Genomic DNA, 122,873 nt, shown 5'->3' on the forward strand with positions numbered 1-122,873 from the left:
GCACTCGGGATCAGGATGCGACTTGCTGCGCTTGTTTAGAGCTAAAGCACTACACGTACGAGCGTTGATTTTTTTGGTGTGTTTTGCTGCATGCCTTCACCCTGTTCGTATGTAACGTGTCGCGAATTTATCTTTCGCCCGATCCGGCTCAACTGTCAGTGAGTCCAAGAAGAAAGGGCACACATACACGCGCCGGGGAGATGGTGGAAACTCTACGAAGCGATGTGCTGGGGGAGAATTTTCCATCAACATGGAGGGAAATAGCGCTCCAAAGTCTGCCTTATAGCTTCTCAGCAATCGACATGTGGCCTCGGAGAGCTCGAAAGGATGCAAGAGAGAGTCTTTCGTCCGAAGGGGAAATTGTTATTGTATCTGGCGATGTTGAGCATTTGCGGCAGATGGATACGATGCGCATGAGCCACCGACAAGAAAGCGTTTAAATCGCTTTTATCTCGGATATGGTTGACGGGAAGATTAGCAGTTTCGCGAACTTACAGGAAATAAATATGTGCCTGAAACGATTATAGCTAGCAGGATATTGTTTGCTGAAGGGTATAAATTATGATTTCAATTTGTATTCAATTCAATACAATTTTATTTAATATACTGTGAATTGATTAGATTTAAAAACATTTTTGATTGCTTTTTAGTGTATGAAAATGTTCGTAAAATCATTAGTGTAATAATGTTTTCAATTGCTTTTAGTTAGTTTATATAAATTGCGATCAGTTACCAAAGCAAGTAGTTGCAATATACTTTGATTCTTTTTCTGATGAGCTGCTTCAGATCGTGACACGAGATACCGTTTATTGTCGTTTACTCAAAAAATCGACGGTTTTCGTTTCTTTGTTAGCGAGCGGAAAAACATCGAAAAAACATCGTTCTCGTTCTCCAGCACATAATTGCTCGCTCGATGGTGACACAGCATATGACAGGAGAATCCCATGGCACACTGCGTCCGTGGTGTTGCGTGTGTTGAAGCTGCTGGAGCACCGGGGAAGCCAGCCAAAGCACGCACCGAGCTGCTAGTCCTGGTTTGTCTCTCCGCCATCGCGGAGGCTGCGTGGTGAACTCTCCCTTCCAGCGTGGCTTTTATTCCTAGCGAACAAGCCTTCCACAGGCTGCGGCTTCGGTGTATGGGAATTTAAGAGACCTGATCGTCGCGAGAAGTGTCTGCAAATCGGTGCAAATCTCGAAGTGAATTCGCATCCGTGAGTGGTAAAAAATTCAGTGCAAATAACCTATTCCAACAGTGCGTACCGAACGCAGTGCATAGTTTGATGGACGTTTTCTTTATGTGGCCGAGGCTCGGTGTGCGTGCGAAAAAATAATGAAGTAAGCTCCTCTATCAGAATCACAGCATCCGGTGGGCAGAGAATAGGCTATGCCGTCGAAAAGCCGGTGAAAACTATACAAGGCCTGCTAGATTTTAGCAGTTTCGCTCTTTCCAGAGATAGGCTGTTTCAGTGTCATAATTTTTTTTGCATGCCGTACTCGAAGGGAAAACTTCACCTAAAACGACTCCAACTGAGTGTGGAAGTGGTGAGAATTGTGGTGCTTACGCTCTCTTCGCTTTATCCTTCGCTCTCTTGGCTCTTTGCTTGTTGTTGTTCCTCTTCCTGGCAGTGGTTGGTTTCGAATTATGCTAGTTGTTGCAGTTGCTTAAAACTGTTGACCGTTGATAGCTTTGTTTTCATCCTGCGAGAATAGAGTAAAGGTAAACTAAATTTTGACGTAGCAACAAATTGTATGCAAGAATGAGGTTGTGTGTGTAATCGTGATTCAGGACTTTGTATGACTCACCTTCAAAAGACGCCAAATGGTGGTACGCGTCAATCGTTGGTAGTAATTTGTGCTGTGGTAAAGCGCAAACGAACCCCAACTCACTGGCTACCGCTACGAGTTCTCGGAAGCAACCGCAACTGAACGGAAGGATAAATACCTTTAAAGCTATAAGATGGCAAAAGGAGTACTAAAGTCTCTTCTCCGTAAACAAACACTCCGGCGTATACATTCACTCGCGGCACCACCATACATACAAGCCGTAAAATACAACGCTTTCGACACGTTCCTTCGTGTGCTCGATTTCTGTAGGACCAACCGCGGGCTTCCCAGCGCCAAACTTCGACACCATTGTTTGCCATTGGTTTTCGGTGGCTCCGTTTGTGTCTTCGCTTGTTCGTCCTGTGGGGTGCACTTTCAACATACCCTCGGGTGTCCTTCTTCGTACTATCGCGCGTTAGCAGCGGTGGCCTGTTTGTGTTGGGAATTGTTGAACTAACGGTAGACAACGGAAAGTAAAAAAAAATGGGAACAGCGAAGTAAGCAGCAAAAAGAAAAAAACACAAGACAAGATACCACCGTCCTACGCCATTTTAAGCGGTAGAACGATTTTTCTCGATCGACCTCCGTGCGTCCTGGTGCGAGTGCCACGAATCGCGACGCTTCGATGCCCGATTCCGGCGACCCGATAGAAGGACACCAGGCCATTATTTTGATAGGAAAGGATAATAAGAATAATGAAGTATCATCATCGCATCATTAATGTCAAACAACCTGACCATTTGAAGTGCCTGTGTGGTATGCGTTAGCGTGAGCGTGTGTATGCGTGCGTGTGCCACGTTGTGTTGAATTTGGGCCATCAGCAAACGGTGAGTGTTTGTGGCTCCATCCCAAGAACAATGGCGCCCAAGTGTTCAAGGAGTGTGTTTTTACGCGTGTTTGTATGCGTGTGCAAGAAGAAGGAACGGAGAGTACACTTAATTGATTTTATCTCGATACCATTGACCTCAGCAGAGTGGGTCGGGGCAAAGGACGACCGCAGCTGGGCGAAAGCGATGCAAAAGGACACCAACACCGGGCAATGTCGTGGTGATCCAAGTGGGTGGGGGAAAATGGAACGCGATCACGGTGTAATCGATTTAATTACATACCGGAACACTACCTCGGGAGCAATGCATCCCGGTCGGTGGATGAGGTGGAATATCGTTTCACGGTCGCCACCGTTATAGTTTGCTTCAAACCACGACAGCCTACTTGGGAACGTACGCGCCATGTCCTGTGTGGAGGGCTATGTTTAATTTCCAATTCATCTTTTACAAAATGCACGGTTTCCATTCACGTCGTCTAGGGAACGATAGGGATTTTTTCTACGAACTGAGCAGCTCAGCATTCATCCAGCATACCACGGGACGCGACCAGATGGCAAGCAGCAGTAACAGTGCCTGCTTTGATCCAAGCGTCAAGAAACTGATGGTGATGGATGCAGTGGCAAAGTTTCGAGCTTGTGTAGAGCTTTCGTGACGAGTGTTCAACGAGTGTCCGTGTGGTTCAGCGAGCCGGACGAACCACACGTATGCTGAGCAACTCGGTCTCGGAAAGAAACGAAGACGAAAAGCCAACTGGCAGCGTGGCATCGCTCAAGCCGGCAAGTAGCGACGGTTGCGAGAAAAATTAGAAAACCATTCGCTTTCCTCCCCACTGCTGATGATGTTTTATTCAAAAGGTTTTCCACGCCCGCACAGAGCATGGAAGAGACGGTCCTTCTTCGACTGTGACGGTGGCGCTCGCGGTGTGTTTCCTTCGCACTTAGATATTAAGAGAGCGATACCGGCGAGATGGGTCAGGGAGTTACTGACAAAACCCGGCGCCCAGCTGAACGGTTCAAGGATAAAACGAACGTGTGTGTCTTTTGCTGCATGCTCAGGGGTGGCGGTAGAAAACCGTGTCATCGTAAGCCAGCTCCCTGAAACGCGCACGGTGGATCTTTGCAAGAGGACTTCGTCCTTGATGCCACCCGAAGGATCAAATCCCCCTTGGCACAGGCGAGCGTAGATAAAGCGAATATTCAATAATCCAAGGGCAATGGAAAAGTCGTCAGTGCTTTGCCCATCAGCCTTTACGGTCGCGTTCGGTGAGGAGGATAAGTGTCCTGGCTAAAGCGATGGCTACTTCGTTTCATTCGATTTCCATCGTGCCTTCTATAGGCGGCGCTAGGTGAAGTGCCACATCCGGTGGAAATAACCGTAACAAGCATCAAGGCACATCGATTGGCGACATTCCTCGCTCGGCGCAGAAGAAAGCTTGCATGCAAAACTTCGGGAACGTTTTAAATACGCTCCGGAAGCTTCCGTCCGCCGGAATGGTCCGTCGCTTTGATATGCGCCCAAGAAGAAGTTCATTGGCGGATGTTGAACTTCTCTTATTATACGCTCACGCTCCTGCATGCCTAATGTACCTTCGAGTCCCGCAGAAGACTGAAATCGAGCTCCATTTCCCAGCACTGGCGGGGGTCGTAGGGTGGAGGCCTATACCTGTAAGCACCTGTGCGAAGTTTTGGGATAAGTATTTTTAAACTCTCCAAAATAACTCCGACCCACCGTTGCGTGGGTTCGCGAGAAGAGGCCATGTGGGACTGCTCGCGTGAAACGGCACACAGACGATTGCTTTTATTCTGATGAGTTACTTCCAGCGCTTGGTGTAATATTCGGTGCGCTCGGCTTCCGTGCGTGATCCAGCTGTAAACCGCAGCGAGAGCGCGTGAGCGGAAATGGCACGGATAAAAATAAAACGTTCCATTTCAAGCCGAACCAGGTAGTGGAAAATTTTAATTGAAAAAGTTAGCACATTGCCGTAATCGGGCCAGGTGCGTGATCCTGGGAATCTGCTGCTCACGGATCCCAACAAGGAAGCTGTCTGGAAGAAACGCCAGGAATGTTGGTTTTTCGGTAGGAATTTTTCTTCTCGGTGTGGAGTTCTTTTTTCCTTTTTTTTGAGTGTTCGTGGTTTTCGGCTTCATCCACATGCCAGTGTTTATTAACCGTATCAATTGCCTCCATGATTTGCCACGATTGTTCCGTAACACGCGCCCATTGTAACCGAGTGGGGGCGCATTTCGTTAAATAATAATATTTTCGAGTGCCCGCATAATAACCCTCGACGCGCGGCTCGAGCGCTCCGAGAGCAGAGGTGTTCAACTTGACAATTTCCCACCCAACTGGATGGGACCGGACGGTGGTGGTAAAATTTGTGAATTTTAATGGGGCTACATGATTGGGGACGTACTTAAAGTGAGCTCAAGTACGACTAGCTGTTGGAGCATCATGCAACTTTTCGTACTACAACATGACCCTTGATTAGTTACATGGTTTAGTGATTGCTCTTGTAATGTTGTTATCTTCAGTACACCAGGTAGCAAACTTTGTCATACTAACCAATAAAATTTACCAATGTTAACTAACTAATTAAACGATTGCTAATTTGTTACAGTTTCTATTGTTTACATCCGTATGTCAAACAATTCTGTCTAGTATTTCATTCCATCTAAAGGTGAAGAACATTTCGCTCGTGTGGTGAACATCATTCATCAATTTCCTCACGGTTGGAAAGGGCTTTATGTGGGGAGAATGTCGATGAAGCAAAAAAGGGCTGTAGGCTGGAAGGTGGCACAATTGACATAGATTGAGAATGCGTGTTTTCGTCTGGCGGAGTTCTTTGGGTAACGAAAATAAGAACATAAAAAGAAGGTAACACTGCATAAGAAATAGAATAAATGTATCGTTCACAAAAAGGACGAGCAATAACGGGAAAGCGTTGCGGAGAAAAGTGCTCAAAAAAAGGGTCCATAATCTACCGTTCTTCCGGGTATTCGCAGTCCGTTCGCCGCTTTTCCACCATCTGTTCGATGGACAGGACGCCCTTTTTTTCCTTCCGGCCAAATGACGGCCTGTTATGTGTCTTAAATGATGATTTCCGGCCGTCCAAAAGGGCTCAAACTTTCTAATTGCCACTATTGTCTCGCGTTGGTAGGGCAGAATGGAGTGTTGGCGATAGCGAAGAAATGATGCTGTACCATGATGGGGCCGAACGTGGAAAAATTAACACACTCGAGCATCAATCATTAGCTGAGCTGTGTCACCGTTTCCGCTGGTGGTTGAGAAAAACCGGCACCGGCAAGAAAGCAGTGCGTTTTGTCTGGAATGGTCACGACCGAGCCCCGGAATTTTCCCGGGTCACGAGAACGAACCCGCAGGGCTGCTTAGGGGAGCAAATTGTTGCGGTAATTAATCACATACCAACCGGCCAACTATTCCCATGCCAGCCACAACTGGATAGCCGCGCTTTGCACGGGCTTTCACGTTGCTTCAGCACGCTTCGTTTCTGATCGGGAAGGCCTGATTCTAAAGTTTGGTCGTGGGTATCGGCGACGTTACAGCACCGGGGTGGTAACTTTAACGAGTCTTTAATGGCCCGCCGGGGAGATGTGCGCTGGAACTTTAAGAATTAATATGAAATATGCAACGCAATAGAGGTGTGTGATGGGCGGATTCGGTTTAATTGAATTAAAAACTTTCTCAATTAGCACGGGCATATGCCATGAACCGGAACCCGGGAGTGGCTTATGTTGTGGTTGGTGTGAAAAATCAATCCGTTGCTGCTATTTGAGCGATAGGAGAGTCCATTTATCTGGTAGAAATAGTGATGAAGCATGGTGCAAAGATTTCCCCACAAGCATGTATGTATTTCAAGAACTGTTACTTTCTTGCAAACGGAATTCGAAACCACTCATTTTTATTCTGTATCATAATTGTTGCTACCGGCAATAGCAATCTGTACGCCTTTTGTAAGGATAGTCATAAAGCTTTCTGTGGGACAAATTGGCGTTTGAATTGAATGCCAGATAACACGTTGTAATGAAATAGTATCCTCCTGCGCAGTAATAATTTTTGAGCGTGTACTTTTTTGCTCATTTTACAACTTCCGAACATTGGCTTAGGCACGCGAAGTATCTACACGGGCAGGAATTCGAATCATGTGCGCTGTTGCTTCGCAGCGTGCGAGCGCAAAAAGTAATAATACATTTATTTGTCTCACGTCAATGTTGATAGAAAAAAAAAGCCCTCCAGCTCGCGCCAGCAAGGACGAACCAGCTGCTGCTGCTGCTGCGGCCTGTAAACGTGCGATGTGCGATCGCCAACGGAAGGCTGGGAGGAAATTCATTGCCTTTCGTGCGTCCTCACGTCAGCCCGACGCCATACCAACCGATTCACCTCCCTCGGGCACGTGTTGGTTGGGCTCGAAAACTCATCCACCAGACGAAAACCGCCCGCCGGTGGCCGGCCCTCGGAGCGTGTTGATGAGGAAAAACCGTAACGATTGTTACGTGAACCTATTTCAATTTTCCCGCCTCAGCTTCGGCCGTCGTCCGTCCGTCGGGGCACGCAATCGTGGCCGACGTGCGCTCCGGCTTTGGCGGCCAAAGTGGACAGATAAATTAAAGAACTAAAAGTCCCGTGATTTATGTGCCCACCCTGCCCGTGGCTTGGCGTCTCGCAGGACCGTGGGCGGCTTCTGGTGGGCCGTCCACCGAAAAGTCGGATACTGACGAGTGAGCTCGTTTCCCGGCTGGTAAGATCTCGTTTTCCTCCGACTGGCGTTGAACGTGATAGGTTTCGCGGTGCAAGAATTTTTCTTTCGTTTTCGCGCCCTCAACTAGCGCGTGGCTTCTCTTGCCATCTTTTTATTACTCGTCCAAGGGCGGGATTTTTAATATCGTTTTTATTGTTTTCCTTGTGCGTTTTCCATCAGCTGCGCTACACGGGGGATATGCCCCTCTCTCTCTCTCTCTTTCTCACTTTTCATCATTCATCCTTTTCATGCTTGACAAAAAACACACACAAAGTATCTCTCCCGCAGCTCACTATCTTTCATGGGAAAGAAAAGCGCTCCACAGCGCTACGGCCCCTTGTTGAGCTAGAAAATGGACGGAATTTATGGTACAATATTTTCGTGCAGGACATTGTTTGAAGATTGAATGGGGCTCGGGGTCGGCCAGGGAGCTGGACCCCTTTCAGAGAGGGCACACGGATTGAACATGCTATCATCGTCCCGTGTGCCAATTTCAATCACGTCTCGGTTGGTCGGATCTCGAAGCTCGCTGGCGACGGGACGCCTGCGTCCGTGGCCCGCAGCGATGTATCCTTGTTTTAGATGGTACACTCCGGTATGCACAGGCGTACGCGTATAACAATATTATATGGCTCATCTCGCTCAACTCCTTGGCTTGTGCTGCGTAACGGCGGCGTTTTTCTCCCCCATTCGGATTTTTAACCAGTTTCTTCGGCGTGAGCAACCATGCGCCTCCATCGATAAGCGGTGAAGCTGATGTGCAGGGTAATATTTTTTATGTGCCGATTGCCCGGAGCTCGCAACGTGCCCAAGCGTCGGTATTCATGTGTTCAAAAAAGAAAAAAAATAAATATAGAAGAAAAAGGATCAAATCAGCTCCGGGTTTGCTCGGGTAGGCGAGAGTTGGAACAGATCCATTGACCGGGACTCGGGAGCAAATGGACGTACTAGGTATACCAGTAGGATGGGGCAGTTTATTGCTTGGTTTCGCACGAATTCGAGTGTTCCAGGATCTCCGTGTGATACGTGCGTGCACACGACCGTCGGGGTTGTGCGCCGTGTGTGGAGCATTTCGAACTCCTCACCCAATTAAGAAAACCACATTGTAAAAGTTTTATTGCGTATCGTCTATCCGATGTGTGTGTATATGGGCGTATGAGGCGTATGTGTATGTGTTCGGGTGTGTGTGTGTGTGTGGCCTCCATGTGGTTGTGACTGTGGTCTGCCATTCCTCGCTGAGCCTTTAACGAGGGCATCTGCAATGCTCTTTATCGAAGGATAGCGGAATGTCTCCTCGTCGCTGCTCCCTCTATCAGGATCGAAAGGAGAAGGATGAACGGGGAGAGTATTGGGGTAGGTGGGGGCTTAAGCAAGAGGGGAGAGTTTGAGGGGTAACGCCAGAAACTTTTCGACAACACGGTTTTGGAGTCCGTGAAGAAAGTGCCCCTGTGGCGGCGGTAAATGTGTTCTTTTCCGGGGGCGCGTGGAAATGGGTTAGGGATGAAATGGTACTCACAAAATGGTGCGACCCTTCCCGCAACCACCCCCACACTCCGCTTTGACTGCAAGGCGAGAAATGGTCGGGAAATCGGACGCGGAAAAGAACACGCGCGTGGTTATCGTAAAGATGTCCGCAAGCTGCCAACCTTTTCTGACGTTTATTTTTTCTTCTTTGCTTTTCGTTTACTCTTTGCGCAATTCAGAATGGGGGCTTGGAAGGACCCACCATGGGGCGAAGAAGTGCACGTGGAGGATGAGAGAATTTATTTCATGTACCGTGGACGCGAGCGCGCTTACGCATGATGATGTATGGCGCGTAAGTTATGGAAACGAGTTGAATAAATCTTCACAATCGCTGCAGAGATGGCGTGAGGTAGAAGAAAACGGTGGTTACTGCGCCCGACAAGCCGTGTGAAGTGAGCCACGGCGCGTTTGGGCAGGGGGATTGATTGGGGTAAAAGGATACCGCAGCTTACTTTCAAGCGTTGGTGCGGTGGGCGTGCGCCGGACGGGCACAAAGGAGCTGCTCCACCGGAGATAACTCGTTGTCTTTGATTAAATTAGCATGGTTTCAGGCTGGAAAATCAGGCATCTCTTCCGGCTGAGCGCTGAGACCGGTCTCGCCGGCAGACACTCGACACCGCCATGGAAAGCTGATAATGCTCGAAAAGGATGTCGCGCTCGTTCGCTTTCCTTTTGCTGCGCCGGACGCGCGAAAACGGGCTGCCGCGGCTCAAGTGAGAGCGTCATAAATATCGCACGCTTAGTACAATTAAAACGGTCGGGCAGCTGAGCCGCAACTGCTGGCTTGGAAAAAGTCCTGGTGCTTCCGTGAGTGGGATGGTGCTTTCGAAGTTCGCATGGGCTACGAGAAATGAGATTCACGCGCCCCGGTGGAAAGTGATTTTCTCATTTGGAATTTATGCTGCGTGGTGATGGTGGGAAGATGACGCTGAAGGGATGATCAACGACGCGAAATTATCCAATTTCGAAGTATATCGATACACCACACTAATTGCAATCGACGATGGATGAAACCCGCCCCCACCCCTCTTTTGCAACCCCATTGGTCCGGAGCGTTGCCGGTCGTTTTGCTTGGTTTCAGTCGAGCCAGGAGATTAACGGCCATTAGCCGCGTTCCTCGTCGGTATCATAAATCGCACGAAGCACTGCGTCACGCGCGCGCGGATCGGATTAGAATGGGTACAGTAATAAATGGTAAATCACATTCCGTGTCACAGAAACGATGATGCGTCGCGGTGATGGCCCAGCTTGTCTGATGCAATGATGTTTGCTCACCTAGAGCGTGCGTTCCATGCAGCAGGTTTGATTCGCACCACCGCTTACATCGTTCCGTGACGCATCCTGTTGGCAATTGGTATGGAAATAATGCGATGTTTGTGTTTGCGTTCATAAATGATTTTAAAACCATTCACCAAACCAATTCGCATCAACTGAACGGACAGGGAGACGAGGTGTCGTTGTTTAATTTGTTTTTGCAACATCATTAAATGCTGATTTGCGCTGCTGGCTGAAGCTTGATCATTGGTGTTGGGTATGGTGATTGAGTTTGAGCTTATGGGTGCTTTAAAATGCCGACATATCTTCACTTTAAAGCCGTTCGGATAAAACCACTCGCGTGTAATCGCATCATAAGAATAGCCGGTCGCGCGGGTAATGTAGTGCGGCTGGCGTAAGTGTTGATTTTTAATTAATTTTATTCTCAACGTTAGCTGATCTGCATTGCCGGGTCTGAACCGGGGCAGAGTGTCAGCATGATAAATCGTGCCTACCGCTCTAATGTAGTCGCCCAGGCATGGAAGAATGCACACATTATACCCGGAGTTCGGTGTCCCACCGCGATAATGCGCTCTCCGGGGTCAGGAACATTTCCTGTGATGCCCCGCGACTATATCAGGACCGTAACATTGCATAAACAAACCGACCGAAATCTCGCAAACATTTACTCACACCTACACACGCCCCACGTGGGCGCATTCAGTGGGCGCAATAAATTATTTAACTAACAAAAACTGAAGTCGAAAAGTTTTCCTGCCCCTGGCGTAAAATTGGATCGAGGGGCCACCGAGGGGCCTTTCGGTTCCGCAACCAGGAACGCGGGCGTTATGCGACAAAAGGCCCGAAAGGCAACGGACAACTGGCAAACCCTGCTTTCCTTTCCTTGCGCAAACACTACACGCGTACAGGGCGCTGGTGCGTGGAACTCCACGTGGTGCGATCAAACCGCTGGCTGGCTAGCCACGAGGACACTTTTCACGGGCTCATTGTTTTCGTTCGGCCCTGCTCGGATTCCTTGTGGACATAATAATTCTATTAACTGCGCCATTGCAGGGAGCCAACCGGTGAGGTTGACGTATTCTGGGATGCAGCAGAACTTTTCAGACTACAGACACGCACCGGGGAGTGGGCGAGCGCTGAAAGTCGAGCATAAGCCACCCAATCGTTTACTTTCATTTCGCAAGTTTTAAGTAATTTTTCGTCGAGCAAACAGCAATGGAGCAGTAGAGAGCAAGAGAGAGAGAGAGAGCGAGAGAGAGAGAGAGTAAGATAGCGAGAAAAAGAAAGAAAGATTGCGCACAGCCGGAGGTCCTTGTGCGGGTGGTAGCCTTACGCATCACCATCCTGCCGGCACGCTGTTGGCTTCGTTTAACTTTTGCTAATTCCTTCTTGCCACACTTACGCTGGCGACCGCCGCTCGGTGGGATGCGGCAGAATATATTACTGAAGTGCCCGGGGAGCCTCGAAGCCGAATCTTGGCCAGGCTCCGGATGTGGCCTGCGCGTCCTGGCAAAAGATTAAACGGCGCTGCTCACCGTGGCCCTGAACCATACTAAATTAAATTGTACTCATTTTGCGTGGTGGGAGAAATGCCGACTAGCCCGTAATAGGAACCGCTTTTTTTTGTGGCTCTTCTGAGGGGAAAGCTGCGAGTGACACAAGTCGCCGTGGAAACGATTTGCGTCGCTGGCAGCGTCCAAAGCAGCACACTTCTCATCGAAGGACGAACCGAGCCGGGAGGGCGAGTTTCCGTTGGACGCTGGCGAATGGCTTTGTTTTTGTTGGTTTGCTTCCGGCGAAAGTTTTGGTGGGAAAGGTGTGAAATATGTTACGGTTCATGAGCGGATACCATGGACTCAAATTATATGCCTTCCCGTGGAGCTTGTCCAGCTCGGTGTCGCTCACTGCAAGTCGTTCATTCGTCCACCGCCCGCTGCTCCTTCGGGCTCTTTGTACTTGAAAAGAATTTAACGCATGGTGCAACCTCACAGGAGCCCGGGTGGCGGTGGAAAAAGTGGAGCAGATAAAAAAAGCACATAGAGAAAGTTTTGTTTCATCCAAAGTTGTGGGAAATTTTCTGGCATGTCACCTCCCGTCCCGGGTTCACCACAGATGGTTTATGGTTGGACCGTTCTCCAGCCATTCTTTCTCGAGCTGCATGCTCGTGAAGCGGTCCGTTTTTTTATTCGCTTGCCCTCGCGTGTGTCGCCGTGACCGGCAGACCTCGAAAGGTTTTGTATTCGGTAATAGTTTATTGTGATATACTGTTGATTCAGCTCCCGGTTTCCCTTCATGCTGTGCTGGTGTGCGCATGGATGAGTTGAGAACAATGTTGTCATAGTTTACCCGAATGGTTTAATCCGAGCGTAATAGAGGATCCTTTTTTGTAGTCCTGCCAGTGGTCAAGCCGGTTCTCGAGGTGGTTTTTGTTTTCCAGTCATTCGCGTGGAGCGGAACGATAGTGAGACGCTTACGGTGCTTTATTTTTTTTTCGGATAACATATTTCACCAGCTTTAGAAAGCGTAGAAACATCCTGTGTTTGATACGCAATATTCGAAGAAAAAGTGTTGCAGCTTGAAATGCGGTGATTTTGACGAGCAATATATTTTCTTTTAACAGTGGTACAGAGAGTACGGATCACGTAGTATTCGCTCCATTTTGTCCCATTTAAACCGATTTAGCCCGCTGGCCAAGTTTTGCCTAGAACTCACTTAATCTAATCAACTGATCCTGCAGTAGCGATGCAGTGGAAGCATAATTGAATCTGATTGAGCTATCCGTTTTTCATTCGGCTCTAGTACGCCAAAACTTCCCCCATTCGCAACCGAATGCAGTACCCCAATCGAGCTTTTAATGTGTCCCGGTACCGTACCGTTTTCACTTGCCTTGGAAAAGTCTTTTCCCGCATCAACGGGAGTAGCTTCTGAGTGGTAAAAGAAACTGGAACAGGCTACTATGCAAGCAGCACGGCATAGTCGTGATTAGTCGTGTAAGGAACGTGTCCTTGTTACGCTTCGTCGCAGGAAGACTCGTTTTTCGTGCCATTCCACAAAAATCCGTTTCGCTGTTCTGCGCTCTTACAGCACGCGGGCGCCTGCGGGTGCCACCAATTATCAATCAACTGGAAGTGGAGACAAGGCGAACAATATAAACGACCATCACGACCGACGCGCAACCCCCCCAACCAGTCACGCCAACCTTATCAATCGTTTGCTTTCGAGATCCTTTTTACGTTCTTCAGAACGCCACTTCCTTTCTAGCTTATGCGCGCGGGCACGTGTATGTTTGAGCGTGTATTTTTTTTGTCACGAATCCAAATTCCATTCCTTCACCCTCGAAAGGGCAGGATGGGTGCGCGAAAGAAGCTTTTTTCCTCTCGAAGAAAGATTGCAATCATTTCCAGCTCCGTTGGCATGATAAAATAATGCTTGTCGAATGGGCGAAAAAAAATGAGCAAGTACGAGAGCCTGTTAAGCGAAAATTTACACCCTCACATTGCGCGGTGCAATGATGGTGGAATGCGCTTCTAGTGGCTTTTTTTCTTTTCTTTCTTTCCGTTTCACGACCGATAATCAGCTATTTCGTCGTCGGGAGCGTGAAGGCAACCGAGGGAGCCTTTTTGCTACCGTTTAACGGAAGTATCGATGCTACGGGGTTCGTTTGAACTCAAGCGCACATTCAGCGACAGTTGAGAGATGTTGGGCTGCCCTACATACATACATTAAAGTGAATCGGATCGGGTCTTGTTTTGACGTCATTCAACCGCCACTGGTGACCGATACACTAATTCGTGTCGTTGCCGAAAGTGTGTGAAGAATTGGAAAATCTGCAGGGAAGAATGTTTCTCCCGTTCCAGCGCTCTGTCGTCTCTGTTGTGCTGTCCGTTTCTGGTCGGGTTTTTCTACTTTGGGTCCACGTTCCAACTTGCGATTGGAGATCCCGTTGCATACAGAGAAGCATGCCCTCGGGAAACCTGGAGAAGGAACTTTTAGCCTAACGAGCTTCCAGGGCCGTTGAGTGCTTCTCGCTACTTCCTCGGTGCTGGTTTTAAAGCATTCCGAGGGAATTCCGCCACCGTTGCACGGGCAGAACGGAGGAAAGCGATTGCGAGAAAAGAAACAATTTTCCCAAACTTCCCTTCCCATCGTCCGCGTAATAGCGTGAGCGAAACATGACTTTCTTGCCCCAATCTTCCCTCTGGGATGCTGCAGCTCCACACGGCGATTGCAGCCTGGGACGAGTCGCTTCCGTTTCCCCGAGCTGGGAATTGCAAGCGGGAATCGCTGGGAAGTGAAGAAAAGCGCTTTCTTATGGGTATCTGCATGGTATGCTGCAAAACGGTTAGGTAATGGTGATTGCGGCGTTGAAAACGGGCGCACGGAAAAGCAAATCTCCGTCGAGAACGACGGTTCGGGACTTGGTCACTTAGCTTCAGGAGCCCATGCTAGTGCCCGGTTGTCGTTGCAACCAATGCTTTTGGGCTACTGAAATTCAGGTGATTTCAATCCGACGACATTTTGTGCCATTGACTCGATGATGCGAGTGATTGCTCGTTGCCTTTAATGCATCAGTTCGATCTTCGCTTCCAAAGGAAACAATACTCAAGCTGAGCCACAGTTTTCCGTATCTGTAAAATATGAGCAAAATTATAATTTTAATTAAATCATTCACTTGACCTATTTGCTGGGTTTGTTGAAAAAAATGTTGGGAAAATAAGAACGGAAAAACACGTTCTCGTGATAGTGACAAAAGGATAATCCCTTCCGATGAAAAAGGAAACCCAAGGAAAATCATCTCGCATAATTTCGCTCGATAGTCGCTCGGTATGTTTGTAACAAATAGAGGACAAAAGACATGTTGATAAGCGACGTAACTGGACTACCAACTGACCAATACCAATGGCTGTAAATCGCAAGAAACAGAAAGAAAATTCATTGTCCTTCTCGCTCTCGTACATACTGGCTTGTTGGGGTGCGTGAATTTTCCATATTTTTATGAAAAAAAAACTTTTTCGCTCTCTGTTATACACAGTTTTTCTTGTACTTTGTTCTATTTCTCTTTCGCTCTCACACTTTTGCTCTCTGTTTCTCACGTGTATAAAAAGGGGATCCCTCTCCATGGAGCCTTCAGGAGTCTGCTCTTTTATTTTGGTCTCACGGTTTTCTCTGCAAACCCATTTTCAAATCTCTCCCGCTAGCCCATACTGGTTGGACTGACTTTTTCTGGAGTTCGGCGACACTCTTCGCCTCGCACAGCAACCGAACTTTATCATTTCTGGCCAAGGGTGGCTTATTTTTGACGCAGTTTTCTCGCACAATCGCTGCCGATCGCACGCGCGTGTCTTCTTTCCAATCTCGTCCTCGTGGAGGAAGTTGTTTGCTGTGAAAAATAGGAAGAAAATTATTACTCTGTACACGGTACTCCACTAAGGGGAAGCATTCAGGAAACTTAAGCACAAGGAGTATTAGCCTTTAATGCGTATCGCATCATGAGCGATTTTCGGACAGCAGTGATTCTTATTCTGTTTGGCGTGTAATAGATTTCTCCTTCGTTTATTCGTCTCAATCGTTTATTACAATCGTACAGGTTGTATCATTAAAGAAATAAGCTTTAAAGAGTGGTAAGTCATTGGCTATAAAGCTCAATATACCGGTCATCAAACACGACTAGCTGCTACGTGGTAACTCGACGCGTGTGCATCCATAAATAGTTGATATCGATGGGACCTTGGAAAATGTATGCCGACTGGTGTACTGTGCGTAAATGGCCTGCATGAATATGCTCTAAGTTGAGGTTTTCCAGGCGACTGATTAGCGGGACAGTTCGCCGTTTCACAAAAACGGTTACCGAAAACTTTCAAGGTCACGACATTGTGCTTGGCGATGACTCTAAAACTGTGCGTCTTGCGGTCTGGTGCGGTTTGTCCCTGTGGCCGACGATTGGGAGCTTGCACGAGAATCGGCACGCGTCCTTTGTGGCCTTTGCAAAGAAACAAAGCTTCCGTTCCCGAGAAAATGCTTCACAATATGGTACAATATTGTAACGATGGAGAAGGATTTGCTTGAGGATCAGGACATTACCGTCAGGTTGACTTCTAACCTGCTGCTGCTGCTGCTGTTGCTGCTGCTGTTGCTGCTACCAACGTAGCAGCTCTACAAACGCCGACTCACACAAAACCAAGCACAACCCATACACAATCGTGCAGTGTGCCCATTGGTGAGTGTGTGTGCGAGGACTGGGTTTTCCGAGATACCCGAGCTCATGGAGAGTCCTAAACAGCGCGAGAGCAAGCACCGGAAAAGCGCATCTCGCTACGCGTACTCTCGCACACGGCGGAGGATTTTCCAGCGCGTACTCTTTCTCTCGCTTCGAGGCGACGTTTCCGTTCGTCGCCATAATCTACGCTCGGGATCCGAGCTGGCTCTGGTGGATGCTGGGAAATTTCGGCAGTTTTGCACGCGCCAATCCATGCCGTTTATGGTCCGAGTGGCTTTGTGTGCGGGTGTGTTTGTGTGAGTGCGTTGCGCCAGGACTCTTCTTTTATGTGCAATGTCGGCTAGTATGTCGCCGGACCGCACGGTTGACATTTGCAGTTCGTGTCAAGTCTGTTAAGAAGGTGAATGCGCACGCTACCGTGGCGGTTTGTTCTGTTCGTGGGACGTTCGAAGGAATAAAGGATTCGTTTGGCTTTTTCCCAGTATGTATGACAAATATGGATGATAAAACATTAGTATTATTGACGTTTGTTTGGTAAATAGTAACAGTAAGGGCATAGAAAGGTTTCGGAAATTTTGCGTAATTTTGCACAAAACCAACGAACCGATTTGAAAATTGTGATTTAAAACACATATTCACTGCTGGCAAGCGAAATGAAAGACCCCAGCTTGTTGCAGAAGAGCGAATGAATAGAATAGATTGTGCCATCATTTTTAAGCGCGTCTTTGCTCGGTTCTTCTCCGAGAAACCGAAAGCCCGCAACCAGACAAACGCAAACCGATGGTGCGGATTAAGGGGCTTTGGCAAATTGGTGGCATCCAAATGGTGGTCTCGAAATCTCCGATTTACGGCCAGCACACAGTGCATTCCTTGCACCCACCAGCCGTAGCGAAGCAGCATCGTTATAAATCCCTTAATCCTTCCTCCAATGTCAAATCCAGGGCAACGGGCGCCAAGGACGTGTTCGCGCAAAAGACCGAAAAAAAGCTCTTCGACCCTGTTTTGTGGTACGGTAACCGATACCGAGCGAAGACGGTGACCGAAAGGACGAACAGTCGTAGGGCAAACGTTTCCCTATCAAGGGGAGGAAAAGTGTTTGTGTGTGAGCGAGAGAGAAAGCGAGTGTGCAGGAAAGAGAACGAGAGACATGGAGTGCGTCAGACTGTGGCACGCAGGGAGGTCGTGCGGTGGTAGATAAATATAGAACGCGGCTATAAATAGAACGGCTGCGGCATAAACCCCATCCCCGGTTTGCAAGGATGCTGCGAGCGAGTGCGCCCTGTTCGGCCGTCGAAGGCTACGAGGCATTGCAGGAACTAGTCGCGTGGCCGGAAGTTGAAAACTTTGTGCTCCAGTTCCCACGGCTCCGTGCGTCAGTCGTTGCCGCTCAGCTGCGAATGCGAGCCGAGTAGACAAAGTACTTGCGGTGTACAACTGTGCCGTTGGTGAAGGAGTCGGTTTTCATTTCGTTTGAAAGTACGCGCGTTTGGGAACCTCCGTAAATAATAAGGACCGAAAATAAAACCAACTCCAGGACACGACGCGCTGTGTCCCTTTCATTGTTGCTGTGGGAACGTAAATGTTTCGTGCCGGAAGAACGCGCCTTGCGTGTGGAGCCGTGGAATTCAATTTAAATAATTCTTTATTCCAGGGTGCTATGGAACGCTAGCGAAGAACATCCGCCACAACAAGCTTAACGAGTTCGACACGGTTTGCATATGTGTATGTGAGTGTGTGTGTGTGTGTGGGCGAGTGTATACCAGTGTAGATAAAAAAGAAATAGTTACGTAATTTACTCTGTGTAGCAAAGTTTGGGCAAATTATTGCTTTAGGCTTCTACAACTGAGGGAGAATTCGAGAGATTTGCGGTCGCAAAGTCATGACGAAGGACGGATATGGCTAAGGTGGACTGTGTGGGGTGCCGCATTCTCTTCACCTCATAATGCATCCGTCGAAAAGTGCATGCTGACGCCCAAGTGTGTGTGTGTGTGCATAAAGGCGAACGGTGCTTCTGAAGGGCGAAAAACGCAGGACTAAATTCCTTTCCCAAGCCGACAAAGTGATCCTCACGCCGTATCCAGTTGGTAGTGCCGGTGTGCGTGCATAACTGCCTGTGTGTGTGTGCCGTATAAAGCAGGATTCAACCGAGAAAGCTCCACTACAGCTACTTTAAATATCTGGCCAACCGAGGTGATGGAGTGCAGGCAAGGATCCGTGCGCACACGAGTCCAGAAGCCCTAGAAGATGTTCAGCATGAATTAAATGTTTGATCCGAGTGCAAGCGGAACAAGTTTCTCCCCGCAGTAATTGAAGCCTCCGTGCAACCGAGCGAAGTGTGAAAGGTGAAGCACACCGTGTTCCGGGGGAGGATTTCGTTCGGAAAACTCTTTATCCGAACCCCCGACGGTGCGCTCGTCGGTGTGCTTGTTCGTCCGTGCGACGAAGGTTCGCCTCCAGGGCTATGGTGGAGTCCGTTTATGGACGTTCCGTGTAGCTGGTGAGTGTAGGGGGTGCGTTGCGAGCCATTGCACCGTTCAGCCAATTGCGCGAGCATTGCACGAGGAAAATGCCCAGCCTCTTGCGCAACGAGCACACCCGTGGAACAGTAACTAGCGGACGTAATCAACGTTTTGAGAGGTGAGTAGAATCCTCGGCCTCGGGATTTCGACTCAGAGCCGGCATGAAGCGATGGACAGGCGAGTTCGATCGTCCGTACGGACATCCTGGGGCGATCTCGAGCAGCACCGTATCGGTGGCGGGGTCTTCGGGCTAGATGCTGCGAAATGGAGAAGAACAAAAAATGTTTCACGGTGCCGTTCGCCGGCTCTTCGAGCACTTCAGCAGACGATAGCGCGAAGGTGTGCACCATAATTAACCGCTTTTTTCACACCAATTCTCACCAGCTGCTCGTCGGTGGGGCTTTCTTGGGCACGAGCCTTTGTCGGGTTCGAGCGTGTGTCGTTGGTGGAACGGTTTTCGCGCGCGCTGTGTGCTAAAGTATGTTGATTTCGACCGTACTCTGCACAAACACTCGAACACTTGCCCGAGGTTGAAGTTCCGGTGAAGGTATGACCGCGCTGGAATTGGTTTTTGCCCTGTCTCGTTGGTGGGAGCATTCTTTTTTTGCTGCTGCCGTTGCTGCTAGCAGCCCTTTTGGGCAGGTTTCACTCTGGTGTGGTAGCTCTGTTGTGCGGATGCTTGAACCAGCAACGACGCCACCGGAAACGGTTTCGCTGGGCCAGACATTTTGCGCCACGGCTCCATCGTAGGGTGGTGCGCGTTCTCCATTTTTTTGTGTCTATTGTTTGCCTCCTTTCCACCACGTGGCCTGCCAGTATTTCCCCCAACGATCCTCGAAACTATGGGCCGTTTCGTAACCAAGCTTTCCCTCACGTGAGCACCCACGAGAAGGTGGTCGGGTTGGTTTGTAATTAAGATGAACTGATGGGCATCGGTGGTGGAGGGATTTTGGATCGTAAACCGGCAGCATACGGCGGGTTATCGCAGGCGCGATTTTATGACCATGGGTTAAGCATTTTTTCCTCCATTCTTACATTGTATTTTCTCACCCATGGGCCGTGGCCTGTTGGCGAGCGATGGGGATGGTCCACGGAAGCGACACAGGATGTTGTTTCATCGTTGGTTGCTTTTTGGCTGGTTGCGGCGTGGATTTCGTTCGTACGGGTTAACTCACCGTTCGACCCGCTACATTTCCAGATGAGCTGCGTTCAATCTGGAATACCATTCCGTACGAAATGTAGTGCTCGGTTGAGTGGCAACGGTTTTCTGGTTGTTTAATGCGAGAAAGCAATCGTTCAATTGTACAACGGGACTATGAGGAATTAGGCATGAGTGAGTGTTCTGTCATGTGTTCATCGATTATGTGTCGTAAATTAATAGACTCGAGCTTGTGGGGGTTATTTTTATCGTTGCGAGCGATCATCAACACCATTTCCACCGATCCGTGCATAAAAGCTTAGTTAAGCTTTTGATGGAACGAAAATAGAACAATGCAGAGGTGATTGGTTTAAAATGTATTTTCCCATGAATCGATACAATTCATCACCGCTCACCCTAGCAAGGATTATGTGAGTTCGATATACACAGCAAATTCAATAATTTTCACCCCGTAACGCGATTCATTTGTGCGCGCCCATTTCACCGCTACGGTCGTAAAAAAGCAGCCACATTTCTCAGCAACATTTAAAACGATAATATTTAACGCTCGTAAAACATTCCGCCGCAGCGCCATGTGAACCCTTTAATGAATCGATGCAGGGCGCGCTCAGGCATAAATACTGTCACACCGATAGCGCGCCATAATCCCTGCCTGAATCTCGGTCCATCCATCATCGTGATCGTGCGACGGATCCGGGATCACGTTTACGTCATCGAGCGACCCCGGGTGCGGGACCCTTTTGCTCACTTGGACGCTCCTTTTTTCCTTCTCTCGCCGAGGGCCAAAGCTGGGGCTGTAGTTTTCCACCCCGATCCGTGTCGTCCTTTATTTTTGGCATTATGATGCTGCCCCGGTCTCGTGCTCCACGTTGGCTTACAAAGTATCATTATCGACTGCGTCAACATCGTCATCGCGTAAGTATCAGCGCTCGGCACCGTCAGCAGCGCACCATAATGCTCGCCGTGCCCAATCCGTTGACCCTGCGGAAGGCTTACTGCCGCTCCGGTTAATGAATGGCTTGGAAGGAATAAAAGTTTAATAACCCTTTTATGCTGCTTCCTTCGGTCGTTATGATTGATAATGCTGCTGCATGCATCGGTGCGGTGCGGTTTCGCTCGCGACTGTTTATGCTCCGGCCTGCGAACGGGCGGAGATGCTGGTGTTTGCGGATTCCGGGATCGGAAAGGATTCTCATTTCGCGAAGGGCAAGCGTCGAAGCTTATCGTGCTCTTTCCACTTTTCACCACCACCGTACGGATTCCCCCGCACCGAGCCGGTTTGGCGGAAGACCCTACGAGAATCGCCATTTTTCTCCAGGATCTGTTCGCCCGTAGGGCTTACGTGTGGTACGGGCTGACGTTGATGGAGCGTATCTGGGTTTGGAAGGAGCCGGTGTGGCGTGGAAATAGTGCCTGCAGGACAAACGACAGCTTGCAAAACCCGCACAAACCCGCCTGTGTACGGTGGCTGCGAGAACCGCAAAGACCCGAGCCGGATGCGATGGTTCGGTTCGATACGGTGGTCGAAGCTGGAATGTTTGATGGGGCAAAATCAATCCATCATTTCATTACTTGCGCTTCCCGCGACATCGGCGGGATACAGGATGACGGCAAGCGCAACAACAGGCTGGCTGAGGGCACAGGAAGGACGCCTGATCATTTGCATAGTTTGGGCCGTTTCCTCGAGCTTCCACGAGGGCGGAATGGATTCCGACTAAACTCTTCCAACGATGATTGATTAAATTTGTGTTTGTGAAAATGGCACATTTTTGAGCTCAGTTGATTAACATTTTCATCCCATTACACCAGTGTCGCAGGCACATCTAAGCGAAGTGAAAAGTGGTCCAACCCAACTATCGTCCTTTGGAAATGTGGTGTGTGGTATGTGCTTGCATCTCTTTGTTGGGAATAGTGCCAGAGAAACCTCCTTGCATGGAAGTCCAACTGATTGTTCGCTGGACTTCGAACAACACTGCTGGCCGATGTCAATTTTTGTGGTTAACCAATTGCATTTCCGGCAATCAATCCTCATTAGAACGGAGCACCAACGTACGATCGGAACTGCGTAGCACCGTCTGGGTGCAACCGAGCATCAATTGCATCCTGTGCCGGATGGAACAAGGACTGTTTGCGTTAGTGAACGCATTCGATTCGATACGTGTGGGGGTTTATTCCAAAGTAAATCAACCGGTGTCCTCGCATCGACGCTTGTTTAGCCAGCTGGCACGCGGCAGATTGGCATTGTCACATGCATGATTCAATGCTCTACCAGGGGTGTTGCAGTGTGGCAAATGTTTATTGTATGCTCTGATGAACTATCGGATTGGCATTACCTTCCGGAATGTGGCGAATTTACAATGATGTTGCTGTAAAATGTGTTTTGAAATATGTACGTATTGATTTTTTATCGTATATCGACAACTCGGATCAATGACTTTGTAAGACCAACAGTGGAAACCGTGTCCTAGATGGGCGCTTAGCTAGATGTAAGTAAGCATGAGTGCATAGGATCCTGCCGATCGATGGAATGTTTACCCAATTTAGTGACATTGTTTGTGGAACACTACACAGTCATAACACGCTCTACCACAGCACAAAGCCACTGTTCGTCGTACAAAAGAGCGTGCAGCAAAAATGAATTTCGAAATGGGTTAAAAAATCTGCTACTAATTCTAGCTCATCTCGATGTTGATGTTTGTTTAGGATGTCATGAGGAGTGCCGGTTGCTAGTGGCAATGGAGTTAGCAAGATAACCAGAGAGTGAGAGAAAATTCAGCCGTATGAGAGAGAGAGAGAGAGAGAGAGAGAGAAAGCGATGAAAAAGGAATGTATGGTTTAAAAAAATTGACAGAAAAAGGGTTGCTGCTGAAAATTCGATTTGCTTGAACAAACAAACCGGTAGTGCAAAATGGGGCCGATTGCGTTGTCTCTTCCGCAGCATGTTTCGTAAATAAAGGGCTTGATGCAAGAAGGCAGCCCGAGCTCTTTGGAATTGTACGATTTTTTAATCGAGTGCCTTGATTGATGGGAGCTTGATTGAATTTTTTCACGTGCCAATCGAACGACCTAGCAATAGTTTCGAAATATATCGACATAATTGATATTGGAAAATCGTGTAGGAGATGCTTCTGCAAACGAAAATGTCTCAGCATGGAGTACTGCAGAGCAAGCTGATAAGGTAGTTTTCATTGCGAGATGTTATTTAATATTCATCAGCTGATGGAATGTGATTGTGAAGTAGAGACATTTTAAAGTCGCATAATGACATCCTATTTGGTAGCTCTCATATGCTGGATAATAAAGACCTTTATAGTTTGTGATACAGAATTACTTCATCATAGATATGAGACGCTTTCACTTGTGAAAGATAATGTTTTGTGGCTCGATAAAAGTGGACAGGTCCTGACGGTCATCGTAAACTCCGGCAGCCACTTTGCATCCTTCAGGATAATTGGCAAACCTTAAGCGATGGAGCGCCAGTCGGCCTCAATTGCTGTTTTTGTTGTCGAATATTTTTCGCAACCATAGTAACGCGTTCCCCAACGGTCGTTCTTTAGATGAAACAATATATATCCCATCCCAAAGGGTACCACGTGGTATATTGCACGGAGCATACTTTGGGAAAGCATCATGAAAAGGTGATGCCGTTCTGGAAGCGCATTTTGTTGGACCGCTACCCAAACCATTGAGGCGATAAAAGTAAGCATTCGACGTTTGTTACATTGCCCAGGAGCCTTCCGGAGGATGCGCGCTTTAGCACACGAGGCGCTCCATCCGAGGCAAATCAAGGCAAATGAACGCGCCGCTTCCGAAAATCCACCATGGGAAGCATTCCGGCTAGGTGGTCTTGTGAAGTGGAACTGCGAACTCAATGGGGCACCGAGGGAATGTGCCGAAAATTAATTTTGCCTTTATGACCGGCTATATTTCAAACAACAAAATAAACCATAATGAGAATTACGCCCGCGGCCACGACTCGCGCGGTCCCTTTCAAAGGGCGGCCAGCTGGGTCTCGTTGGTCAGGTCCGGGGGTTGGTTCGTTCGCGAGCGATGGTCCCGGATTTCGATGGCCGCGCCTGGAGTGTGAACCCGTGTGTAGTAATAAATATTAGGTTCGAAGTTTTTAATTGGATTTTTTATGGAGCCCTTACGCTGCTGGGCCACGATTTGTCTGGTTCGCGGTTGAACGCGTTCCGATCGGCCCACTTACAACGCTTTCGTCGTTAATTTTCCTGAGCGTTTTGGCTCCATTTGTGGAGAATACTCAGATCATTTAGCCTGCCAATAATTAACCGCATTCGCAATAGCTGCATGATACGCTAGCGTAGGAAAACGCGCCTGCCAACCATCGCAGCGCATCGCGTGGGTTGGGGAAATTGGAATGGATGGAATTGAACAAATTCTTATGTTTGCGTGGCAAGCATGCTTCTCTGAAATAATTAAAAAACCATCGCCTTCACACAAAAGCCTCAGGCATGTGCTATACATTTTGCAGTGCAGTGAGTGCTGTGCGATGGGGAAAATGTTTAACAATATGTGTCCGCCCCATCGGTCGAAAATAGAACAGCTCGATGTTATCGCGAGGCGTTGAAAAGTTTGGACGGAATTTCCCCGGGGAAAAGAACGAAAATTAATCGCAATCAATCTTACGTTTCCTGCAATGGGACAACTACAGCCCAGAGCTGGCTCCTTTTTCCTCATGCAATCGAGCCTCTCTCGCTGTGCACTCGCTTCTCGGTTCATCTATTCGCCCAATTTAATAGTTTTTGACGGATGGTTTTTGCGCACTTCTCGATCGATGCTTTTACAGTTTGCCGGCGTTCAAAGCGTGGCACAGCACCGGACGTGCCTCGTGGGGTGCGGGAAAATAGAAATGAATAAAAGTTTCCTACGAAAGTGCAAACAATTTTAAATCCCCCTCGCAGGCCGCAGCACGCGTCGCGGCGAGGACGCGTTCTTGAAGAAGCAGCATTGGCAGGTTCCATTTTTTGACGCACGCAGCCACCACGCGGTTCCAGCAAATTGTGGCACACTTGCCGCTACCGGGGCGGGGTAAATAAAAAGTCATCAGCTCGTAAATTGGATTTATTTCGTGGTTATGAACTTCTTTTTTCGCCTTCACTCTCTCGACGCAGAGCAAGGGGCTTTATATTTTTTCCGCCATCTTCCGTTGCTCGTTTTTTCATCGCCATATCGCTTGTTGCGGGCTTTTTCCTCCCGTTTGTGATTCGTTATTTGCCCAGAAAGCTGCCAGCTCGAGCGCTGCGATTTGTGCGCTTTTCCGACACACCTGTACCGAGTGTGGACTCCGAATCCGAGCAGTTCTAATTGAGTCTCTTGGCACCGTGCATGATGGTTTCACTATGCTGTTTTTCCTCCATTCGACTCACTGCATGCGAGCTTTGAAGTTGCCCGCCCACCCCTCCCACACTCACGCGTTCTGCACATATATGGAAGTGAGTATGTGTGCGCGTTTCAGTGTGACCGGGTCCAATTGAGTGCGCTTCCGCTGTTGTGACTCCTTCCGGTGGTCGTGCATTGCTGTTTCCGTCGGGGCGAGTGAAAGAATTTTCAATAAAAAGAACCAATACTCAGCGAGCACATTCGAGATGATTTGATCAGCCCAGGACTCAGTGTCATGTTTGCTTTGAACTTTACCTGCGCCGGAGACGTTCTCCGAGCGTTAGAGCAAAGAGCTACATCGTTATGAGTTGTACAGACAGTCAACGAGCAGCATTATTCCAGCTGTCAATCGAACGATTTATCTTTCGTTTTATAGCTCGAGTACGGTTGGTTTGAAGCTGAAATTGAAAAAAAAAGACGCGTGTTTCAACATTATTAATAGCTCCCCGGTGAATTGGATGGTTAGGCTCGAACGAAGCTGTGTTGCGAGAAGGCGGAGAAGTTCATCGAAACACGATACGCAGTTATACAGGAAGTGCGATCGTTTTGACGACTTTCTTGCGCATGAAATCGTTTTGCTTGTTTTTAAGCCCGATGTCAACGATGTAAAGAAATCACTGCCAGATTTACCACTAGATCAATGTACAGGGATTGGAACTAGGAGCATTAATTGGACGTTAAATGATACCTAGGGGAATCGAGTAATGGAGGCGCAACAAGTGAATATCCAAAGGGCGGTTGGAAATAAAATCCCTGGGTGGACCTTCTAATGGTCCGATTTATATTTTCCCTCATCCAAAGCGTACAAAACCTGCCAGCGCAACTGTTCCAGGACATCCAGGATAGAGCACATTTCAAAAACAATTCACTTCGCAATAGTTGGTTTTTCCCAGCCGCGGCATACTTAACTGCTTGCCGAAGTTTGTCGAACTTTTCGAGTACTTGGTTTACTGGGATTTCAATTTCCACTAAGAAAGTGGGCGGCTCCATCGGCTTGCGTGGCACGGCTCGTGCCAAAACTTTCCACGCACGCGGTGCAGTGGATATCGGGAGCGTGCTGAATTAATTGCGGAAACTATGCAAAATCCACAGGCGCACTTATTTGCCCTCGGGAACTTTTCGCATAACTTTGCAAACCGTGCGATATTTTTTACCCTCCCGTTAAGTCAACAGCTGGAGGCTTCGAATTCGACGCCAAGCAGATGGTTCGAGCCGCCATCGAACACTATCGCTTTGGTTGCTGTGACTCGGTCGCAGCTTGTATGAAATTATGCACCGCTCCAGAGCGGCGCAGTCGTGTGTGATGATAATGCTAAATTTAACGGCTAAATTTATGTTGAGACCCGCTGTGTCACGCACTCACGGGGTTCCTAATACCGACCACAAACCACGCTCGAACATGCCGCAGCATAATGGAAACCCGATGTGGCGTGTTTGAGGTGTCGATTTGCTTCGCACGAACCACCGAACGATGGCTATCTCGTGGGCATACGCTAAACGCTCGCCAAGTACCATTCGGGAGGCATCTTGCCAACGATCCGGAAGCTACGGCTGCGGCCGGCTACAAGGATACACCATGTTCGGGTTAGCGGCTGGCTCGATGACGTGGGGTTTAGTTCACGTGGTCTAGTTGCCAGCCCGCAGTCGACGATTTTGAGGCAAAAGCGGTAGGTTTTCGAGGATGCGAGCACACGTTGCGGAAACCACGCGGTGCAACAGATACGACCGGTTGCGTCGTTGGCCAAGGGCCGATAATTTTCCAAATCTTCCCGAGACGGCTTACCTTTGCCGGGAGATTGTTGCGCCTCGCTATCCAGCGTGATGGAAGCATGCCAAAGCTGCTGAGCCTCGTTGCTAGCGAGCCGAAATCCATTCCAGCAAAGTCTTGGCAGCCGGCATCATCTGCATTCCAGTCGATGGCATTCATCACCTTTTCGGCTTCTTCTCTGCTTGCCTATCCTCGATTGGGTGGAGCCTACTCCCATTTGCGCCAGGATTAGCTCACGAGCGGTAACAATGGGCTTCTTCGTTCGCTTCTCGTTACAGTTAGCGCCACCATGTCAACAGCCAAAAGGCTGGTGCTATCGTTAAGAGGTCGTAAAGAATCTCACAGCACCGCTGGCACCTCCTCGACCCGGCTCGTCTCTGCCAACAGCACGTCCCCGGGCCACGAGCTCGACGAGATCGCCGTGGTGTCCGTCGGGGCCGAATCCGGACACGTCTCGTACGGCAGCTTATCCCTCGGGCACACCAATGGACCCCGCTACATTCCAGGTAGGTGCCGATGTTCCAGCATCCTGTTCCCAGCCTGTCGTCATCCGCGCCTCATCAGCATCATTCTTAGGTACACCCGCACCGGCAAGGTGCAAGGTTTGGCAGCTTAAGGGGATAATAATTTTCCACGTGTTCCTAAGCTCGGCCAACCAAACTATTGCTCTTCTAGGGTCACAAAACCAGCGGGAAGCCCGAAACCCCAAAAAAAAAGCACCCTCGGTTCGATCGAGCTCGATTGGGATCGGGGCTTGTTTCGGAGCAGCATAAAATCACTGAGGACGTTCTGGGTTCGCTCCAGATCCGCCGACCACCCGGCCGTAAAAAGTTAAATGTTAATCAAATGGTGTGGTTGTTAGCCATTTTGCTAAATTGATGCCAATTTCTGTGCTGTTGCATCACCGCCGCCATCATTACCAGTGCCACCGCCAGCGCTAACGTCAGTCGTCACCGTAGTCATTATCGTCAGCGCCACCACACGGTACCGCCACCATCATCACGCGTCAGGCCGCGCAAAGTGACCGCCAGAAGCTCCATTTTGCTTCCCCGATCGGTTAGCGTGCTATCCGGTGGTGCTCGGTCGTTCGGTTTTGGCTCAACGGCGAAAAACGGGCTCGGGTCGTGGTCTGGAAAATTTCATAGTTGCAGAAGTTTCCCGCAGCCCGTTCTTTTCCGTACGTTATTGATGGCGAATGGCTTGTTGTTTGCCGCAGTCCAGCACCGGGAAAGGCCGGTGAGGGTGGCTGGATGAGCCAAGAACTTGGGATTTTTATGGGCGAGTTTTTCTCTTATGCTAGCCGATTACCATCGATGGTGGCTGCCCTCGTCGGCGCGCAAGCATTCGGCGCTCAATTAGGCCGAATGGTCGTTAGGGACAATTGGTTTTTGCCTCTGGAGGGCTTCTTTTTTCACCATCCACCCACACCATCCTGCGCACGAGCCCACTAACGAGAGAGGAGGATTTGGTGGTGCAAATGTTCCGGCAGTTCGAAATCGCGCGCGTGGTATAGCATGCGATTGAGAGGCCCCAAATAAGTTCCATTCGGTGCTGGAGTAAGAACTCGTTTTTTTTTTCGTGTGTTCTCCTACCCGTGTTTATTCATCTAGCTGTGTTTTATTGAAGCCAAACCATCGGCCGATGGCTTGCGGTTGTGAAACAATTGTTGAACAACACATTTGACAAGATTGCTTCGTATCTACCTCGTTCTTCGGAGCCTGCTTGTGAGGGCATTTAAATGCAAATTTCTTTTACGATGAAATGGGTTTTAAAACCATTTTGATTGCTTTTCCTGCACGAGTTTGTACTCCCACCGGAGGGGGTTTATTCTTTTCCGCCCTTTTCATTAGCCCCATTTGCATGCGTTAAAGCGAGCTCCAAGATTTTCCACAATCCAGCGACACCCGCCATCTTCCGGCCGTTTAAGGACTCACCGGAAAACGCGATCCCTGCGCCATCTCAGCGCCACCGGAATCCATTACAGCGCCGTGCGAATGGCGCAAAGTTGCATCGTTGGTCGGAATTAGTTGCAATTAATTTATTAAATTCATTTAACCTGTTTTCCCGATCGTTTTCCTTCCCTGCGGGCGTGTTGACAGTGCTTGTCGGTTGCTGGCTGGTTATTGGCCGAAGCGCGCGTTCCAATGGAGGTGCTCAGAGTGCGGGGTTGAGCTTTTTTCTGGCCCTACCATCGTCCTTTCTCGCTCTCTTTCTCTTGCTCGTTCGTTCATTCCCTCGGGCACGTTGTCGGTTCACTCTAGCGTACCATTCGCGCCGGTCCTATTTTATTTTATGAAGCGTGCTGTTAGGCGAAGGTGTCAATTTTCCTTTCCCGCGTCCGGTGGTAATGGCTGCGAGGAGTCCTGTTTGACGCCTGGGCAGGTGCGTCTACGCGGCAACACCACCCCCGGGGTGTGCAAGCGAAAAGGGCATGGAGAGTCCTGCGATGTTTCTGATACCATTTGAGCCGCTGGATTACAACCGCACTGGGACGGCTCGGTTGGGTCGTCCGATTCCTGGTCGGTATGCGGTGTGACTCTCTAGCTCTATACAACCGTACGCCGGCATACGCCAGTGTTGTGCGTCAAACGACCGAAACAACTGACCAATATGGCCCCCGTCTTATGGCGGGCGTTTGTTTGATTGGACGCACGAAAGGATCGGCTCACTGGTGGTGGGTGGCATGCGAGGCAATTAACTTAATTAGAGATCGGTTAGTATCTGTCAGTTGAACAGTTCATTACCTTTTATCGACCATTGCGGGCGGCTGTCTCGTCACGAGGACACAATCCTCCCGGAGGTCGTTCCTAGGCTGGCAGTGCTTTAGCGGAAAATGCTGCGTGAAAACGAGCCCACTCTGGAATTGTATGAGTTGTGGTTTGTATTATCCTCATGTACTGTTGTGTGGACATCTGAAAATCTCTGAAATCTTATACAAACACTGCAGTTCATTTTCTACGGTACGTTAACTTTGAGCTCGCTTTGCACGTATGGTAGCTTTTGACTGGAGTTAAATATTATCGCGCCATCAGATGCTAATAGGGATGGCAAGTGCTTCGCGAACTTTTCATTAACATGCCCCACGGGGAACGCGAACTTCTCCCGGCGCAATTTGGGGGCGCTCGTAATGGGGTCTCATTCTGGGTTTGATTGCTCGTCGGCTCCCGCTGCTTGGAGCGCTAAAGTGGACGCCGGAAAACAGTTCTTTAATATAATTACACCCATTCCGAGCGGGCTCATTTGCAACTATCGCCGAATTACCTCTCGTGTCGGGTCTAGCGGCGTGCGTTCGCCTCGGTGGGGCTAGTTTCTTCCAACTATTTCGCGCGATAAGACCACCTCGCGGGTGCTTGTTTCAGTTTTGAAACAACCATTAAAACGGTACGCTAGAGCCGATGCTCTTGTCGTTGTGTCCTTCTGCATCCTTCGGTTGTCCAGAGCGCTTTGCTTTTTAGGGGATTGCAAGCAGGGGTTTTAAATGGGGGAAAATCCGTCGGGAAGCGTATTGAAACTCTGGTTAAATTTGGCACGGCTGTTTGGCCATCCCCGATGCTTTGCCATGCCGAGCCCGGCACTGATTCGCACCCGCGTCGGACGCCGGTCCATCGATGCGAGGTCAGTTCGAAAAGTATCCCATTACACAAAGCGACTGGGTCTTATCGTATCGAGCTTCATTTCCTTGCCACCGTGGAAAGGGCGTTGCTTTGGCACCCTTCGACACCGGCGACGTGCAGATCGCAGATAGCGCGTGGGCGTCGAATTCATTAAATTTGCATAATTACACACTTCACGGAGGAACGTCGCGGTAGTCGCGGAGGCCACCACCCGCAAGGCAACCGTGACGTCTTCCTGCTGCCGACGGCGAGTCGCGAATTGTTGTGGACCATGAGCCGGGTTGGGCAAGATTTACTGGCCCAAATACGCGTCCAGGGCCCGACCCGAGGTCGGCAGTGGGTTATTTTTATTGCTTAGCGAAAGCGGGAAAGAAACCCCTAGCAGAGACGGTGGGGTTGCCGAAAAGCATTTCATTTCAGTTTCTGCTTTTACGCGAGGGTGTCAGTTACTCGGTTTGATGTTTTTTTTTTGCCGCCTCTTCTTCCGCGAATCAGCGGGCGGACGACGACGGCGAAATGGAAGCGGGAATGTTTCAACACCCGTGACATCGGCCACGCTCCCCGTTGCAGTGAGTATCCGTTTTCTATTTACCCTGCGGAAAATGGAAAATGTCGCATCCTTGATGGCTCGGCGTTGAACGGCGGCGCGGGGAAAACCCGCGGGGCAGAAATTGTTGCCGTTTGCGACGATTACATCATCGTCGGCGCTCGCGCTTGGGTGCGTCTAAAAATAGCCGTCGTCATCGTGTCCTTCGCCAGTGCTGGGTGCCGTTCCGGCGAGCTCTCCCAGATGGCCGGGGTGCGTCGTGCGATGCCAATGTGGGGCAGTGTTTCACGTGAAGCGTCAATCCGGAGAGCCTCGTTCGGAAGGGGGGCCGCGAAAATCCTTTATCCCTCTCACTGACCGCCCTCATAACGAACGAACAGCGTGTTTGGTTATCCCTCTTTGATTGCGCTCGCCAGCTCGTCGGTTCGCCGGCTAATCGGTACAAAGTGGGACAGAAGTCACCTCGGGGCCACTTGGGGGAGAGGAAAAAGTTTGGCGCGCGTCGCATGTGAGTGTGTTTGCCGAAAACCCGCTCGAGACCCACCTACGGTGTCTTCCGATGTCTAAAGCCGCGTTCGTTGCTCTAACTTTTGCCATCCCCAAAGGGATTAGCAGCCAGCACAGCACAGCGGTAGCGAAAAAGTGGCCGACCTTACGGGAGCACCTTTCTTAAACGATCCAGCTAATGCCGCTCAACGAGTTGCCTCAAAGGTGTGTCACGCTCCTCTTCTAGGCGGAAAGAGCTCTCGGGGGAGGTCCGTGAAAAACGCGACCGACCGAGGGTGGGTGACACAGGAGTGTCTCATCCTGTCACATCCTAAAAGAGCCCTACTGAAGCGCAGTAATGCGCAGTACGTTCTCGATTCGGGTTGTTATGAATGAAGCTAGCCTAGAACGCCATTGCAGGCTCAACTCCGGGGCGGGTCTCCCGGGAAAATGATGGCACGGTGCATATTTTATCCACCACTCGGCACGCCGTTTGCCGACAGAAGCGCGCCAAAAGAAATTAACCTCCGTGGGACCATTTGCTCGAATTGCGGAGGTACCGTCGCTGTGCACACGGCTCGGGGTGAATCTGTCGGCTCGGGCTGCGCTGCTGTTGAAAATGTAATTAAATTAATTAACAGTGGAAAATGAAAAGCTCCTCGCTGCACCGACCGAGCTCTGGGCTATGGAAGGAGATCCATGCTAGTGCGTCCCTCTGGGGGGATTCGGGAAAAAAAGCAAAACGAAAAAAAAAACATACGCCCAACATTCGCGACGCGTTGCGGTTGGTGTATTTTTCTCCCCATGCGGATCTAAAGCACGCTCCCGAAAGCAGTCCTCCCATTGGCATTGTCACCCCTCCCCAGGTAGAGTGGAAAGGGGACTTTTAGGGGTGGCTCCAGCCGAATGCTACCGTTCCTTTTGCACGGTGTGGCGCGATAATGAGCTTTGGTAATGGATATGGTGCATGAGATGGTCGGTGTCCCGGGACCGGACTCTTGCTCGCAGGAGTGGACACAATTTCGATAATAATCGCCGACAACTCCGCTCGGTGCCGTCCATTGTGCGCTCCCGTGTGCGTGTGTGGGTGAATTAGTGCGGGCTGCCACTAGTCGGCGAGGTTTGGTTCGCGAGGCCAATCATGGACCGTCGCGAGCGTAGTCAAATTGTGTGGTGTCCATAAATTTTCGCTAATTTAGTTCGCGTGACATGGCGCAATGCTAATTTCCGCGCTATTTTTCGCGTGCTGTCTATTAATAATTATTAGCTGTAATGGTGATTAATCTTGCCCATCCTAGTAAAGGGCGTTTATTGTTCGTGTTAGAAAAAAAACACGATTGAGCGGAAAACGTTCGAGGGCTTATGTGAGCGATTAAACCACTAAACTGTCTGCTAGTTTTCGGCCGCAGTAAACGCTCACAAAGCACGCTCCAGGCTGCTTACTATCGACTCGCGAATGAGAAAAAAAACCCTTCCAGTGCCCTGCTTAGCGCGTAAAATGGCACAAAAAAGCACTCCCAACCTAACTCAAGGACCGTGGCAGCTGTTCGACCGGCGATAAAACAAACCTGCTGTCGGGTGGCTTCGCAGATGGCGGATGACAAATGGACTGTTTAATGCAGTGTGATGCTTCAATCTCGCCGAATTCATTCCCCGCTGGGTGCTCTCTAGGACGCTGTCATCCGGCTGGCAGGTAGAATAAATTTCCTAATCCAGTCGATTATTCAATTTTCTTGCAAAATGCGAGCGCTCGTGTTGTTGCGACCCACGGCACATCCGGACCCGTTCCCGTGCTTGCTGGGAAGCAAACCAAAAAAAAAATACCAAAGGTCAGAGGGACAATTTCAACAGGTTCCTTTCAGAGGCCATGCCCGGGGTCACGGGAGCCAGCAGCGCTGTCAACGAACGGGTCAAAGGAGTCGCGTTCGCTGCTGTAACGTTCTGGCAACGCGCGTTCTAATGGTGTTGAAAAATGAGCAATTTTCTCCACCTTCGCCTGGGACGGATAGTTTGCTTCTCATTTTCACGGTTCTCGGAGGAGACACTCTAGGCAAAAGAAAAACACACCAAGAAAAAAACCGAACGAGGTGTTTTTCACCGAAGCAGAAGATTGCGCAACGCAGAACCAGTTAGCTCAGTTCTTGCCGGTGTCAGAGTTTGGGACGGATTAAAACATTTCCGAGCATCTTCGACCCGCTGCCAGAGGTGAACAGTCCCATCGTGAGCTCTCCCCAAATGGCTGGGATGGAACGGTGGTGGGTTGATTCTGGGGATGAAATTTAATATTCCGATTTCCGTGGAACTCTGTGCCCTTTTGCGTCCGGGCGCGCTTTGCTGGCGATGGTTGAGTGATTGTTTTGGGAATATGAATATCGATCAGTTTTCGTACCATGAGCCGTCTCGACGCTCTCGCTCTGGCGGTGAGCGTGTGACCCAGCCGTATTGGGATGCTGTTGGCGCGCTGTTTGATGAAGCGAAATGAAGATTTAGTGGTTTTGTGGCAGGGCACGGTTTTCCACTTGTGCGTCGCGGCACGTGTGCGATGTGGGGCGAAAAGAGCAAGCGCTAGGGACGTTCCGGGTTATTTAAAACGATATCCCGCTACCTTACGAGATAAATTTCCTGTTGGGATGGCTGCTGCTTGAGTGATTAAATGTGGTACCCGACGATGCTGTGATGTTAAAACACTTACTTAATCATATTTTTATGGCATAGAACGGGAACAATGCTCACCTACAGGACGGAAAGAGTAACGTGCCATTCATCCGGCAGCCTTTGAGGCATGATAGATTGTGTTCATGTTGTCTATCCAAGTTTTGAGCACCCCTTGAATATTATACTAGCGCCGGTTTAGGTCCAATTTGTCTCCATTAGCTGTCTTAGTTTCCATATTTAATTTCCCACTCGGCTCGCAAGGGTGATTCACTTTGGTTTTGTAATTCGTGCACACCAAAAACTGGCCCACACATCGCTATGACGCGCTGCCCAAGTGGCGTTTTGATGTGTATTTATTTGTTTTGGTTTCCATTGGGCACACAAAAAAGAAAACTCCTTCCTCGAAACGTAAATTGAATTCAATCGATTTTGCATAAAATATCGATCCGTCTACCAAAACCGATGCTGGACAAAGTTTTCCAGCGCACGATGCCGTGTTCCGTTTCGTTTCCACATCCGATTCTCCACACCGGCCACCGGGCTATGTCAAAACGTCAGCACGAAATTAATATTCATGGTACAGCAATGTTGTATCGGCTGGTGATCTCTTGCGGCTCTCACCCGACCCGGGAGCCTTCTTCGCCTGATCATTGGCTAGGCGAGCATAAATCATTCAATTTGCAATTTTGCTTGCACACACTAATCGTTTCTTACACATCTGGGACGCTCGGCAGAACGATGGGGCGATGGGAAAATGCAGGAAAATGTGTTCCTACCAGCTGGGGTTTTGGGGGAAACTCCTCCTCCTTCGGCTGTGTGGCTCGCCATTTGGGACGAATTTAAATACGTGTTTCTTGTTCCATGGGCTCCGGTGGGCTCGAAACTCGTTTGAGGCGTTCCTTCTTTAACAATGGCACAAATTCGATGGGCGTGTGTGGTTCGTTTCACAGCCCAGGATGGTTACTTCTTGCCACCATCCTGGTATTGCACTGTCACCGAGCTGGAACAGATAACTTCTCGTCTCCCTGCCAAGTGTCAAATGTGACGGGCAGTGGAGGTGAAAACTCATTTGAATAATTAGAAACCTTCTGCAAGGGGCAGACAAAAACCTTTGCCGTCAGGAAATCTTCATTTCAGTTGCTGTCGTGACCGTTCCGCAGCAAGGAGAAAGAAACAACATTTCCCGTACAATTTGCCAAGCAAACACACACGTACGTACAGACACACAAACATTCACCACAGACACATTGGATAAACACCAACACAAAAATAACACACCTCGTTTGAATCCGGTTTGAGTAACCTTTCGCTTCTTGGAAAATTCGTCCTGCAGTCGGGCCGGAAAGTTTTTTTGCTACCTTTCTATCTCATGCCGCTCACGCTGCCTCGGAAGGACTTTTCCCGTGCACCGAGGGAAATGTTCACATTTCCCGTTCACGGTACGCTCCGTGTACGAACAGGAGAAAGGATGTGTAAATTATATTTCTCGATTGTTAGGCGGATGTTGTTCCGTTTTCTTCTTCTTTGCCCATTTTTTTCTTTTTTGTCGAGCTTGGCGCCCATTACGGGCGTAGGGAATTTCGAATTCTGTGGAAACAATTCACCAGAATACAAAAAAAGTGGATCCTGACAAAACAATAACTTTTCTTGATGGATTCTAATGAAAGGGGTGAGCGAGTAAAAAAAGAAAACGCTACCAAAATAAACGACCGTGGCGCCAGGAAACAGGCTTTCAAGCATCGAATCGTGTTTCACAATCCAACCGATGTGCAGTGCCTCCGGTATTGGGTAGCAGCGCCGGAAATATTAATCAAAAAAAGGCCAAAAAGAGTTGTTACTTTTTCTTCCTCCTGATGAAATTTTCCTCGTTTCCCACGTGGCTGGGTGGAATGAAAAGCGAAAATTGGACATTTAAATATTTGTGTCGCTTTTGAGACGTGGTTTTTTTGTGCCAATTTGTGAAAGGATTCCCTGTGTATTTACTGAACTCTGTTATCATTGCTGGCAAATGGCGAACACAAAACGACATAGCTGACAGATGGCCAGCGCCATTTGCCAAGTCTTGTTTTAATGGACTGTTTTACGCGTTTGCTTTACGCCGACACGCTGAAGTGAAGTTCAAAAGTTACGAAATAAACCATCGTAATCGTTCGGCGGCTTTTCATTTTCAGAACCGCTTACCTTGAGCACACCAAAAACGCCAAGCAACCGCAGGTGAATCAATCCGGCCCAAAGTTTGACCATTCTTTGGCAACCGTTTCACGTAAGGTTAACTTTTTCATTGACTCAATATCAACTACCCTTGCGGCGTGCTTATCGAAATGTCGTCGGAAGGGCGTAAATTTGCACCCAATTTTCCTCCCACCGGAACCCAGGCGGGGGCGAATAGCGTTCCCTTTTTTCCGGTTAAGGACGCTTTCTACCGATAGCCGCCGGTGTGAGAAGTTTTAATCAAAAGGGTCCCGGTATTGGGTGGCACATAAAATTTACGCATTATTGCCTTCGCTCGTTCACCTTGGCATAGGTTTCAGACCCGTTTTCGTTTTCGACTCACGGCCCATCTATGGACGGGTCCTGTGGGCGGGCCGAAGGCTGCTGTGAAAGTATTGCTCCCAGCAAGGCGTAGGGAGCGCTGTTTTGGCATCCGCCTTATCGCTTTGATTCCTCTCCGATGATCGGTAGCACCCGTGGCCCGGAAGTGGTCCCCGTTGGGGGTATCGGAAGGGCTGAGTCGGAGAACCTTTAAGGTGGGTGGGAGGCTTCGACCCGCCCGCAATCGTGCGACAAAAAGGTGAAAGAAAGCGTCATTCATTAACTCGGCACTTCTTTTATTTAGTTTCGGTATCCTTTTGTTTCGCCTCAGCACGTGGATGGCGTGGGCGTGCGTATAGGAGCAGGTTTGGAATAGGGCTTTTTTTTTTCTTCTTTTATCTGCTGCTGCGCTGTGGTTTCGGTTTTGGTAGTTATTTTTCCTGGTGGAACGTGATTCTCGCAGCCGGATACCGAAGCCGGTCGGTTTCTTCGCTCGATGCTGTGTTAAGTAGTGCAAAGGGGCGGCCTCGAGGTGCCCTGGGCGGAACCAACCATCGTTATTCCGGGCCACGTAACGTCGGTTTCGGAAGTGGAGCCTACCGACATCCCCGGTTGTGACGCAAGAGCGTTGACTTTTGTGGATAAACACTGTGCACACTTCCGGTGAAACAGGCCGACGGGTAAGCCGAGGAAGGCCAGGGTGGTTCGGCTTTCCGCAAAAGAAAACAGATTTGCACGGCCACCCGGGACAACCGCCCGTCCGGAAGCTGTGGAAAATGTGAAGCCTCCCAGCCGTGGGCCGTGTGTGGGGAAAATATTTTCGATTTCTTTCCCTGTGGCCTACTGCTTTCCTTTGAGCTCGCTCTCTCACTCTCACTCATCTCCACGAGTTGGTATTTTTTTTCATCTCTCCGAAAACACACTGAATATTGGATTTATTTTCCCATTCTCGGCGAGATGCCCTTGAGAAGAAAAGCGTGCGGTTCGTGCGGCATATGTGCGCTTGTTTGTTCTGATGGCGTTTGTGCGGTGCTTTTGATATCGCTGACAAGGCTTGCTGCCGAGGGGCTGACAGGGCTCGGCTGTTTGTGTCGAGTGAACTTAATCAGAAAGCTCAAACGAATCACCTTCACCAGGTGTCGGCGGGTGTTTTCGACACAAATGTCGGAAGGCGTTTCGCCACGAAAGTTAGACACCGTTTCTTCAAACAAGTGGGCCCCTAATGGAGAGCTTAAAAATAGACACCACTCGGTGCAAGTGTTTCGCGCATCGCAAGATAAATTTAAACACCTCACTCAGAAGGGAGCACAATGTCTGCAAAGCTGCGTCATGCAGCACGCAAACTGATAAATTTAAGTGCCCTCCCAGTGCCGCATTAGGGTGGCTGTGAAATTAAATTTAAAATTTGTCAAGATCAGATCGGAAGCCCCAGCATTAGTCCCGCTGGGGTTTCATGAATAAGCTCCACCATCGTGCACACTCGTCGGTCGGTCGTCGGTGGCGAAACTGTTGCAAAACTAGGACGCTCCGGTGCTCCCAGGCGCGCTCCCCCGAGCACCGGACAGCAGCGCCTTGGCAGGCCACGAAACAAAGCCTTCAAAGCGGACCCGGTTTGCTGGCCGACAGCGCCTTGACAAGCGATGGCATGGCAGCCCGAAGTCCGAAAGCTGCTGACTTTAATAATTGCTCCCGCTTTCAACGCGAACCAGAGCCCAAGCATTCTCGACATACACACACACCCACACACCCAGGATCATATTGACGTGGAGCTTCACTTCAAAGTTTCTCTTTGCCCAGCGGTCCTGCCAGGATGCTTCGGCCGGTCACAGAGACAATGGCGTGCGGGAATGGAACATCGCGCCGCACGGGACCCATAGGGCGGAAAATTGTAGCAACTGAACTTAAATTGAATAAGACTTGCACGCGCCACGGCCATCCCCGGGACCACCGGGAAAACCGCTGGGAAAGCACCCCCACCCACGTTCTCTCTTTCGCTTTCTCTCTCCCACTCCGGGTTGGACGACCGCCGAGATTTAACTGTCGTAGCTGTTGATGACGGTTCGGCGCTAACAAAGCGAGCGCGGGACGCAAAAAGGACGACGTCCCGAGATGCTCTTTGGGACTCAGCACAACCGCGAGTACTTCCCACGTCTCCGACGGGATTGCGGTTGTTCCCCGGCGATGTGACCGGGATGGCCGAAAGTATGCCACGCCAAATATTGAACTTGCGTTCCACTTTGCGGACTCGTGGCCTCCGAGATCGCTTTTGCGATGAGCTTTGATGTGCGCCCCTTCGAAAAAAGGGTCAAAGGGCACGGACAGCGACACGTTTACGCTGACGGAGCGAGATTCGTGCTCCAATCTCGATCACGGTACGCGGTGGCAGTTTGGTAACTACGCTCGCTGACCTTTCGAAGGCGGTGCAGTGCATCGCAATTTCGCGATGCCACCGCCGAGAGTGGGGTTGAAAATTGATAAGTTTTGCCGTGTCAACAACCAGCGATAATGTTTGGATTTCATTGGGGTGAACTTTGGGTGGGATGTTTTTTTTTTCTCTCCTGTAAAGGTGATTTTGATTTCGGTTCTCTCGAAAGTCACTCCACCGCTCCTTTGCCTTGGGTGCGTGATTCGGGGCCTCTTTTCAATTGACACATTTCCCATTCGCCCGGGCATTACACGGCATTTCCATCGGGGGCGGACGGCTTACCGTGCAGCTCAAGCAGAACACCGCCGCTCTCGGTGCCGATTACGGCAAGCAACCGTACGCCAATTTAACGCCAAATTGGCGCGCCGAAGCCAGCGCTCTGCCCTTTTGTTGCTTGTTCGGTTGAAAGTTTTGCGAATCCGGCTTTCCGGGCCATGAAATGGGATCGATTAATCGGCGGAACCTCGTAAGCCGACGAGGAAAACAACGGCATAAAACGGGGAAAAAAGCCCTTCAACCGGTTTTTAGCGTCTCTCGTTTGTGTGTGTGTGTGTGTGTGTATATATGTGTGAACGAGGATTGCTTTTTTTCTCCTATCACTCCAGCTCCGTGCCGAGGATGGGAGGAAATTTCTGAATTAGCATTTCTCAATTAGCATTCGCAATACATTGCTTTCGGCGGAACTGTTCGGCTGGGTTTGGGCATTTTTTTTTGGCCCTCCTGCCATCCGTTGCTAATGGCTAATTGTACATCTTTTATTTTCGTTCCTTCGCCCGACAGTACGCTCGAGGTTCTCGCGTTTTCCGATGTTGTTTTCTCCGGCGGGCAAAAGTTAATTTTCACGTGCCTGCCTTTTCCGGTTGCGCGTTGCGTACGGCGTCCGCATGGAGTGTTTACGCCGTGCAAATGATAATGTATTCAAGCGTGTCGAGGGAACGAGAGGAAGTTCTAGGAATGCTTTAATTTTGGAGCACAAATGCGAAGGCCAAATATGCTGATCATCCGTCTCCTCGGTGACTCGATTTTCCGCTAGATGGCGCTCGAAGTGGTGCGATTGTTCATGTTTCGCGGAATTTGAAATCCAACTCTTTTGAAACAATGTTCATGTTCGAGCTACGTTGCTCGTTCGTTTTGTCCGTAGCACAACCGTTTCCGAATCGAACTTCATACGCCTCTCATCCATCTCATCCACCCCGACCGTAAGGACATTAGCACACTTTCGCAGGACCTCCACTTTCGCACTAGCACCGCATTCGATCTCTCCCTCTATCGCTCTTTCTCCATCTCTCGGTGTCGCTCGCAGACAAACCACCTGCCAGACTCACGGTTTCTTCTTTCCCATTCTAGATGATGACGGGAATGCTAGTTTTGACAGCGCGAAACTGTCGCGGCATCACTCGCACTCTCTCAACGGGACGGACGCGGCAATAATGCACCTAGCGCCGCCGCCGCTCGAGGCCGTCGGATCCGATTTCAATACCATTCAATCGTCCGCCGGCGACCATAACCGAAACTCTGTGAGCCGTCAAAGTCTCATGGGTAAGCTTCGGGGCCCGTTCGCAGTGGAGCCTTTTTGGTTTCACCCGCGGTGTGGACCGATGTGTGTTTTTGTTTTGTTTGTTATATTTTCCACCTCCTCGGTCATCCTTGGAGTCAGCTTTTTGGGTTTGGGAGGCGTGTTTAACCCGTTTTTCCCATTACGTATTCACCCCTTGAAGCCACGCTAAATCCAGTGGCGATAACATCGGTGGTCTTCGCTGTTGGGGTACAACATTAGGCTGGCTTATCACTTTACCCTTTGCTGCTAGGCGCGGCTTGGGTTGCCACAGTAGATACAAAACCAGCGTGCGGGAAATGCTTTCCATCCAGCGTATTTTTTTATCCTCCCCTGGGATTGATTTGTGAGCTATGATTTAGGCTCAGAGCAGTTCCTATTTGTACAAATTTAGTTGTGTATTTTAAACCCTTACGGATAGAATTTTCCGCTATATCGTGAAAAAATACCACCCTGGTAGCAAGTTTAAATTCCTTTGTTCGTCACCTCGAAGCGTTACCACACGCAATGGCTGTCGCTTTGCGCTCGAATCATAAAATTACATTCACTCACGGAACCCTTTCAGCCCCGTATCATTGCACCCCCTCAAACAATCTTCCCTTTAGTCGTCCCGGTCGGGTTTTCCCGTGTTTCCCGTTCGGTGCGTTTGTACGGTTGGCATCCGCGGAGCATCAGCATAACACTCTCCATTTAACTCATATCTCGAACCGTGGTAGCGGAAAGTGCTTTAATGGCCGCCATTCCCATCCCACCTAGCCGAGGGCGGGCGCATTCCGATGGCTTCCGGTTCGGTTGTGACTTCTTGTCACCAGAAGAGCATGATCGTTACCATCACCACCATCGTAATCACCGTTCCCATCGTGCCTGCCGGATCCACCGTCGCCTGTTAGCGTGGCTGTGTGCGTGTGTGCTGATGCGCGTTGAGTTATTTCTGGTTATGTCTCATCAGCAACAGCAGCCCGGCACGGGGCTGACATGCTGGCGTTTTCACATCGTTCTGGGCACGTCACCACCACCGGTAGCCGGATCCGGCGTAACGGTTTTTCCCCGAGCTCGAACCGAACTATCAGAAGCGATAAATTGGAATACATTATCATCCTTAAAACCAACGCTCCGTTCGATAAATGTTATCTTGCGTGATGCAGGCTCACCACGCCATTAGGGTCGGCAGGAGGACGTTCTTATGCCCTCGATGGCAGTTTGGGCTTCAGTTTCACGTTCAGTTTCCCATTCCCGAGCCCGATGCCAATTAGCGATGAATGCAGGATGCCACAGACGGTTTGGTGGAGTGTTCTGATAAATTTTCGTCTTAATTTTTAATCGACCAGCAGTACACGGTATAAACGAACGTGTGTGCAGGACAGCTACCGAAGGCGTTCTTTCGCAAGGTAGCTTGTTACGTGTACAATACGCAGGGCGGGTGGAAAAGAAATTTTCCGTTTGTATCCGAACCGGGGCAGAATTGTCGCAGCCACTTCCACCCACCTTCACATTCAAAGAACGAGCCGATGACGCACGTTGTGCCCCCGAGAGAAATCTCGGGGTGCGAGTGGCTTTGAACCTTGAAATGACATGCTCAAAAATTGGGCAACGTTCGCTTTTGTCGAGGTCGTAGCCGCGTTTCCGTGTGGGTATTATTTGCTGGAGGGGAATATACATTAATACGCACGCACTTCCGTTTTCTTGCCCACGAACTTACCTTTCGACGCGGAGCAAGCTGACACTAAAGCGCATTAAATTTACTACAAGTCCCTCCGGACGGGAGGCAGGAAAAAGCTCCCATTTCGAGCGTTCGCTCTTAGCCGTTGACCGTAAAAAAATAAAGCGACAGCAGCTGCGGCGGTGGTGGTGGCTTCGGTACGCTGGACCGGAACCGACGAACGCAATCAAAAGGACCACCAATCCTCTTTGGGACACCGTCGCGGTCACTCGTAAAGATATATTGCGTCAGCCGGGAAGAGCCGGCCGAAACGCCGACAGGGTGTGCGAAACAAAAGGCCCGAAACTGGCGGAAAGCATCATGAATTTCTTTCTCGGCTTCGATACTTCGCAAAAAGGGAAGAAGAATTCGTGGAAAACCCGGCCGCACCCGCTTGCGCTTTCCAGCCACCCAGCCTAGCCGCCTTGCTCCTTCCATTTGGGGCATGGAGGCGCCTGGTGGTTTTTGTGAATGCGGGGGTGGTTTTAGGATGCTCATAAAAATTGCGTTTTCCTCCTACGAACGGTGCTGATCCGGTAATGATGAGCTATGTGGGGCAATCGTTCCGTGGTCACCGTGAATCGGAAACAGGGAAAGGGGTTTCTTATTGCACGTGGCCCAAAATGGCGTAGCCTCGCCGTGTGTTTCAATGTTGCGTGAAGGGATAAGCACAGATCATCTGTTTCCAATTGTAGTAAATCCAACAGCCACGGTTCACGTGCACCTCGTTCAATCGTTCGTCTTTAACCATACCTCACACAGGGATCGATCCGTTGCGCAACGAATACGCGTGAAAACATGTTTTCAAAATCGAAAAACCCGTAGCTTTTTCGGGAGCTTTCTGCTGCAAACGAAAGTCAATTTTACTTTCAGTCAACCCAGTTTACTCTTCCACACGGTTGCGAGACGAAGTTGTTCGTCATTGTGACTTTCGCACTCCTTCAATCGGCACGGACCGTAGCTGGGAATCAGAAAAAGGAGGCAACCTTCTGTGCGAAAGGCCAAAGAAAACAAGCCGCCTTCCCTGCGTACGATGCGAGTGGTACCCGGAACACCGAACCGTACCGCCTTTGTCACGTATGGAAAGAAAGTTAACCCTAACTTTTTACGGCCGTGTTGATTTTATGACACACTTACCGAGCGGACTTTTACTTTCACTCTTTGTTTCAGCGTGGCGTGATGTTTTTTTTTTGTTTCGATTACTTTTATCCTTCGCACGGCTTTTCTCTCGATACCCTGGGAAAGTTTGGCCAGGCATCGCACCATGCGGTTTTATGACTGTGCGGTCCTACCGGCGGCCTACCTACACCGCGTATCCCTACGCCCTTCGAGGTTGGCTCAACGACCCGCATTAACACGCTTTCTCTCCCATTTCGTGGCGCACCGTTTCAGATATCGTCAGTTCCAAGCTAGGCATGTCCGGCCCCCAGCTGGGCCAGAGCATATCGCAGCAAGGATTCTTCTCGTCCCGCGACAGCCTCTCGGCCTCCGGTACGTCCCGGCCCCTGCACTCCCATGTGTCCGCCACCACCTCCGAGATGGACCTGTCCCGGAAGGACCGGAAACGCGAACGGAGCAAGCTGAAAGCGGGCGATCCGCCCCTACTGGGTTCCTGGAGCCGCACTGGGCCTCGCGAATCGAACGCAAACGCGATGGGTCCGTGCCCGACGCGCGCCTCCACCAATCACCTGGCCACCCCATGCGTCCCTGGCACCGGCAGCACCTGTAACGGTGCGGATCGATACATGTAAGTTATGCGGTGGCGTCTCATTTGATTTTACGGATTTACAGCGCATCGACTGGGGGCGATGGTGGGAAAATGGGCGCCCGGCGCGCCAGTGGCTCGCAATTTACGGTGCAATGAATATTTAAATTACGAGCCGGCCAATGATCGTTAATCCTGGTTCGTGGCTCGTAGTGAGATGTCATAATGCTTCGGAAGCACCAAAGCTTCGGGGTGGATTCCAATGGGGTGTGTGCTGTTTTTGAAGAGTAATAATGCGCGAGTGGTTTGCGTGTAAAACTTTGCATTCTTTTGGGAGCTTCTAGCCAAGCAACGACCAACAAATATATACTTTATCGGTGGGTCCTAGAACGAGAAGTAGTCCATTTTCAACATCAAATATTCTTTTTTACGTTTAAAGCCAAAGCTTTCACTTGCGTTCGACCGAATTCATTTATGCCTATCAACGATCAATAATCAGGATAATTCGATTATTGCGCCTCGTCTACCCCGATTCGCCCGCGTTAAACTTCGCATTGTTTCCCCGATCGGTTGCGTCTGATCGAGCAACCGTGCGGGTAGGGTATTAATTTTCCACCGCGAAAGCTTAAATTGTTGTTTATTTTGCTTTCAACAATGCGCCCCCTCTCGGTAAGCGTCGGGTTGTTCGGTGGGGTTTTCCGTGACAATTGTTTCGGTTGCATTTCCCGGGCTCCTTGCCAGCGCTCTATCGTCGCGGCATCGACACAGTTGAAACTGTCAAATTAATATTTCGCCCTCCCACGGTCGTTCAAATTAATTATGTGACGGTTCGATTCATTGCGTTTTTATTATTGCTTTTACTCCCCCACAAACAATAATTTAATATTCTCTCTCTCTCTCTCTCCCTCTCTCACGACCAACCACTAGATTCGGACGCCGATCTGGCTGCTCGACCTCGTCACGTAAGTCGAATGGCCGGCGGTGGTCTTTCGTGTTCGATCCAGCCGGCCGGCTCTGTTACTACTGGTCGATGGTGGTGTCGATGGCGTTCCTCTACAACTTCTGGGTGATCATCTACCGGTTCGCGTTCCAGGAGATCAACGGCGAATCGATCGTGCTGTGGTTTTGTCTAGACTACTTTTCGGATTTTTTATACCTCGTAGATATTCTGTTCCACTTCCGTACGGGTTACCTCGAGGACGGCGTGCTGCAGACCGACTCGACCAAGCTACGGCAGCACTACATGAACTCGACGACGTTCTACATCGACTGCCTTTGTTTGTTGCCGTTAGATTTTTTATATTTATCGATAGGGTTCAACTCGATACTGCGCTCGTTTAGGCTAGTCAAGATTTATCGATTCTGGGCCTTCATGGATCGCACCGAGCGGCACACGAACTATCCGAATTTATTCCGCTCGACCTCGTTGATACACTATCTGCTGGTGATCTTCCACTGGAACGGTTGTTTATATCACATTATCTATAAGAATAACGGTTTCGGCTCAAAGAACTGGGTCTACCACGACTCGGAATCGGCGGACGTGGTGAAGCAGTACTTGCAGAGCTACTACTGGTGCACGCTCGCCCTAACCACGATCGGCGACCTGCCACGACCTCGCTCGAAAGCGGAGTACGTCTTCGTCATCGCGCAGCTGCTGTTCGGCCTGATGCTGTTTGCGACCGTACTTGGGCATGTGGCCAACATCGTCACCTCGGTGAGCGCAGCCAGGAAGGAATTTCAAGGTAAGTGCTCCTAACCACTTATGTCCTTAAATGTTGCAGGTTTGGGGATTCAATGGTGTCGTCATTCTATCTAACGAATATGTTATTGACGGGATTTTGCTTTTTGTTTTATTTTTAGTTCATCTTTCCTAACATGGCATCTTCATGCTCTTTGTTTCGCGTATCCTCTCAAAAGCTGATTTGCTTGATTGCTCTTAGAGCTCTATATTTATCCTTGCTAAATTGAGACCCAAAAGCGTTCTAACTTGAGCGCTACTGTTTGCATTTGTCAAGCATGAAGTGCCCTTCTAAAAATAGGTCCTCTAGTTCCAGCACTTGACCGATCACTGCCACCTTTCAGTCGCTAGTCGCGTGCTAGTGTAGTTTTATGTTAAAAATATACACCCATTATTTGTTCGGCACCCAGCCCCGGCATTGCTGTTTGCTGCAGGATAAATCTGGTCTTCTTTTTTGTGCGTCACAAGATTTATCATCCAATAACAGCGCCGATAACGGTGTGACATCGATAAATGTGCTCATCAAACTTGCCTATTCCCTCGGCGACAGTTGTTGTTTGGCCCGAGTTAGGGGCGCCGATTGGGAAAGCGTGTAAAACAAAACCGGAAAAGCAACACGGAACGCAATACTCGCAAGCACCATCTCCACTAATACGGGAAAGTCGATTTCCGTGATGGATGATGGTTGTTCAAATTAAACACTCCTTTGTCGCCGGTGCTTCCGTCGCAAGAGTGGTTGCCCCGTTTCCCGCGCTGTTTGCCATTTCGATTTCGGGCTTTTCCGGCTATTTCTGCACTCGGGATGTTTTTGTTTTGTTTGATTTGAGTCTGACTCGGGAGAGCGGTAGAGATAAATTTGAATAAACATTGGAATAAAAATTTATTTCCTCCGATCATCGACGGTTGAAGTGCGTGTGTCTATCTCGCTCGGAGTGGCGGCCATTTTTTATCACGCGTTTCGCATCAGCACTCTCGACAGACGGTGGACGAATGAAATGGCTAAAAATTGTAGTCCAAAATTTGCAATAAACAGTATAGCCCGAAGAACGGTCCACGATGGGAGGGCGCTAGCTGGAGGAGCTAGGATCGATGGACGTTATTTAGAGCGGAATGTCAAATGGTTCAACGGAACGACCCAGCGACCCATCTCGGTTCGTATGCGGAAAATGTCGCCGTGCCATGTGCTGCTCGAGTGCTTGGCTGCCGGAAATAAAACAATACCCAACATGCGGCTCGAGTACACTCGAAGAATTGTGTAATCTTTTCCGAGCGGGTCCTTTTACGAGCACTCCGGCTCCGGTACACCACCGGCAGCCCTCGTTGGTGGACGCAGGAATTCAATGTAAAGGCGTGTTAAAGCATTTTGATTGGGTCGTACGGTAGCGGGTCGGAGTCATTGCTGGTGGAGAGATGGTTCTATTAATATGACCTATCTGTGGGAGGAGAGTTTATGATAGCCGGAGGGCAAAACACTGCTTATTCGACTGCACACAACGCACTCTCTAAACTGCTCTTTTTGGTGACGCCGCAAATTTGGCCTCCACCTAGGATGAAGCGTGCTTTAGACCATCAGTATGACCCAAAACGGGAGCACTATCATGCCTGCCAGATCGAAAGTTGGAACACTTTTATGGCATTATTGTGATCAATTGTGTGCCAAAAACGGAATCAACTTCCCGATAGCTGATTGCACACGGTGAAACTTGTGCCCATGGGTAGTGCGTTTGCCAAAAAACTCAACGTTGAATGAACTGAAGTGTTTTTGGACCAAGTTTTTGGCTCAAAAATGTATTGCATACAATTGCATAGAATGCACATCTACATCGTAATATCATTTATTTTACTATTGTCAATTTCAAACTTGTAGGAATACCAAAATAGATATTATTTTTAAAAACTCACAATCATTCAGCCATAAAAAAGCTAATTCCCAAACCACACTAATGTGTATTTGAATGTGTACATTGGGTACCAGCATTGGGCTTTTAACACATTTTAATATCAAACTTAATCCACCCGTTCTGCACTGCAAATGAGTCATCTTCCTTCTGAGCTGCATCGACGGTAGCGTCCGGTTCGGAAATTACCTTCCGATCGACTTGCTGCCAGCTCAAAACCCGCACACCAATTTGCCCTCCCTGATCGACGCGCCCTGGTGTATAATAATTCATTAAAATGACCCACCTGGACAGGGCCGTCAGATACCCTTCCAGGCTTGAACGCGTCGATACGCCCGCCAGAAGGATGAAAAATAAATTAACTTCCGTTGCATCCCAGTGCTGACTCTTTCGCACGGCCACCCCGTTAGCCGGTTGAGCGGGTTCAGTTGTAGTTTAATTTGGCTCAATCTCTCGCCCAACGAACCGTTCCAGCACGGCGGAAATGAGAATCTGTCAGCACCCGGACGTTGTTTATCGCAATCACTAAAACCTCACGCACCACACCGTGCAGCGTTTTCTTTGCGTTACAAAATGCAACCGTTGGACTGGCAAATGCTAATTCCCGTCGTAGCAAAACTTTATTCTGCACTAGTGCGCAATATGCATCAATTTCGCGGCGAAATCTTCGAGTGTCCTTCGCAACGCTGGATGGCTCGTTTCGTGTGGTGCTGCCTGCGAACTGCCTGCGAGCGCGCTTGCTCTAATAAACGTGGATGCAATTAAAAAACTTTCGCTGAATGCTGGCTCCGATCTAATTTCATCTCGATTATATAACCGGACCCCCTCGGAGGCACGTATAGGGAGATTCAGGCACATAAATAGCACACGGCTGCGAGCTTTGGAGCAAAATTATGACCTCAAATCGGCACAGGACGGCGCCGGTAAGCGGTAAAACCTAGCCGCCGGAATACGTCAGTTCAATCTCGAGAACCTTCGCCCATTAAATGGTGCCTTTTTTACGCCTGCTCTGTCCTAATGCAGCACATTCTTGCGAGAGGCGCTTCCACATAAACGATAAGCCCGCCATTGGACTGTGACTGCGGTGGAATTGTAAAATCCCTCCCTATCCCAAGGAGTCTATTAAATTTCAGCACGTAAACGTCGAACGACGCATCCTGAATGCTCGTAGGGGAATCGCACTGAGGCCTGGCGATGGTTGTGGACTCGGAATGGGTATGAACAAATTACCAGGACATGCCCATAACATCGGGGACATTCTTCGGCGGTAGATTCCCGTCACTCGTCTCGGTGTTTTGCTCCCGGGGCAAATCCTTAACCTCATTCCTGAGGAATCCACCTTTTTGTGAGCTTCTCGCCGGCTACCAGGACGACCGGAGACGAGAATGCCCGTTTTACAGAGCCAGGCAACGAGGCGCACCTTGGGAGATCCTGTGCCCTGCCCGGTGCCCGAAACGTTGTTACCGAGCGTACAAATAAAATTGTTGTACAATCTTAATATTTTATGGATTTACATATTAGATTTGTGTATTTTCTTGATCTCTTGCTATCCCTTTTCACCGTGCCGTGCGCATTCGAGACGCCCCGTGGGCAGCGAACCATCCACGCGGAGCCTAGGATACGTCAGGGAAATGTTCCCCGGACCGGGATTTCTCAGAAATGGAAGCGCTCACTCCCAGGACGTCTACAAAAACGAATTTCCGGCCACGACACGGCGTGTATGTGCTTTCTTGCCACTCACAACGAACCGCTCGCAACACTATCGCCGAATCGAGCCCTTAGCGCGGTGGTGTGCTTTTTCCATGCGCCCTTCTAACTACCGCCTTACTCGAGATCGCTCACGCCCCGGCCCTGTCGATCCTTGTCAGCATCATCAAAACCGACCTCGGCGCCGTGATTGGCACGATGAGTGTTGATTTGGGTTCCGGTGGCGGGCCTGGCGGGCCTCACGGCTGCTCGTGAATCCCTGGTTGACGTGCGCTGAAGTGCTTATCGTCAGAAGATTCCGACGGCTCGCTTTCTCGCACGCGCGTACGAAAACACGTGGCGCTGGCGTATGGCTTGGGGTTTTGGTGCGGGCGGCTTTTTCGCTCGTTTTTCGAAGCAGCGAGCCTTGGGCTTTGGGGTAGTCGCTCAATCGGATATCGATATCGTGTGAAAGTGGGCTCCGTTCCTGGTGGAACGTTGTTTATCGATCCTCACGACAAAACCCGCCAACGAAGCACGCGTGCGTTTCGTTCGTTCGTTCGTTTGCTCGGTCGTCGAAGCATAAATTCGACTCTCAACCCCAAGGGGACAGAACGACGCCCGGGCAGGTGATAATACACATCGCATCTTCTGGCGGTTTCTGCAGGCGTGCGTGGGGAGCTTTTTTATGTTTTCTTCGACGTCTTCGTCATCGTCCAATCCCTCGAGCACACGGGCTTCCCCGTTGCTGCCAATGATGGGCGAATGGGATTGCCAATCTTGCCACCCAGCGAACAATGCAATTTTTGATTTTGATGACATTTGCGTGTGATTGAATTACCGTGCGGTGAAATTTTGTTGTGATAGGATATTTTGATATTGATTGCGGTAAACAAATCACGGGACCTTTTCTATCGCGCGCTACGGGTACCAGCGTCTCCCATCTGTGCCCTTTGCGCCATTGCGCAACAGCTTCCTGGTGAAGCGAGAAGTTCTGTGTGCTGTTTGTTTTGTTGCCGTTTCGCTTTTGGCTCTGTCTCGAGAACATCAAGTGAGAGTCCTTGCGAGCATCGGAATGGAGTGAGGCAATATTTTTTCGTTACCTTAGCCGAGGACGTCTTATGCACTCCTACGCGTAGATGGCTTCCCGTTAGACATGCTCCACTGATCGAATGAGCGCTTGGGAATGATTTATTCACCGGCGCAGTGGAAATGTCAATGGAATGATTTGTTGGAATGTATATACGTGCGAGTAAGTTTTTTTAGCCTTCTTGTAAGGAGGATTTTTTATGTGTTTGCTGACAGAACTCGTAGCATGAACGCAGTTGGTGCTGAGTTGTACATTGATGGGACATAATTTGTTCGATTGTTGGAATGTGATAGATTTGTGTTCGGAGGAATAGAAAGTAGAGAGCGACAAATGAAGGGACGATGGGAGTTTTCGTGAAATTTTACATTTCTGTGTATGCTTTTCCTCGGTAAAATAACCTTCAAATAGTTAGACTGATGCTATTACCTTTCAGTTTTCAAAGAATTTATACACATTGTGTTCATATTGTATCTAAATAGGAACGGTGTTGCGGCTCAGAACAAATGTGGATAAATTATTCAAAACGCACATTTTAATGCTCGTTTTCTGCGCTTCCGCCAACTGCCGCAGCGCTCTTGACACCGAATTAACGGTTTGTTTTTGCTCCCGTACAGCCTGATAACGTCTCCTAGGCTCCGATGACGTCGCCTGTTGTGTTCTTTCGGCGCCACAAACAATCTTGTTGACCTAGACAGGTGCAACGAGCATCAGGGTGAAAAGCTTACATGAAAAAAACACGAAAAGTGGAAGCTACACTCCGTAAGAACCGCAAAAGAACACCATGTCCGTCCTTAGGCCGGAACCGGCACCCGATTAGGTAACATTGTGTCGGCCCATTCTCTGCTACTCACCTCCTCCTGCAAGGCGTTCTTTGCGTTCGCCCTATTTTGCGGACGCCCACTCGCAACACGGTGCTGGAAAAACATGATGCCCGGACAAGCCGCCGCAACAATCCCTGCAAATCACATAAGAACATGAAGCGCATTACCTCGACGAGCGTGATCGGTATGAATTATTCAAACGCTCCCAGCCGCTCGGTGATTGTGCCCGAGTGTGTTCCGGGTTTGGCGTGGCTTGGTGTTGGCTTCCGCACGCAGCCCGGTTGCGATAATGTGCCGCTGGTGATACATTGAAAGCTGTCCACCGGAAACCGTCCCGAATGAGCCGGGATGGCATTAGTCCGAGCAGATGTTGCGGTTCCCTTGCTCAGCTGCTTCCATTCCGTCACTTTTTTTGTGCCCCCTTCCGGAAGGCATTTACTGGCGCAGGTGCGAGTGAGAGCAATTGGATATTTCACTTTTATTACCGCGCTTTTTTTCTAGTCTTCCCTTGATCATCTGAAGCGGTTTTTTATGCCGTGCTTCAAAATCAGCTACAATCCCTTGAAACCAGTTCATTTGGATGTGTCGAGCGATGCGGCCGTTTCCATGCAATTACTACGTTTCGGCAATAGGTAAAATATGCTAAGCTCCAGTAAATTTGCATTCCAAATCTGCTCATGATTGCATGAGCCATGACTAAGCTGAATGGTTGACATTACGATTTTTATCGGAAGTCTTGGTGCAAAATTCAGAATGTTCCTAGACAAATTGAGCGCTCTATCTCTTTCACCTTGACTCTCTCATTTTCTGTCTTTCTCTCAATATCTATTTATATTGCTCACGTAATTCGCGCTGGTAAATGGGTTTACATTTAAATAAATTAACCAAACCACGCCAATGGTTCAACGATATCGTTTGATGCTAATCAATAACCATCCTGCGGCAGATATCCGAATGGCTGAAATGGTTCTCGGGTGCGCTACCGCGAACAACCCCAATCAAAGCCCCAAAAGTGAGCGAAAAACGCTCAGCAAAAATATAATATTATCACCGCCGCCGGGATCGCACCGAGGGAGGCAGCTGAATGGTTCGGTAACGGGAGAACTTGCCACGTGTCAAATAAGGCGTCGCTATGAAATCGAATGAACTACGGGGAGCCGTGGCACCGGGAGTCGTATCGGCGAAAAGCATGGCCGCAAAACATAATTTGACGAATACGTGATGATTTCTATCGTGCCGCCGTCACGGTATCCGGCCAGGCATATCGTTTTCCCGGCAAGGCGTGGAAGGATCTTTGCGCCGCTGGGTGAAAAATCTCAGTCTCTGACTGTAAACCCAAATTCACCACGAGGCGCGAGAAGGCAAGGCTCAGGGAGCCCATAACGATGGAAACGTAGCACAATAATGATGTGATCGTGCTAGAGCTGTTAAATTGACAACATAATATATGTATGTACACACTCACCACGGTGGTCGGGCAAATCACCAACTACCACCAACGAAAAAACAGAAAAAAATGATGCTCACTTATGTGTTGCGTACGAGTAAGATGCCAGCACATCCCGCGGTCACCCGCAGCAGCCGGGCCGAGGTATTTTATTTCGTATATCACTTTTTGTCCAGAGCGCTTGTTTCCGTTCGAAGCACCCTCGAGGACATTTACAAGTCGGGTGGCGCTTTCGAGAATGTAACGGTGGAATTTTTCTCCGCAGATGTGTGATGCCGATTACAGCTGTCATTGTTTCGACCGGTCACGGAAAGGCCACAGGATAGAATGATATCCTGTCACTGGCCGCACCCTCTCGTCGACGAGTGTGTCGTTGAATCGGCTCCATATCGGAGGAATTAAAGCCAAGCGAAGCTGGAGCGAAACACAATGTTAACAGGCGCCATTGATGGGAACGGCCCGAGGGTGGTGCCGGCTTTGCCGCAATGAGCACCCGGAAGGTTCACTTCCGGAATGGGAAATGTTAAAAATGCGACAATGCAGAACGGAAGCAAAAACTGAAAGCAAGAAACAAATGTCACTTCAAACGAGCTCGCAAGCCATTCATTTTCTTGCTCTGTCCCCTAATCATTTATCATAAATGCCTTTTAGCGATGGAGGCGTATTCCCCCTCACTCCAACCCCCCCCCTCCCCGTACCCGGAGCGGGCGTGCCTTCTAGCTCTGTCTCTCTCTTCCCTTCTATTTTTGTTTCGCTCAATAGATCCTTCCCTGATTACGGCGTTTAGATGGGAAAACTTTTGCTGCCCACGCTTCCCTTGGTCGTGTTGAGAAGGCCAGCCGTGTGGTGAGGCGAAAAAGTTACAACACTGAAGCTCTACACGCGGAAACGATTTGCTCGGGCGGATCGGTGAGTTGTTCTGCGGTAGCGGGCGTATTTGTCCGGCGCGAAAATGTACGAAAACGGATTTGGTGAGGGTACTTTTGTTGTGGAAACTTTCGGTGCCCTTCACCACCAAAAAGTGCAGATCATGGCCCACGCTTTGCAGGAGCCTGATCTTTACACCGGAAGGGTATACGACCGCATGTTTGCCGTCGTGAAAGATTAGATAGACCAGCGTCTGCAGGGCGTATCTGTTCAGTGATCAATGTTTGACTTACAAATGTATTTAGCGGCCTACTGAGCGCTAGTTGAAAGGCGTTTAGATAGTCAGCCTGATCTAAACACAATGTAAACTTGTCGCTCTATTGTTGGCGTTTTGCATTAGCTTTTGTTTGAGCGAAGCAAACAAATTCCCAAAGTCGGTCTCACTACAGATCATGCATTGTGGCAATGGGCATGCCTACGCTTCGAATAATCTTCAAATGAACTCTTTCATATATACTTCTGGAGTATTCCCCTCAAATCAACTCGGCGTCGGGTGAGAAATTTCTTCTCCGTGACATCAAACGGTGCGTCGGAATGAAAAATACTGCACAGCCTAAGTGAAAAATGTTTTGTTATGTTACCGACCGCGTCAAGTGATTCAGGGGTTTGTGAAGGATGACTGAAGGTGACTGACATAACATGACTTTGCAATATGACCGATCTATCTCTAAGATTCACACAGTGACTAATGATGGCAGGGAGTGAAACCACCGACAAGCTCTACGAGTTCTCGATACTATGCGTCAGTTTCGGTAGGGTACTCGAGCCTCTTTTTTGATGCTGTTGTTGTTGTTGTTGTAAATGCTGAATCATCATCATAGGAAGGAGATATAACCTAAAAACGGCAAACAAGAAAGCGGCCCCTGCCTCCAGAATCTCGATTTTTTGCCGTAAAATGTCACTTCTAGCCATAGTGACATCGTGACCGACCGAAAAAGGGGCGAGACATTGAACGGAGGAAAGGCTTATTCGAGCCACTGTTGCGTCTCCATTGTGTGTCAGTCATGCCGGGCAGGAATTTCGTGCGTCTAATAGTATTTTTATGCTACCCTGGGGGATGTAGGGCCATTCAACTCCAAGGACAAGATCGGGAATGCTTGCTTTCAATAGGCCAAAAACGTGAAGTTTAAAATGTTATAGATACAATGTTGTCTCCCAGCCTTTAAAAGTGTAAAAAAATCAGAAATGCATTTTGAAGGAAACGGTTGGTACTTTACTTAACAATGATGGAGACAACTTCGAGCAAGGAATCTGGATTATGAAACCCATCATAATACACTTTAGACAGTGCGATTCGAATAATTCTATAGTACATTTCATAAAATTTTTTTTAAATAGTCTGTCAAAAATTACACTGGCTTAGGAAATTTGATACGATGGAGACGCCTGGTACTTCACTCAAAAAACTCCCGTGAATATTTCATACAAGCTATCTTCTCAAAAACGTTGTACAAACTACTCGCAGCTTACACCATATATAGTTCTATTAAAGCAAATTGAATCAGTTATTTTTTCTCGCATAGTTTTCCTCCTTTCCATCTTTCGGATACTTTTTCTACTATGACCTTGTCGACGGTGGAACATTGTCTCACACTGCTTACTTCGTTATCACACCTCGAATGCATTTCGACACCAACGGTGTCACCGGGGGCTTGGCCCACAAAACGGAACATAGAATAACAACCTAACGAGTTTCCGTTTCCTGCGCCCTACGTCGGCACCACAACCATCAGTATCCGTTGTGGGGCCAACCGGCCCGGGGTCGGATGTTTGGTTTCCGTCCGCTGCCACGACGTGACACAGGCGGAACGTGAGAAGGCCTCTCCAAATAGCTCTACCGACTAACGGCACCGTAGGCAACGTTACGTTACACCGATGCCGGTACAGTCCTTCTTCCAGACGGTTTGATTGGATCCCGCGTGGGTTGGCGCGTCATTTACAAGTGGCTACACATTCAGTAGTGTAGCAAGCGCCTGGCTATTTAGTAGCTGTGGCACGGCTTAGCCAGCTAACCTCCAACCTGCATGAAAACCTAAGGCAAGAAATCATCGCAAAACGCTCGCGAATGATGAGGAAATATTCTCCCAGTCCCATCGGTGTCGGCTGATGATGATGATGTGACGAAAAGTGCCGCAAGAAGAGGGCTCTGACAATATTTCAACTTTTCATCTTCTCTTTCTCGCTTCCGGCGAGTGAACAGATGGAAACGTGAGGCTTGTATAGTCGTTAGCCAAGCTCGGAGGCCTCCCAAGAAGTCTCGCCGTGAGGACGAAACATAACTACACCTCGAACAAGAAGCGGAAGCGGATGCGGTGAAGTAACAAACAGTAGGAAGTGTTGCACACGTTGGTGAGGCTCTGGAAAAGGGGCATAAAAGAAATAAATAAACCCACCCTGAAGGAAAAATTAAAGCACTCCAGCCCAGCGGGACTGGGGAGGTAGCAAGGCTATGCTGGAGAATCAGGACATCGGGCAAAACGATGACTTCACGAGCCCAGTACACCGACGCTCGGTGTGTGAAGAACACATCCTCCGATGCTTCAGTTTCGAGTCTGCTTGTTTTCAACGCTGGTGGTTTTGCCCTCGGCGGCTCAAGAAAAAGGCGCTGTTTGCGAGGATACAGACGTGGACGACCTCGTAGCGAGGGAGAAGAAATTATTCGCGCTGTACCGCTTTCCAGGAACAACCACCCGCGTTGTAGTGGTGTGAGTCTTGAGTGACGAGTTGGTGCCTTTATGTAGGCCCAAACGCGCCTGCCACCAGGGCATGAAGGCATTTGTTTGTGTTTAAAAAGCAAACTTTCGGAATGACACCGACTCAACACCCGGGTTGTTGAATTATTATTAAAATGTTAACACCTTCGCAAGTTTCTGGTGGTGTTTTGGGAGTAAGGTGTTGAAGGAAAAATTTCTTCACAACATAAGATAGCAGTGGCTTTATGTTGCTTTATGAGTGCATTCTGTTTTGCCTTTGTTTAATTAACTACAATAAATTTTCTATTTTTTGTGTGCTTCGTAATTTTAAAGTTTTTTTTAGTAGAATTCAAAAAATGCAAGCGAGTTAATTCACTAAGTTTACTTTTGCTCACCAAACTTCATAGACAATTTGGTATATAATCTTACAAGCACAATCAATTACAAATGCTGTGCTCCATTTTATCTACAATAAGCATCCTTTACTATTGTTCCACGATCCAACTGGTCCAAATCTAATTTTGAGCCGAGTTTGAGCTCCTTTGATTTACATTTTATGAACTCCATTATTCATTGGTGGAACAGTTCATCGATAGCACTGAATGTTTTGAATAGCATAACGAATCAATGTCGAGCGGACAAGTGTACGGCAGCGACGACGATGTAATTTTCATTTCTTTCCGCTCGACAAACAACTCCGCTCGAAATATGACCACACCGTGCTACTGCGAAGGGATAAAAAATAGAACCAGCATACCTTTTTTTCTTCACCCTATGAAAGCATGAAGAATGCGCTCTCTTTTCCGACTGAATCCGCTATCGGCAGAAATAGGTTCCCCCCAGCCGATGCTTATCAACTCGCGAGAAAGAGCAAAAATCTGCGCCACATTTTCATCTCCATCATTTCCAGCTTTCAGGGCCCAAGTACGGTCCCCAGGTTTGCTTGGTGAAAAACGGCATAACTGAAACATAAACAAAAGCGAGGAGTTAAGAAATTCGGAAATGTCGATATTGAACGGCCGCACTGGGTCGTGGTTGGGTGGGTCCATGACGAGGCAGGATGTAAGCGCAAGGAATGAAGAAAGGAAAAGCTCATGAAACAGCATTGCCAGAAGAAGAAAAAAAAACGACGTTGATCGTCCCGCTGTAGTGCGGTGTCGTTTCCAGTGATGCCCGATAGCTTTTTAGCCCGATAGCCCTTCATACGATTTTCCCGCTGCCTCGGCCTCGTTTCGCATTCATCTCGCCTCATTGGTTTCGAGCCGAGCATGTGTGTGAGAGAAAGAGAGCGAGTGATACAGTGCGAGAGAGAAGAAGAGACATAAATAGCAGGCGTGTGCGAAAGCGACAAACGTCAGGGGTGATCCTTCTTTGAAGAACGACGGTGGCACCGGGCTTGGAAAAACTCAATTCTCCGAAACTTTTCCGGTTGCGCCTTTTACGCTTTTTCTTTTTTGCTCGCCTGGATTTCCCTGTACCGGGATGGCCGGGATGTGGGCTATTTTTAGACTGCCTGTGGAAAACTCATTGCCTCGCAGCACTACCACGCACCGCCCTACCCGGACTCGTGGCACGGTTTATCGACCGTTTCGATGCGGCACTGAATCTATTTTTAGCATCGCACCGCAAAGGCTGGCTACGTACGCGCTGGTGTGTGTCTCGTGTGTGTGTGTACGTGCGCTTTCCCTGGCAGAGGTCGCACATGAGGCCTCCGTCGTCCTTCATCCCTTTTAGGAGCAAACACCACAGCGGCAGAGTGAGCGGGACGAGACGGGCTTTGTTTATGTGCGTCCGCGTATGTGGGCAAGCCGGAGGAGCGCGCAGGATATGTACTGCCGAGTCCGAAAGTAGGTTATGTACACGCCGCAGTAGTAGAATCAGCAGTAGCAGTGGCGGCTCCAGAAAACAAAGTGCAAACGGGTGATCCTATTGCCAGCCGGACAAGGAACAGGTGGGACAGATAGTCCCGCACGGGGGTTAAGCACAAACAATGGCAGGCAATGGAGAAAAGGGGGGCTAGCTTGCCACCTGGAGTAGAAGCTCGAGCCTTTCCTCCATACTCGGCAAATACTACCAGGCACAAGGGCAAAGCTGAAAGGCTCGTAAGGATGCTTTTCTACCAGCTGGTTCGCAGTTCGATGGTTCGAGGTGAAACGCCTAACCACTACAGCTACTGGTTGCTGGCGGGTGAGATCCTTGCGTGAACCGCTCCACCAACACTACCAAACCGCTGCCGAAGGTGTGCCTGCGAGTGAGCACTCTGTTGCATTTTCACCTGGCCCCGGTCGACGGTGAGCCGCATTTAGCACGAACACGAACGACGTCATCGGACGCGTCCTTGGCTGCCGGGACGAGCCTCCGCGTACGCATGGGATGCGCTTTCGCCGCAATTTCCCGTACGCCTATCCGCGGTAGCGGTGGAAACAAAAGCCCTCTGCACGCCATTGAGCGCTCTGTCAGGCGCACGGTGCGCGGTTTGAACCACGAGCGATAATCGCAAAACCGGTACACCCTCCATCCTGTGGTGGGCTCCCGTGTTTATTCCGAACGGGCGAATTTTTTCGCCCGTTTCACTTCGGTGTTGTTTTGAGTCCGCGTCGTCGTTCTCGTCCTGTGGCCGAGTGCTCGTGCTGACGTCATAGCTCGTCGGGCTCGGGGGCTGGTTCGGATGGGTTTGTTTGTGGTAGAAAAGGTGGAAAAGTTTTGGCTTAGATTAAATCTTCACCCGGTCCTGCGATGGTTTGCCCAGCGTTTAAGGATATCGCATTGGGCGTTTGCCTAACCTGTGGTAAATTTATGCAAACGAAGCAAAAATATGGAATTCAATCAAGATGTGTACAAGCGGTAAAGATGAGGGTTTGAACCCATCTAATATTGCCATGGGTATTGACGAGGTGAGGCGAGATTGGGAAGACTCTTGCCATATTTTACGGGTCATTGGTTTCATTGATTCGGAGATCTGAATGATTTCGTTACATGGTTCCAATGATTCTTCTTCAACTCGTTTAGATTTGCTAAAACAAGGAGACGTCACTCTACATGGGCGCAATAACACAAATGCAATAAACTTCATTTCTCGGCAACATCAGCTTGCTTTGATAAAGTGTGAAAATGCTCGCTGGCAAGAGAAACAATGGCTTTTCCACTACCATTTTTAGTTGATTTTCCACGTAGAAACGCAGCGACCGGATGCGCAGAATACACAGGATGTGCACCGAGCTGACCTTTTCCTGGACTTCCCCCCTCATAGCGTCACCATTCTTGTCCCATATCGCGTGCTCCGTGATCGGTTGGGTAAACTCCTGGCTGTAAATTTCTATTTGCACCACCAGGGGACACACTCGGGGTCCAAGCCGAGTGACGTCAGTTTGCGTTACGCTGTTGCTTTCGCCATTGTTGACACTTTTTGCTACGCTCCCTCTTGCTTTCGTTGTTCACGCTGCGTTTCGGGCACAGTTGCACGGCACAGCGAGGACGGAGCGAATTATCGACTCGTGACAAATAAGCGAACGGCAAACACGGCCAGGTTCGTGATGGGGACGCATAAAAATGGGCCCTCGCGTTGGTGGGAGGGATCGAGTAGGGTGGGCTTAAAACAAAGTTTGACACATTTGTCACGCCTATCCGTCAGCGGCAATTACGCGCACCGAAGTGAGGTGAGGAATTATTGTTTGTTTTTTGCCAGGATTTTTCCCTGCCACGGGGCTACGAAGCACGAGAACGGATGAGGTACGTCCGGGCAGGGAGCAAAAAAGGACATCGCACCTCACAGCATCAGGCCAGACCAGTGAAAGGCGGGCATGGTTCGATGGTGGGCCGATTTCGTTTCATAAATCATCAAAATGAACATAATCGGAAAAAAGGGGCAAAAAATATGGCCCCCGGGGAGATGAAAAAGTGACTAACGTAGCACGTGTTTTTAACTGCGCGCAAAACTGGTCGATCGTTCGCCGTCACGCCATTTGGTTGGGGCCGATTTTCACCAGATTTCCCCCAGCGCTCAGGCCACAACCCATTTCCCTTGCTCATCGGGGATCAAGTGGAAGATAATTAGAGAGCGAACGTGTACGTAGTACACCGTGGTTGGGGAAGGAAAAAAACGGGCCGCTTTGATTTATCATGAGTTATCCATACATCTGCGGTACGGTGCAATGACGTTACGGTACCGTGGTGTGAGTGCGGGTTTGTGTGTGTGTTTGGGGACCGTTAATTGGCGTTCGGTGAAAGCGAGACCACGAGACCTGACCGAGGCAAATGAACCGAGCACGCCGAGGTTATTTGTCACTGGGGCGACCTACATCCCGATGTGAGGAAGGACCACGAATCGATTAATTCACACCACTGCACAAGGCATCGACACCGACACCGCTGCTCTGTGGTGTCGTTTTTCCGAGGCCTTTGTATGCGCGTGTTTTTGTTTGAGCACGGGAAGGACATTGTAGAGGATGGAGTGTTTTTATTCTTTTCAGTGATAACTCAAATGAATGCGCCACTTCGCCTATCAAAGTGTTCCAAGAAACAACCACTGTGCTATTATTAGCTCCGAACGATCTCGCCACGCGAAGGATTAGTCAAGATTATACACTTTCACACTCCACACACCAAGCGATCGATTTCTAGGAAGCTCAAGGAGTTGTTTGCAAAGCATCCCTTTTCATGTGGCACTTGGTGCTACCTCGAAAAGAAGGACACACTATCCACCAGCAGGCTAATCTTCTTCTGGTGCTCCACCATATGGCAGCGATTCGTACACAGTTTTATCGACATCGGCACAATCTCACCCCTGATGCTGATGGATCGCAAGCCGCGAGAACTTTGTTGCATCCACTCGCCAACCCCCCGGTTCAATCGATGGCCTGGACGGCATCCAAAGGCACCCCGGAAGAACTGAACCGAAGTTCCTGCTTGCAGGGAGAATGATTGCACCATTATGTGCACCTCAACCATGCGCTCGGCTACCCGATCGACGTTGCACCGAGGGCCCCCGGAGCAAGCATAATAAAAGATAAGTGTCATAAAGTCTTCTTAATGTCGGACAACTTAACCCCCGCCCGGAGTGCGGATCTCGGCTGGCTCGGCTGGCTCGGCTGCCCGGAAACCGGCTGCTTTTGCCGGCTTTGGCACGGTCCCGGTCCCAGACAAGAAGCGATGCAATATTGTAAGGTAGCAAAGACATCGCCATAAAACGCCCGCCAGCCGGGAAGCGAGGGAAAACAATTGCTCGGCATTATCAACCGGAGCGTGCTGCATTAAAAGTGCAACAAAGAAGCGGCGCCATGTGCATGTGCTGGTGCCCGTGCTGCTGTCGGACGAGCTGTTGTCTGACGCCCGGTGCCCGGTGTGTTCGAACACGCGCAGGAAGCGCCCTCGCTCGAGGTCCCCTGAGTAATCGTTTTTAATCAAAGCACTCAGTAGTTCGGCTCCAGCGTCATGGCGTCATTGAAGCGACACCAGTCCGGCATCTCTGACCTCCCGGGGAGTCAAAAGCTTAACGCGTTTGATTAACTTCGTCCTCGGCGCGTCGTCCCGGGGACGGACCTGGATCCAAGGATCCTCTGATGCTGCGATGTTTGCTCTATTTATATCGGCCCATTGATCGCTCCATTTAGCCTGTTCTATATAGCCACCGCGCGGTGAATGGAGCCAGAAATACGCAAGAGCAGAAGGGACAAAATGGCGCACCCCACTCAAACTGATCCGACGCTATCGGTTTTTCTCTCCCACAGCCAAGCTGGACGGTGTCAAGACCTACATGCGGATGCGAAGAGTGCCCAATCATCTACAGGTGAAAGTCATAAAATGGTTTGATTACCTCTGGCTGACGCAAAAGTGCTCGGACGAGGAGCGGGCTGTATCATGTCTTCCTGATAAATTAAAGGTGAGCCAACGGTGGACTGTCGGAGGTTTCTTTTGCGTCATTCATCGCCCACTTTTCGTTTCGTTTTTTTCTCTTTTGCAGGCTGAGATAGCTATAAATGTTCATTTAGATACACTTAAGCGAGTAGAAATATTTCAAAATACCGAGGCGGGATTCCTGTGCGAGCTGGTGCTAAAACTTCGGCCGGTTCTATTCTCTCCCGGTGACTTCATCTGTCGCAAAGGTAAGCCCCACTATGCTACGAGGTTTTTCCCCGGTGGATTTCCGACATTCCCTCCAACATCCTCGTCGTACCGATCAACGACTCTAGACCACCGTAGAACGTGACTTGCACTCTTGCACGAGCTTCCGGAATAAACTACCGCGAAACTATCACGCCGCGACTGTCACCTTCCGACTTTCCGCGAGCGACCTTTTTCCCTAGCCTGTGGCAAAGAAAATTGTCTTTACCACAACCCCAACCCACCGCTATATTTACGGCGCACCAGTTCCGGCAGCTTGCGTAAACCCCCGGCGCAATTTTGTAAAGCGTATAGCTTTTGTCCCGACGCACCAGCAAAGCGTCCCCGGAGGGGATCGTGTTAAAGCCAGAGTCGACTCCGAACTATGCGCGGTTTTGAAGATGGAAGAACAATTAGATTTTTGTCGGCTACCGGTGTCCCGCCGAACGTGCGCATTTGGGATGCGGGTTTTGCGTAGAACCCCGCTGGGTATGGTGCAAGACAAGCGACAGATGTGCTGCAGCTCGAACCGGGCTGGAATGGAGCACATTCGGCACATCTAAGCTCCTACTCGCCTTACCAGAGCGCACTAATCTAGGACCCGACATTGGCTCACACCGCTGGCAGATAATAGTTTCAAAGTAAGCACGCCCGCATCACTGGAAAGGGCGGTTTACGTGTGCGTGTTTTCGTGCGCTTAAACAAGCTCCTGGAACCGCGCGAATCCTTTAACAGCTGCCAGTGGCCCCCGTCTCGAAAGCTTCGGTCTTACGCGGGCACATTATAGTTACGCGAATGCCCGTTTCTCGTCCACAGGAGAGGTCGGCAAGGAGATGTACATAGTGAACCGGGGGCGACTGCAGGTGGTGGCCGACAACGGCAAGACGGTGATGGCGTCGCTGAAGGCGGGCTCCTACTTCGGCGAGATCAGTATCCTCAACATGGGTACGGCAGGTAAAGCGCTCGGTAAATATGATAGCCAAGCAAAATACTGTTGTTATTGACGTTGTATCTTTTTCTCATTCATCGTTCGAACAAAACAAACAAAATGTCAATGAAAAGTTCCAAACCGAAAGCTAAAACTAGAGTCAAATTGCGAGAATATAAAGTGCGATAAACCGCTCTATTCGAATGTCGAAATTGTCGCTCCCGTTCGCTCGGGGTCAGCCTCGTTTGCAAAACATAATAATAGTAATAAAAATGCACTATAATGCACGCGGGGAGAGGGATGGTTTGTGTTTGTGCGCTCGGGCCACCTTCTCCTCCCAACGAACCACCTCCCGCAACTCGACCACCGACGTCGACGCAGTATCGAAAGCTAGAAAGTAAAAATCAAGCGAAAAACCGCACGAAACGCGATTGTTTGACGCGAGCGATATGCGAAATGCGAACGTCTCAGGACTCTCCTACTGCAATTTCCCAACGAACCACCGCAACGGCACACCGGCGAGGTCAAAGCTAGGAGACACTTTCTTTTTTACTACTAATCGTACCATTTGCTAATATTCAAAGTAGCTAGAAACAATCAAAAACTCTCCCGCCCCATGACCCTATTGACCCGAACCCCCGCTCATTCTCTCTGCGTAGCGTAACGTTACTGCCCTCTGCTGCCTGGGCTTTTGTGAGCCCGACACCAAACTAAACCCCAAGCTAACCCAGTATTCTAAACTCCAACTCGCTTACGATCCTTCCTCGCAGTTGGCCGAAAGACTCGAAGAAAGTTCGCGAAATTGTGCTTCGCCCCCGTTCGGGTGCTTTCGAACCGATCGTACTTTCTTCTTTTCTCCCACTTTCGACGTCATCGACGCCATTCTTAGCTTCACGGAAGCTCCATACTTCATGTTTGCATACATGTGCTCCATCGCTCTCTAACTCTCACTCTCTATCTATACTTCAAATCTATCTGTCTCTCTGTCTCTATTTTTCCCCATCTTGCTATCTCTGTACCTATCTCTGTGTAGATGTTAAAATGCCCCTGTGGCAGAGCATTCTTTCCACCCTTTTCATCCAACCCCCTCAGCTAGAACCGTAGAACACCCCACCCCCAAATCGATCTAACAACCAAGCCGTTAGTAGATGGTTCTGAACGGAACCGGCAAAAACGAATCATAAAAAAACAACAACAACAACCAGTAATCGCAGAGTTAGTCTGGAGCCTAGTTTGCGTACGTTTTGCAGTAACTCGTAGTCGAACCGTTTCCTCGATGTTTGATAGCCCGAAGATATCAGTAACTCGTAACCGTAGTGCATACCGAACATGAAACCAAATCATAATTGAGCATACCAAAATCAACAGAAACGAAAGTACCGAAATTTCAATCAATAACTATCGTTCAGTTGAAGCTTTGCTTGGCTATAATACCTTACCAAACATCAGTATATTATATATTTATTATCAGTATTATATGATCGTGTCGTGCACCATTCCCCTTTATTCGCCTCATCACTAGATAACGAGTCCCTTTTCGCACCCAGTTCAGTTGAATGTTCATTTTGCTCTCCCCATCTCTAGCTGACCATCCCGCGCTCGATCATTTTTGGTGTTTTTTTTTCTACTCTACCTTCCATGGATGGATTGTGTGCGTGTTTTTGTTTCTACATTATTTTGCTACCTTTTCCAACATTCCTTCTTTTAGTTCAAGCTACAGGATCGAAAGCATCCAGTTTCTTGAATCAAACTTCAGCGTACTTCTTTGTGTTTCGAAGCTTTTTGTCAAGCGTCTTGCTGCATTGGTGTGGATTGCATTTTGATTCGATTGGATGCGTAGCATTTGTCCAGAACGATCTCTCGATATGAATCTTTCCTTCCGCAATAGCATCGTACACTGTTTTACAGCACAACAATTTTCTTATGATATTTTATTTTAAATTTTTTGTTAGTCTTTACCTCCTTTCTTCTCACGTTTTTTTTTTCATTTCATTCTCCTCAACATAAAAAGACTGCGTGATACAAAATATCACTATGTACTCCATGCGAGCAATAAAATAATTCCTCAGAAGCTCGAAGCTGATCCTTAACAGCTCTAAGTCGGGCTCACCCTTTACCCCGAACAGCAACAGGGCTGGACTGCAATTTAAATCACAAATAAATCATGGCCCGCTCTCTCTTAGCCGGTACTTGTTGAGTCACCTTGGTGCGTGGTTTTGGCACCCGCAACCAGCAAACGGACATTAGCATTCAAATTCTAAATCGGCAGATTAATCAACTATAATCTAATGGAGGTTTCGACTAATCCCGATGGGCCTTTTTCCGCACACAAACAAACGTTGCCCTCTGCGTCTGCCCGGTGCGTTCTTGCGAAAAGCTTCCTGGAAAACCTCTTCCGGTACCAGACCGGAAGCTAGCGCCTTTTTGTTTCAAATGCAGCACTCCTCGCTCTCCATAAGCACCCTCATAACGGTTTCGCCTCAAACCTCACCGGTACACTTCTAATGCTCGTTACGATACATGCTCGAGTGAGTTTCGAAGCTTAGAAGAAAATTGCATATCTCACAGGGCGCACGAGTGCCAGTCAGATAGTAACCTGCCAGTGTGGTGTGTTGCAACGTCGAACGCTCACACACGCAGGGTATAAAAAGAACTGAAACCAAAATCCCTCCTTTGATCCGTATAAAGAAGCTTACCGTGCATGGGGCATGGTCGACTGCACCTCGGGAGTTGCATTGTCGAACCAAACCACAGGCAAATGTCGCCCGGGTCAGGTGTTATAGGCCAGAAATAAAGCAGCGTTAAGTAATTTTCCATAGCTGGTTCTCTGAAGGCACCTTACCGCCTTTTTATCCGTTCCATTGGAAGCGATAATTTTGTGGCTGCAAAACGGATGAACAGATTCGAATGCGGTTCTTTATTGATAGTGGAAAGCGCTCTTTAAAGTCTTCATGGGGGGTGTATGCATCTTAAGAGCTTTTCCAAACGGGTGTGCCATATTTTACTGAGCTTTACTTTTTGATACCAATCCTCGTGACAACGGTGCCTTCTTTGCACATGGGAGCCACCGAATTTTAATTACTTTTTTAGCGCCTCACATAATCCCACGTGGGCTCTTCATTACCGGGTTGGGGTTATCTTCATCGAATTTGTAGCGCCTCAGCATATTCGCGCTCACTATACGGTTCGCGAGCCCGTGTGTGTCTGTGGGGCGATGGGCGCCGGGAGTTTGCACCCAATTATGTCACTTGTTCGCACATCGGCCTCATCAACATGTAGTTTCCCGGGTGCCAGTGTGCGCCCTCGACGACACGCCCGACGACGGTAACGGCGGGCTCACATAATTGAACAATTCAATTCGTGCATCCATTCCACGGCGGAACGAGATGAATTTAATTAAACCATTGGCGGTTTTGCTGCGCCCACCAACGCCGCTCGGCGCGTGCCTTCGGGCACCCGTTGATTGAACCGCCGCAAGCGTTAGGTTTGCGAATGAAAGCGTAATCATTTAAAATTAAACCACCATTCAAGGCCCACGGGCACGTGGAGCCCCAGCGTAACAGCCGATCAGATCCGAGCCAGGTTTTCGCGAGAGCGCCTGAAAGGTAATCTTGGAACTCGAAGCGACCTTCTAACACGGCTTTAAAATGTTTATTAGAGGTAGTTTTTTGTTGCTCCATTTGCTTCCTTTGCTCCATGACGACGGCAGTGGCACATGGAAACCCTTTTTCGCTTAATGGCTGTTTAAGCGCCTCGAAACGTGCTCATCTCTAATTGATGCCAATCTGATTTCGATTTGTCGTTGCTAAATTATGAAGCCTGTTTGTGCTGGTTATAGCACTTAAAATGGGCCCGAGCATCAGCAAATTCTGACCGGTTTTGATGTGCGTACATTATGCTTCCCAAACTCTTTCGAAGGACCTTTTTCTCGGTGGTGTCCTTCCAGCAAGGTGGGTCGTTGGTTTTAAAAGTTCTTTAATTACAAAACTTCTTTTCCGCTTTCGATGGCGCCGATATCCAATGGGGATCGGATTTGTTAACGATCCATCCGACCACTGGAAATATCACCATCCCAATAAATATCTAATACCGCCTGAAACGGGACCAAAGTTCCACGTCATGCGTCGCTTCTGCCTAGATGAGCCACCCGTTGCACTTGCTTGGCTATCGGATTTTCGTTAAAATTGCTTAACGAGTCCCGGCGTTCTCTGCTGGTCCGTCCGTGAAGCGCATCTAAATTAGCATATTTTTAATCAATCCATGGTAATCCTCGTTCCTATGGCACGGTCCGCTGACGCTAATGGCGAGTGAGCTGGGTTTTACTAATGTGAACATAATTGCATTGGGCCACGGTGCACATCGATGCACTTTTATGCTGTCTCCTTCGGTGTACCCGAAGGATCGAGGAGTTTTATCTTAACGCGGGAAGTGTATACGCGATCAGAGACCCTGTTTAATCCTTGTTCTAAATTGGTTTGCTTGCTCTTGTTTTTTTTTCCTTTCTATTGTATTTTGTTTGATTTAGAAATAGATTATTTTATTATAAGTTTTAGTTGTCTTCCGTTAAAAAAAAAACTGCACAAAAACGAAGCTATGAATGTGTGTTTCATTAATTTATATCCTCAATCGGGACGCTTTCCGCCTCAAAAGGTGATGTTTCAGCTTTTCTCATTGGACCGTCTTTGATTAGCTTCTGTTCTTTTGTCGCTACCATTATCTGATCCCCCTCTTTGCTATTCTTTACTTACTCGGTGGTCAAATTTTGAGCCATTATTCCTTTTCCGTATATGTCGCATCCATAATTCGTCTATTTCTCTTTTTGTTTTGTTCTTATCAAACTAAAAGTTTCTTCTCCGTCTCATACCTGTTCTGTTTCATTATCTACTTCTTATCGTATTCCAATCTCTCTCTCGGTTCGTTTTGATCCTGTTCACATTTTGCCATTTAACTATGTCTCTCTATTTAGCCTCATTTCGAAGCCACATTCATACATTTATTCTAAGAAAAAAACCAGCCCCTCTTGTCCCATACATTTCCACTTTCCTCTCAGCAGCGCGCGTACATCTTCCTTAAACTAATCGGATTATTTTGTTTCTCTTCTCTTGCCCTGAAACCACTTGCACCGGCGACTCGGCACCGAACGAAAATGGCTCACTAACCTCCGACAAACCGCACGGCCCACTTTCGCTCCAACACTCGCACGCACATCCTCCCACACGCACACAACACACTCTCCAACACTCGTCCTCACGGCAATCAAATATTTAATCTTCGCAAAATGGCGATTCAAACGCACACACGACACCGAAAAACCGTTACGGAATTATCACCAATCTCCTGCCCGTTTGTGATCGAAATCCGGCTTCGTCTCCACCATCATCAATGGCTCCTTCACGACGCCAACGGACGCCAATCTTATCCTGCTCCTGGACAATCTTGCCACACATCCGTCCTCATTCCGCTTCCATCCCATCATCGCTCCACCATCATCCTTCCCGGGGCACCGAAAATGACCAATCCAACCGGGTCCCCAAAATTCGAATTCCTTCCTTTTTTTTTCTTTCGGTGGCGATGGTCCTTGCCATAAATAAAAAACCAATACACGCACACACCCACACTCACACCCATCCACGCAACCCCAACCCATTCACCCCCTACCCCCACTGGCTGCAGGAAACCGTCGTACAGCGAGCGTCCGCTCGGTCGGCTACAGCGATCTGTTCGTGCTGAGCAAAAAGGACATGTGGGACGTGCTGAAGGAGTACCCGGCGGCCCGCGTGCGGCTCGAGGCCATCGCCGTGAAGCGGCTCGAGAAGTACAAGAAGGCACCGCTAGAAAAAGGTAACGTACCGTGTACATTGGCAGCCGAAACTAGTAGCGTCTCGCTGTCTCAAGCTGTCGATGCGCGCCGGAGGACGCGATGCTCCATTAGAACTGCGCCGGATCTGACGCCCTTCTCACGCGCGAGCACGTGTATGCTTGTGTGTGGCCTCGATATCCTCTCGGCCCACGGACCATACATGTGGCCGCAGCCTGGAGCTAGGGATGGACCGGTGACGGTGCTTTTTATCCGTGATTTAGTAAGCTTGCAAAAATTGGCTTTTCTGTTTGTGTTGGCTTGCGGGCGCTTCGGGGGCTGCAACTGCGCTGATGCGATCGTCCTTTATGTTGCTGCGTTTGCTGCTTGCTTGAGTGTGGCGGATCCTTTTTGTTTGTTTGTTTCGGTTTTGTTTGGACAATCCGTCAGGACATGCTTGTGGGGTGCGCGGACGTAATGGCATCAGACACAATTAGGTTGCATGAAATCTAATCTCTGTTTTTCATTCAATTATCATTTGTAACTAGCCACGGTACCAGAACTTCTGAAGGGTCGATGTTGTTTTAGGGAATCACTATGCCAATGGCATTTCGATCCTGTTTTAGTTCCAATCTTTCTAATTATTTTGGTTCCTCTCTGATCACGTGTAATAGAAAACTTATCTATCTTTCCTTTGTGTTATTTTCCACTTCTCGTACCAAAACGTCTCTTGAGTCGTTTTGCCTATTCATCAGAAACATTCCTCTACCTTACTTTACTCGTCTTAATTCTATCAATATTGCAATATTTTATCTATTATTTATCTTTCACAAAGCATCTTTTAGCCTTTCAAAACCTATTAATGTTAAAGGTCAAGACCAAAATTTGCATTATGAAGCGGGCCTCCATGCAGGACTCGTTTACGTTGGCTTTGCTGCTTTTATGATTTCTGACATTTTTCTTAATGGTTGGCAGTAAAAAGAAGTATTCATTTAATGTTTCAATTCATTGACTGTTATTTGTACTTTTGAACAGCCATTTATTTGTTATCACAAATTCATTTCATAGATTTCATGCACAAATGAAAGTAAACTCCAAGGCTCCTTCTGAGACGCTCGTGTGTTTAAGATAACCCCGTATACTGTGGCGAGCTTTCCCATATCTGGTCGCTGATTATGCAACTGCCGCTGGTTTCCTTACTCGACAATTCGGCTGTGGCCAAATTGAAGGTACACCAAATTTCAATCAACGGCCTCGTACGGTGAGCTGTATAAGCTCGTCGACCGATCGCCACAACGTGCAAAATAGAATTACGTGCGTCCCAAACAATCGTATCGATCCTTCGCCTACCACCCAGTTCCGAAAGGACTCCGTTCTAGCTTTTGGCTTCCAGGCAAGCTCAGGCGTCTCGCATTAGCCCGGTGCGGGTGATTGCGATTGTTTCGGTCCTTGCAAGGACTCCAACGCGCCGGGACGTGCTCATGACATATTATGGTTTGCGTTCGGTTCTGGTTTGTGCCGCTGCACCGGCAGCTCGTTTGATGTCATTTGTTGGTGGCGCACTTGTCGTCGCCTGGCGCTGATGCTGGAGGTCCTTGCCGTGCTATCCATATTTCTTTCTTCTGTGTCGTCGAGATGGGGTGTCGGGTTAGAGCGAGCGCATTATCCCGTGCCCGGATGCTGGTTGTACTCGCCACAATAACCGAGCAACGGAAGAAAATGTCACCGGGCGTTGGCCACAATTCACTCTACAGAGAGAAAGAGATAGAGATAGAGTGAAAGAGCGTGGATGGAAACGAGATTAAATTTGCCACGTTCCCAGGAAGAACAAGAGCCTTTAGAAGACCAAGCCTGCCCCATCCGACCGACTCAACGCCAAACGTGTTTGTTTTCGTTGCACAAGCTTGCGGGCTGCTGTGAAGGACTTCTTTTTTTCCTTTTCCCGACACGTTAATCTTCTCGCCATTCTTTCCCGTACGATATCAAATTGAGACGGGTGATTTAAATTATGTTGCCAAGCGCGCTAACGTCCTCGTTTCATTAGCAGCTTCCAGCCCTAAGGCCCCGGCCAAGCGCATCGTGATCGTTTTATTTATTGTTCTTTACTTTGTGTCGCTTTTCCGTTTTCGCTTCTCTGTCGTAATTATATGCATCTTATCTACGGCTAGTTAGCGCTTCGTAGCACTTGAATTTTGCATGCAACATCGCGTACATGTGTCAGCGAAGTGCAGCAGTGCATCCCCAAAGGGCGGCCTTCCGGTGTGCCCTTTTTCGTACCTTTCGAACAACTACCCCAGGATTTTGCGACCCCTCAACGAAAGGGAAGCCCTTCGGCAAGCTGCACCTCCGGAAGTGGGCCCGTGTCTGTGTCTAACTGTTCTGTCGGTTGTTTCACTAGAGTGTTACTGTGTTAACTGTGTGCCTATTTTTGTGATTAATTTACTAAAGTTGCTATGGGACGCTGCCAATCGACACCAGGTCTAGTGGAGACGAAGGGCCGCACCACGATCGAGGACATGTGGATATCGCCCACGACGGCCATCACGTCGGCGGGCTCGATGATGGCGCCCTCGTACGCTCCTCCCTCGGGCAGGTAAGTAAGCGTCCGCCACCGGCCGCAAGGACACTCGTCCCGGCTTGACACGCATCTCTGTCTCTCGCACGCCGACTTCCGGCTTCTGGTTCCTGGCAACAGCCGCATCACGAGCCCGCGGTCGCATAGAGGTGACGTGGGCAGCAGTCGGCAACCGCAATCGCCTGGCTCGATCAGCCCGAGCCTGCACAGTTCCGAGGAACGGCCGCGAAGTCGGACCGCATCCCATCTGGCCCGACCGCAGTCGCAACCGTGCCGGACAGGTAAGTCGGTTCGTCCTTTCGGGGCGGTTGAAGGCGTCTCGCGTGTGAGCGTCCTTCATTCCCATTCCGCCGCCGTAGTGTCCGTTCGAACTAGTCCTTGAGGCGTATACGAAGCAGTTAACACAGTTTTCCAGATGTTTGTGTAGCGAACACATGACCATGCTCACCGGAACACGAAGCATTTTCAGATGTTTTCTTTGCTGATCATTTCATACTATCTCTTTCTCTCCCATTCTCTCCATTTCTCTCTAGCTATCTATCGATCTATCTCTCTCGCACACGTGCACCTAGCTTTTACGCTCCTTATGCACATCTTTCGTATCACACACGAATTACCATCTTTCACACTAGCACTCGTACTGCATGGGTAGTTGCGTTGCGTTCCTTCGTTCTTTCGTTTCAAAATTTGCTACTAGCGAATTCCATGCCGTAAATCACGATTAGTACTCCTTCCCGCCACTGGATTCAATTCGCATCACGAACCTCTCGCGCCCAACCCCGAAGTTCAATCGCTTACAGACCATGACGCATTTTTTGCTTCTTCCCTCTCCAAAAAAGGACCCCCCTGCGGCTCGCTAACGCACATCGAGTCGTCCGGTGCGACACCGCTGCTTGGCTCACACGAGGCTCTCGAGGGCGAAATCAAGCGGCTACGCGAGCGCCTGCACACGGTCGAGTCGGAAAACTTCACGCTGAACGCAAAGCTCGCCCAGCAACAGTGGGAGGTCGAACACCGGCTGGCGGAGATCGAGATGCAGATCTGCGGCGCATCGTCCGCATCCAGCGTCAGCCAGGAGAACGAAACCGAAGACCTCGAGCGGAACCGCGAGAGCATCATATAACACGGAAGCGAGCTGCCTCAAAAAGTTGCCCTGGTGTATGTGCGCTGCATGACCTGAACGAAACCGACGTGGACCCCTGAAGATCCTTGAGGACCTTGTGCGACTGGGCGCCCCCTCTCTGACGCCTCATTTCGACAGTCTAGCTTTGGAATTTCGTCGAACTCGCTGTTCGTGTGGTTCCGCCTCATCAGCAGTCTTCGCTGGCGTCTCGTTTTGGAGACAATCGCCTCTGGTGGCTATCCTTTGTCGGGTCCTTTCCCTCACTCTCCCACCTTTCTTCCGTTCAATCCACGCCTGACGCGACCGGAACACCCGGAACTCGGAGCTCGTGCATCGAATTTATGCATGAGGCTAGGATTATCGGATTAACCGATCTCTGAGGTTGCGAGGCGTTGCGTTCTAATAACTTCCTAGAGTTCAACACACCATCCGCTTGCCCGATGGCATCCGATAAGGCTCCACACGTCGCTTCCGGATCGGTTCGGAATCGATAGCCACGGGCGAGGACAGCAGAGATGGACCCACAGCGTACACAGAGGGGGACGCCTAGAGCAATCCGAAACCTCTAAACTAAATCCTGACGAAGCGAACAAAATCGAAAAGAAAAGAAGCAAAAAACATCTACAAAACGGAGATCTCTACCCAAAGACGGCACGACGATGGGTTTTCTTTGGCAGAAGGCAGCTAGTTGGCAATACGGAAACAGGACAACCACACAACCACACACGAACCCCACTCAAACTCTCACGCGGCGCACGGTTTCCGTAATCGTGCGGGAAATTGATATCGGATCACGGCTGGAATATTTATCGCCGACCGATCGTGAGGAAAAATTAGTTCGCGTGCTCGCGTAACTCGCTCTTGTACAGGCGCGCTGGACGGATGGTGCGCGGTGGTGTATAACATGTATATTATGACGCCAATACCACGAGATGAATTGTAGAACCCACGCAAGAGAAACACACAAGCCCCGACAAATTAGTATGAACTGAACGAGCCTCGATTCGTCATGGAAGCGAGCAGCCTCATTCGAGTTCCCGATTCAGCTTTGTAACGTTAGGTCGAGCACGGAATCGGATCAATTAATGTAGCCTAGTATAAGGACATTCCCTATACCGAGTCCCCGTGTGGAAGAGATGTGAGCATTTGAGCGTCTTGAGGCAACGAGTTCCAGCACCATCGCCACCAGTCAGCGGTGCAAGGACAAGCCACAAAATCGATAGCTACCAAACAAATAAACAAAAAAGCATGTATTCATACGGTTCATCAACACAAGTGATAAAAATTGTGCTTCGTGCAGCGGTACGGAGAGCGAGTAGTACAGGTTTCGAGCAACAACACACAAAAAAGCATTATTGCGCCATCATCGTACGACAGGACAATATGGCAAAAGGGCGCGTAAAAGTTGAACGAACGATGCTGTGGAGCCGGCTGCAGAGCGTCGATTGCCGTTGGAAGGCAAGCGCATTGTGAATATTTCACTGTACAGAAGCGAACACGAAACACATTCCTAGACGATCGAGATCAGGTTTGGATATCGAGAAGGCGCTAGAGTAGATATTGTTTATCAAAGCACATGGGTCGAACGACAAGCAGACATTTATCCTAAAACGTGAGCCGCAACTATCTCACACTGTCATCAGGGTCATTCGTGTTACCTTCACTGTGTTTCAGGCTAGGTGTTGGAAGCTCGACGGGACGAAAACCGGACCCATAACTAGAGAACTATTATTTCTCTGCGAAAAGTCAGAGTATCCGGCGTCAAACAGCAGGGAATACGCGTCCTCATTTTTCCGTACCGAACTATGTGAGCGCACTTTCAATTCAAAATTTGAAACAAACAAAAAAATACACACACACACACACGTTATCATTCCGGTACACCACGAGTTCGATAGATACTAATGTTAATCAGCTCTAATTATACCGAGCGAATGAAGCCGACGGAAGGCGGATACACTCACAACTTTCCATTACAAATTGGGTTTTAACTACTAACTATACTAACTAAGGCTAAGTGAATCCTTGAGGAACTGAAGAGAAAGGAGCAAATGTTTGTTACTAATTTATTACGAAAAAAATCTATTCGCAACAAACTCACGGTCTAATGCCAAACGTGGACCATCAATGCGGTTGAATTTTGCGAAAGAATTGCGAAACGATCAAGTAATCGACGATCTTGAAAGATCTGCACTGTTTAAGTTTTAAGCAAAAGAAGCATCAAAGGTTTCTTTATTTCGTTTGATCTCAGTCTCCAGTATTGTTTGTAAATAGAGGACCTCATTTTCCCCCACAGTTGCAATGCGACATGCAATGACCGCTGCATTTGCGACATCCTTTCGCGCATTGCGCCTGTGTGTATACTATTTGCAGAACAAACGTTCAGGAATGGCCAAACGAAAATCCCATATACACTAAGGAATCCCAAGATGCATACGAGAGTAATAAGGATCTGTCAGGAGTATAGAACATTTTCCAGTCTACGTTGAGAATTTCTATCCACCATCACACATATGGCACATACGTCTGTCAATGTTGTACCTTTCCCCGTGGTTATTTCTGAAGCATATCCCTCGTACCACGAAGGACATTTATTTCGGCCAAAGTGGTTCGAAGGCCACAGTCGTTACGGTTAAGTTTGAACGTTTATGACGCTTTGTACATACGAAGATTGAAGTTAAAAAGCATGAAACTAACGTTCGGTAAAATACGTCGATATGTACGTCGGTAAAAAGCAGCACGAAAGCAACACAGCCGCATATTCTAAATAGTTAGATATAGTAAACGAATCGAAGCGAAAACCCTGTCCCGTTTGGAAGGCACAAGAGAATGAGATTATATCCTCCCTCGCGATTCTAGTAGAATGTGTTCCTAGCACGGATGAAGTCGATCCACTTGCGGAATATGATCGGAGACATCCTATTCATACAACCTTGCACGGAAACATGAACCACATTATTACATTCTATGCAGTTCATCGCCACAATTACTTATTCTCTTTCAAACTGTATTTGTTTATTTCGACTGTTGCTCGATGCATTGTGTGCATCATTTTCTGTTTTGGATTGCGCGATCCAAGGCTTTTTTAAATGCTGTCCAAGGTCTTAGCTTCTGCACACCAATGGAAACCGTCAGATCAGTTTGAGCTCACTATCAGGCTACACCATTTTAAACTCTTGGAAACGAACTCTGGTTCCAGTAAACACTCAAACAACGCAAAAGGGTACATGACATTTTCACACCACATCGGATGCTGGAAGAAGATAGGTATCACGTTCTTATGAAATGCATTCCCAACTGGGTCGCGTTGGTGCAGACAGAAGGATGCAATATGGAGATGGTACATGGCCATACCTATTAGTGAAAGTAAGAGGAATTCCAATAAACGGGACCAACGGTGTGTGAAGCAATACGCAAAGCACCCAAAGCAGAATCGAAAAACACAAACAATTCATAAACTCAGCAAGTACAGCACGAATACGGCCATTTGCATACATGCGCCAATCAGATCAGAACCAAACCGTAGAACAGTCATGCCTGACACGTCAACCCCTGCTATGTAGTAGAATGCAACCAGTATATTTTAAACGGACCCATACACACGCTGCAAGACGTGCTTTAAGTTCAGTCTAGCGAGGGAAGCTACTTTCGATATCGTTTGAAAGCCACGTGTATCAACGCACGTGTACCTTACGCCAATGTTATACTACGGTATAACACTCGCTAGCCCTCTGCTCTCCACAAGACGCAGCCTAACTTTCGTTTGAATTTCGGCTGCGTACTGTGTTTTGGCTGCGAGATGTTACGTTTTCATCGATTTTAAATTCTTTGCCAATGATTGATTTCGCGCATGCAAGCAACCGAGAAAATACAGCATTACTGCCATTTCCTAGTAAATAGTAAAATAAAAAGGGGTCGCCGAAAAGCGGTAGTGTAAAGCGAATGTAGGAAGCAGATGTAGATGGGGTTTAAAATTTCCGATAAACTTTAAGCAACGTAAGCAAGTTAGGCGCGAGCGAATGAACCTAGTCGTGCGGCTGTTGATGATATTGCCAACGTAATAGTGATTTGTTCTTGTATAGGGATTGCCACAAACAAACCACTTTCAATACACACACACACACAAACAAACAAACACAAGCCTACAAATCGTATTAGAAAGTAACAAAATTTTGAAAGCAACAATTGGATCGCCAAAGGATGCCGATTGCAGATCCACTTGGAGCCAAATGCAAAGTACACACTCACACAGAACACTTATACAAAAAAGAAGAGGTACTAAAGCGTTTACTAGCATTTAAATACCAAAGCTAATATGGCACGAAACGAAACGGCCACGAAGAGGAAGCCGATTTGCGATAAGTGATGGATTGAAATAGTATAGAAAATTAATCAAAGAAAACAGTATAATGTTATAGTCCAAAATAAGCTAGAAAAAAAAACGAGACAAACGGTTCAGGCGCCAGCCGGACCTGTATTATATGACTGCGGGCAGCGGAAAGCATAACCGGCACAGGCAATTTTATAACCGACCACTCCCTGCTTTGACGAACGCGAGCCACACGTGCGAACACCTGTACTCCTTATCATCGCCGGTGAAACGCACGCCGTGGGCGAAACCCATCCCTAGGTGTTGTTCAAAAATACCGCGAACGGCGAAACCGCGCGTCGATGAATATATCCGCGAGATCCGAGCAGCGAGGGAATGAAGATAACGTACGCAAGATAGAGAGAGAGAGCGAGAATGAAAGGATAAATGGAGGAAAATTAGACACTAAATAGGGAAACCAGTTCCTCGCCGCGGGACGCCAATGCCTGGGACACAAGATGAAACCGACTCACCCCCTGGGTTCGATCGTTCCACTGAACTAGTTTTATTAAATAATAGTGACATCGAGCGCGGAGCGAGGAAAAAGCCAAACTGCCAAATTTTTAGATAAAACAACAACAACAAAAAAGCAACTATGATTACTTATGAGCGTAGGCAATGGAAAGTGGCGGGATCGGTTTCGAATGAGTGGCATGGAATGTATGGAATATGGTTGGGCTTTTGCGATCTGCTCCCGTTCGGCCAAAGGTACAAATTCGCGACAGAAAAGAGGACTCACAAGGCATCCCGGGAGGACTCGTTTTGGTTCGTTTCGCCAGCTCACGAAATCAACCGGTTCGAGCGGTGGTCCTGCGTATGGTGCGAATTAGAAGAGCCACCGATGGCCTTAACATTCGTGCGCCCATCGCACCCCGTGCGTGTTCGGGTGTGGGATGAACTTGCTCTCAATCCTCAAATTTATGATCTGCGATGTCTCGCACGGCCATATCTTGTGGACGGGCATTAGAGAAAACGAACCCATTCAGTTTCGCGGAATGATTAATATTCTCGCGCCTTTTTTTTCGCGCGCCTTGTCGTGCTACCGATTCGCTACACAACTCACGCGAATTGGCCCGTTTGAGGCCAGCTTGGACGAACATTCGCGCGGGTCTTCGACACCCCGTGCACGCCACACAAATCGGCAGCATGATAAATGGCGAGCCCGCTACTTAGCCGCACCGGATCAAGGACTCGCGGGTGGCTGAAATTATGATGTTTAGGGTGCGGACCAAAGTCTGCACAGCCTCGCCAACGTGCGCGAAGGTGCTAATTTGCTATAATTGAGATGCAAGTCGAGCGGGAAAGGCTCCGACGGTGGCGTCCATTAGCGTGCTGCTGGCGCTCGGGTTGCTTTTGGCCACGGCCCTCAAGGGCAAGGAAGCGATCGATCAGGACCACTGTAGCCGCGCCGAGCCGTTCACGAGGGAGAGAGGTCTCTGGGATGGCCAAACACCGTTCGATGTTCAAATCGGGGTTAGCACGAGCCCGCAAAACCGGTACGAAACGGATTTCGCTCGGCACTATGTAAATAGGTACGTTTTAAGGTGGCAGGCAAGCGTTCCCGGAAGCACAAACTAAAACAAACAAACCAAAAAACAACGCATCCTTACAACCGGCAACCCCCCAACCCCAAAGACAAAAGAAGAAAGACACAATCCATCCCAACTCCAGCACACCGCCAAACACAGAAGAAAAAAAACGAAGCCAAAATGTGAATAGATAACGTTTCATCTCATGCGACGGAAAGGGAAACCAAAGCGAGCTCCCGAACTCCCGAACATGCGAGACGGAAGCGGGTGAAAGTTGCCAAAGAAGAAAAGGAAACGGAAAAGACCTCCAAAAGCTCGTTTCGAGCGCGGAGGGACTAACGAAAACTAAAAGCAAAACAAAAAACCGCCAACAACCGGGCCCGGGTATGGATAAGAGAAAACCGGCCGCCGGAACCGTTCGAAGATGAAAACGCACCAGCAAAGCGGTTGTGGCGCAAACGAACCATAGCAAATCGCACATATGCCAAAAAACACAAGCAAACAAAGCCGCACAAATACACACAGAGAGAAATTGAACAAGCTAGAATAGAATCCGGGCGGCCAAGGTGCACCATGCACCATTATCCTGAGTTGGGCGGCGATGCTGTGCTAAACTGGCTAGGGAAAGCACATAAGAAATGTTGCACAAAAACACACACAGTCATACACAAACGAAAAGAACTAATAAGGATGCCAAACGAAAGCCGGTGAAAGCGCTAGCGAGCAGAAATGTTTGAATTGAGAAATTAAAGCCAACAAACCACAAGAAGACAGAAAAAAAACAAAAAAAAAACACAATGTAAACGGCGACGCGGAACGGACGCATTTGTTAAATTATAATATTTTCAAATTTATTGTAATTTCTATGAAATATATGAACATGAAAACCAGACTCGCGGTGATGCAATTGTGCACAAGGACCCGGACGGAACGCAAAACGAAAATCCCGTTCCTGCGATCACAGTATTCTCTCACCCTGCCTGGAGGCGTTGCCCGATCGACATTTTCCATCAGAGGTAATTTTGGACAGCCGTTTGAACGCGTTTTGCATGCCAATCGGTTCGCTGGTGTCAGGTGAATGCCAAATTAAGTGCCATTCGAAGACGCCTCACGGCGCATTTCGGCTTGGCGTTCTCTGCGCGTTGCAGGCGCGCTTTATTGCCCCCGCCATAAATCGTGTTCTTTTCATAACAGAATTATTCATCGGCAACGGTGTTAGGCAACGGTGCCGTTCGCCAATGGCCCAAAGTGGCGGCCTTACCCGTCGCTGATGAGCAGCCGGCGATTGTTGAATGTTACCACGGCAACGGCATACCAAAAACGCAGTCACCTATGCTCCATTAACAACGGCTCCCACGATGGCTTCCTCATGGCGGCGTGGCTGCGGTTGAGTTAGCTTCCCTTTCCTATGTGCTTGTTTGTTTCAGATATCACCAATTTTTTTTGTTTACTCTTCTTCTTCAGCCTTATTTATCCGTTCCGTGCCGCCAGTCTTCCATTCCACCAGTCACCACCGCCCGGGTGTCGTCTCCAAATATGCCCTTCTTCGATGGCAGGCGATTGGTGTCATCAATATTTGATCGCGCTCAACCCCCAGCCTCATAGGCCAAGCCCATGCTCGGTTCGGTAATCCCAGCGGTTAAAACCCACCCGAAGAGCCTTCACACGAGCGACTTCAATGCCGGAGAATTTCTGCTCGCCTCGTCTCGCTCGCTCGCTCGCTTTGGGGCTGTACTTTCGTGAAATGCCTTCCACTCTTAATTAACGAGCTCCCTCGGGGTGTTATCCTTGAGTGGCTTCAACTCCTGCCTTTAGTGCTCGTGCACGTCTGCAGGTCCAATTTGGTGTCCGCCTTTCTTCTGGTTGGAGCTGGTGTTTTAAATATAGCTTCAAGGGGGAGGGGACAACAAAACCACCCCATAAAACTGCAAACCCCTCGATGGGGACCCGGTCCTCCTCGAGGCAGAGTGATGATGTGCGTCCCAGCGGCACGTTTGACGTAATACGGCTCGGTAGTAACCCTGGACTAAATTCTTTCCACTCGGTCCTTCGGTAAAAACCTCAGAAAAGAAAAAAACAGTTCACTAGCCGTTCAACACGTTGGAGCGCCTCCATCGGAACGGTAAAACCAAGGTGAAGTCGACAGAAGGAAGGAAACCGTTTATGATTGATCGTAGTACCGTGCCGGATGATTCCGCGATCGTCGCTGGGAAAGGATGGGCTACCACGACACGGCTGGCATTAAAATGAGCGCACAGATCAGCACTTTGCTCAGTCGTTTCGAACGAGCGGGAAGAAATTCTACCCCTTAGCGCATGAGTCACGCCAGAAATGAAAGGCACGCTCGATTGTGCCCTCGCTGTGTGCTAAGGGATGCAGTGCAACGATCCCCACCCACCCATCTCGATAGGGGTAGGTCTGTTGGGTTGTTAGAAATTAACATTCTCATCACCACATCGTGCCGACGTCGCGGAGATTCTCGCGAATCGCGCCGCACCGATCGCTGGTGTGGCACTCCCTAAAGCTTGCTTGCCGGGGACGTAAATTTTTCACTTTCGGACCACCCGGACCACCGTTTCACCACCCACCCCGTGTCTCATTCGCAGCCCTGGTGACTTGGGTAACTGGTTAAAAATTAAACCCCTCAGCGATCACTGAACCGGTCGGGTGCGCGCGCGTTTGCGTTTGCGTTGAGCCACCCTTTCGGGAGCGGGCGTTCGAAGCATTTCGGAGGGTTCGCCCTCCTTTCCATTCCACCCACCCAGGCCACCCACACACCCCGGTCCCCCTCGCCCCGGGTGGGTTACGGTGAGCGATGACGTTGCGGTCGGTTGGTGTGGTTTGGTAATCGCGAACAGGAACCCTCTCCTCGAGGCTGATTCCGAAAGGCCGCCGTCTCGCGCTTAACGGAGTCGTGATCGTGCGACACACTCGGTGGTGGTGATGGAGGTGGAGGTGGAGGTGAATGGGAAGGTTTGAACCAAAAAACTCACACCATCCCAGTGCATGGGGACGGTGATAACCGCATCGGTGGCTGCAGGCTAGACGAAGAAGACGGCAAGAAAACCGAACGTCCTGAGCATTGAAAAGTTGCAGCATACATTTCGAGCTGTTTTAAGGCGGTAAAGCGTGGTCGAAGCTGTCTGCTTCCTAGCGAATAGTCAAGTCGCAGTTTAAAAGGCGTGTTTACTATCTAGTGGTATGGTAATGAAGTTCTCGAACGATGGATGGACAGGTTCTCGAAATCGTTTGGCGCCGAAATCGTCATTCCTAGACCAACACGCCACTAGGTTCCGGGAGACGTTCTTCGAGACGAGCGAATTAGCATTCATTCACGGCCACTCGTACCACAGTGCCTTTTCCAGGACATTTGCTTCCCTTTTGGACGAGGAACGACCCAATTCCGGACGTTGAGGGAAATGAGAGTGACTTTGGTGCGCTATCACGCGGATTTACCGTTTTTTTTTCTTGCTCACCGTGTGGCACCATTAGGAACTGAGAAAAAAGGAGATACTCTGTGTATGAGAGAAAGAGAGAAAGAGAGAGAAAGAGAGAGAGAGAGAGTGATAGCGACGAGGATCACGGCGATCGCAACAGGTTTTTCGGGCGACCCTCCGGTTCGGTTCCTTCGAGCGATCCCCACCACGCGGTGCCAGGAATGTCACATAGTACGGCTATATGTATGATAATTTCGCGAACCGGTAGCATAGCGGTCCACCCCACTCCGGGGGGGGTGGGTGGGTGTCACCTGGGGAAGGCTGTCCGGAGGGTGGGCTCATAGACATGCACGTCTACGAGCCCGATCGGTCGAAGCCCACCGGTCGTATTTCGTATGCAAGCCTTCGAGAGACATTCACATCGCCTTCGATCACTCTCTCTCTCTCTCTCGCTCTCTCTCGCTCGGTCTCACTCTCTCTCTCTGTCACGCGCGATCACGGCGGTGGTGGTGGACACCGGCACGATCGCAAAACCGTCTCTCGATCGCTCTTCGGGGTGGTAAAATGGAAGCCCTCGCGCCTCGCGACCATTCCGTGATCAATCGCATCCGCGTTCGGTTGTGGATTTTTGCGCCCGCGTTTTTCGAAGCTGATCTAGCCGAGGAAGAGTGAGCCAGGAAGGGAGAGAGCGTGCATATGGGGGGCGAGTTCTTGTGAAACCGTGTGAAACCGATCGCCGTGACGAGAGTTCCCCCTTTCGCCCTTCTCCAATTCCACGGGCACCAGCAGCAGCAGCAACAGCAGTCACCAGGTGTCAGGGAGTGGCCGACGTCGAGGAAAAGAGAGAGAGAGAGAGAGAGAAAGGTCGCACCAACCGACCAAGTGGATGCAGAGGGTGCCAAAGTGAAGGCTGTCCCTTTTGACTTTAGGCTGATACGTCGTGCGTGCGTGCGTGCGTGGGTGCGCGTGTGTGTGTCTTTCATAAAGCTCGCTGGAGTGTTTTGAGTTTTCGAAAAAAAAAAAGGCGAAAGAGAACGGTACTAAAGTGCCTCCGGTAGTGAGTAGTCGATTCTTGCAGTGATCGTGAAGGTGCCCCCGTGAAACAGGACTTATCTGTCTGGTGTCCTGCCAAAGGACTCGCTTTGTTTTTCTTTGTTTCCTCGCTCCAGCCAGGCTGCTTTTTCGATTTTTCAACCCTCCCGCACGGAACGGAACAACAGGATGCGGATAACGACAGCATCGAGATGGCTCGTAGGTCTGACGGTTGGCCTGTTGGTGGTGACGAGCGCCCTCGCTAACCCCCTGGATGAGGCTGCCCGTGCCGCTCTCTTCCGCCGGACGCGCCTCGGTGGCCCCAAAGGTCAGTTGCTTGCTTCGGGCTTGTCCCGCCGCTTTTCGCTTCTCGCTATCACGCTACCATCACCATCATCACCATCATCACCATCATCACCATCATCACCATCATCATCATCATCACATTTCACCACCGCTTACGCCTCATCTTCATCACGCTCCTTCATACCCCTTCCATCTCACCTGGGGCGCGATTTCGATGCAAATCACCCCCGGACGGTGGGATTAAATAACCCACCCACCATCGGCACCAGAAACAATAGAAGGGCTCGTACCCTCGGTGTTGGTGACGACGATCGACGGTTGCTTCTAGAGGCAGAGATCACGCGGGTGGCTCAGGCTCACGCCGGTCCACTCCGGCAGCTGGCGCACCGTGCGGACTTCAGCTCGTTCAGTGATTACTTCCTTGCGCAGTTGCGCACGCAAAATGCCGCGGTCGCGTACGCGTTTGCGGGTGGGCCTCCGGTACGGCCCGCCACCCCGGAAGCACCCCCGGTTTATGACGACGTCGATGGCATCGGGGATGGGGACCGTGGTGGGGACCCGGAAGCACCCGTTACTCACCCCCCTAGCACCATCACTAGCACGCCTGCTTGCACGCACACCGCTTGCCTGCCCGCCAAAGTCTGGGGTGAGGGCACCGAGTCACGGTTCGGGCCGGTGCTCGAGTTTGTCTTACAGCGTCTCCAATCGATTTTTTCAGTCTACAAGCATGAGGATCAGAGCCGTCCGGGTGTCCCGGTGGCGGACAATCTCGATCGGGGGACGGGAAGTCCGGCCGGGGAGGAGAGTCCGTCCCAGGGTCGTAAGGCATCGGTGGCCGAGGAGGAAGTGACGACGGCTGTCGCGGCTCCAGTTCCTCCGGTGAAGCCGGGTTTGAATCGGTTGTTTGCCCGCAAGAAGTACAGCCCACTGTTGCGTGACGGAGCCAGCAAGGGTTCTGGTGAAGCTGCTGGTTCTCCGGCCGTTTCGACAACGACGACGACTACGGTGGGTCCTTCGGTGAGTTCGGAAGGTGAAGATGGTGGATCGACATCAGGAACGACTCGACGCACGAGACCCACGCGTCCTGGAAAGCTGCCTCGTTCAACAACCCCCAAACCAACGGTGTCTGTGAAGCCCACGAAAATCTCATCCAGGTTCTCGAAGCCCACAACCGAGCCGGTGGAGACGACGGTGGCGAGTGTAACGGCACGCACGACTCGTGGACGACGAACGCGTCCTTCAAAGCCCTCGAAGCTTTCGGGTGCATCGACGACAACGACGACAACCACCACCGAAGAGCCTACCACAACGACAACCACGACGACGACGACGACAACAACGACCACCACGACAACGACACCGGCTCCAACAACGACCACCAGCAGTACGACGGTGGCTCCCAGCTCCACGTCGACGACCACGGAAGTGTCCTCGGACGTGTCTTTGACTGGCCTAGCAGGATCTCACGTCGTGGTGGCTGAGGGTGGATCTCCTGCATCCAAAGGCGCCGTAACACCTGCGGACGATGACGAACCGGATGTGCCGAGAACATCCACGACGACGACGACGACGACCACTAGCACCGCAACAACGGCGACTCCGAAGAAAGAGGCCGCGGAACCATCCCAAGACGTTCCGGTGAAGAAGGCCGATCGTGTCATCCCGGTGGTGGAGCGACAGGACGAGCTGAGTGAAAATGAGAGTCTGCTGCAGTCGGCCAGCTACGATCCACCTGTCGTAGAGCAGGAGAAGCAGCATGAGGATGAGCATGAACAGCAGTAGCGGAGAGAATGAGGAGGCCCCAACGGAAGGGCAATGTGTGCCTGTGTGTGATAAGGATGTGAGCGAATATAGCGTTTGATTTCTTGTGCTTTTCCGTTTTGCTAGCCATTCTTCGGCAGCGTTCGTCTGTCGCTAGCGAATGCTACACGAATGAAAAAAAAGTTTAGTTAAAACCATTGTAAAAATGGCTTTTTTTCTGTCTTAGGGATCAATTTTCTGTGCAAACGAAAGAAAGAGCGTTTGGTGTCGGCAGATCGGCATCTGAAGGGGCTGGAATAATCACTACGAACTTTCATTTTCACTCCTGGTTTTCCTTTTCAGCCCGCGGAACGACTTACAAAAGCTCGCAATGAAAAGCTAGAGCTTTCAGAGGTAGATGAAATGTTTCAAAGCTTTGAAGTGAAATATTTCATGCCGAGGGCAGCTTTCGTGGAGTTGCAGTGCGATGCATTTCTGCTGAGTGTCTGAGAGCCCTTTTTTAGCTGTTGAGTGCAGCCCCAATCGACATTTAACCTTTTGCTCTGGTCTATTCCAGATTGTTTTTTTCCCCTGTAACGATAAAAATGTTTTTCATTGGTTTTGTTTTTCTTACTGAGCATTTAAAACAGCTATTCAAAATATTCAATGCACCTGATTGTACAAGTAATTTGAGAATTTCAACGAAATATTATGATAATGTATACAAAAAAAAGTTAAATAATTAATCCGTAGAAACCAAAAAGCAACCTTGTTTGGATAACACTCGACATTCTATATACGACACTAATGTTATGTTCAATTTAAACGTCTATCCGACTTATTGGTGATCGGTTGCAAATGCTGTCTGGGATTTCCCACTCAGTTTGAAATGCTCTGTTTGGCACGGTGGAATTCATCTTGACTAAACAAAAAAAACTCTGCACTCACTCTGATGCAGTTTTTTGTTTAATTTTCACTTCATGTTTACAACGAATTCGATTGCAGAAAAATACATCATAAGGTTTACTTCTCGTTGTAGGAAGGTACACTCCATTTTTTACCCCAGATAGAAACAGCACCTTCGCGCATAAATGACGCATGACGCTAGGGGATGTTTCCACAAAACCGTTGCGATTTTTTCTCGCCGGCCCTTATTCCCACACAACCCCGATCAGTGGACAAAATTGTACGCCCGCTCGTTGCCCACTGTGCCGACTCTCTGTCGGTTGCGGGCGGGCTCGGACGAACACCGAGACTCGAGCAACACTTCGTTCGAACCAGCGCGCACACAAAAACGCTGCCAGCGCCAACGTTCGGACGCCCCAGCCAGAGAGCAGCTCGCGGTGGCTCCATCACCGCGTCGAATCTTCTGTCAAGCAGCAACAGCAGTAACAGTAACAACCTCAGCAGGCCGTGCTCGTGAACGGTCAGCAAGCACGCTCCCCAGCAGCGTGAGTGTGTGCTACTACGCGTTGTGTTTCCCCGTGGAGTGAGCTAAGTTAGAAGATTAGCAGTTTGTCGCGTTGTTGCGGAGAAGTCCGCGCAGGTGAGTCAGGCCACACCCGTGTGGTCACAGGGCGCGGTGAAGGGCACAGCAAAGGGCCGCGACGTTTTGTTTCAGGTCGTTATTTTTTTTCCTTCTGCTGCTATTCGTGCCTGGAATGTGCGCGCATAAATCGCATGAATCAACCGTCGCGGGTGTCGTGTGGTGAACCAAAGTGCATCCGCGCCTACTTGGGTGCAAGCGTGTGTGTGTATGTGTTTGTTTGTGTGTGCGACACAAGGGCGGAGGATAAAGATGGCGCAGCATCGCGGAGATTGTGCAAGCAAAATGTGACCGCCGGTGGGGCGAGGCTTGTTTTCCGTTTCGTTATCCATTCTCCGGTGGATTGGCTGGCTGGTCCCTGGCAGGGAGCGTTTCTTTTCACTTGCGCCTGGAACCGGCGGGTGGTCGGCCATCGCCACCACCGGGCCATTGTTCCGAGCAGAGCAGATCTTGATTTAAAATCCCATTTCGGTCCAGCAGCAGCAGCCAGTCAGCCGCCGGTCAGTGCGGCATCACTTCCGCGCCGGACAGCGAATCCCCACGGCGATGAAAACAATGCACACGGCGCGAAAAAAGCACAGCCGTTGTATCGCGAGTAGCTGCTAGTGTCCGCGCGCGCACGGCGAACGATGAATGCTTTGGTTGAAAACGAAATCCTCCCAAAAACAGCTTCCCGGCGGCGGGTTTATGGCTAATGGCGCGCCGTGCCCGCTGGAAAATGTGAGGTGAATAATAAAATGTGTCACAAGCCGTGTGTGGGTGTGTGCGCGAATAAGACGTGAGACAGAGAGAGCGAGAGAGGGTGCGTGTGTTTAAGCCGCAGCGGTGGCGGCGGCGGCGCGCGTTTGTTCGTTCCGCTCGTGGGATACGAAAGACTTCAACACCAAGCGACGAACCCACCGACGGGTTGCTTCGATGCGCGCGCAATGGCTGGCGGTATGAATGTGAAACAAAAACAAGCAAACCAGGAGAGAGAGAGAGAGAGAGAGAGAGAGAGAGCAGAGTACGTCCGTGAAAAGTGCGCACTGCTGATCGTGTTGGTGGCGTTCCAGTGTCAGCTTAAAATGTGTTCTTGAAGTGTCGTCATTTTCGCCCATGCACCGACCGACCCTCGGAGATTTCAAACGTTGTGTGCTAACTCAAGGCATACTACATTTAGTGACACATTCCCCATCTATTACACTAGCTTAGAGTAGCAGTGCGCTTCAGCGCAAACATTGCGAACAAAAACGAAACACTCCACAAGTTGGTTCCGGTCGTACGGAGGAGGACTTGTTGTGTATGTGACCAATTGGAAAATCATTTTTCCCGCTCGCTCAAACCCTCACGACAGGTGCGGCTAGTGTGGGGTTATTTTGTACCGTAATCAAACAGCACCACTTAACATCTGTCCACCAGGACGAGGGTGCGAGTTGGAGGACAGTTTATGTAACAATACAAACAATTACGCAACCTGCCGTAAGGCTCGAAGGAGGCCACAATTTGCGTCGTTGTCTTGCCTGTCCCGCAAGTGGACGGGCCGTTGTTCGAAACGTGTTCGGTTTACATCTCAATGTGCGATTCGTCTACACCGCCGCGGGCAGTTGGAATGGAACTGGTTTTACCGAAAGATTTAATTAACCGACGGAATCTCGGCGTCTCCGTACAATAAATCGCCAGACAACGGGTGAAGAACCCGCCCGACAAGGGCACAAGGGTCTGCTTCTTCCACTCAACTGCTTCAACGTCGGTCGACGAATCACCCCCGATGCGTACCGTCGATATGTTATGTTCAATTGAGCTCCCCCGGCACCGTTCCACCCAGGTGTGTCCTTCCATCTCTGGTCAACGTTCGCCAGTCTCTCGAGCCTTTTAAATGAAACGCAAGATCCGCTGGCGACCCGCGTAACCCCTTCCAAAACGGCTCTCCAGCTGCCCGAGGTTTGTTTTGGTGGAGCTCGTCTGTGTGTACGGTTGACCTCTCGCAGACTGAAGCCGGTTGAACCGGTGTAGGTGAGCGTGAAAACCAGTCCTCACGATAGCCCGATCGGCAACCGCACGATCGATCGGCTTGCGAGGGTTTTTGGGCTCGCTGTTCGGTTGATGATTGCAGGCTTTGGCTTCTTTTCGCCACGCTACGCGACTTTTTATTCTCTTCCGTTGCGAGAGGACTCGCTTTTGCTTGCTTCAAGGGTGGCCGAGAAGCGAAACCGCGTGTGGGGCAAACGGCGTGTTGATTGCGCCGCTGGTGGCGATCGAAAGTGCCACAAGAATGAGGCAACCGCGGTGGTGTAGAAAGGACTTCTTATCTCGTCCGGGTGATGTCGCACCACCGCAGCGACGGATGTGTGGAAACGAAACGAAAGTAAAAACTCTTTCTTAATCGCTTTTTCGTTTTCGCTTGTTCGAAAGCGATCGACACCGATGAAGAAGAGACATGTGTTCTCGAACGTGATTGTTTTTCGGACCTGTGAAACATTTCAGGCTTCATCTGTGCTTTGGCAAGCATTCGCCACGATCGTATACAGCTCGTGGGAGTCCTAATATGGTGCCCTGGGGTGGAACTTCTGCGCAACAAACCAGCCGACATTCGTGGGGTATGTTCGGTGCTATGTTCAACACGGACACGACCTACGCATCTGCAAAATCCGTTCGCGCATGGGCTGACGAACTGCTGGTCTGATGGCGTCATCGACGACGACGACGATGATGGCGAAGATCCGGGCGCCTATGTGCGGCCGCGTAGTACCACGGTTCACCTTCGCGACTGACCCGAAACCACGCAGACTTGTCTTTCGTTTTCTTTTTTTGCCCGCTTATTTAGAGCACTCGTTGGAGTAGGCATTTTCGCTTCTAGCGACTCCAACGCAACGCCAGCTCTGGCATCGTCAGCCGGTTAATGGCATCGCCCGAACCGAGACTGGCCGCTGCTCAATACCCGTCGTCGTCGTCGTCGATCGACGCGTGGGGGAACTGGAGGATTGAATTTGCATTTTTACCGTAGGTCGACCCGGGGGGTGCCCTCAGGTTGGATGGGAGATCGTTCCAACCGGGGAATAACGGTAGGAACGTGCGAGGAAGGGAGCAAAAATCCATCTCGCGTCGTTCCACCGATCGTTCAGATTCACTTTCGACTGCAAAGACCGGAAACACCGGAAATGTGGCGATCGTGCGGGTGGGAGGTGGTTTTGGAATAATAATAAAAAACAACATTCATCGTGCTGCTACCGTGGCGCTGCCGTTTGACGGCTGGTCGGAGGGTTTCGAATGCGTTTTTCCGATTTCTAATGCCTCACGATCGTAAATACTGCATTTTGTTGGGTGAAAACGTTCGCCGGAACGACACGGAATGGAGCACCGTGCTGGAAGTGAAAAGGAAGTACGTTTCGTTCATGAACGCTTATCAAAAGACTTGCACGCAGCGTAACAAGCGACGAACCTTTGGCCCCTTCACGAAAGCCGTTTATCTGGATCGAGTTAATCACAAAACGTCTGCATGTGTGAAACAAAAACCAGAGCACACACACACACACGTGCTTCGTGTGGTGTAATTTTGCAAATTTGATCCATTACGCAATTAGCGGCGTGTCTCATTTTTCCCTCTGGACCGATGGTAGCCTTAACCGTTTCCAGGTGCTTCCGGAGCAAAGAGCACCGAGCGCACTTATTGCGCGCTTCTCATGCTCTATTAAATTCCTATTAGCGAACAAGCTGGATCATATCGCGACACATTCTTCCGTGGGTGCGATGGAACCGTAGCAAGGGACGCACGTGCGCCGTAACATTGGCCACTTGATTCTACGTACTGTTGAGCAAAAAGCCACATTACCGACGATGGGCAGTTGAGAGGGTGGATGGAAGAGATTAGGGCCCCGCGTGCTGCACTTGGAGAGTCATCGCAGCGAAACAATGGCGTCGTAGGGCCAAAAGCGGCTCGCTGCACTTGAACCTCTCGTCGTCGTACCTCGGTCGGATGAGAACCGACCCTGACATGTTCCCACAGCACCAAGCGCACAGGGTGTGCCGTTTATCGTGGGCCAAGGTTCGGTCGGAATGTTGGGAGAAGATTCCCGACGCCCTAACATCAGTTGCAGATAAGCCAGGGGCTCATGTTAATAAAGTGTTTAGCGGGCTAACAATCTGCGCTCGTAGGGTGAATTAAATGCGCCCCCAATGGTGGCGAAAAGTTGCGTGAATTTAACGTGCTTTTCAGCTACAACTGCGTCCCATTCGTGACCTACTGAAGGGCATTGAGCTGTCAAAAGGCTATTTTATGTGCCAAAAAGAAATAAAATACCGAGCGACGATCACACTGTAGAAAGCAGCTCACGATGCAGTACGCTCGTAATCACGTTTCCTGCATTTATTTCGTCATTTACCATCAAACAATGAGCCACCCGAAAGCGCGGGCCACCTTCCATCAACCGGCCAGTGAATGGTATTATTTTTGTGGAATAAAATCTGGCTCCTTCAATAAATCCCCCGCCGCAATTTGGGACTCACTTTGCGGTCGGTTTCAACAAATTAGTCTCATTAGACTGACAAGCCACCACGAGCTGAACCGGCTGGCGGTTGTTTGCTTCTGATTGTCTAACGCCTCACCTCTAGCTCGATCGTGCTTCCACTCGTGGTTCGCCATTTTGCCACAACCGAACCGCACCGTGGTGCTAATTCGATGATAATTCCCTTCCAAAACCGGCCGAAACCACTCGACCATCGTCGGAATTCTTCACATTTTTTAAAGCCCCCACCGGCGCCAATTAAGATTGCGCCATCGTTGAGGTTTCCTTATCGGGAGAGCACTCGACGTGCCAGACCGGAAAGACCTTCCGCGTGCCAATATGGCGTCGTGGCGTAGGTTGAAGGAAATTATTATTATCATCAAAATAGGGTCAACCGGGACGCAATCGCCTAGGATCGGTGTCGTCGCCCAACTGACCTCGTGGTGGGTTTTTTTTTCGGTGCGCAAGATGGTTGTTTTTTTCTTTCTCTCTCTCTCTCTGTCTCACTCTATTTTATTAAAGTGAGCTTTTTTTCTCCTACGCCCCAAGCGCGTTATGAAGCGACAATGAGTGCGTTTTTTGTGCGCGTTTCTGCTGCTCCCTCCGTCAGTGGGCTTTGTCGTTTATCTTTGGCTTCAAAAGTCAAGGTTCCCATTCGCGTAGTGTGGGTATGAATTTAATGCAACCCACCGACCCGGACGGGGACGGACATTTATTATTGAGTGCCTTCTGTTCCTCGCTTGCGGCCGCCGCCAGCAGGGGAGAAAGATCGCCTGGAACGTTTTGTGGCCGCTTCTGGTGCTTTTTCCAGGTCAGGGCTCTGGAGCGGAGACGTTGTGATTATTATGAGTCTTTTTTCTTGTTGTTCCCTTCATTCAGCTCTCCTCGAGGCGAGTAGCTTGGTGTGACTTTCGCGACTCGCATGCCTGGAAAGGCTGCCGGAAAAGCCTCGCGCAAGAAATGACAAGCGTGTCAGGGAGCAACGAACGACCTACTGGTGCGCGATGGTTAATTAACGGCCACGTTGCCTTATGTCAGCCTGCCAGTCTACCACCCGGTTGCCTTTTCGGTCGGCCATTCACATCTTGCGCGCGGAACCAACGCTCGCTACCGGTCCGCGAGGCTTCGATAATGTTCGCACGATCGAATTAGACCTCCCTCCTCATTTTGGTGTCAATTATTTTTACTCACTTTTCCCTGGCACCAATTACAGCCGGCTGGCTGGCGGTTCGCGTCATGGACGAACAAAACTGGGCTTGTGATGGCGTTTCGGGTATCCTTTCGGATTGGAGCCCGTGTTTTGGAAAATTGGGCGCGAGATTATTTCATTGCATCATCGGTGATCGGTTTCTCACCGAGCCAAAGTCTCGTAATAGCCAAATTTGGCGCCTTTTCCGCCATCGAGGGTACCGTGCCAGGCTACACAGCCACACTTCCCGCGTTCGGCACTGTAATTGCGCCGTCAGTTGGGGGCTGTACCGTGCTTCCTGCCCGCATTTTGGCAGGTGACGGTGGAGCTTTCGGTTTTTCGTCATGTCAAACGCACCTCCCGATCGAGAGCCCGCGATCGCGAGCACCGCGCGCTTCTTAACCTCGAAACCTATCGATGCGTAATGGAGGGCGACAGTGTGTGGCGTGGCGTGGCGCGTCCAAACACACGAACCCCCGAAAAACAACAACCCCCCGCTCGTTGCGATGCCACGTAACCGTGAGGCTCCGTGGGCTTCGTGAGGGGTTGCATCCGAAGGAACTCGACCGGTGGAGGCGCTGACTAGGAAAACGGGGTTTACTTTTACATTTGCGCCAGTTTTTATTGCACGATCGAGTGCGTTCGATTTTTCGTTGCCAAAAACCCACCCGGGCGAAGGTGAACGTCGCCACGCAGATGGCCTGGCAAAGCCTTACGGTTTTGCGATGCGATCGCTGATCGATGGGTGATCTTGCGCTGTTACAACGTATTAAATATGAAGTGCCATAACCGGACTGGGACATAGCCTTCATGGGGCTTGTTTTGTGCGATCGCTAGAAGGCTATCGGAATGATAATGTGGCCCTCGTGGTGAGCTATCTGCCATCCTCGGGGGTCGTTGTGCGTGTGATCATGGCCAATATGTCCCCCAAAGTCGACCCATAATGATGACGTTCGATGTTGATGATTTAGGCATCGATTGGCCTTCTCTCTTGCAATCTCTCTATTCCTTCTCTCTATTTCTCAAATATCCAAATTTATTATTTCCGGTTCCATTCCGGTTCCGCCTGTGCGTCGTGATGTGGGATGAGATTCCAATGCTGGGCTTACTCACCTGACGCCTGACGAAATCCCGCACACTGCGCAAAATGACTCTACACAAGACGAAGCACACACACGCGCAGTTAAATGTACGAGACTCTAGCACCGACGCCACACCCTTACCCGAGGCGTTCGGGGCTCAACTTCCGTTCGCCGTTTCAGACCCAGGCGATGTCACCTGGCCTCACCTGGCGTTTATTATGCCCGTGCATGGTGGAGGTCGGTAGCCCTCGTCGCCATTGCCACGACCATCCCGGGGGCCGAGAACGTGCTGCTGAATATTCATTAGAGAAGCCCAAGTGCCGAGCACGGTGCGGCAGAATCCAATTCCCTTCCCGATGAGCGCGGTTTATGAGCTCACCGCGTAAGGAATTTGTTGATTGATCAACAAATCAACCACCGCAATGACATCGCAACCTGTTCGGGTTTGAGCATCACAGCTGCGGCCATCGGCGGTTGGCCTCGGCTAAGGTTAAGGAATGCATTAAACGCGGCGTGCGCTTTATTGGCGCCGTTCATTTGACGCTGGGTAGAATCCGCGCCAACTTACGATCGCACCCAACCGATCCTCCAAAGGGCACTTCCACTGGACGTGTGTTGTTGAGTGGAGAGAACGGCTATACGTGGTGACCGAATTCGTTTACTCGCAGCTTGTCTCTGTGTTGGGGTGGGCCCATTGGGGGTTACGTCATGCTGTGCACCCTCTGGTAGGGGTGCAAAACGACCGCGCTACTACGTACAGCGAAGGCACACATGCGCGGCGAGCAAAATCACCCTCGAGAGCGAGAGCGATGGATGGAAAGAGAGTGAAAACGACGTACGGTGTGTGTGGGCTCAGATGTGAAAACAGATGGGATAAACTTGCACGGCAACACACGGCCGGATTCATCAACAACTCAGCAGATTGCGATCAATATGATCCCGCACTGCTTGTTGATCGTCACTGAACCGAACGATCGATTGGGAAATTATATCAAATTAGGGCGAATTAAAATTCATTAGCAAAACCGATCGAGTTTACAACCTCGAATGCAGCCTAGAGATCGCAGCGCATGGGAGAATGTCGATTATTCGCGCGCTCAATTAAGACAAACCCATTAATCTTCCGCACGGCTGTGCTCCAAATGTTGAACATGCAGCGTTGATCCGTGAACGATGTTGCGTATTTTTGTGACATATATCCTCCACCCCATCGACGCACAAATGTCGACAAATATCGTCAATAAGCCGTGAAAAAGAGCCATCACACTTTACAACCACACCCGGGTGGGCGGAAGATATTCTCACAAACGCCCCACTAGGAAGTCCTTCGGTGGTCCGTGCGTACGCGGAACCCATCGGGGGCTGCAATCTGGGGCCCCAAAGTTGTCCACCGAATAGCCCATTAAAAGGAACTCAACTAAAGCCTGCCAGTGCGTGTCGTGTTGTTGCCGGTAATCAACAAATCTCGTCGGAATCATCACACAGCCCGCGGTCGAGCGTCGTGCTTCCTTCCTGTCGATTCGGTTATGAATTTTTGACGAGCGAAAAATCGAAGAACCCCCATTCACATCCGTCCTCAATCGGGGGCCATTCTGACCGTGCGAAGTCTCGACGTATCCTTCGGACCGTGCGTGTGCGTACAAAACCATCCGCAATCGACCTGGGCCGGTTCACTCGATCAGTTGCGCTCGTGATCACAAGAAGCATTACTACTAGCATTACGCCACCCAGCTTGGCTGGTACTTTAGCGTTTAGATTAGGAGATTTTAAGAAGAAAAACTTTCTGCATTTTATGGAACAGGTTCGTAAAATGAGCAGCAACAGTTTTTGAGGCACCCGCAAAGCATCCATCCCCAGAGGCAAGAGAACGAGAGTGAGAGATAAATAGAGAGAGCGTGCTATAGAGAAGGTGTCCGAGCCGGTGTCGTCCTAAGTCAGTGTCGTCCATCCCGACGCCCAGCATGGAGCTCCCGAAGGGGGCCAAAATCACACACGCCGGGTTGCTGCAGCACACACCCGATGGCAAGACGGAACTGCAGAAGATCACCCAGGCCGGGTTGGTGGCCCGGTCACCCGAAGGAACCGCCGCCAAGGGCATGAACATCCGTGGCAACGAGGATCTGTGGGTTGAAATTCAAGCCAACACCTTCAAGAACTGGGTGAACGAGCACTTGCGGGAGTCTGGCCTACAGGTAAGGTGTTTGGCGTTGGAGGAATTGTTTAATTGCACAATAATTCCGTTCATAAACCTGTTCGTTGGCTCGCTTTTGCAGGTGGTCGAGTTTCATGAGGACTTTTGTGACGGAACACTACTCTGCGCGCTGGTAGAAGGCTTACAGAAACGCCCGCTCAAACCGAACTGGAACAAACGGCCCGCCAACCAGCATCACTACCTGGAAAATGTCACGACGGCGCTGAACGCGATCGAAGCGGACGGCGTCAAGCTGGTCAACATCGGCAACGTGGACATTGTGAATGGGAATGTGAAGCTAATCCTTGGGCTCATCTGGTCGCTGATCGTGCGCTACCAGATCGGTCGAAGTAAGTTCCCACCGCGCAAGTTGATGCTGGCCTGGTTGCAAGCCGCCTTGCCTGATTGTAAGGTCAGCAATCTGACGACGGACTGGAACAGTGGTGTGCTGTTGTCGGCATTGTTGGACTACTGCGAGCCAGGACTTTTCCCACACTGGCGCACACTCAACCAGCATGAATCCGTGCGAAATTGTGAACGCGCGATGGGACTCGCATACGAGCGATTTGGCATTCCGAAGGTCCTTGAGCCAGAGTACTTGGCCTCACGGTGGTTGGACGAGTTGTCCGGTATGACGTATCTGTCGTACTTCATGCGCCCTGGAGGTCCTGGGTACAACGCTACAATGAAGTGGGTCAATGGGCAGATCAAGCGACCAGTGACAAACTTCACGGTGAGTCGATTCGGCGTCAACTAAACTAAATAAAGCAGTTGTATCTAACCTTCTTCCATCCATTCTAGACCAACTTCAATGACGGGCGTGTGTTTTGCGAGATCATCAAGGACCTTGGCGGTCAAGTGCCGGATCCATCCAAGCTCAGCTCAGACCCGTCCCAGTGGGAAAGCAACCAGCAGAAGGTGATCGATGGAGGTCTAAAGCTAGGCGTTAAGCCCGTCCTCGCAGCGAAGGACATGGCAACAGCCGACGAGGAACATCTGGGCGTGATGGCATACACAACCTGGCTGCGTTGGGTCATCCCGAGGCCTCCACTTGCCAACATGCTTGCCGTACACCTGGACAGCACGTCAGGCAGAGTCGGTGAACCGACCGAGTTCCGTGTGGAGGCGTTATCGCGTGAGGTCGACCTTTCGAAGGTGAAGGCATACATCAGCATGCCCAACACGAACTCGCTCCACCAGGTTCGATTGGGATCTCGTGGTGAGGGTACCTTCGTGCCAGACAAGTACGGCATGCATGAGATCGTGCTCGAGATCGACGACAACCAGTAAGTGATCGATCGATGATAAACTCCTTTAAAAAAGCGTTACTTCATGGAAACCCCGTTTGGATCTCGATTTTGCAGACTCGGTGGACACTTTTTCCGCGTACTCCCAAGGCTTGTACACGTCGCTCCGCCCGGCATGGCCCCGTGCGCCCTCGGAAGCCTTGTGGAAGTGCTGGTCAACGCCACCGGGGCGCCCAAAACCGAGGACATCCTTGTGACCGCCTACAGTCCTTCCGGGCGTCCACTCAAGTGTCCGTTGAAGAAGGTACCGTTGAATCATTGCTAGGAACTCCACTTGAAACTCCGACTAATCTTCTGAATTCTTTTTTTTCAACCGCCATAGATTGAGGAAGGACATAGTGCCATTTTCAAGCCGGACGAAGCCGGCGTGTGGGAAATTGCCATAACGTACCAGGGGCGTCACATCCAGGGCGGTCCGTTCACGTGTGCCGTCTTCGACCCGAGTGGCGTGTCCGTGCATGGTCTTGATGGTGCCATGCCTCTACGAGCTCACTCCTTTGAGGTAGATGCTCGTGGTGTCGGTGTTGCTGGTGAGCTGCACGTCGACATCGTTCATGAGAAACGCTCACTTGTCTGCTCGGTCGAACGGCTGCAGGAGAACAAGTACCAGGTCACATTCATGCCACGAGCAAATGGCAAACACCGTGTGTACGTGTACTTCAACGGGTATGATGTAAAGGGCTCACCGTTTATCATGAAAGTCGGTTCAAAGGGCCGTTCGGGCAAGACACGCACAAGCCCACATCAGCACGATGGAAAGCTGCGCTCCGAGAGCCCATCGTACCATTTCAACTCGTCCTCGCTGACACGCAAAGCCACTGATGGGTCATCGCTTCGGCGGGACATCTACTCGCCACCGACGGTACCAAAATCAGGCTCACGTTCGCCGCAGGACTACGAGCACGGGTTTGTCAAGAGCTCCACCAAGGAGACGTACTCGAGCCGGGTTATGTCACCAGCACGGCATAGTCCTTCACCCAAACTGCTGTTCCCAACGACCGAGCCCGATTATGGTGGATTCCGGCGGCGCGATTCTGACGAGCTAAAGAGCCCAGTTCGAGTGCAGGAAAGCGAAAACGGTGGTACCTCGTACGTGAAGACGATCCGCACGGAAAACCACACGACCAAGACGATCCGCACGTTGCTCGACTCTGAGTCGAACGGGAACGCATTCGCTCACATCCGTGCCAGTCCGGGACTGAAGAGTCCCCAAACGGTCTCAGCAACGTTGTTGGAGTCGCGTGGAGCCACGGCCAGTCCCAAACCGATCATTACATCAACATCCACAAGCACGAGCAGCACGCGGTACATCCCGTCGCCAGTAACAGCTGAAGCTCGCGTAGCCAGTCCTTTGCTTTCGGAGAAAACGAACGGTGGCACTTACAAGGTGACGGAGCGTAACTCGACGTACAAGTCAACGGTGACACGTGACGTCGTGCGGGACAGTCCGACGTTCGAACGCGTACTCCGCAGCCCTCCAACGGCTGCTGGGGCCAGTGTCGTGGATTACTCGTCGAACATTCGTGTAAATGCAGGTCCTGGTGGGCAACCATCGCGTCGAGACAGCTACGACGTAATCAACAAGACAAAGCACCTGTTCTCACAGAACTCGCTTGAGTCACTTGCGAACCTGACCGAACGGCAGCTCAATACCGACCTCACATATGACCGATCCACGCTCGACAATCAAACAGAGAAGAATACGCACTTCAACAAGTTCTCGCTGGCCAGTGAACGTCGGCCGGTGATTGAGGATGAGGGCCTTTACCGGGCCGGTGGTTACCTGAAGAACTACCGCACGGAATCGAACGAAAAGTTCGAGCGGTTCAGCTCTTCGCAAGGGTTGAAGGGTGGCTTCGAACCGATCGGGCGTGATGTCAGTGGAGCTCGAGCCATCCGCGTCCAGGACATCCCAGACGGAGTGCTTGGTCGACCGGTAGAGTTCGAGAGTACGTATCTTTGGGCGTTTGCAGATCACATCAAAGGATTGCACCTAATGAAACTGCTTCCTTTTTTCCAGTTGATGGATCACAGGCCGGCTCGGGAAACTTGGAAATCCTCGTCAATGGTGGGCGTGTGACGTCGGCGGTTCGAGCTCTTGGGAATCAGCGATTTGTCGCTAGCTTCACACCGCACGAGTCCGGCACACACACCGTGCAGATCACCTTCAATGAGGAGACCGTACCCGGTAAGTGCCTCTAGTATCCTTTTAGGCTTACGGTTCGATTTCAGCGGGGTTTCGGGAGTGGGTTTACCCGGTTCACTAACAGCTCGCCCTAATTCTCCCGTCCGTCCTCTCCAAGGCCTGTTCTTGTCGAGAATGTTCATTTTGTCCAACACCAGCCGCACGCCAACGTACAACCATTGGCAGCGAACGCGCGGTGGATGAGCCTGTAACTGTCAGGAAGCTGTCAGTTCGCTCCATTTTATCGATCGCCTCTCCGATTCGCCTGATCGCGGGGCATTCGAATCGACGGTGGAATCGGTTTCTATTTATGCGGAATTTGTTTTTCTAATAAAGTATACGTTTGTGCGGATTTATTCAAAGGGTTGTGAGAGATTCGTTTGGATGCAGCAGCAATGCATGATTGGAAGGAATGGTTGAAGGTTTTTGACAGCGCACGCTTGGAAAGAAATGATTCCATCCGACCCACGCTACCCAAGCATATCGACAAGAGCGTACCCATAGCTCGGTGGGATGATCATTTACGCGATCAAGGTGTAGCATATGGATGCGAAACGTCTTTCACGGGTCGACGAGTCGATGAGCTGTGCAGGCGATTGTGCTGCTCACATTTATTGGCGATCGCCAGCCCATGCCCGCGATGCAATAAAATGCTCGAAAACATCGCTCCACATCGTCTTCCTTGGTACGCTTAGGAATATTTTACTGGTGCTAATTTATTCCACCCATCAGCCGCATGTGCTGTGGCGGCATAGTTTAAAGCAAATGTTAAAAATGTAAACACCAAACTTCATTTGCAACGCTGGTCAAGCAAAACGATCGTTGTTTTTGAACGCTACCACAGTGATGAGCGATAACCAGGAAGCTTTCTTAGCAGGAAATTGTGTCCGTCAGTGCGCGTTGCTGCTGGAGGATAACGAATTCCTAATTAGTCGCATATGATACGTACGTTGGTGGCGGCCTAAAATTCTATTAAATCAATGGCCACGCTGTTTGAGCTTCCTGTTTCGTTAAGACGGATCCATTCCAACGTTCACTCGCGAAAGCGCTTTACGAAGAGAAAAAGCTCACGTTTACCTTCGTGAACGCCGGCATGAATTCACTTTCAAAAGCTTCCTCTCATCTCGATCGATCGGAGAGAAGCGCGATCGTTTTGAGGCAATGTTTTGTTTGCTCACAGAAATGATTCTAACATGAAAGTCTACAACCTTCCGATTGTTCCGATTTTAGGGTATTATAAATAATTCAATCAACAAGTTGTCCAATGCCAAATATTTAAGATGACGGCTTAGCGATGATTGATTGTGTTGTTGTATAAACGGAAACATATTCAATGTAAACACATGTTTATGGAAAAACACACTTCATCATAATTCGATTTGAACTTGAACTGATGAAAAAGTCGAACAAAAAAACGCTGATTATTATTAACTTAAGCTCTGCGCCTCATACCGGTTACCTTATTCCATTCGGCACTGTACATTCGTCGCCAGCTACCTGAGCAATCGAGGTAGCACATCGAGAGCACAAAAAGAGCGAGAGAGCCAGAGAGCGGGCGAGCATAACCGCTCCCGAAAGCCCACGCAGCGCTATCCTCTGGAAGCGGTGAGCTCGACATCGCCGCGGTGTCGAAGAAAAGCTAAGTTTTCTTTCGATCGTTGACTAGGAAAGGTGCGTCGTCCGCGCGTTCGTCGGCCAAGTTGCGCGTTTCTTAAGCGAAAAGAAGACAAACGTGGCGATTGCGAGAGGGAAACGAAAGATACCTCAAGCGAGAAATGTGCTAGCGTGAGCAGGGCATCGCGAGGGATTGTAAGAAGATCGTGAACGAGGCAGCAAATCCAGCGAAACAGAACCCTCCCAAGGTGTGTTTCTGTGGCTAGGGGTGTGTTTGTGTGCGTTTGTGCGCAGAAGATCTTGAGTCCGGGTGCGGTATTTGGGTGCGTACACGCTCGAGCATCTTGCAGTGAGGCGAAAATACAAAGCCTCTTTCGCCGACGAAGGCGCAAATATTTGCAGCGCTTGTTTTGTTTTTTGGCCCCATTTCTCGAAGAAATACACGCGCGCGTGAGTCAAAGATCCGTGAACGCGAGTGCGTATAATCCCCCGGGAACGGTGGCTTCATCTCGTGTTGGTGCGCGTTGTTTTTCGTCGTATTTAGCTTCTATTTTGTTCTATTTCTCATTACTCACGATCACGAGTGATCGCGCGCGACACGGCCCAGTGCGATGGCGGCGTGTCTTCGCGGATGGGAAACGAGAAAATTTATCCCACGAAACCCGCGAACCGCAACGGGTCTGCTGACGCACGGGACCCAAGAGGAGGCCATCTTGGACGCAAGAGAGTGTGTGTGTGTATGTGCGATCGTTGTGAGATGACGTGACAGTTCGGGGATCGAGTTTCGGCCTGCGTTTTTTTTTTATTTTGCTGGTCGTGTTGTGACGGCGCTCGCGTTACCTTGGGATTTGCCGCTGTTCTCTCGGTTGCAGTGTTCTTTTGCGGTATCTTTGGCCCGTTACTGCTGGGGTAGTGGTAGCAACATCAGCAAACACGCGATCAAAAAAACCAGAAACCACGCCACAACAACGTTCTGCCTCCGCTTGTCGCCAGCGTTGTGTCTGCTCCCGCTCGTGGCCGTTTTGTTTGGAATTTAGCTTTCTAAATCGTTTCTTCTTCTCCGCTCGTTCTCGTCCACGTATAATCACGCATCCCCCCCAAAGGGGGCCCGATTGGCCCTTTTTTCCCTGCTTTGTTCCCTTTGCATGGTTTTTGGTAGATAACACGTCCGGCGGATGGAGGGACCCGCGCGTACTCCCGTGGAATGCGTGCAGACGCGAGTCGATTTTCTTTTCGGAAATTAGCATCAAACGGAGATAACCGTTCTAATACATATACAGGAGGCAGTAATTTACATCCTCCCGCTCTCTGGCACGCACCCACGGGAGCTCGCGAGGGTTCGCCGGTGGCTTGCAATGGTTGGTGATGGTTAGCTTGGCTTAGATTATGCGTGATCCAAGACGGAACAGAACGAGCGGACGAAGAAGAATATGGCGGCGAATTTCCTCCTGTCTGCGTCGTGAGCTTTCCATTCGATGGCTTATTTTCCTCCTTGCTCCTCTCAACCGTAGTCGGTTTATGCTGAGTTTTATGTTGTGCATCGTTGGTTTTGTCACACAAAATCACCCTTTGAACCGATTGGCAGCAGCATCAGCATCTACGGCACCGGTAGCAGCTACAGCAACAGTAGAGGCGGTTTTCCGGCGGTGGCGTGACCAGTGGGCATCGTTTTGCGATAGGAAAAGCATAAGAATCGTAAGTGGAAAATCGCATCGTCTTCCGTAGGTTCTTATTCTACCATTTTCGATCCACACGTGGGATGGGCATTATTCGCAGCTCGTTTTCCCCATTCTAAGCGTGGTTGTATGATTGAAATTCGCTTTAAAATTACCCTCCCCATCAAAGGCATAATTATAGAACTGCACAACCACACACATACACCCACACGGGCATATGTACGAAACCACGATCCAGCATCCAACGTGCCACCTTTTTTTTTCATTCACTTCTCTAAATCTCGAGTTCAACGTATCCCAACCCGCACCGCTGTAAGTTGACCCAGATTCTGGGGCGGCTTTTTAGCTGCTCATGGTGTGCCGGTTGTGAGATCGCGATGGGCTCTATTACAACCTTCTCGCTTGCTCTCCGTGAGGCTGAGCCAGCCCATTTCTGTGGGCTTGGAACGAGAGGATTAAAGGCACCAGCGCCGAGCGCGAAAGGGACCGAAGCTGGAAAGCCTTTTCTCGATGCACGACTGATTATTTTCTCCCCTATCTGCCGCTCTAAGGGCTGCAGCAGCAACAACATTTCCGACCGAATGGGATACCGTTCGAACCGGACGGGAAACCTCCACGCCCGTTGGAATGCACCCTCGGTGAGATTAATGATGATGAAACCTAATGCAGTAGAATGCCCGATCAGAACGGCTTAGGGTGTGCATTCGAACGGTACTTCTGGCGGTGAATGGCGTTCCTATGATAATTAAACCATCGAGCCACCCCAAGAGCCACCTATGCTGCTTTGCTGTCTTACTGCATCGAGAAGGTGACACAAAATTCTCTCAAAAATCCGTGAAACCCTCACGGGACACACCACCTTGCCGGTCAAGGTTGCCCATTTTCACAAGCCCCGGTCGCAGACATTCAACATTCGTGGCCGGAAATCGTTTAGCAAGGCCCGCAGCCTGCCCACATCCTGCCCATTCAAACCGGGCGAAAAATGTCTTGCCGCCGCGCTCAAACGGTGGGCCGACATTTTCGGAGGGTTTTGTTTTTCCAACGCATCGGTTGTCCTGAGATCGCGCAACAATAGAGGGGGTCCACTTTGCGTTTAAACGCTGGTAGCTCCAGCTCACTGCTCGCGGTTAACCTTCAAGGCGGTTGGCGCTGCGAACAATGATAAGATTTATCATCCGCCCGTTGAGCGGAAGACATTCTTCTTGCGTCCACGAGACAAGCGATCGTTGGCCTTTCGCAGGCGTAGGAGGCCTTTTCAAAACGTGCGCGCGCGCGCACTCTCGGCACGGTTGGTTGCGAGCAAAAATGCGCTCGAATGAAGCATAAGAAGAAGCAAAAACAAAAACCACGCATAAAATAAATACGCTATTCGGCCGGGGGCCGAACGGGAACCAAGCGGGTAAGCGGCGCAGAATCCGGTGCCCCGTGTACCTCTGGGCCATGGGAAAACTCGTTTGCCCTCGTGTGCGATTGTAAATGTTTTCCCTTTTGCGCTCTGCGCTCTTTGAAGCGCTGCTTCTCCGTGGGCTCTCTGGTAAACCTTTACGGTTTGCATCGTGCGTGGGCTGTCGGAGTCGTCGATTGGTTCGCGAAAGCGCATTCAAACCCGCAACGGTACCGAGTTCTCGTGTTGCACCAGTTTGCGCCAATTCATTCCCTCTTCCAGTACCTAGGCACAGCCTCTAGCCCTAGCCCTTCGAGCAATCGACATCGACTTCGAGCGAACGCGAATCCCTTACTCATCAGTACCTGCAGTTGCAACTGTGCTTCAGCTTTTTCGCTGAACTGTTCGTTTAACGTGGGGCATTTTTTTATGATTGGCAGAGCAAAACTGGTGTCACTTTCCGGGCGGTAGATGTTTACCAAACACAAGCCGTCAAGGTTGATGACACGCCACACAACTAGGCCGGCCATTATTCTAGCTGCAGCAACTTTCGTCACCTTCGTCAACGTAACTGGCACACCTTCCACGAGTAACGATCGATACCTCGACAGCCCACAGCCGACAGTGATGCCTCAAAGGAATCCGATACGATCAACGGTGGACGCTCCCTTTTTTTATGACTCACGCGAGTGTGGGTCGATGACACCTCCATACCGTTGTCTGTCCTATGGCCGTTACGAAACCAAAGAAGCTGCACGTCTTCGAAAAGGGTGCACCATACTCGTGTAGCATGTGCTCGATAATGATCGAGTGCCTATCAGCCCTCAGCCGCCGACGTATTATTTGCCCACCCTCACTTGCTCGCTTCGTGATTCGATCGATGCCTTTATGCGTCGTAAAGAAAGCGACCGGATCGCTAAGCAGACGGTACCAGCCTCTCGAGCGATCTCGAGTCCGCCAACCGAGCGAGGGCACTTTCGCAATTTTAAAAGCGCACCTGCAAGAGAAAGCTTTTGCATCGGGTGCGTTCTTCCGTTGCACCAGCGAAGGTGCAGCATTTGTTTGCGAATGCAAAACTATTGCCCGATCAATGCTGGTGAATGTTGATGAGACGATTTAATTGCGGTGCAGCTGCACTTGGCACGGTGATTGTTTAACGGCTGCATCGTCTTCGTGTGCACGTGTGTGTTATTGAGCGGGATCGAAAGCTTCATCTACTATTTAAATGGTGCCGCTTTGCACGTTATAAACGCGCGCCTTCAAATCACGTATCGAATGTGTGTACGCTAAGCTCGACCCGAGCAAACGATCTAGTCCTTTCCCATCCCTGAGAGTGAGCTACAATCCCTCGGGGAATGTTTTATTGTTAGTTTAATTATCCAACGATTAGCAGCACATCGGTACCGATGGATTTACGTAACGAAACGGCACTCTAAACCCCATGCAAAACGGCAGCATCCGCCGCCAATCGACCGCGTCAATGCTTAATGGCCTAAAACGGCTGCTGGTCGATGTCTCGTGGCATTTCTTTTTTTGTTGTTACTGCAGCTGCCACCTCTTCAGCCCCTTTAAAAAGCGAGAGAGAGCGCGGAAGAGATGGTGCGCGAGATCGAAGCACGAGATCGAGCCGATCGCGAGAAGCTGTTGCGTGTTGCAGCATGCAGCAAGATCACGCCGCGGGAGAAAGTTTGCGCCCAAAGAAAACGCAGCTGACCAGCGCAGCTGAGAGCGCTGGGCGCCACATGGAGCCACGAGAGCTGCACGTTTCGTTCGCCCTGTTGTTTTTGTTATTAAGACAAACCCACCGGCGGAGGGCTTCTTTCGCCACGGTCGAGTATCGAATTTTCCTACACGAGAAAGTTCCGTGCCGCGCAAACGCACCCCGAAACCAGGGGCCCGGGAAGTGGACGCAGCCCAACGGTGGCCTCGAACGGGAAAAAAAAGTACACATTTTTATCTCACTTTCCCATTAAAATGCCATGCATTAATGCGATTGCTACGGTCGCTGTTCGGTGCCCGTGTCGTGCAAATTTTAAACACACCCCAGCGGCAAAACGGCCGCCGGCGAGTTGGGCCAAAATCGAAATCTAATTTCATTTGTTTTCCCGCTCCCGGGCCGGGCTGCATTGCGTCAACGTGGCCGGCGGGTGTGAAAGGCGACCAGCGGGTCCCTGGGGGTTTTGTAACGTGCCCCGTTTGTACCGTCGATCGTGTGTGGCCAATGGCGATTCCGGTTCGGTTTCGTACTCGAGCACCCGAATTTTGATCGGACCCTGACGGATGGTTAATATTCGCATATTACACCCATTATGCAAGCTCACATCGCACGTTCCTCCACGGCACCATGGCTTTTTGATGATCGGCGATCGAGCAGGCTTACGCATTCAATTTTTGGGAGGGTGGTACGTGATCGAATGTACACCATAACGCGCTATGTTACGCTCCGAACGAGGCGTGCAGCATTTGAATTATTTTAATGCCCCTCGAAGCTTTCGATCATGGCTCGCAAGCTTGCAGCCACCCTAAGCTACCCGACTCGGTCAATGAACTGCGGCTGAAACGCGATTTCGTTGGTTTCGTTCAGCCTTTTTAACGGACGAAATTCGTCGCTACTCAGTAGAAGAAATTTCATTTCGTCCAGTCCAGGGAGAAACACCTTACAAGAGGTTCGTCGCTGTGCGTTCGCACAAGTCTCTCGTTGATGAACGAGCGTACGTTCGCAGCAGTGACAACGTTTCGCTTCCCATCGGGACGAATGATAGTTTGAGGTGTGCTGACTCTCTTCTCGAAACCGGTCCTGATCGAAAATAACATGCGATGGTGTGAAACTGTTGCTCATTCATCTCGCTCTCGACGAATCCTGCACAATGGTGTGCGCACTCGCAAACACGAGAAATCGAAAAAACGACATTCCTTGTGGGATGGCAACAAAAAAAAACAAACCCCCTAACCTATCGCCTTCTACGACACGGGCTCTTCGATGACATACGCACCATTGGAATGGGTGGAAACATGCAAATCAAAACAACGACCGTTCGTCGTGAGAATGCCACGTTCCGCATAGGATGGTTGTTTCGATTCGCTGGTATAAAACCACGTTGCTATCACAGTGGAGGAATGAATCATACCACACCTTCTGGGTAAGCGTTTGGGTATGCAAAAACAAAACAAACTAAAGTAAATAAATGGGACCACTGTAGCGTCCCGAGTTATCTCGTTAACAGACAAACCTATGCATGCATTGCACGCGCTTTGCAGCATTAACCCAACAGGGTACCCTTAGCCACCGGCGACCCAGTTTACTGTTTGAGGCCACTCGCGTGTCCAGCATGCAGTTTCCTTCTCGCGGTTGCTTTTATTTTGCTCGTTTTTGGGGGAAGGTTTCGAAACGCTGGGCTAGCCATTATTCACTCCACCCAGTCAGGGTGGCGCAGTTTTCATGCATAAAACATTGCAACATAAAAGAATTTGTAAAGCAGCAGTAGCGTTGCAAGCCCACAGTGACCTTCCCGGAGTGGACACCGCGTGCGAACTCGCTCTTCTGTTTAGGTTTTGGTAGGAAAACTTTCACCAAACCCCACGCGTCCGAGGCTCTGGGATGGGTGGAATTTCGTTTTACGCCCCGGCACTTGCCGGCCATTCGCACACGAAGCCGCGCGTGTGGCAGTCGAATTTTCCGCAACCACTATGATGAGAGCCCCAGCGCTACATGGGGGTGTGATGCGCCACCTCGATGGTGTGGAGTAGCCCGAAACCGAAACTGAGTGTACGGTTGTGGTGAAAACGAAATTTTCGAGCCGAGCCATTTTTGGAGGCGTCTGACGATGGTCTCGCCGCCACCAGCTCGGAACGGAAGCGACCTCGAGCACGGGTTTTTGCGCTCAAGCACTTCTCCAGCCTCGCGGCAAAGCCACGAACATAAAGCATTAAAGCCAATAAACAAAAAGGCTCCACCACCCCTTCTTGAAGTACTTAATTGCCCTGCCCGCGGTGGCCCCTCGCACGGAACCGGTTAGCCGATCGATGAATTGGATTTTTATTTGACGAATCGATCGATCAGCCACACACACTGGCCGCGGGTACGGTTGTGGTGGCCAAACACAGCATAACGGGCGTGCAAACCCTCTCGAAGATCGCCGTTTTTCCACCCAACCGGCCACTGAGGGGGCCACTTTCACCCGAAGTGATCGTGCACACGAGAGACACAGTTTCTCTTTTGCCTCGCCACAGCCATACACCGATCGCGTCCAGACGACGATCCATCCATGATGATCGAGCCGGGCCGGACAGATGGACAGGCCACACAGATCATTCGTTCGGAAAACGATCACACCACAGCCCGTACCATGTAGGCCAGGCCGGAATTTCTCCACCCCGGGAGCTTCGGGCCACGAAAGCGAGAGTGAATGCCCTCGCAAGCGTCGTCGCACCGAAAAAATGCCACCAAAAACCGGAAAGTCCACTTGCCATACCGGTGGCACGTCAGCTTCCGTGTGTGTGAGTGTGTGTCCACGTTGAACTCAGGAAGGCTCAAGAAATTCCTTCCAATTCGAGATCGCCTCGAGCATGGTTGAATAATGCCTGCTCAATGATTTAGGTGTGCCTGGGAGCAAAAAGCTGATCGATATCGAACCGATCGAAGGGCCCAACATTCCCCAAATAAGGTTTTCCGTTTAGAGTGCTACACCGATGGACAGTTACTCAAGAATCGCCCGCAGTGCCGGCGGTTACCTAAAAGCCAAATACCGCCACGACTGATCCATTTCCCGATTCCAGGGCCATTTTCCGGCCCCCCATCGCTAGGCACTAGGAAAATGTGTGTTACGAGAGCTTTCACGCCATGCGGCCACACCCCGGAGATTATCTCGTGGTGGGCTCTCGGAAACCGCGCCGATTTTCCCTCAAGCTCGATTGTGCGATCGCCGTCGCGCATCTTCGCGAAACGCGAGCACTTCTCACGCGACGCCGCTAACGCTAACCTGGTTTCTGGGTGCAATTAAGAGCATAAGCGGTTGTAGCCCTCTTTTTTGTTGTTGTGCTTCTTCTTCTCCCTAACCCACACATGTGGTGGGCTTCTTTTCCCTCCGCGCGAGGCGTGTGTGTGTTTCCCTTCATTCCAGTGCTAAGGGAGCCCGGCTTCCCGACTCGGGGCTTCATTATTAATCTTATTTGGTAATCGGAACGCGTCCCAGCGCCGGCGTCGGAAGGGAAAATAAATTGCTGTTTGCATTTTCACCGCGCTCCCATCCCGGATGGGTGTTGCATTAATGGAGGGTTTTGGGGCGAGCTTTTTTTTTTTTTTTGGGGACACCCCGTTTTCGTTGCCATCGATGAACGAACGAACGAGCGCGATCCAAAAGTGGGTCGGGAAATTTCGTGATCGACGCGTTCAGATCTGTAGGCAACACGTTTAATTAAACCCCCAATTACGCGCTATCCGTTCGATCGCATCCAGCTAACGGCCAGTTTTTCTTCTTCTCTCACCCTGCAGGGTCACCTTGGAATATCAACATAATGTCGTCACCAGGGCTCACGGCTCTCGGTGAGTCCACGCGGTTGGTGCCGGCGAACTTGCCGGCGGTTTTTGAGGTCCTGCCACCCCCGGGTGCCTCGATCCGGGGTGGTGACTGCGTCGCAACTGTCCTGTCCCCGAGCAAGGCGAAGGTGTCCGCCCGGGTGGCACACGAATCGGCGAACGGTGCGTTGCGGATCGAGTTCGTCCCGTCGGAGGTTGGCACGCACATTGTCGAGGCGTCGATCGGTGGCACCACGCTCGTTGGTGGACCACTCATCGCGAAGGTGTATGATTCGAGCCTGATCCAGGTGACGGACGTGAATGGAGGTGTCGTCGGACAACCGTGCCAATTCCGTGTCGATGCGAGTGCCGCCGGTGAAGGACAGCTCGAGATCTCGATTAATGAGGGCGAGGTGCCAAATCACGTGCAGGTCGTCGGTGGTGGTCGCTGTTTGGTGTCGTTCACACCCGAGCAAGCTAAACCGCATCTGATCGACATCAAGTTCAATGGGGAAACCGTGATTGGATGTCCGTTCGTGTGCTCGGTAGCTGACACCAGCCGCGTTCTGCTGAACCTAGCCAATCTCGAGCTGATCCCGGTGAACCGGCCTGCGTCGTTTCACATCACCGTTAGTGGTGGTGGTGCAGCTGAGCTGGCTGTGAGTGTTCGTGGACCACAGGGTGAACTTCCGGTGCGTGTAACCGGTGACATCCACGCTGGTTTTACGGCTGAATTTACGCCCAATCACGTGGGAGCGCACACGATCAACGTCGAGTACAACGGGTACCCAGTTCAGGGTACTCCGTTCGTGGCCAAATCATACGATGCCACTAAAGTAGCCGTAGGCTCCGTGTCAAAGGGCACAGTTGGCCGACCGGTGCAGTTCACCGTTGATGCGGGTGACGCCGGCGAGGGGAACCTTGAGATTACGATCTCCGCCAAGGGTCACAACATCCCCACGCAGGTGCACCCGCAAGGCAATGCCAAGTAAGTAATGTTCGAGCTTTTTTCCGTGCCACATCGCCATGACTCTTTTTTGCCCAAACTAACATCCTTTATGGTGGCACCTTTGTCTTGCAGATTTGCCGTCTCATTTGTCCCAGCTGAACCGTGCGAGCACGTCATCAATGTATCGTTCAACAAAATGCTCGTGCCCGGTTGCCCGATCACCGTCATCATCAATGGCGGAACTACTGGACCGCAGGTGTCCTTGGGCGGTCCAGGACCGCTCCATATGCCCAACTCACTGGTCATCAACCACGCCGGAGGCCGCCTGGAAGACATCGAGGTGAACGTCGAAGGTAGGTGGCCGACCCGCGTCGCCGGACAACCGGCAGACTCTAGCGTAGTGTTCGTGTAATGTAACCCTGTATCCTGTATCCTGTATCCCCCCCCCCAAAAAAAAAACATACACACATATATATATGTATTCCTTATCTTTGTTTTATGAGCGAGTGGGTGGAGCATTAAACTAGCACGTAAAATCCAGCCTCATATTGTAGCCCGCGAGTTGACACCGCAATCCAGACACTTCTTTTCTTTCTTACTTTTAATCGTGGTTTTCTTTTATATATATATACATTGTTTTTTTTTTGTTTTTTTTTGCTCATGTGTTGCTCGTGTTTCTGTAATTTACCTTCGATCCTTTCCCATCGTATCATTAGAATGGCGTCATTAGTAAAACTAGGATCTTTTCAAAAATCTTTCCTTCTTTTCCATTCACATTTCGGCTTTGATATCCTTTTGTACCTCCCCCGTGTTTGATCATTCGGCTCTACGCATCCCTTCATTTGTATTCTCACTCCTGGGAATTGAGCAAGGACGCTAAATTTAAAAAAAAACAACATCCGGTAAAAAGCACCCACCCACCCAACTCCCATCTGGCTGCATCGATGTTATTTGTTGTCTATTAATTTTTTTTCTGGCCAATTCACTCGCGATTTCGTTGCCCACACAACTAATGACGCGCAATTTGTTCAATAGCAAATAGGCCCATTGGTAGCACTTGATTTAATTAGCGTAAAACCTGGAGGCGACAGAAAAAAGAATAGAAAAATCGATTTAGGGCAAGAGCAAACAGGAGTCAGAAAAGCAAGAGTGACTTGTGTGTCCGAATAAGCGAGAAACCTGGAAAAAGATCTCAATAAAAGAAACATTATTATGATATGGAAAACAGGAGTAAGCAAAAGAAGAAATGCAGGAAATAACAATCGATAGTGATAGTAAAAAATTGTAAACAAACGCACACGATTGTGGTTGAGCCCATTTCGTCGTCCTGGTTTCATGAAATGATTTAGACGAGATAAAAAATGGAAACTAAATTTCCAAAAGGAATTTATTCCGCTTCCCTTGCTCGTTCGCTTGCCTTGGCCAACGAGGGAGCCAAATTTTCAAACCCGCCCAACCACAATCGTACCACCGTTAACCTCCCCCGACCACCACCATCACCTCACATTCTTTCACCCGTTCTCTAGCGCTGTAAATGAATCGTTTTAATCTGACCGGGGGTCTTCACCTCTTCTCTATTTTACATGTACATTCCAGGGCGCCGTAGACTTTTGTACTAGATCCCTTGATTGATTGAATGATTGCGAGCTCGGTAGCTTTTGTTGATAATTAGCACACTTTTCATATTACCGTTTTTTTTTTCATTCGTATTTTTGTTTTTACCTGTTTTGTGGTTTACCCGTTTAGTTTTACGTTAATTATTACTTTTTCCTACTCCCTCTTCTGATGCCTTTGCTTTCTTTTACGAATTTTCAACGAGCTTTTAATCCGACCGCCATGGTCCCGCCGGGTGGGTGGGAAGGTGCCCCCCAGCAGCCTCCCCACACTCTTTCCTCTCGTTGCGTTCGTTGCCATCGTTAGTAGTTTACGCCAAGAGGTTCGCCCGCCCGGTGGTCGCTGCATCTAATCGTAAATTGTAATGAGCAAACGGCGAATGCACGTAGCGTATACATTAATCCAAGCATTTCAAGAACAGATTTCTAACGCCCCCGCCTTATCTCCCCAATTTTCCCCTCCCTTATATGTGTACGATAACCAGCGCGGTTCGCGCGCCAGCATATATTAATATACATATATCGGATAGCTATCGTAGATGAATTAACTGTTAAGCGCACCGTAATCATTCGAAGCTGCTCGCACCGGAAGGAGAAAGCGAGAGCTTGCGAAAGCCATATATGGACGAAGAGAGAGAAAAAAAATCAGCAAAACGAAACGGAAAAAGGCTCGCAAAATCCTGCACTTTGCCGGAGAGTAGCTGACCGAAGCGTTGCTTTTTACCGTAGTACCGTGTATAATTCACGCCATTGTTTGTTCCCACACTACACCCGCACACGAATGTAAGCCACTACACGATTGCTAACACCGTTAAAATGTAGTCCTTTTTAGGTTTTTATTTTCCTGCTCCCTTTCTGGTTTCTGGGTGGTATCAATAAAAATGACTAATAAACTAAAGAACCGTCGTGTTTGCATGCGCCTTGTTTGGTTGTGTTAGTATTGCTTGCTGTCCCCGTAGAAAGCGTGTCCTTAATCACCATCCCATGGCCCCATTCGCTCCACGCGAAGGACCTCCGATCGCGGCTACATCAGCACCATCACCGGGGGTATTGTAGAGAAAACCTAAAAAAAAAACACCCAAAGTCCCATTTCGATCGATCCTCCCTTGTTTTTTTTTTGCTCTTTAAAAATCAAAATCAAAATCAAAAATCGAAACGTTCCGACACTCCTCCCCCCAAACATCTCCAGGCCCCTCCGGTCACTCGGTACCGGCACAAGTCTTACAGACGGCCGATGGCGTGTTTAAGGCCGAGTTTGTGCCACGTGTCGTCGGTGAACATCGAGTCAGCGTTACCGTCGAGGGACAACCGACCGTCGGCAGCCCGTACTCCGCGAAGGTAAGTCGCACCAAGTAGTCCTCGTGGTGTGGTGCTAATTTCTTCCCCCTGGTGCCGTCCAAGGTCGAATCCATTGGCGCTGGAATGTCGGCGCAGGTGTGGACTCGCTCCGTGGACACATCAGGAAACCTTTCCACTGGTGCGAATGTTTGAATGCAAACGGGCACGGCCTGTTCAATAATGCATATGGGCTCCAAGATCCGCTTGGAAAGTGTTCTCGTACGCTACGTTCGTGGATCTCTCTCTATCTGTCTGCAACATTCCAAACCACTACCGGGTAGATCGAATTTTAGTAAAAATACACATAATTGGCACCCATTTTCCGCACATTTGCCTGCAATGATTGACAACCGGTGGCGTTACGCGTTCGATTCTCGTAACGCTACCGAAACGAAGCGCGTCTGCATCAATGCGATCTCGCTTTTTCGCTGATTGGGTTGTGTTTACCCACCTGGAAAAACTGCCTAATGGAAGCCTCCATTCGCCGAATGATATAATCGGGCGCAATTTTGCGAACGAACAGATGAATCGTCACAGTTCCACACGTGGAAATTGCCCGTAGCTGCATGCATATGTCCATGCCGTGCACGATACAGATCGGTATCGTGGAAATATTCCACTACCTGTCGGTTACGATGCATCGCAGCAACCTGACAACAGCTCGGTAGCAACCCGGTAGCAACCGGTCCAAGCAGGCGTTCATCTTCGGATTGACATGAGAAAATGAACCTGTCAAAACGAGCCACGGGTCGTGTTTTTCATTTGAAGGAAAAACTTTTACCACCCTTCAGCCGGTTGAGTTATGCCCAAAATAAGACGTACGAGGGTGTATATATAACCCACTTAAACTTCCCGCACGCTCCAATGGGTTCGAGTAATTTAAAGTGCCTATTAAAAGCCGTCCAGCGCTGCAACGCGGGCGAGTGTTTGTGTGTCTCTTTGCCAGTGCCGTGTGCGCCCTAGCCTGACGAGTGATTAATTAAACCCCCAGAAGTCACCTCCTTTACTACCGGCTCTAAGACGTTCGTATGCGTGTGTGTGTGTGTTCTCGTTTGTATCTTATGACGCATTGCGCCATAGCACCCACTCGGGTTGAATTTCCTCGATGGAGTGACCAACGGACGGTTTGAAACGCCATCCCGTTTGTTCTGCCATCCACCTGAAGCCCTGCCATAGAAGGCTTCCAAGGGTGAGTGTCGCGATGGCACGTGCTCGAGGCAGCACTTTGCGCTCGACAAACAATTTGCGCAGGCGGTGTAACGCACCAAGCCGCCACGAGCTATGCCACTGCGCAGTGTAATTACCGTTAATTATTAACTTTATTCGCGCTCGTGCCCTCTCAAACACACAGAGAGTGTCTCTGGTGCGGAAAAGTACAAACGAACCGCGACTCGAAGAACCTCAAAGATCAGTCGCGTTTGGCAGCAGTAACACGGCTGCACGAGGTTTCTCCTCATTCTGAGCACGTCCCACGACCGACGAGATACACACACACTCCCTGGGGAGGGAGAAAAAGCACGGCTAGGGCCCGGTGTTTGCCAGCAGAAACATTCTAACGCGATCATTTCATTGCTATTCCATCCGGGCCGTTTCTCCGGACACGATGCAGGTCTACGATGTCACCGCGATCAAGGTGAAGAACGTCAACAATGGCACCGTCGGTAAGCCGGTGGTGTTCTTGGGTAAGTGAACTCCGCGATTGCACTCTCCGGAAAAAGGGTTTCTAACGCAATCCTTCTCTTTCCCTCTCTCTCTCTCTCTCTCTCTCTCTCTCTCTCTCTCTCTCTCTCTGTCCCTTTCACATCCGACAGTGGAAACGTCCCAGGCCGGACCAGGCAACCTAGAAGTGACGGTCAATGGAGGGCGCGTACCAACGTCAGCCCAGGCGCAGGGTCAACACACTTACGCGATCAGCTTCACGCCCCGTGAGGCACAGAACCACACGGTCGAGCTGCGTTTCAACGGACAGGACGTGCCGGGTAGTCCGTTCACCTGTAAGGTAAGGCACTACGGCGTTTTCCCCACCCACCGAAGTGGCCCAGGTTTTATGGTCTGAGCTTTCGAGAGTTTTCATCGACCTGCGGAGGTGTGTGAGCTAACCCGCGATCGATTGGGCGTGTGGCTGTGTGTGTCGGCAGGAAGTGTGTCGTGGAGGGTCTGCTCCACGTTGCAGTTCGTGTGTCAGTGGGGTGCCAGTGTTAGCGATGTGTCGGACGGGCGTTGGCCGGATCTGCTGGTCTTCCAGATCTCGGTGTTGTCGGATGCGATTCCTCCACCGAGGACGAGTACGTGCAGTTGTCCCGGTCGTTTTGTGCATTGTTCGGATCATCTAAAAGATCGTTGTTTAAATCTAGGGGCCGCATAGAGCTGTTGGAAAACATTTCCAATGCCTTTACTTTGACCCCATTTTCACCATTCATCTTATTGTGGTTTATTTGTAGGTCTCACCAGCAGCTCGCATCGTCAGTGGAGACCTCACGGATAAGGTGAGCGTTGGTCACACGTTTGACTTCGTCGTCGAGTCTGATATCGCACCCGTCGTGGAGGTCCTTGGTCCTGCCAGGCGTCCAGTACGCGCTGACATCGTCCCAGCCGCTCCAACTGGGTTCCGCGTGAAATTCGAACCAGTAGAAGTTGGTGATCATTCGGTGGAAGTACGTCTCCCAGGCAGTGGCCACGTCGAGGGTAGTCCGTTCCTGCTGAAGGCGTACTCCGCCGAGAAGGTCGTTGTCACCGACATTCGACCGGGCGTTGTCGGCAAGAGCGTCAGTTTTGGCATCAACGCAAGTCAGGCAGGAGCCGGCAACCTCGAGATCATTGTTGCCGTTGGTGGCAAAAACGTACCGAATTTCGTCCAGTCAGAGGGCAATGCACGATTCAAAGTGAACTTTAAACCCACCGAACCAGCCACCCACTCGCTGTCGGTGCGTTTCAATGGATATCCGGTGCCAGGATCACCCTTTGCCTGTCACGTCACTCACGCGCCAGTGTCCCTCTCGAAGGCGGTTGCGACTGGCGAATGTCTGCGACAGGCCCCGGTCAAGTGTGACAGTGCATTCGAGCTAGAGGGCTTCGATGGGATCGATCCGCAGGTGTTGATCACCTCACCAGCAGGTGATACCGTGCCCTCTCGAGTAGCCTACCGAGATGACGTCCATCTGGTGTCCTTTGTGCCGACTTCCGTCGGGCGGCATCTAATCAGCGTGACGGCGAATGATCAGCACATCACCGGATCGCCGTTCTCCTGCAACGTGTTTGACGTGTCGCGGGTTTCGATCAGTGGTCTTGATGCACGTACCACCATGGCCTCGTTGGGTGTTCCATTAACGTTCAGCGTTGATGCAGCAGGTGCCGGTGAGGGCACACTAGAGCTGGTTGTTTCAACGGCCACCTCCACGGTGAAGGCTGAAGTGACGGCGTGCGCTCGTGGGTTGTACGACGTCACGTTCATCCCACAGAGCTGTGAGCCACACTTTGTTAACATCACGTTCAATGATCTGCCCGTCGATGGCAGCCCGTTCCGGTGTGAAGTTCAGCAACACACGCAGCATGTGCAGGTCGGCAATGTGACACTTATCGAGCTGGTCGCTGAAGATCAGACGGTGGAGATTTTCGACCCCGAATCGAAGCTGGTTCCGTTCACGCTTTCACGCAAAGCTGCTGAGTTCCGTGCGTCCAAAATCGGCCAGTATGTGGTGCGATACATCGATCAGGAGACGCGCGCATTCATTGCAGCTCGCACGATCAACGTTTTCGATCCGTCGATGGTGAAGATCGTCGAGGTGGGTGAAGCGTACTGTCACAAACCAGCCTCACTCGTTGTGTCTAGTAATGATGCCGGTCAGGGCACGCTTACGTCGATGGTACGCTGCGGAGGTCTAGAGGTTCCACATTCGATCCGTAGCACGACCAATAGCGGCCTCTGGGAGATCGTGTACCATCCATCGCGCGTCGCACCGCACAAGATAACGATCCTGTACAATCAGGTGCCGATCTCGAACAAGGCCATCGAAATCAACGTCCTAGCGCCGGCGATGAGCAAGGAGGTAAGGATGTCTTGTGGATGTTTCACATCTGATCTGAATGCTAATATCTCGATCTTTTTTCCCTTCAAGATCACCGTGAACGGGCTGGGATTGTACCAGGCACGTGTCGGTAAAACGACTTCTTTCGCGATTGATACCGTGGGTCATCCGGCTCGGGAGTTCGATGTGGTCGTATCAGGCCCGGGAGGTCAGGCGCTACCGGTACGCTGCTACCAGACCAAGGGTGGCCATCTGCAAGCCGAGTTCAACGTGCAGAAAGTGGGTCAATGTTTGATTGGTAAGTTGTGCCTATCAAAGGCGTTTTACAGGGCGAAGAGTAATGAAGTTTGTTCTCTACTTCCAGATGTACTCCACCAATCGAAACCATTGATGGGCAGCCCGTACACGTGTGAGTCGTACGATCCGACAAAGATCCAGCTGCAGAAGGTCCCGAAGATGAACCTGTGCGCCAACTCACCCATCACGTGGATCGGTAAGCCTCAGCTAAGCTGCTCTGAGCGATCTAAGGCTAATAATTAACTCCATTTTACAGTGCAATCTGAATCAGCGGGTGTAGCGGAAATCGAAGTAACCGTATTGTCTCCGAGTGGCCAAAACGTCCCAGTAAAGCTGATGCAACAGGACGATTACGAGCACGCGATCGAGTTCGTACCGTTGGGAGCCGGTCACTATAAAGCCACGATCATGTACGGTGGTGAAACCGTCCCGAGTTCACCCATCACCTTCGCTGTACAATCGGCTGGAGGTAAAAGTGACAGCCATGCGTCCGGAAACGGTCTCGAGGTAGCACACCGCGGTAAAGAGACCTCGTTCGTAGTGTTCTGTCCTACGGCGCCAAACGTGCAGATCGAACGCACTGATGAGCAAGCGGAACGGATCGAACCACGCATCAAGAGCATGGGCAACAACCAGTGGAAGATCTACTACACGATCCTGTCGGTGGGTCAGTACGAGATCCGAGCGAGCTGCACCAACCGTGGCCCACTGCCTGGGTCTCCGTGGAACATTTCGTGTCTCGATCCGGCTAAGGTGGTTCCAGTCGGTGGCTGGGGATCGCTTTTGGATGGCTCCGGTAAGCTGGTGCTACCCAGCAAGATCGTTTTCGACACGACCCTGGCCGGTCCGGGCGAACTGACTTGTTACGTAAACGATGCCGAAGTAACGGTTGAGAAGCAGTCTGGTGGTAAAAGTGTCCTCTTCCTATCAGACGACGGACTCTCGAAGGGTGAGCACACATTTGACCTCACGTGGTCAGGACTCCCCATCTCACAGAGCCCTGGATTCGTGTACGTAACCGGCATGACGATCGGTTCGGATCGCGTTGTCCTGACAGGACGTGGTCTCACCACAGCACAGGTTGGTGAGGTGTCACATTTCACGATCGATGCCACGGACGCGTTGTCGGGTAAACCGGAAGTGCACATGGCGTATGATGATGGAGAACCGCTTCCGGTCACACTACTGCAACCACGCCCCACCGAGCTTGTGTGGTTGGCATCCTACAATCCGCACAAATCCACCGGTGGTCCACTTAGCCTCGAGGTGGAATGGAACGGACGCATCATCAAGGGTTGTCCACTCACGATCCCAGTTGGACCAGCTGTGGACGCTGCAAAGGTACTCTGCTCGGGTGAAGGCCTTCGGAATGGAGTTGTTGGGCGTGAGATCAAGTCATGGATCGACACACGCCGTGCTGGTCCGGGCGAACTGACGGCACATTGTGCTGGCCCACGGAAGGTTGCCTACTGCGAGCTGTACGATCACGGAGACGCCACGTTCACGCTCAACGTGAAGCCACAAGAACCTGGCAGGCATTCACTCACGATTAAATACGGTGGACAACACGTGCCTGGGTCTCCGTACACGTTGCGGGTTGTTGGAGCACCCGACGCTAGCAAAGTGCGTGTGTACGGACCGGGAATTGAACATGGCGTCCTGGCGACGTTCCAGTCACGATTTATCGTGGATACACGAGGCGCCGGAGCAGGACAGCTGACGGTGCGAGTACGCGGACCGAAGGGAGCCTTCCGAGTGGAGATGCAGCGTGAAAGCCAGAAGGACCGAACCATCCTGTGCAAGGTGAGTTGACGTCATTTACCGATTCATGTACTCGACCGTGTACTAATGGGTGTTTTTGTCGCTTTTCTCTCGACAGTACGATCCCACCGAACCAGGCGACTACCGAGTGGAGGTAAAGTGGGCCGGTGAGCTGGTGCCCGGTTCACCCTTCCCCGTGCTTATCTTCGACACGCAGGAGGAGCTGAAACGATTTCTACACGGAAACTGACGGCCAACTGGCCAGGAACGACACGAGTCGAAGCTCGCACTCACTTAACATAGCACAAATGGCACCAACAGGGTTGCATTAAAGAGGAGAATGAGCTGTTGAAATTGCAAATTGTTAATGTAGAAGGCAGACACTGAGGGCCACGGTTTCCTTCTATGGAAAGCCACTTTGCGAGACGAAAAGGGCGCCGGAAACGCCGGCCGTTGTTAATTTTAAATGATTAAGTTTTACAGCGCGCATCGAATAGAAGTTTAATGGACACCTTCCCATACGCACCAGAGTATGATGGGCTAACATTTAGTGGCTAACGGGTTAGGGGTGCGACCACGCACCAATAAACGCTCTAACGAATGCCGAATCGTGCGAAACCGGCCTCACCGAGGCGGAATTCGCATTATTTGATTGTTAATGTATAAATTGCTGCAACGAAGGACGAAGCGCGAGAACTAAATGAATGATTAATAAACGAATCTTGTTACATAATAGCAACTAGGGAAAGTATTTCACGGAAATTTTGTTAGCTTTTTGAATAGGATGCAACTAAGAGAATGATTGAAAATGTAACTGAAACGAAACATATGCAGCCTGCATTACAGGGGATAAGGCTGCGTTCGGAGAAATGTTTCAATGTAATGTGAAATATTTCACCTTTGTAACTGTGGATACAAATGATATTTTAAACTTTTATTGCCATTGTTATATGGATCTTTGTTTCCACCATTTCATTTACACCGCAAGTGTTAACCAAAAGTTATGCTCCACATGACAATATCTTAAAAACAAAGTTATAGTATGCTGTATTGTATAATTTGACTACGATATTGTTCATCGTGTCAGCAACAATATGCAGTTCCTTGCTTCGATTGACTACAATCCAAGAATGCGTAATTACAATTAGTCATGACCGAGTTTTGATTCTGTATTTATTAGTCACTGATGATACGATGAAAACAGCTTTTATTTAAATATATTTCGTCGTTTTCAAAATAGAAACACAAGGCAAAACAATTGGAATCGCTTAAAACGTTCGCTTCTCGTTTCGGCGTGCTAAAATAGTTATGATTTCCAAGATGGTCACGGGAAACTAAGAACCTGTATCAAGCATTCGTGTTATCAGCCATGTTATCACATCAGCCATTTATCATAACAACCAATCGGCATAACGACCAATCAAAATTTCTCGAACATGGAGGGCATTATCATTAAAGCCGATCGGCTTAAGCCGATAATTATCCGTGCGCGAGAGCGGGCTAGCTGATGAGCTTAGTCACATCACTCTCACCAAACGCGCGCGGCGTCTTTGCTGCATGATCTCCTGGTACTACTGTTCTCGGCTGCGGTGTAAAACTGCCGGTAGCTTTTCAGAAGAATTTTGCCGAAATTTGAAATATCCAAGCACATGAACCACCCGCGACGAAGGCACATTTGCCTCTGATCGTGAATTTTTGCTTTGGGCTCAGATTGTATTGGCAACAATTACTTATCACACGGCAGCTGCCTCGTGGGTGTGAGACAGAGAGAAACCAAACGGCCGAACATGACCGGTCGCAACACGAGAAGAAAGAAACGAACTCTCACTTGTTCTTGGCGGGCAACGTGATTGGACTAATCGATCAAGGTCGCACTATGGACTACTACGCTGGCTACGGAGGACATGTTTATTCACCACTTTGATTTTATTAAATTTCATCATCAAAATATAAGCCAACGTGTTGTTATCATTGATTAATATCACAGAAATATAATACACACCTAAAATGTACACAAAATAAATTCTTTACATGCAATGTAATAGTGTTAGCACTTTTATTATCCCATAAATTTTGGCCAAAAAGATCTCATAGTGCGCGCAGAACATCGCTGCCGATCGACGCCGGATAAACACGCCCCCTCAACGGTGATGATATGGATTGATAACGCCAGAGGGAGCCGGCAAGCAAATTGGCACACGCGTGGAAGCGAGAGAGAATGCATACCAGGCTGTTGACGTTGATGTTACCTCTGCAGCTCATGCTCTCCTGTTACTAAAGCTGGTTTTGGCAGTCAAATTTTGATGTCGAAAAATTTCTCGCTCGGAGGCTTTTTGCGAGGTCTTGCGTTTCGGATCGAGTTTCGTGAGCCGTGTATGGAAACGGATGCCCTTTTGTGGGGTTTGGGAGGTTTTGTCGATCTTTGTATAATATAATAAAATTCTCATATGCATATTTCAACTAATTAGGACTTTATTTTTATTTTTTAGTAAATATTTTCGGTGTTTTCAGCGAAATAAAAGACCGATATCCAATCTTATAAGCAGTTAAAGGAAGCATTCCAAGGGGGAAATTAAGTGAAAAAAGATCCAATGAGTTCTGGGAGGCGTATAGAGTTATACAAACATTCTTTTGTAATTTAATATACATTCGTTTATAATTTATTGATTCAAAATTCTTCAACAGATATTTTCTTTCCAAAATTCGCTTTGTGATATCAATTATAACTAGCGAATCATCGTAAAACAGTTGCAGTTTTTATACATTTTTAGCTCTATATTTATTTATATGTTTAGCCACACATAATATACAGCTACACATATTTTTCAACGGATATTTTCTTTCCAAACTTCGCTTTGTGATATCAATTATAATTAACTAATAATCATAAAACAGTTCCAGTTTTTATAAATTTTTAGCTCTTTATTTATTTATATTTTTAGCTACACGTAATATACAAAATATATGATAAGTATGCCGATAGATCATTCAT

The 122,873-nt window shown here is 49.9% G+C and overlaps 3 protein-coding genes across 3 annotated transcripts; all 3 read left to right on the forward strand.

Moving 5' to 3' along the window:
• Positions 1 to 27,561: 27,561 nt before the first annotated feature.
• LOC128725714 (cyclic nucleotide-gated cation channel alpha-3) lies at positions 27,562 to 73,315 on the forward strand. The gene is made up of 11 exons (XM_053819480.1): positions 27,562 to 27,778; positions 40,879 to 41,070; positions 44,178 to 44,532; positions 45,418 to 46,235; positions 62,520 to 62,671; positions 62,753 to 62,894; positions 63,709 to 63,858; positions 69,494 to 69,661; positions 72,066 to 72,210; positions 72,313 to 72,473; positions 73,032 to 73,315. The coding sequence occupies exons 1-11, from the start codon at positions 27,562 to 27,564 to the stop codon at positions 73,313 to 73,315; spliced, it is 2,784 nt and encodes a 927-aa protein (XP_053675455.1).
• Positions 73,316 to 83,798: 10,483 nt separating this feature from the next.
• LOC128723610 (uncharacterized) lies at positions 83,799 to 85,938 on the forward strand. The gene is made up of 2 exons (XM_053817368.1): positions 83,799 to 84,010; positions 84,707 to 85,938. The coding sequence occupies exons 1-2, from the start codon at positions 83,872 to 83,874 to the stop codon at positions 85,768 to 85,770; spliced, it is 1,203 nt and encodes a 400-aa protein (XP_053673343.1). The 5' UTR covers positions 83,799 to 83,871; the 3' UTR covers positions 85,771 to 85,938.
• A 10,049-nt stretch (positions 85,939 to 95,987) lies between these two features.
• On the forward strand, positions 95,988 to 121,026 carry LOC128726011 (filamin-A). The gene is made up of 16 exons (XM_053819790.1): positions 95,988 to 96,218; positions 96,300 to 96,950; positions 97,019 to 97,503; positions 97,582 to 97,768; positions 97,847 to 99,473; positions 99,545 to 99,712; positions 109,875 to 110,886; positions 110,980 to 111,200; positions 113,650 to 113,798; positions 115,408 to 115,480; positions 115,610 to 115,797; positions 116,240 to 117,844; positions 117,914 to 118,121; positions 118,188 to 118,316; positions 118,377 to 119,923; positions 120,000 to 121,026. Exons 1-16 carry the CDS (start codon positions 95,988 to 95,990, stop codon positions 120,129 to 120,131), a joined length of 8,613 nt encoding a protein of 2,870 aa, XP_053675765.1. The 3' UTR covers positions 120,132 to 121,026.
• Positions 121,027 to 122,873: the final 1,847 nt, after the last annotated feature.

Source organism: Anopheles nili, chromosome 3 (assembly GCF_943737925.1).
Source record: "Anopheles nili chromosome 3, idAnoNiliSN_F5_01, whole genome shotgun sequence".
Taxonomy (NCBI): domain Eukaryota; kingdom Metazoa; phylum Arthropoda; class Insecta; order Diptera; family Culicidae; genus Anopheles; species Anopheles nili.

Excerpts from the sequence above, each read along its gene's own strand:
- LOC128725714 (XM_053819480.1), top strand. The coding sequence starts at position 27,562 with ATGTCAACAGCCAAAAGGCTGGTGCTATCGTTAAGAGGTCGTAAAGAA. Across the intron at positions 41,071-44,177 it reads GAGCCGTCAAAGTCTCATGG|ATATCGTCAGTTCCAAGCTA; the intron begins GTAAGCTTCGGG and ends GCACCGTTTCAG. Across the intron at positions 46,236-62,519 it reads AGCCAGGAAGGAATTTCAAG|CCAAGCTGGACGGTGTCAAG; the intron begins GTAAGTGCTCCT and ends TCTCTCCCACAG.
- LOC128723610 (XM_053817368.1), top strand. The coding sequence starts at position 83,872 with ATGCGGATAACGACAGCATCGAGATGGCTCGTAGGTCTGACGGTTGGC. Across the intron at positions 84,011-84,706 it reads GCGCCTCGGTGGCCCCAAAG|TCTACAAGCATGAGGATCAG; the intron begins GTCAGTTGCTTG and ends CGATTTTTTCAG.
- LOC128726011 (XM_053819790.1), top strand. The coding sequence starts at position 95,988 with ATGGAGCTCCCGAAGGGGGCCAAAATCACACACGCCGGGTTGCTGCAG. Across the intron at positions 110,887-110,979 it reads CACCCGCAAGGCAATGCCAA|ATTTGCCGTCTCATTTGTCC; the intron begins GTAAGTAATGTT and ends TTTGTCTTGCAG. Across the intron at positions 113,799-115,407 it reads GCAGCCCGTACTCCGCGAAG|GTCTACGATGTCACCGCGAT; the intron begins GTAAGTCGCACC and ends GACACGATGCAG.